General features: G+C 42.4%; 2 protein-coding genes and 1 non-coding gene across 4 annotated transcripts in view; 1 reads left to right on the forward strand and 2 right to left on the reverse strand.

Moving 5' to 3' along the window:
- Positions 1-13,765: 13,765 nt before the first annotated feature.
- On the reverse strand, positions 13,766-115,841 carry gpc5c (glypican 5c). Its single transcript, XM_030073559.1, has 9 exons — positions 115,463-115,841; positions 105,547-105,708; positions 89,999-90,702; positions 76,159-76,322; positions 74,475-74,534; positions 73,482-73,604; positions 50,801-50,921; positions 36,226-36,367; positions 13,766-15,014 (listed from the first exon to the last, which is right to left on the reverse strand). Exons 1-9 carry the CDS (start codon positions 115,638-115,640, stop codon positions 14,827-14,829), a joined length of 1,842 nt encoding a protein of 613 aa, XP_029929419.1. The 5' UTR covers positions 115,641-115,841; the 3' UTR covers positions 13,766-14,826.
- A 1,538-nt stretch (positions 115,842-117,379) lies between these two features.
- trnam-cau (transfer RNA methionine (anticodon CAU)) lies at positions 117,380-117,451 on the reverse strand. Its single transcript has one exon. It is a non-coding gene; the product is annotated as a tRNA-Met (tRNA).
- A 12,352-nt stretch (positions 117,452-129,803) lies between these two features.
- Positions 129,804-144,179, forward strand: part of nyap2b (neuronal tyrosine-phosphorylated phosphoinositide-3-kinase adaptor 2b) — a 19,864-nt gene continuing 5,488 nt past the window's right edge. Inside the window, exons 1-4 of one of the 2 annotated variants that reach the window (XM_030073770.1) lie at positions 129,804-130,537; positions 133,174-133,375; positions 138,547-138,863; positions 142,606-143,682. In XM_030073770.1, the coding sequence (XP_029929630.1) occupies positions 133,197-133,375; positions 138,547-138,863; positions 142,606-143,682 (1,573 nt within the window). In that variant the 5' untranslated portion in view covers positions 129,804-130,537; positions 133,174-133,196. The remainder of the gene's footprint in view (positions 130,538-133,173; positions 133,376-138,546; positions 138,864-142,605; positions 143,683-144,179) is intronic. The other variant, XM_030073771.1, reaches the window with a different exon arrangement.

Genomic DNA, 144,179 nt, shown 5'->3' on the forward strand with positions numbered 1-144,179 from the left:
GTGTCAAGTGTCTTACTCGTTTGCCGCCTATAAATGTGTACTTAGGCAAGTCTTGCACTATGCATGCATGGATATTCTGCTAAGGGTGATAACTGGGTAACTTTGCCACACACCAGACACAAACCAAAGTCTCATTCCTCTCTTTTTCTAATTCACTTTTCTTCTAGCTGCAGGGGAATACCTTGCTGAGCTGAACACATGTGGCCAGAGGTTAGTTAACAAGGCTAAGTGGCCCCAGTGTGTGTGTGTGTGTGTGTGTGTGTGTGTGTGTGTGTGTGTGTGTGTGTGTGTGTGTGTGTGTGTGTGTGTCGGTGTGTTGTTTCTGTCTTCTGTTCGTGATCATATGCCTGTCAGTACTGGGTGTACGCATATAAAATCAGGCATGTGCACATATAACCATACATATATGTGTTTATATGTAGGCTTACATGCATGCACGTGTGCATGTGAGAAAGAGAGAGAGAAAAGTGTGTGTGCAATGTGCCTTTATATGTCTGCGAGTGTCCCACATGTGGCCAGAGGTCGGTGGTGCTGTTGGAGAGGCTGATTGGCCCTCCACTGTCTGGTATGGAGATCATGTAATTAACGCTCAGTAAAGCCACAGCACAGCCATGTTTTCTTCAGGCTGCCTCCCATTGAAGTTTTATTGGCTCTGACCATGAAAGGCCTTCTAATGAGGACCAGGATGCTGGGGGAAGAGAGCAGAATGGTAGCAAAGGGAGAGAGGAGAGTGGGGGGAAGGAGGGTGAGAGGGCGCACAACTATCATTGTACACATGCAGTAATTATGTGGCAGGCATTTTCAGGGCGTGATGAGGTTTTGGGTGAAAATTACACTGCTACTTTGCAGTGATCCTGCAGTTGTTAAGACCGCACTTTTCAGGCACAAAATGTTCACGCTCCGATTATAAAGTAGACAGATGGTAAGGGAAGACGTCCACACAGATGCGTGTACAGATGTCAAAGATGCACCCTCACACATACAAAGGCAGTCTCATCAATCTGTTGAAGGTGAGGCCACATAAATGTGAGAGTGGAGTACTAGAGGAGTGACAATGAAGGGCTTGTTGTTTTCATATGGTGGCACTGAAATACACAAGCTGCTCATGGCCACCCTCATCCAGTAGCACTTGAGGTGAAACAATTCATCCACTGCATCAATGCATTGATTATACATTTTCTGGATTAAACTGTATCACTCTGCTAAAACAGATAAATAGAATAAATTGCACTGATTTTGGCCTGACCCAATATGACACGCTTTGAATCAATTCATTCTTTAACTCATTAAACCCTAATTTTCCATTTAATTTCCCCTTCAGTAGCTGCAAAGGGGAAAACATTTTTTTTTTTTTTTTTTTTTTAATATTGTACAACACCGTAACATATGTATTCTTTATTTGCTGGTTGCAGCGCTTAATGGAAGCTACATTACACTTATATTGAGCAAAATATTCAAACCTATGATGTCACTGTTTTATAGCTGTGCTATTACATCAGACAGAAAATATCTATATGTCATATAATTTCATACATATTTCCCTGTAATTCAGTATCTTTGGGGGAAAAAAAGTAGGATCTCCACTAATGGTCACCACTAGAAGAAATAAAATTTGAGTTTGAACAATGCTATGATAGATCTTTTCTATTCATTAGTCTGTTTTTTCATATTAGTTTTATTGTTGCATGTGTTCAATGGATGTAAAATTTTTGACTAAAAAGTACTGACTCAAATCACCGCTAAGCCAAAGTTTCTCACTCATAACAAGGACAGTTTTGCCTACGAAGACGCTGGTACAGCCAGATCTGATGGAAGAGATACAGACTCGCGCACTCACATGCACACTCACATGACACAGACACACATAATCAGAGTTTTTTTTTTTTTTTTTTTTTTTTTTTTTTTTCTCACAGGAGAAGTGATGCAGTAAGGGAGCAGCAAGGTTTGGCCAGCTCACAGGGCCCACTGCCGGGCCTCAGTGGGGTTTCTTTGTAAATACCAGTGTGCTGTTTCAACAGATGTAATCAGCCTTTAGAGAGAGATCATTGTGTTCTCTCCCCAGAACCAGTCTCATCCTGGGCTCATATAGATAGCATCGATTCTCTCTCTTCTCCGGGTTTTATGTCAACCATTAGCCTGAGTTCAGCACATTCACCAGAGTGCTAGAGTGTGTACACATTACTCACTGGGTTTATCTCTTGCCTTTCTCCTGTCTCTTTTCCTCACTCTGCTTTTTTATTTCTACTCTCTCTCTCTCTCTGCCTCGCTGGCTCTCTCACTCTCCATCCTTTTCCTCTCTATCTCCGTCACATGAGAAAACATTCTGATCATACTGCACTGCTTCATCCTCAGCTGAATCAAATGCATGCATGTATAAAACTTAGATACAGTGTTGTTTTTACCGCCTGCCTTCTCTTAATGCCTGTCACTTTGCCATGTTGCGGCGGTACATCATTCCTTGATCACATTTACCCAGTGTCTGCATGTGCAAACACAGTCTCCACAAACAGCAAATCTGCATATCCTCCACACACAGGGCCCTCCACAGAAGGCAGGGACATATGTTGACAGAAAAAGGAGGAATTGTAATGGCAAGTGCAAAAGGGTCGGGAGATAGAGATGTGGAGAAAAAAAAGAGGCATAGGGACGGAAGGATGTTGGGACTGGGGGGGTGGATGAACGTAAGAGGTAAGATAAGGAGGGAGTGAATATGATGATGGATGACGTAGGGAGAATGACAGGAAAGTAGGTTAGGAGCAAAAAGGTTATTGAGAGATATATTTAAAATGGTGGGAATGAGAAGATGGAAAATAGAGGACATTCAAAAGACGGGGAAAAAAAAGGAGGGTTAGTATTAAGGGAAAGTAACCAACTGACAACGTGCCCCGAACTTTGAATTCTCTGGGTTGTTCGTGTGGGCAGCTATTGTCGTGGATGAGAAATGCCCCCTGTGGTGTGTTGTGTTGTGCCTTTGTATGTCCCTGTGGGCATCCTGGCACTATTTCTGCCCGGTAATTACAACTCTAAGCACATTTCAGTCTTTTCCCAGTATGGACACTGCCGTATTATGGACGTAAAAAAACGATCACATCAATGAATCTGTCAGTTTTACCCAGCGGGTCACTGATATAGTGGTTGTTTTCGAGTGTGCTAAAGATAAATCCTACCACATGAAATCTAATTGAAACGCCACTCTCAGTGGCTTAAGCTTGATTAATGGCATTTAAATACAGTGTGTGTGCACTCTGCACTGAGATAGAAAAGATAGCGTACATCTCATTCATACAAAAGTATGGAATAAAAGGATTGCTTCAGACAGGTCTCTCTCTGAAATCAGCCTTTCGCAACCTCGTACACAATGCAGGATCACTACATACCCATCTGGCACTGGCATCACCTTATTCCTGCACCACCTTCTTCCAATTACTCTGTTCATTTGCCTGCATGCTGTTCCCATATAAATATTTCACCTCCTCTATTTGTCATACGTCGTAGAGGATAAATTAACCACTCTCCTCATCTGCCTCTCGCTGTGAAAACTCATAAACTCATTGGAAAGAGGGAGACGATGACAGGTTAGGAGGAACTGCAGGATCTTCTGCCATCATTCTCATATCTGTAATTGGTTTGTAATGTCAGATGTTGGACTTTGACAACGTGGAGTCTGTATTTAATGTCTATCCTACACATTCATAAGGAAAAGTGCCCAGTGCCATAACAATGTTGATTGTAGTGAATCCATTTTCACATTTAGCTGATGGTACTTGAGAATGACCTTAGCGCTATAGCAGAAAATAAACATCAAAACTCCAAAACTGTCAAAATCAAATCCCTCTATGAAATTCCCTGCATTCAGACGGACTAGAGTCATTGAACCCCAGCTCTCATACGGTTTCATGTAGTTTTATGGGAGATGTCTGGGGAGTTCATCCAGATTGGCAGCATCTCCCTCCATGTGGGCTCTGCACACAGTGGGAGGCCACATCTCAGGGTGGTTCTCACCCCCCTAAGACGAGCCCTTAATTATTTTCCCCCTGCCACTCTAGGACATCCAAACATTCCTTCAGCATTCCTCAACCCTCCCCTGTACAGAAGCACTTCATCACATTACCCCTTCTCACATCTCTATTATGTTTTTAATGAGCAACATTTTATGAAGAACGGAATGTATCTTTCCTGATTCAGTTTAATCAGTAGACATTTAATGAGAGGCTGTGTAAGAGTAGCAAACCATACTGCAGAAATATAAACAGCTACCTTTCATGGGCATTTTTTCCCCTAGTTGTGAGCTGCCTGGTTTTGAAAGCCATCCAGCCATGGCACTGGCATGGATTTGTCAAAAGCCCTTTCCCTCGCCCTTTCTGATCAGAGCGGGGCTGCTAATGGGGAATTGCCATTTAGACGGATGGTTCTCTCAGCACCCCCCTCATATGGTGTTGTAAACCGGATTGTAAAACAAATGTAGCTTGTAAATCTGTCGGCTGAAAAACAGTCTGTCTTTGGTTGGGTTTCAAATGAAGCTGTAATGCAGTGCGTACATTTCCTGCAGCCCAAAGTGGAAAAGTGCCGTGTGCCTCATCATTGATTTACAAGGCCCCCTTGACTGGAGCGTCGTTTATACCGGCAAATGTAACAAAGTATGTGTGCTTGGGATGTGGAATTACATGAAATATTTTATGCCCGTCACAATCCATCATGCATATGCATGTTTTATTGGATGCCTGGAGTGTTTAGGTCATTATTCCATTGTGTATAGGGACATCAGAAGGACATGACATCATTACAGCATGTTGGTCTCATCAGAAAAATCCACACTAAAATTCATTCATTTCATATCCTGATATGTGTCATTTTAGTTGTTCTGCTGGAAAATTCACTTGTAAAGCTATAAAGCATAGGACTACTGATACAGAATTGGAAATTTGATTTTGTGGAAAAATCACTTTGTTGTAAACTTAAAGGAACAGTTCACCCAGTACAATAAAAACATATTTCCCCACTTACCCCTAGTGCAGTCTATTTATCCAGATAGTTTCTGTGTGATTTGGTGAGTTTTCCAGTCTACTGTGATCTTCCCTGTCTGCAGGCAGCCCACCACAATGTGGTTGGGTGGGTCTGTGTTTGTGGAGCAAAAGTAGGGGAAAATTTACATATGAAATCTCAACAGCAACACCTCTCTCCAAAAACAATGACATGGATACCCGGCATGATCCTCAGAGGTGAAGAGTTTTTCTTGGGAACTATTTCCTGCTTAAGAACTCCAGCAAACTATATCTATCCACCCCTGAATTCAGAGCAGATTCTCCCTCTCAAAAAAAAAAAAAAAAAAAAAATACATATTTTAATTGTATGGTTCAGCATGTCACACCACAGAATTAGCTTATACAGCTCATATTCACAGAATAGAAGGGGGCTACCATAAATCATGTCAGTGCATACAGATATACCATAGATCAGGGATTCTCAACCTTTTCCACCTCAAGGCCCACCCATTGATCATTATGACGTGTCAAAACAGATTTTAAAAAATATATTTTGCACACACTCTGTTGGCAAATCTGTTATTTGGTTTATTAAACAAGTGCTGACATTGAACTGAAATGGCATTTAATTGTAACTGAGAGAACTGTCTGTAATAGTTTTATAAAACTCATAGAAATTTCATAAAAAATTAAATAATTACAATCACTATAAACTATTGTTTATGTAAGTGTGCAACAATAAAAGTCCTTAAAAAAAAGTCTGTATACTCACAGAAAAAAGGTCCAGATCCATAAGCACAGTTCATCCCCATAACATCCCAGTTATTGCCTATGATTTTTAAAACTGTGATAGGCTACCAGGCTGCCACAGCTCAAAAATAAATATATAAAAAGCAGGGGAAGTCATTAGTTTGACTGACAGGGACTGAAAGCAATCAAAGCCACACATCAATCATCATCAGCATGGATGGATTGATGAACATCTGATTGCTGAAAACACATCTTCGAAGGCTAGATCAGATGTACGTGAGAAATTCAGTGTGATTACAGATGGTGAGAATGATATTGTCGATGGCACCGCTATTTAGCCAAACTGAATGTGGAGCAATGTGTTTGGTAGCAGTGCAGGGCGGGTTGCGGCTCTTGCATTAATGGGTTTGGTCAGATCAACTGATTTGGACAAAATTGCGGGCAATAGGTCGTGTGCAAGTTATTTAGCTTTGTGGGTTTGGGTCAGACACAGGTTTGTAAAAGTGGATTCTGGCTTCTACCCATGGCATTCTGCAGCCAACTAGAAGGGTGCTCGTGGTCCACTGTTGGGCCACGGCTCATTGGCTAAGAAACTCTGCCTTCAACTGCAGTATGCCAAATACTGTCATTATCCTTAAATTATTACTGCAGCAACACATGAACATTTTCTTTGGCAGATTTTCTATGGCCTTTGCTGCAATGGTGGCCACCTTGCACCTTGACATGCATTTTATATTACTTATACAGCAGTTGCTAGCACATGTGCAGGTTACTGAAGAAAACAGAGCATGCATACATAGAAAAAAAAAAAAAAAAACTGCAAAAGCAAGGCCAATAGCTAACAAGCTCTCTGGCTACCTCCCTCAACACCCTCTATGTGATGCTGAAAGTGGAACTGTCAGCCACTGGGGGCATCACTTACAGGAGAACAAACACAGCTCTGCGTCATTGTTGTGATCGAAGTCCTCTCTAGTGCTGTATGAGAAAGGAAGTTTATGTGTTGGAAGCATGAGCTTGTACGGGTGATGGCCTGTAGGCTCTGCAGCATCGATTTCTCCTCTCTCTGAGGCCTGGCCAAGCCCAGACAGCGGCAGGCCTCCCTGAATCCCTAATCATAGCCGATCAATGATGCTCATGTCTACCGGCACGCTCGTTCATCCCAAGTCACACACATGCATGGCCTATACACATACATACGCATTCAAACACAACCATAGATTTAAGGGACACGGATACAGATAAAAAACAGGTATTCACATGCCTTCACATTAGCAGGTACAGTATCTATGTGTACACCCCATCTCATTCTCTTTCAAAACACACATAATCACTCACACACACACATTGTTTTCTCTATTCTTGTGGGGACAATGTATTGACTTCCATTCATTCTCTACAGCCTTTCCCTGATCTTAGCCATAACCAAATTATGTCCTAACACTCCTAATTCTAACCCTAACCTTAACCAATAAGCCAGAATGTGTTTTTTTTTCTTTTCTTTTCTTTGTGAGGACCGCCCAAAATGTCCTCACAATCCCAAATGTCTTCATAAGAATAGTTGCACCTCAATAGTTGGTCCTCACAAGTAAAGTAAAACAAGAGAATGTAGTGGTAAATCAGAGTAATGTCAGGTCTTCAATTGAAAAATGTATGGAGAAACAATCCTCGGAGACAAAGGGAGGTAAAAATTGAAAAGTGAAGACCATTTACTAGATCAGTCTCTACAGGGAAATGTGCTGTATGTATTTGTTGGATAACATATTCCATTGGTCCAACCTGATAGAATCTGAGAGACAGAGAGAGAGAGAGAGAGAGAGAGAGAGAGAGAGAGAGAGAGAGAGAGAGAGAGAGAGAGAGAGAGAGAGAGAGAGAGAGAGAGAGAGAGAGAGAGATTGTGTGTGTTTTATGTGGTGGGATGACACCCAAGGGAGCCATGGAGCATTCACACCAGCACTCATCCATCTCCCGGACATGAGGAAGGAGGCTGCTTGTAGCATGCCAAACAGAGCAAGACAGACAGGGAATCCTACATGAGCTGCTGTCCAGCCTTGAGTATGTGTGACGGGAATAAATGTACGCGCGCGCACACACATACACACACACACATTCTCTAGCTAATGCACAGCCCACCAGTCTAATTGGAGTGGGGGTTCACACTGGCGAGGCCACATATCTCTCCAGCAGGCCGTTGTTATGTGGCGACATAGTTAATCTGTTTTTTTTAATGGCCCGACTTTCATGGTCACTAATGTTCAGGCCCCGCTGCACTGCCTTATTAAGAAACAATACTTTCTGATGACAACTCCTACTCGGCCAGCACTTCCCTCCACTCCGCTTGCCAGGAAACAACTTTGATTCTTCCCCGTGTGAATATATAGCTTGGTAAAAACAAAAAACAAAACAAAACAAAACAAAACAAAAACATTGATTCTCTGATTAATTCTGCTCTTTATTTAAATGATTTCATATCTATTATTGTTAAAATTGATAAAATCAATCTTTTAGGCCAAATCCACTCTAATCTATAGAAATCCAAAAACACCACTTTTGATAAAAATTGTTTTCTGTCTAAACTGGAGATTTCGCCAAGTTTTTGAAAATTTGGCCCTACGTGCCAATACATGCCAATAACAACTTGTTTAACAGGCTTGGGTAGAACAACACTTGTATTATTCTGCCTGCCATGATGATTGTTTTGGTTCCAGCTAGAATCCCATGACAATCTTCCATATGTCACCAGCATTTTCAAATTTATCCACATTGGAGAATATTCTTGAAAAGATCTGTTTCTGGTGGATGATAACACCAGGTTTGTGTGAACAGACAGAAAAAATAGAGAAATAAAGATGGATTGTTCGATTTCTCTTGATTAGTGTGGACTTGAACTACGAGCCTACAGAAACTCAGTTGACAGAATTACATGTTGTACACAATTGAACAAACAATGGCAGGACCTCCTGCTCCAAATCCAGGGCCAATAGGCATAAAGGAAGATATCTTGATACATTTTGAATATAAAACCATGACAGTAAAGAAGAGTTGGACAAGTGCAATGATGCATTAATGTGTAAGCTGCAAAATTGTACTGAAATATCTTTAACTGAATTGATGCAGAATCAAATTGGGTGCTTGTTGATCAGAAATGAATTGAATTGGCAAATCAGTGCCAGTGAACACCCCTCTGTGCGCCTTATGTTCTTTAATTTGCATTTGTGGGTCACACACCCACACATATTTCATTTATCTCTCTATATATATTGGTTCTCTTCAGTGAATGGTCAGTAAGGGGTCTGAGCCAGACACCCTGTCCTCTGGCTTGTGGCTTTATGCACATACGTCTGCCTCTATTTTCCTTTAATAACAGGCAGAATATGTTTGGATTCCTGTGGGATCTGACATTATTGCACAGCTGAGTGGCTGTTCTGCATTATTGTGCTCATCCTCACTGCTGCTTTTACTCAGCCAGAATGATTTGCCAGAGGGAGCTGTCTGCTGAGTGCTGGACAAGGTGCCTTTTGCACTCTTAAGCTATAATGACTGTTAGTGTGGTTGCATGTATTATTCTGCAAGCCTGTGGCTGCAGACATGTGTACATGCATGATGCGGTGCTTAAAATATTTAATCAGTCAGACGCAAATCGCTGGGAGGAATTGTATTGCCACACCATCTTGGACAGCCATGGAGAAAGGAGACAGTGCTAGGACTTGTTGGGTTTCTTATTAGCTTTTCCCACAGTCAGTGAAGCACACAGAGAAACCGACAACAACCCTATGGCAGCTGGCAAGAGAAGCGCTCCTCCCAACACTGTTTACCTGCCCTGTGCCTGCAGCAAAGTGCCTGATGGGAAACAGAACTGACAAGTGAGGCCAATCAGCGGATAGGAGGAATCAAGCAACAGTTGTTTGTGTCCCTGTTGCTGATTTGATCTCTGTCACTGTTGCCGAGGCTATTCCTGACGGTTTGCCATGTCAGAAATTTGTTTAATTGGCCTTGATTAGTCAGCTAAAGAGCTCCATTGAGCATAATGCTAATTGACCAGAGTGCAGTCACAAAGGGAGAATTGGCAGTGACAGCATGTGTTAGCCTGTTGTGACGACTGAAGGAGCTCTCAGTTGAGGGAAACCAACTACAGTGGACAGCTGAACTTTGGGTTGTGGTTTACAGAAGCCGCAAAATCCTCTACCTCACCCGCTCGCCTCTCTTTGAAAAGCTATTTCCAGTGCCTCCTTCTTTCCTTCCCTCCCTACTCCTGGTCCAGGCCCGTTTCTCTCTGATCCTCCCGGCTGGCAAGGTAAGACAATCCGGGGGGATCCTAACGCCCTGTCAAGCTGCTATTGCACAGGTTGACTTTAGTGAAAACAGCCACCAGATATTGACGTTATGCATCTTAAGGCTGTGCTCACTGTATGTGATGCAACCATGGTATGTCTCAAAATTTATGTGGGGAGGGAATGTGAATCACTTTTACCTTTGTTCTTTACTTACGCAAGTATGGTTTCAGGGGATGTGTATGTGTGTGTGTGTGAGAGGACGCTGAGCTGTCGGCTGGGCCAAGCCAGTGGGACAGAAGCGCTGATGTGTGCTAGCGTTTAAAATAGCCCAGACAGAGAGCTGAGCAGCTGTGACCCCGGGTCCCCCTGACTCTTACTGTTACACTCACTGACCACACTGTCTCTTGAAGTGTGTGTACATGTGTGTGTGTGTGTGTGTGTGTGTGTGTGTGTGTGTTTCAACGTCTGTCTGGATATATTACACTGCATTTTTCATGCTCAAGTCCAGATTTGAAAATCAATATTAAATGGGTTTCATAATAAGAAAACTCTCTTGCGGGTGATATTTACACTCCAGAAAACCCTCGTTCACTGTCTCAGTTTGCTCCCAGTTTTGTTCATATTTTAATGTCATCCATGGCTTTTTGCGTCAGTAAGCGGAGGTTATGAAAGCATGGCAGGCGGCTTTGCTTTTGTCCGACAGGCACAATGCAGTCCAATTACAGCTGAGGCAAGGAGCAGGTAAGACAGCCTTGGACTGGGTGCTCCGCTCTCCTCTCCAGCCAGCCAGACACTCAGTTTCACAGGAACAAGCATGAAATAGACTCCAGGGATCAAATACACTGTGCGTGTGAGTGGCTGTGTGTAACTGTGGGACAGTGTGTGTGTGACTGAGATCACCGATGTGTTTGTGTGTGTGTGTGTGTGTGTGTGAGAGAGAGTGAGAGAGAGAGAGAGAGAGAGAGACAGAAAGAGAAAGGAAGAATGTATAAGTGGACATTGTGTGCTTAGCCAGGAAAGTGCCATTAGTTATGTGCTCCCAGTCTGATGGCTTAAACAGTGGGAGGTGCGGTGAGACTTTGAAGGCCGCTGTCGCCTGATACACTGCCATAAAATGTTCCTACACTCAACGTGAAGGAAGACAGACTAGTGCTACCATGATAACCAGTTATGAATGTCACTTCCAATTTATACACTGAAGTCACTATATGCATTGTGTGTGCCCAATGCTTTGGTAGGTGATACTGTTGCTGGTGATTACAAATACAGAGTGCAAGTAATGGAATTAAAGAATACAGGAACTATAATGATGACAGTGATGTCATTTGACATATGCCTGATTCAGGCACTAACCTCACTCTCCTTGAATCTTCATTTGAAAATAACAGCAGTGCAACATGTACATTGCACCACCCACCCCACAGGACGCATACCTTTGCCTTTGACAGCACCGGCCCCCCGTCTGCTCGCGCTGTGTTTGTGTGTGTCCTACTGTAGCTAAGCTAGGCTAACAGTGATGCTAACATTAGAACTGACAGCACAGGCTAATTTTGGGGCAATTATAGCCCGTAAATAGCCAAAGTTTCCCCCGGAGGAGCAGCCAGCGGGTCAGCCACACATCAGCTGAGCGAGCAAACTGTCACCGTCGACGCCGCTGTCATCGCGGCTGACTGTCTGCCACTGTCCTTTCCAGCACCGAACCTATTCACGTCCTCCTCCTCTCTGTCTCCCTCGCACACACTCTTCTCCGTTCTACCTCTATTCCTGGTGCAAAGCTGGCACACGCTGGCCTGCGCAGTCAGACAGACTGATATGTTTAGCAAGAGGCTTCCTAGATGCAAATAGAGAAGGTCAGACTGTGACGGCCTGCCCTGCCTATACGCCCTCGCAACTCACTCCTCCTCCACTGCCCACCAGCAGTCAAGAGTAGCCTAAGTAAGTAAGGAAGTGTGGTTAAGCAATGGTTTGAGAGAGGACACTGGGTTTTTCGGGCATTGAAAGTACGCCAATATGATGTAATCAAAGTAAATAGGTCTCTGTAGGTTTAAAGAACCCAATAACACTGGATGTGCATTATTTCGCCACTTCACAGCTTGATATTCCTTTTGGAGAAGCAGGGCAGAGTGAATGGGTGCACGTGAAATATTAATTAATACCTTTTGAAATGTTGCACATATTTAGCTCCAAGCAAATATCTATTGTTTATCAGTGTTTACAATGACTTCTAAAAGGAGAGGCTACTGAGACCAGCAGTAAAGCAGAGCACCTTTAATAGAGCTCAGCTACACCATATACCATACCAATACAAAAGAGAGGAAATAAAACACAAAACAAATGGTGAGTGACTTAAAATATGTACATTTATACACATGCTAAGGTATAGGACTGTAAGTGAGCTGTGGGTGCATTGAATGGCAGTCAGGAACAAAACGTACATGGATAAAATGACAGAGGTTTGTATGCACTGGACCAATATGACAGAGATTTGTATGAACTGTGCTGATATGGTTACAGCACAAAAACTGTGTCACGTTTAAACTGCCAAAACCTCATACACATGTAGTCATCTCCAATCTCCATGAGCTGAAGGGCTTTAGTTTAGTGTTTATTTGTATATTTGTATAATGTTAAATTACTCCACTACACTGATGCCACAGGATGGATGTATCCGTATCTTTTTTGGGGAGCCAATAGTTGAACCTTACCAGTACAAAGTGGAAAAGCTGACTCCATTAAAGGTTAGCTATTTAACGGTAGAGGTATTTCTGCTCCTAGACCCATGACAACCTGTAACTGTATAGGCATTTTCAGCTTAGATATCTGTGTAACATTTACATAGGCGTATTCAGCTTTAATACTGTATCTGCATAACTTTGACCGAACATTCATCATCCCCACTCACGCAGGTACTGTTAGTGTACGACTAAGCAAAACCTCCTGATGTACACAAGAACACAGGCACAGACCGACAGTACAGATGCAGCCGTTACAGAAGTCCCATGTTTTGCTGCATGTTTGCCGAACCACTGCTGCTCTTTTGCTCCTTCCCCACAAGGAATCATTTGGGGGAAAAAAAAAAAATATCTTATGGAAGTCCAATGGAATGGCCTGCTTAGTAAAGAAATGAGAGACGGAGTTTTGCGTTATACTAGTTTGGTTTTCCTGAATGACATTCAAGAAAGAATACTAATAATACTAACAATACTAATAAAGGATAGATGTAAAATAAATGCATGAAGGGGGACTTCTAAAATGGCAGCCTCTACACTGGATCACACAATAGATGCACTGACATTTATAACAAAATAATCTAAATGTTTATTATTATTATTATTTTTTTAACATATGTTGAATGGTATAACCCGCTTGAATCTGTATGTTGCAATGGGATCTGTCACTGAACCTCCCTCTCCTTCTTAAGTTCCAAACCTTCATTTGTGAGAGGAAGTTAACCTGACCATGCCATCAGTGGAAAGCAATGGGAAAGAATAAACAATATATGTATATATTTTTTTGCTGCTTTACTGAAGAAAATGCCTGATCCTATTATAACAAAATTTTGATAACTAGGTAGGTTATACATGCATTAATGTGCAATTCAATGAGCAAAACACACAAAAAACAGGATGAACAATAAACATTAGTAAAATCAACAACGTAGAGACTCTGAACAAATGTCCAAAATGGGTCATATAGTGGATTGTGTTATGAAAAGGGTGTACATTCTTGGTTTATTGATAACAGAAAATAGAACTTTAGATGTTGTTTTTTTTGCAGCAGACAAGCACTCTTCATTCAAAGCTTCAATTGAGGGGACATCAAACAGGAATCCATTCAGCCCTATTGGCAAAGAGCTTTTTGTTGGATGAGGTTTTAGAGAATCATAACCTCATATACTGCTTCGAATCTCTCCGCCTATATACATTTGCATACTATACACACCTACGTTTGTTTGTACTATCTGCTCAGCCGTGCTTGTGCGCCCGTTCGCTACACATGGAAACATTACATTCTAATCTCAGCTGAGGTACGCAATCGTAAGAGCTTATCAAATCTGCTATTCTGGGCCGGGCAGCTGGGATTGATCTATCAATCTATCATGCATTCCTTAATCCTTGGAAAGAAAATAATGTGAGCTGACAGATTTCAAACAAGCTGAACTCTGCTGGCTGGTAGGCAACTGGCGCAACAGGCAAAATGAGGTTTTAGCCAGAAAGGGTAAGTAAAAACCATCAGCAGAGAAAGGAAGACAGCTGTGTTTGTATACCTAAAATGTGTTTGGATATGGACTTTGTGTGCTTGTGTGTGTGTGAGGTTCTGTGTGTTTTTTGGAGTGTGTGTAAGCGTAGGTAAGTAAAAACCTGAACAATGCAGTCCTGCTTTGTAACCCATCCCAGAGAGGGTGTGTGTGTGAGAGAGAGAAGCAAAGAGTGGTAGGGCTGTATTAGTGTCTCTATACACACACGCCCAGCCCGTAACATATACAGAGCAGCCCAGAGGAAACAGCAGGCCTAGTGACAATCTGGGTGAATGAGTGTGTGTGGGTTCGGCTTCTTCAAACACACACACACAATGATGATGCAGGACAACAAGTCCCCGCAAGAGCCGCCGCCCACAGTCTCCTATGTTATTGTCCTCATCTCCTCCACACCCAGTCCTCCTCTGCATTCTGTTCTCCTCATTTTTCATCGATCCATCCATGTGCGTTGAGGACAGGAGTTAGGATACTATGTGTTTTATGATAAACGTGTGTGTGTGTGTGTGTGTGTGTGTGTGTGTGGCATCAAGGGGGAGGGAAAGGGGCGTAATAGTGGGTGCTAACGTCAAAACAGGGTCCACTGCAGGCCCAGTGCAGCAAGGAGCAGGGCAAGGCTCCAGGGTTGGGCCAGGCTGGCAGGCGGCGAGCTTCCTCTAACCCTCACCACCGGGGGCTTTTGAGGGTTCTCATGTGGACGGTCACCTCCAGGCTGTCTCCCTGTGGGCTTCCCATCACTGGACACCTCTGTGTGTGCTGAGAGAGAAAGAGAAAGAGCACAGGTTAATGATGTTGCTCATCCATAGAACTTGAACGCGAGTGGAGAGTTTCCCATTTCAATTAGCAAAACAGGATGATCGGCCATTTTCATGCGTATCTTTTGCAAAGAAACTGTGGCTATTATACGGGCTAACTCCCATATAAACCGACTTGTGGCAAGTCGCCGACTCCCTGAGGTGAGAGCTCTTTCAGCAATCAAACAAGCAGTGGAGTGTGGAGCATTGAGAAGTGCCCTGTGTACCCTCTCTGCTGCTTTGCTGACAGAGGGGAATGGAGAATTGTTGGAACAGTTAGTGGTAACTATTAACACCGATTACTGCTTTTAGCAAGTACAACGCAGCGCAACATATTTCAGTTCACAAGCTAGTGCGACACACTCTAAAAGCCCTGCTAACGTCCACTGTCACCGAAGCAACTAACCACAACTGCCATTTTATGCTGTGCCAGCCAAATGACCATGGCAAACCGCTCCATAACTCTTCTACAAAGTTCTCATCATGGTAGCAGTGTGTTTTAACAGTAGTGCTGAGATGACTGTGATTGTTGGTCAAGAGATGATTAACTGATTATAATTTGATAACTAATAAATTATTTGAGTCATTTATCAAGCAGGTGAGACTAAGTAAGCAATTGTAAGATCTGGTGTATGGTAACTACTAATACTGTAACTTTTTATTTGTAACACTTCATAGAAGAAACTGAGCATATGATGTTGATTAGCATAGTTGTAAGATTGTATGTCAGGGCCTTCTCTTTCCACAGTTGCTTGATACCCATTTGTGTCATTTTAAAAATCAGTTAGTTTAAAATTTGTATGTACCTGTAACCTTTCCAATTAAACCGAGGATGTGGAGCTGTGTCTGTTTCATATCTGCAGTGCCCTATTATGACAGTTGCCCCTTTTAAACTACTACTGTGTTGCTTTGAAAAAAAAATGCAAATAGCTATTCTGATCATTGTTACAGAAGCTGCATCTATAGTACTGTTGCCACGAAAATCAAGTAGTCCCGCAGCACTCATCCTCAGCTACCTACTCACTCTCACAGTCTCTTTTGTCACACAGCTACACACATCAAGCCTGCGACAGTGCATACTGTGTTATTCAGCACAGGGACAGAACTGAAATAAAAATGGAAGGCTCCCGTCTCCCCCAACCAACATAAGCCCACACACACACACACACACACACACACACACACACTGTCTAATTTCCAGGGGGAGATGATGGACAGCCCTCACAGTGTCATTGCAGCCAATCAGAGATAAATCAGCCTGATGGGGGGTAGGGCATACAGGGCAGACATTAAGCACCTATTTTATCACAGTCATCACAAACACACACACACACACACACACACACACACACACACACACATACACACACAAACACATTCAACTTTCCTGCTGACATCAGTGAAATCCCAGCTTTCCAGTAAGAGAGTTCACTCATGTTGTCTGCGCCCTGCTGTTCTTCCAGTCTCTTTTTCTGTTCATGCTCCATCCTGATAACTTCTGTTTCTCATGCTATTGCAGTCCTCACATCTCCAAAATGTCTACTTTTGAGGAACTAAGAAAAACAACTCTGTTTTCCAGATTCACTTCCATGTATTTTTGAGTTGACCTAATGGGCATTTAATGAGTTTCATAAGCTCACGAAGTTTGGAAATTTTCTCAAGCCACAGAGGAACCATGTAATTCTTCAACTGAAGTGAAGCTGGAAAATGAGCAAAACTGGAGTTGCTAGATTTTTGCCTGACAACAGCGAAATATGTCCCATCGGCCTGATTCAGATCATCTTCCTCTTTATGTCTGTGTCTGTCCTTCTTGCCATAGCTTTTCCCTCTGGGTCATAACTGCATGTCAGTGTCTCTAAAGTCAAGAAGGAAATGGATTCCTTCTGCTCATTACTCATCCTTCTCCTCTCTCCTCCCCTCTCCTCTCCCATAAATGTCAGGGATCCCAGCTCAGCAAAGCCCATCCCAACAATGGATTAGAGGGAGATTACAACCCCCGGCACAGCAGGTGCACCACACACTCCCAGTTCTCAATTAAGACACCTAACTCCACTGCTAAGACTGCATAATTGTCACACATTCAGTTTGTGTCTTTGTGTTGGAGTTAAAGATGGCTTTGCAAGCTTTGTGTGAATGGGGAGACTACAATATCCAGAGAGGGAGGAGGGATCGGTGGATGGCTGATGCCAAAGAAAGGGAGGGTAAGACAGTTATCAGGGCATTGGCTCTGCCACACTGTGGGCTAAAGCCCAGTGTCAAACCCTCTCTTTAAGCTGTCACTATCACACATACAGGCCAAGCTTGCAATGATGACTCCAAGCAGTCTGTGTGTGCATGTGTGTGTATGTGTGTGCAGCTCAATCTGTCTGAAACTCGGCTGTCTAATAAAAGGCTTCAAGACTGCTAAAACCTCCACTATATGGCACTCTGGCCGAGAGACAGCTTGGCAGACAGGTGTGTGCTAAGTATTCCGGTTGTCACAACACAAAAATTAATCGCACACCGTGCAGAAAGCTCTGAAAACCTCACTGAATCTACTACTCAGCAACCTCAGTGTCTAAAATGTATTGCTCTTTTCAAGCTGCAATCCAAGATGGATTCTTTTTTGTTTCACACCCAGCTTGATCAGATGCGTAAATCTAAGAATAAATTCTTTCACAGCACTCAGCACGCATATCAGCCCATCCCTACGTTGCACTTGTGTTTGTGTACATACTGTATGCCTGTGTGTGCGCTTGTGTGTGAGTGTGTGTGAATAGGGCTAGGCAGAGCTCTTGGGAGAGAGAAGTGTTTCTTGTGCCAGTGGTTTTTGTTGTTCCAGTAGACAATAGACAAAGACATCATTTATCCCAAATCAGATTGCTGTTATTGTTTCAATGGAAATGGGCTGCATCTCATTAGGGAGATATCAGAACACAGCAGTTGAATGGGCCAGCAAAACACTAGTGCTACGCTACTGAAGGCTAACCAACTGGCTAATTAACAGAGCGTAGGCTTTGCCAGAGCAACCAATTACAAGACAGACTGCAGTGATGCCAACTTGTTACAGTATCTTTTTCATAAATGGAAGGCTTTGGGGAAGGCCTGGTGCTAAACCACTTTGTGTACTTTGTGTAAAAAAAAAAAAAAAAAAAAGATAAATATAATAAACAGTTTACAAAGCTGAGCATTGATACCAGCTAAGGTGAGTCCCTCAACGAGCCAATCATCTTCCCACACTGTTCCTCTTTTCCCCAGCAACTAGTAACTTTGATCACATTGATCACGTGTGGGCTGCCTCTCTGCAACCCTTTTCCCCTCCACAAATGTATAAAATTTTAGCTATAGATGTTAAGTTTTTGGCTCCATATTGAAAGAGAAAACAGAATGAATTTTGGTACTTTGGCTCATGCCAAATTATAACAAGCTGACAGAACAGATTCCCACTATACACAACAATTAATCATCTGTGGGTAAGCATCCAGCAAAATTTCAGCACCAACAAGGCATACAACATTTATTTGATGTGAGAAACATGGCACATCAACGGGCAGATGAAGAAAATAAATAAATAAATACATAATGGCGTGTTTGCTGTTAGAGAAAGGGTTGCATCATTGTAGAATAGCATACCTACAATTATTTTCTCATGTCCTCACCTTTTGGGTGATTGTGTCTTGTAGCATTCAGTGACAACAGCTGAGGTAGCTCAGCTTTGTGTTTTAGGTATGGTACCCGAGAGCTTGTTTCAAACTGCCCATCACTGAGAAAACACACACACACACACACACACACACACTTGCACCAAAACTGTGAATCTGCACTAACTCTCCATTCACTGAATTTCACCCATACTGTAAAAAATACATTTCACATACATCATTAAGAAATATTGTTAAAATATACAGAAAATGGACCGAAAATTACAGTATGTTATATTTATTTGAGGTTTTTACACTGGGAATACATTTAATAAATATGTTTGACTTGAATTCTCTGCTTTGAGATATATCTTTTATACTCTGAAATATATGTGAAAAGTATAATTTTTTCCCTCATATGGGCACAGTCGTGCATGGATGAAAAAGACCCAGCCTTGACATAAAATATACTTGTCTAAGTCTGAAAGACGGATCTCAGATGTGAGCAGAAGCCTACTGCCATGGCGAGCCCCTTTTCCAGACATTTCTTCTCTGTCAGCTGAGCTGTTTCCCTGCAAAAGCCTCTTATGTGGTTGTGTCTGAGAAGAAAGGCTGACAGAGGAGACTGTGAATTTTTCTAGAAGTTAGCTGTAGCTTCTAAAAAGAGCCTCCAAAGGAATACATATGTTCAGAAGATACATCAAATAAATAAAATGCTATAAATGGGGGAATAGAGACTTTGCTGTGAAACAACATATTTTTATGAACTGAGAAGAAGTGTATTAAAATGGTTGTGTACACGCACTAAGCCCCTGAAAGCATGCAACAACTTGAGGCACAAAAAAATGGTGGGAGCAGGGGAATAATGGAATGTGATGTTGTTCTGGTCGTAATGATACAATGTTAACAGATAAGCCTTGCTTCATAAGCTGGCTCATGTGTAAATCCCCCAAATGTGGAGGGAGTGAAGAAGGGAGAGCGACCAAGACAGAAAAAAAAAAAAAAAAAAAAAAAAAAAACAGAGGGTGGGAAAGAGAAAGAGTGAAGGATGAGTTAGCGGTTTAAGGAGGAAAATGGTTCACCAATATTTACACTGGCCTCTCAGAATGACGCTGAATATGCATTGCCACTCATAGCAGATAGAATCAGTTTCACCTAGAATGACTTCAAGGCCTTGTGATGGCACACTGACATGCTATTTCCATTACCGCAAATGATCAATGAAATGAGCTCTGGAATTGAACTGACAGAAAAAAAAAAAAAAAAAAAAAAAAAAATCCTGTACCTTAGGATGTGGAAACTGTTGTAAATGTGGGAAGGATATGGAGGACGACAAAGAAAAACAAGGAAAGGAGGAGGGAACAGAGAGACAAATATGGCTCCAGTGTTTAAAGATCTCAGGGCCATGACAGCTTAACCACAGAGCTCATGTCCGGGAAGCCATGTGAACATGTGTGTGCGTACAGTGTGTGTGCGTATGCATGCTGTGTCAGTGACGTCTGCTGCCGTTCATTGGTCAATAAGGCCTGGGGTGCACAGGCCTGTGGAGTAGAAGAAGAACGGGGATCATGTCAGTCTAATGGCATCAAACAGTCGCTCTTCTTCTGAAGTATGGTAGTTGTGCTGCCTCGAAAATTACACACACAAAGATGTGTGGAGACATGAAGTGCACACACACACACACACACACACACACACACACACACACACACACACACACACACACAGACACACACAGACACACCAAAATAACAACAAAAACAGTCCTGCACTCAAAGAACTAGATTTCCCTCAGACATGTAAGTCAACCTAAGGCTGTAGCCAGTTAAGAAGGGATCCCCAGCCTTGTGCCACCTTGTTGACCTCTGGATTGGCTCGGTGTGTGAGAAGAGGTCCAAAGTGTCCATGGCCACTAATGCCGCTCCAGATGGGAAGGATTGTGTGGCTGGAGAAGCCTCTGTTTCCCTCTGGCCAAGCAGCACAACAGCTGCTTCTAACAAGCCTGGCCACAGCTCTGAGGAAGAGGTGGACCTCAGGCTCTAGCCAAAGGGAAGGAGGGATGAGAGGAGAGAGATAGAGAGAGAGAGGGAGAGGAAGGGAGGAAGAGGGACTGGAAGGTGGGTGGAAAGAATAACAAGAACCCTGGCCATCATTTTTTTTTTTTTTTTTTTTTTTAAACATCTAAGGGATAGAAAATTGCATGATGGTTCTCTGGGCAACCATGCCAGTTCTATAGCACTATGCTCCTCCTTCTCCCTCTCTCTCTCTCTCTCTCTCTCTTTCTGTTTGCCAGCACATAACCACTGCTGCCACGGAGATTAATTTAAATCCTCAAACCTATGCAAAACGAAGAAGCGAACTGTTCTCAAACAGCTCCCCCTCTGTCCTCTGCTGATAAGATTTAGACTGTCTCGCTCTCTCTTCCTCATAAACACTACGTAATGCACAGACAAAAATATACACACATATGAATGCAAACAAGAACCATGCATGCATAAAATGCATACTCACCCACACACACACACACACACACACACACACACACACACACACACACAAATGGACAGCCTTGGCAGCACTTGTGACCAATGTGGAAATAGCTGGGCAGGGAGTTTGTTGAGGAGCAGCTCCAGTGACTGATGATTTGACCCAGGTAACTCAGGTCTATCTATGTGTGGTGTGGGAGTGTGTGTGTGTTTGTGTGTGGTGGTGATTGGGGAGGTGGAGGGGGGGTACTGTGCATATGTGTGTGTGGCAGTCTTGGCTGAAATCTAGCCACAGTTCAGTAATCCAGTGAGGAATGGTGCTACTGTATAGTGGGGCTTAGCAAGTTGTCATGCTATCTGCTATCTAGATGACTGGGCAGCTTTTCCAGACTGAACTAACTAAAAGAACCACAAACCAATTTCTGTTTTATTACATTCCATTCTATTCTATTCTATTCTTCCCAAAAAAAAAAAAAAAAAAAAAAAAAAAAAAGGGGGGGGGGTGGGGGGGGGGGGGGGGGGGATTAGGAGACACACAGGCTATGTAAATTAACAACTGGAATGACTGAGGTCAATATACTTCATTCTATTGTATTTTAATTCATTCATTTCTATTTCAGTATAGTCCCAGATTTGTGTGTCTTAACTCTTTACTCTGCTAGTGATGTGCCTTACATACATAGACACAGTGTGCCTTAAAATCCCACCTAGGATTTACATAAGAATTTTGCCTTATTTGGCCTTTATACACCTGTGGCAGTTTGAGCTTGTCTGCCTGCTGCGCACCATTATATAAAAACACCAGCAGGTGGAGGTTTGATTTGTGGCGCAGTGAGGGAGTGTGGTAGAGGTGGGTGGAGGTCAGTACTTTTTGTCTTCCTGTCTTTCTCCCACTCTCTTTCCTCACACCTCTGCCTTGACCTGGAGGGCCTTCTCTCTGCTCAGCGGTCGGAAGGAGATGGCAGAGGGCTGGAGGGGGCTGTAAAGCAGTTGATGGGTCTGGAATGTGACAAGGCCACTGGATCTGCCTCACAGCGACATTTGATTAACCGGGGTGACCTCTGACACAAGAACTATTATTTCAGTCACACATTTTTTTCCCCCCCTCAGACAGACACACATATTCACGTAAGCATTTACACAGGCTCACACATTATACTATGTCCATGATGCGTGCATATGTGTGCGCACATACGCACACACACTGTCTGAGTTATGTAGTGTGACAGGGATGTGATTAGCTAGACACTGCTGTCCATTGCGTGCGCTTGGTTCCACTATGAAGCTGAGGCCAGTGAGCACATCAAAGAGACAACAAAAATACAGACTATATAACTGTCCCTCTCTTTCCTCTTGTTCTACCGTGACTCAGAAACACGTCAGTTCTGCCAACCGGCTGGGTAATGACACTGTTGATTGGCTAGATCAATCCTTATTTGCTGTAAAACGAGATCTTTATGCAATAGCCAATATGTCCTTGGAACATGGGCGCCAGCTCACCACTTTCAGTTGCCCCAAAGCCACTAAAAATGACTTGTGTCATTACTCTCAGTCATGAACAGAGATAGAACAGTCTCCTCTGATCCAACCTGATGAGTGACCTTTGGCAGATATTTGCAGGGCAGCTACCTGCCGTGTATCCTGCTGTTTTGCTGGCAAGATGCTCTTGCTGCTCAGAGTGGAGACAAAGAAGAGACAAAAACAACAAACACAGAAACTCTTCAAAGTATAGGTCTCCCTGGTGGCTCAGTAGTCAGTGTTTGTCGTCTCACAACAAGCAGGAATACAAGTTCTGGTCCTTTCAGGATGGAATTGCCATGCCTGTGCCATGTTTGCAGGGTTTTTTTTCCCCACAGTCTTAAGACATGCAGGTCAGGTGAACTGACAGCTCTAAATTGCCATAGATGTGAATGTGTTTGAGTGTGTTGGTGTGTTTATGTTTCATTGCCTTCCATACAGTATATGGGATAGGCTCCAACCCCAGCGACCCTCATTAGGAGGAAGCAGGTATGGAAAAAGAGACAGGGACTTAGGTTTGTTTGCCGTGATGTTAACAGACATTGTACATGCTCTACCAATTGAGCCACCGGGGTGCCCTGCAACATCATTATTAATATTGTTGATAGGCAGCCATGAGCAAGCAAGCTATATGGACAAATCTCTTCTTTGTTTTACACAAGGACAGCATTACCAAGTCACAGAGCTATTCATCTGTCTTTGATCAGACCTTTGGAGAAACAAAGACTGATAAAAGATTGTTCTGTGGCTATGGACCAGGGGCAACAGTGTTTCCTAGAGCTGGAAATCACTAATGCTCTTTGGGTTCCATCTGTTTTAAGGTTCCTCGCATATACACACAATCCTTTCCCAAACACTCTCACGACCATTCTTTATCTCTATTCACACCAAACCTTTTTTTTTCTTTTCCTAAAGGGGTTGAGGCTTGGGTGGAGACAAAAGAGAGACAAATTCACACAGTTCATTACAGGCCATCCATCTCTGTGCTGTTTTTTGTCCAAAACTCCCTCTTTATGCAGTGCCATGTCAGGCAGGGGTTCCTCACTCCTTCAAACTAATCTCCCTATTCTTTATTCTGAGGAACACACTGATACTGAGACACACACACACACACACACACACACACACACACACACACACACACACATATCCACGTGCACATTTCTTTGGGAACTGTCCCCCTGGTTCACAGGCAACCTGTGTAGGGAATCCAAGGCTGGTACAGGGTCTCTGGCAGGCCATTTCTGGGGTAAAGGGGGTACAAAAATACAGGGGCACCAGTGGGGTACACATCCTAGCCTAAAGCTAACCTAGCAACACGCATACCAGCATGGCAACTGGGGAGCAGAGACCAGCAGAATGGAATCTGCCCGGTACGTTTCTTGGCTGTAATGGGGTATAGAGGATTAAGATTTACTCCCCTATGCACACATACACACAGACATACACACACACACACACACACACACACACACACACACACACAGGCAAAAGGGGCCCTGGGAGGACAGAGACCTCCACCAGCCGATGTGACAGGTTCTCAAGATGGAGGAGAATCCTGAGGAGAAAGCAGCCTCTTTGCAACTCACCCATGATATATGTATACACACACACACACACACACACACACACACACACACACACACACACACACACCCCAAACACACACAGAGACACACACAAGCCACTATGCCCACTAGAACACTCATTTTGACAAACTGATATGAGTGTTCACACAGCCACCCATACTCTTGCACGCATGCATGCACACATATACCGGATGCCTCATTGCATTGACAGGTGTCTCGTTGTCCTTGCAGACAGACAAGCATGAAGGACAAAGATATAAGTACTCATTCTAACTCTCTGTCTCCCTTCCTCTTGCACACACTTCATCACCAGCATCCATTAGGAGGAAGTGCACAGTGAGACCCAGTCAGACACACTCTATCAGGTGTCACTGTGTGTCTTCTGACATAATGTTTCACACCTGCACCTCTCACCTGCCCACACACTTACCTGCCGCGTTGCTTGTTTCAGCCTTTCTCTTGTCTCAAGATGAATGCTTTCACCTGCATTTTGCTCCTCGGCAGCCTTCATTCTCTCTGAAATACATTCACACACTGTGGAGCCTCGCCTGGTGTGACAGGAGCATAATGAGACATTCAGTGACAGTGTGAACTTGGTGTTGCTCTGCAAGTGACACTAAGGGCTATGGAGTTGAAGTGTGGAAAAAAGGCTTTGGTGTGAGTAAACTGTTATTAGGCTGCCACTGGCTAATCGACACTGTGTTGCAGCAGTGCACAAAAAGGAAGATGCTGAGGATGTGATGCAGCTCTCCGTTGCTTCAGTGACCATCTCACTGGATTTAACTGATCTATGTGATTCTTGCTTTTTCATCTTCAAAGTGCTTTCTTAAGTCTGTGTGGGCTTGAGAGGAAAATCTTGCCGTGATGTTATAAATATTTGATTTTGTGCGATGAAGTCAAGTGGTTTCATATAAACTTTTGCTTGGTTACATAACTTTGGACTGCAGTGTGAATTCTATTAGTCACAACTCTGCACTAAGCACACTATCAGTGTCCCTTCTTATCTGATCTGTAATCAGCTGATGCAGTGAGGGGTCAGCCCCCTCCCAGCCTTCAGTCCTGACACTGTGTTTCAGGTTCAGCTCTAATTGCCACATCAATTATGGATAAGGGAGAAGAGCTTTGTCGCTCTAACCGCTGGTCAATAAGATAGGCCTTTAATGAAGTGGCTTGTCTTGCATGCTCAGTCCCTTTCACACATACACACACACATGCTGCATGTAGTCAATACAAAAATTGGCTCATTGCTACAAACCTCCATTATCTGACCACTCATGCAATACTAATGCACCTCAGCTATCTAGACAGATACTTCGACAGTATTTTCCCTTTAAAACAAAAGTTCACATCTGTGGAGTGTCTCGTGAGTTTGTTGGCGTTCCAGAGTTTGCAGAACTGTCACCCATGGCTCAATCTTACACCTGGTACAAAATGAGACACAAGTGTCTTTGCTAGTTTCCAACCAGCACAGGTATCATTTTCCCACGCGTTGGTCTTAAAATGAGGTGTGGTAAGGCGCACTTTGTTATCTTCAGGCAGTTGAAAGTGACTGCATGATTGATCAACAAAAACCATATCTGAAGTCAATAGTGCAGTACTTAACTGTTATTTTAAGCGTGCATCATCGTGATAGTAATGCGTGCCTACATAATCATGTGCACAACACGTTTACACTTTGCTTGTTACACCCACAGGAATACCAGCTTCACCTCAGTGAGTTTTGGTGAATCCTGTTCCTGCTGTTGCCAGAGATGGTCCATTGCCTCTGCAGAGAAGCGTTACTTCTTACCTGGCAAATACACCATTACAATAGCAGTCTGCCAAGGCGCAAGCGCACCTGGCTTTTGAAGGGAAAGGGAGTTGGATTGGTTTGCTGTATGTGACGTCCAAAACACACCCATGATTTATTACAACCCGCTTAACCCATGCACCTGATGCGATGACCCTTTTTTCCACCATTAAAATATCAAAAGTTAATTGAACACACCCAAAATGCACTTGCGGCATACTCTTCAAACCATTCGATTATTAAAATAGATCATCATCGTCATCGTCAATATACCATATATTGTCTCATTTTAGCTATAGTTTATGGCAGTTATGGCGGTGCCATGTATATGGCTTGATTGCTTGGGTGGACAAAATCCATGTATCCAAAAGTACAAACAGACATGCAAGGCTTTGGCATTTGTGTGCTTGTGCGTGTTTGTGTGTCTGAGAGAGAGAGACAGAGCGAGACTGGCTGTTCAGTGGGAAAAACCCACATGATGTCCTGCCATACTTTCTCTCTTTCTCCCCTCACTTAGTCTGTATTTTCCCCTGCATACCAGGCTGAGCTGAGACAAAGAGGATCAGACTCATCCCTGCTTATCCTCCTACTGTATTTTTCAATATCAGTGGAATGTCTGCCTTTATTTGCTCAGTGCTGTGTTACAGCAGGAATGCATGTCGCTGTGTTAGTAGCCAGGGCTGGGCTCCAGCCTCCGCAAGGTCAAGGGGGGCACTCAGCAACCCCTCCCATCACCTACCCCTCCCCATTTCAACCCCCAGCAGAGAAGCCTGGGTTGAGGGATTGATAAAGCAGCAGGCCAAGACCCGCCTAAATAAACCGGGGCCATCTCCAAGCCCCCTGAGCCCAAGGTCTGCCTGTCGATAATGCTAATATAATTAGGTGTGTGCGGCCAGCAACAAAAGATTTCCTCATAGATTCACTGAATACTGATGAGGTGTCTTCCCAGTCACACCTCAATAGCTTGTTGTGCCAGTGGAATGTGTGTGTGTGTGTGTGTGTGTGTGTGTGTGTGTGTGTGTGCGTGCGCCAGGATGTGGTGCAAGGGTGTTATGCACACAATAAAAATCAAGCCATATCTACTGACTTTGCAGATTTCAGGGAATAGGTTATGAGTCTGAACACCAGTTTTAACCATCTTTAAAATGCCATTTACTGCTTGGAAACCCAAATGTGTTATAAGGGTTTCTTGTGAAATTAGAGCTGCTGCTGTGGTGGTTAAGAGTTTTATGTGGTTAGGATAACAAGACATTGAGTCACTACCATTTCTCGTCTATGCTAGTAAACTTGATAGCTGTCAAACCAAATCCTGAATTATATATAACATTTTCACTGACTGTCTAGGTACTTGACTCCCACCACTTCCTCTGGTTTATAACCTGTTGGGACACCAGAGATTCTTTGTGTTTCCAAAGCCAGGATCCCAGAGGTGTGCTGGAGTGTCTCAACCATAAAGGCCTCGCTGATACTGCTTAGAGAGGAAATGATGATGCTGGCTAATGAAAACCATTCTCCATCTCTGATGACCATGTGCCTGGGGAGCCCTTCAAGCTAATATGCTCTCAAACTGCCATAAAAACCACAGGGCAGAATATGCCAAGCTAGCCAGAAAATAGTGCCTGCTGAGAGGTGCAGAGGATGATGGTGTAAAAAGGGATGGATGGGGACAGTGGGAAAATGGAAAAGATGGTTGATCGCAAGTGCTGATGCGAACGATAAAGAACATGTGATGCAGTTATTATCATTAAAGAGAATGGCTTTCAGCTGGTTTGAGTGCTGACGAAGGGGTTCGAGCAGATATTAGTCTAAATCAATAGCCCTCTGAATGTCCTGCACTGAGGGCGTGATTCCCCATATTCATTTCAAGGGGAACGGGGTAACATTTGAAATGTCTCAATATGACTCATAGCTTGTGTCACAACAAATACAGAAAAAGTCACGCAATGCAATGCAAAAGGTCAAGACAGACAAAAGAGATGACTTTGCACATCTTTTGAGAAAAACTGTGACTCACTCCTGCTGCATACATCCCCAACACACACCATCTTCCAGCCCAGCCAAAGCCATCTCTGATCCCCCTGTCCCCTCCTGCCCTACCCTCCTCTGCCCTGCGGAGCTCTCCCTCAGCCGCTTGAGCTCCAGATGAAAGGCTAGGGGAAATGGCAGTCCTGCTGGTAATATCCGCACCGGGACACAGCCACTACATCTGCTGGCCAGCCGGCCTCTACACACGCCAGTCCCACGGGGCCACAGCTCAGTCCAGGACCTAGGACGGAAAGATGGAGGGGTGGACTGGTTCGACTCGGCCTGGCAGAGCAAACAAGCACCAAATCCCCAACCCGCCCTCCTAACCCTCCTCTCTCACGGTAGATTGAATCATAGGTTTGTGTGTTGCAATCGTCTTCTGTGATCCTCAGCCCTCAACCTTCCATTCTCACGTCAGCACTACTCACATGCTTCTCACAAGTGCTGCTCACAAGCCTCTTTTAAGTTCCTCGCACAACATCTCGGTTCACATTATTCAGCTTTGCGTTCTGTCACTTTAACTTTAACTTTCATGGCTCAAACTTTTTCCTGACCTTTCACCCCTATGCCCTGTCCTCTCGCCCCATCACTTTTCCACCCCTTCCTCTTTTACGTAACCTTTCAGCCAGCCCTCCTCAGACCCTATAACACATAGCACTTCTCCCTTAATCTCCACACTTCTGTCCTTCTTCCAAGTCTTCCGACATGAAAGGCAGGTGCGTGCTGGGTCCAGGGGAGCAGCAGGCTGTAGTGGGCTGTAGTGGGCTTGGGGCCAATCCAGAATAATCCTGCTAACACCAGCGCAGGTTGGCCATATCCTGCCCGGGCAGCCGCTGACATCAGGAATGTGTTTCCTCTGCCAGCGGGAACAGCTGTCGCACACCTTTGTGGCCTTATAGGCTTTGATGAGAAGTTATCTTTGCCTCTGACAATGAGATACAAATACACCAGCAACACAGGGGACTAATTAGGCTGATTTGTCTAAGATGACTATCTGGTTCAAGATCAGGGGGAGAGCTGAGGTCAGAATCATGTTCACAGATGGCACAGCATCACCTAATTTGCTGGACAGGACACTGCTAAAGACAGGTTGTGCAACATGTTTTATACACCTTTAATGATGTGTAAAAGTGTCACACACCTTTCTGACACACAAATTGGAAAAAAAAAATAGTCAATGGCATTCATAATCTGTGTTGATCTTATTATAATGACTGAAATAAAATGTTAGTGGTTGTGTGTCTCTGTGTGTGTCTGTTTATGCATGTGTGTGTGTGTGTGTGTGTGTGTGTGTGAGAGAGAGAGAGAGAGAGAGAGAGAGAGAGAGAGAGAGAGAGAGAGAGAGAGAGAGAGAGAGAGAGAGAGAGAGAGAGAGAGAGTTCAGCAGAAAATGCGTGGGCACAATGGATGTTGAGCGTTCTGATGCCCTCCTGCCCTTCAATACTAAGCCTGCCATCAGGGGCCCTCTAATACCACACTGACCCACAGCCCTTGTCTCTAAATGTGTGTGTGTGTGTATGTGTGTGTGTATTTGTCCATAGGGTGCACAGTATTATACACTGAACATATATAATATAGGCCTACTCTCCGTGCCTTGAGAAAATAAATGTTCACAAACCTAGTACCTAGTACTTGGTCCCTCACAAATACATACTTACAACCATACATACACACACACACAATCTCATAAATACTGCAACATCCTTTGCAGTGACACTCTTATATATCGTTTGACCTTACTAACTTTATGAATCAGATTTTAATATCACCATATCCAAAATCAGTATGTAGCATGCTTTTCATCCTGCCTTGACTTGTTGATTGGATTCAAGAGCTAGAAACATCCACTGCAATTAGCTACACTTTTACCGTATTCAGGTGAGACATGATAACATGTCTGACTTGTTAAAAAAAAAAGAAATGGTGCAAGCACAGTCACTTTGGTGATTTAAGATTTCTGATATTATGGAGTGATAAGTCTAATGTGTCAGATCCAAGGAATGCTCTGCAAGCCACACCCCCCATTATGCGGTACATCTATGCATTGGTAAATACTAGAACACTTCTCATGAAAGCAACTGCTTAAACAGTTACCTGGGAGAGGGTGTGTGGATCTTGTCAGGCAGAAAGGACACATGCACAATGAATAGATTTCCATTCATTCATTCATTCATCTACGTACATGTTTATCCACACTTAAATCTATCCATCTTGATATATTTGGATAATTATGTTCTATGATGGGTTGACAGAGCAAAACCTTCACTGCCGGTGGCTTCATGCTAACAGACAGGCTTAACCACTGAACTGTGGCTAAGCCTGTCTGTGTGATTGTCTGCTAGTGTGTGAGTGATGCCGGGGGTGTCTTCACTTTGTTGATGAGCTCACCAGTGTTCCTGACAGATGGTGTTTGCTACCAAAAGAGAATTGTACTTTCACGGCTGCACGCTTCACACTTTTTTGCTGCACACCCCCTATGGCCCAATCGCAGGAAGTGTTTATCCATGCATTTCCTTCTCCTCCTCCTCTGAGATGGATAACCTGCTTTCTCCCTCTTTTGTTATTATGACTTCTCATGCCTTTGCCAGGCATATTGCCTTAACAGCAACACAAACAACAATATACTGCAGTCGACCAAAAAAGGCGGTGGGGGGAAAAAGGCAATAAAATCCTTTATCTCCTACATTCCACCTTAAACTCCCTCAAGATTTCATGTGGACAAAAAAAGAAAACTTCCAGCTTCTACCGCACTTTTAATATCATAAAAATAACATCTCTTCTCCTGGATAGCCCTGTCTGATATTGAAGATCGGCACAAAAGGCTAGATAAGAACTGTTAGTACTCTGCCAGAGCTAGAGACTCAGACAAGGCTGCCAGACTCACGGCAGCAGGCAGACAGACTAAGCAGGCCAGACAGACATAAAATGCTGGTCTACCTTTAAGACGCATAGACATGAGGAGTCTCCATTCTCTTCCCAAAGGAAAGCTAGTGGTCTAATGTGCTGTTATGGGTCCTTTAGTGGGTCATACACTAATTAGCTAGCTACAAATGAATAGCTCCTTTGGCAGGGGCAGCCATACGTTTTTTTTTTTTGTTTTTTTTTTGTTTGTTTTTTCCCTGACTTTAGCAGTTATTAAGCCATAGTCACGCCATACAGTGTGCCACAGTAGAGGCCCTCATTGCTGCAGGGGAAAGCAAAGATAGGGCTGGTTAAAGATTTGTTCATTCATCCTCCTGTTCATAAATGTGGTCATGGTGGTTTGTACATGACTAGGCCCAATTTAGTTGGCACACAATGCTAGCATGTCTCCAGGCAACAGAGCAGGACAGGATCTGCAGGATCAGACTGCATGTCAACATACACTTGCTGCCAGAGGTGGAGAGTGTTTGCGATGAAATTTTCCAACATTTTGCTAAGTTAATTGCATACTGCTATTTGCATCTTTTGTATCCTTTATTCATTCATTCATTTATTCAACTTCAACTGAGCAAGCTTGCTTTTTTCCAGCAGCACATATTTACAGTGTAAGATATGACTATTTTACCATTGACTTTTACACTACCCCTGGTCCTATGTAGCATGCAGGATCTGTATTCTTGAAACCTGCTTACTGCATATTATGCAGGAGGGCATACCCTCTGAAGCTGAATGCATGTATCCTGTCTCCTCAGTAATCCCTGCAACAACCCTATTACATTAGAGAAATGATAGAGACAGTGAGTTAGTGAGTTAGTGTTCTCTGTAGATTAGTGCTGTTCATTAGCTTGGTAATGAAGTCTCTTTCTTAGCAGGAGGGACGGTCAGTGGGCGGTCAAGCTCCCTTTTAACACAGACCTTGGGAGCTCTAACTTCACCGATGCAAGCAAATATACAGAGAGATGGAAGGGAAATGAGGCCTCCCCTAACCCTATGGTACATTACCACCTCGCTCAGATAAAGGGAATTCCTTAACAGATGCTATGTTGTTGCTATAATCATTGACAGTTCAGCCAATATTTGTGTATTGCAAATGAATTAAGCTTGTATAGACAATGGAAAATCAAGGTTGTAACCTCAGATGCCTTTGAGGCAGCATGCTGTGAAATTACTTTGGAATCACTTTATTTAGCCTGTCCAATGTTAGTATTAAACTTAGTATCAACTTCGCATCGACTTTGCATCAGTTTAATATCATACTGACTCAAAATGCCAGAACCTAACCGATGACTCAAACGGATACAAAAGTAAAAGGTCATCTGATAGTCTACACATTTTTCTATATTGAGTTGAGTATTTACACTGGACAGTTTGATATGAAATTAAATATCAACATTGACTCTGAGACACGGACTCAAACTTATCCACTGAGAAAAAGTTGATAATTTGTTGAAAGTCAAATGATATTAGGTTGAGTATTTACATTGGGCTGGTTTAAATTAAAGGTACATATCTTATCTAATAGAAAAGTTCATACTAGGTTGAATATTAACACTGGAGAGTGCAAATAGTGCATCCAACCAACCAACCAAGCTTGAACCACAGGATTGTAGCTATAGACCTGTAACATAATTCAGGATACTGTCGCTGCATCATCAAGGTCAGTCTCCCATGTATTGTCAGTCATGAACATCCCAGATTGGTGACTCGATTACATCATCAAGAGAGGCACCATCAAAGCTGTGATTTGTTGTTACTGGATGATGAGTATTGTGAAAGCTAAAGGACAGTGTTCAACGGGCAGCCAGGCTCTCCAGGATATGGATCTGTACTTTGAGCACAGACTAATGGGTTTTGTTCTGTAAATCTCAGACAGTGTTTTTGATTGATTATCCCCTGCTGTTGAGATGTGGGTGTTGCTGTCAAGCTCTAAGAAAGGCTGGTGTGTGGTATATCCACATCACCGGGAGGAGCAGAGCAGAATTGTTCTGGGCAACTCGGGTGTGTAACTGGGAATATAATGGCTATCGATCGGTGTATTAGCTGCGCTGTGGCGTTCCTGCTGCCCTTGACTAAAATCAGACCTGTATTTTTAACTGCACAGACAGCACACTCAGCCATACTGATTGGTGTTCTCTCTAATATACAACTTAGAGATTATTCATATGCCTTGTGAATTCTATTTCGGACACATGCATTGATGTCCAAGTAAATACAGCAGGGATACTAAAGTAGTTCAGGCCTGGAGGGAGTTTTGGGAAACAAAAGGGGGGCAAGGGCCACTGGATAAATTGTGCCATTACTGACTTCTTTCTTTTCAACATGTATATATCCCAATTTGTCCTGTTGTAACTACCATGTTAAACATTTGACATAAGGCACTGGCCACAATAGCAGTAATTTTTTTCCCCATTTAATTCTCTGAAATTGTGATATATTTAAAATTAAATTGCAAAAGAGACAAGAAAATTGGATTATTGTTATAAAGTTGGATAATTAGCAAATACTGGAAGTGCCCAAAATGTTGCTTTAAAAAAAGTAAAAAATTATAGGTCAGTGACATAAAATTTGAAAAAAAAAAAAAAAAATACAAGAAAATTACCATCAAATTACAAGAAAATTACAAAATAATTACCCTCAAAAAAGAAAAAAAAAAGCACAGAAGTAAATGGTGAAATAGAAATTTTCAGAACAAAAGCTCGACTATCCCTGGGCTCCATTTCTGGCCCGTAGAAGCTTGTATCTCACATCTGGTGGGGAAAAAAAAAAAAAAAAAAAAAAAAATGATTGTGATAATATCATCAGACATCAGGTAACACTTAAAGTTTTGTACTTGGTTTTGGTATCTGCACTAAAAAAAGTAGTACTGTGGTACAGTTGCATCCCTAGATACCAAAAACAAAAAAACAGATTTGTTGGAAATAGAGACACAGTTGAATACGCTGCATACAAATGTGTTTAAGCTCAATGCAAACTTCTTTTCTACATTTATTTAGACCTCATGCGTCCCAGCAGGGGCGCATGAAGATTAAAGAGGCAGTCATAACCTAGGAATCCAAAAATAGTGGTGACCAAAACTCAGAGAGCAACAACAATAGCCATGGAGAAAGAGTGGCCAAGTGAATACGAGGATTTAAAAGCCAATTTATCATCACACATTGAAAAAAGGAAAGGAAGAAAAATGAAACAGTCTGATCATCTACTTAACTAAACCAGTAGAAAAGATAGAGGTCTTGAAATGAAATGAAAACACACAAAGGCAATGAATCAGAACAAGGCAGGAGAAGCTTTTCTGCAAGGCAACACAAATAAATGTGACATTTTACACCAAGTGCAGAAATCCATGCAGTGGGGGCTGGCATGTGAAAATCTGACAACTATGGGCATCCAACTTGTGTGTGATTGTGTACTTTTGATGAAGGACAAGAAATGTATGCAGCCTGCACCTTTTTCCATATGTGCTTGTGTGCACTTGTTTCAGACTGAGTAAACATGGTGTATGTTACTTTATGTGCGCTGATGCGTTTTGCTCGAGACAAGTCAGCATCTAGTGTTTCAGCAGCCACGCAGCACGGGAAGCCATGGGGCTGAGCTTTCCCCCGAGAGGCTCTTATCATTGGGGTCGTGTCCCTTGTGTTTGCCTGTCTGCCTGTATGGATGTCTCAGCGTATTTCATTATGACCTGTTTACCACTACCCTGCTATGTAATAAAAGATAGTCTCACTGCCTAACCTGGAACCTGCAACTATGTGAAAGTTAGTGCATCTGCAGCCAATTTTTACCTTGCATGTGCTTGTGTGGACAGTGTTGGGAAGTAACTAGTTACCCATAATTAAATTACAAAATAAATGTATTTGTAATTTGTTACAGTCACTGAGAAAAAACAAATGAAATTACAGTTAATTGCTAATTACATCTGAATATAATCTTTTTTGTAAAAAGCGTATATGTAGGAAATAAAAATAAATAAATAAATAATTAAAAAAAAGACATTCATTTTGTTGCTTGGCATCTTTTTGCCACACAGGAATGCCTTCTGTTGGCAGATTTCCAGACAACGCAGGTCAGCAAAATCGCTGAGACAAATTTGAGTGCAACACCGTCAAGGGAACAATGTGTTACAAGGAACTGTCTCTAAGTCTAGACAGGCTCCATTCATTAGGCAGTATGTGCTCAAATTTTGAGCGTTGTTTTTGATTGGTTATCTTGTGTGAATTTGCAGTTCCTCTTATCTGCCAATCAAATCAGTAACATTGCCCTAAGCAACCAGTCGGGCATGCCTGCGACCAGCCGGCCATGTCAAGGTGGGTGGCTGTATCATCAGACAAGAACACCTTTTCAGTGCTAGAAATAACTTTATTGTTTAATAGCTTGTTTACTAACAAAACATTTTAGTGAAGTAATCAAATGTAATAACTTATATTACTTTGATGGAGTAACTAAATATTTTCTTTACTAATTATATTTTTTAATAGTTTAACTAGTAATCTGTAGCCTATTATATTTAAAAGAAACACTGTGTGTGGATGTGTGCAAGTGTGTCTCGGTGTGATTCTCTGACTCCTCACTGGAGAGTGGATGTTTCATGTGAAGTGCTTGTCTTTTGTCTCAGGTTCAGACCTATGCTCTTCCCCTTGTTTTAGCCCAGCTGATGCTGCTGCTGGAGAGACAGTGGGGGAGAACTGCTGAGTGTCAAAAGGGTTTTGAAGTGAATTCCACCTGGAGTGGATATGAATGGAACAGTCACCTTGTGATGTTCTTCACACACTGACTCCGGTGGAGGTAGGCAGACTCGTCCTTGGTTCATATATTAAAGCCCCTCGACCACCCACACACACACACACACAAACAACAACATGAAATTAGCCCATTAACTGAAGCACGAATGGAAAAAAGAATGTATGAGTTGAAGGGTTGAAAAGAAATATTCTCACTCATTGCAAGGATTCGAGTATCACAATGAAGTGCTGAAAAGAGTGCGACTGGGAACAATTTAATTACAAGAGGATGAGTGGAGGATGCCAGCTGCAGATTAGAGTTTACTATTAACACAAACAACAATGCTCAAAGCATCACCAGACAAGGTCAAGTACTGAATTAGCAATGGGAGAAGAAATACAGCAGCGGAAATAGGGCAGAAGAGATTTTGTGTGCGCGTGTGTGTGTGTGTGTGTTTGCGTGTTTGTTTGTGTGTGTGCCCATGCATATGTGTTCATGTTTTACTTACGGATCTTGTCTTTGCCGTCCCCAGAGGCCTGACATCCATCTTCATCATCACATTCTGTGGTGCTCCCCTCTTCTGTTTCACCACTGCCCAGCTCCTCCCAGGCCTCCCTCTGTCCCAGCCCTGGAAACCTGTCCTGGGTCTCCTGAATCACAAAGACAATAAGGCAAGGTTTATTGCATATATTTAAATATTTAATATTACTTACTTACTGTCATAACCACAATTAGCAGCATATTGCAGGCTGGCACCAAAAATGAAAATGAGGGAAAATCCATCTCTTTTCAAGGATTTGGAACCAGAAATTACTCTTCTTAAATGGACAAAAATAAAAATCACAGCCATTTCCGTTATCATTCAATATAAGGCAAGATATTCCACTAGTTTCTCTTAACACAATGGGATTAAGTTCAGATGAAATCCTTTTGTGAAAGTCTTTAGCATAAGCTCACTAACAAAGCAAGTCATAGTTTTTGTACCACCGTGTGACACCAGTAAAGGCAGAGCGGCTCCCAAAGGAAGACAGCGGTTTCTAGTGTCCCTTGTGTTAGTATCATCCTCACAACCAACATCTATTCCCTTACTTTAACATATCAATCTGGGCAAATATCATTTTCACTGAGCTATTGTTGAGGAACAATAGCTCAGTGACTTACTTGAGAGCACATCATTTCTTGCATTAAATTAAGAATTTTGAACGTTTGCAATTATCTATTCAAAGTTTTCCTATTGGGTTCCTCTTAGAGTGCATTAGTTCACTGTTGACAGGTGAAGCAAATTATGAACTGTAAAATAAATATGATGTTACACATCAAAACAAATAATATATGGCTTTCATAAAATGCATCTACCTACACATTTTCTTTTGATCATGAATCTACTGTCACGCTCAATCCTGTCACTGCTGAATCAAGATGACTTAAGTGACAAACAGAATACATCATCTGAGCATTTTCCCTCCACTCTTGCTTGTATTTTTACAATCACTTTGACATTTAGATACCTTTATCATATCATACCATGACTACAGCTCTGCATGAAGAGCTTCTCTGACTCAAATACAAAAAAAAAAAAAAAAAAAAAAAAAAAAAAACTTCTCCTCATGATAGCAATGTATTGCCCATATGATCAAAAGTTTCATTGGTTCCTCCTTGTCAGTATGGGGCCACCTAACTGGACCACCTGCTGGCTGTTCCTGGAAGGGAGTCCTCCATCATCAAGGTGGTTTGTGTTCCATCTCATCATAGGAGGAACTCTCCTGACAGAACAACAAATGATCCTTTGGAGTAGAAAGGTAGGAAGTTGTCTTGAACACTGGAATTATGGATTGTGTGAAAATATACAAACACACGTGCCTCGCTCTTTGTTTAGGTTTTAAGGTATGTGCAAAGCAGATGGTACACAGAATGCTTGTGTGTACACATATGTACACACACACATACACACTTTATACCTCCATCCTAGACTATTACACATTCATGAGAAAGCCAGCAAGATCAATCCTGGTACAAGGGGTGACCTTCAAAAAGGACGGAGCTAAGGGACCACCTAGTGAAAGATCTGTCGAAAGGTGGGTAGAAGAATGGGGGCGGGGATTCATCTTAGGAGATATGACTGCCACTAGTGCAATTGACACTGGACTATGTCTGCAACTCAATGAATTTGACAGGAAAGGTGGCCTTTCACCAATTGCCAGTGTAAGGCTGTCTACTACAAATCACCCGCAAGCAGCATCTCATAGAAATATACGCAGATGTGTTTTTGTTTGATGAATATACTGTAAAACGAAATACAAGGTGCAATTCCAAAAAAAGACAGGGGTAGACAGATGCACAGACAGAGAGTCAAGGTCTTGAGTCCACAAACAATAATGATGACGTTCTGTGAGCCCAGGTAGAAGCTAAGAAACCCACGTAGTACTGGCTGATGCTCATGTAACGCTTCAATTCTGAGCAATAAATGTTTGGTTTTCATTAGTTATTCAACAGCAGCTCACTTGGTGTCAGAATAATCAGAAAAGCAGTTATGCAGGCACTGGTATTCTTTGTTTCTCTTGCCAGGGTAGTGATTACCACTGCCTGTGTAGGAGAGTGGAAAAGAAAACATATCACTCATGCTCACCGCAAAAGTGAAAGCCATTGAGAATAGCTGGATGGCTCAAATTTCACAGGTGCACACTAAGGTCCATGATGGAGAAATGTGAACAATATTAGACACCGGCTGCAACAATGCATCTTTATGGTCATGGAATGGGCTCACATTACAACCTGTTGATCATCCTCTTTGTGTGTCCTGTACTCGGCCCTCCCGTTCTGAGGCTGCAGTGCATGGGGCTTTGACATGCTGTTTTAGAATAGGGTGCACCTGTGGCTAGGGAGCGAACAGACACACACACGCAGACACACTACAATACAACACGCAATATCTTTTTCTGGTCTCAGCAGTGAGAACATCTTATCATAGGATATTGACGTAGCCCACATGTACTTTGATATGCTGGACATTATCTTTGCACTTCCATGAAGCCCTTCTGTCAGGAGTACAGGGGCAAGGGCTGGTTCATTAATAGTGAAGTCACATTTGGGAAGATTGTCGGTGTGATTGTGAGTATTTCAAAATCAAATTCTGACTGTTGTGCAAAAAGTAAGTTAGAATAGAAGTTTGTGTATCTGCTCTCTGCATCAGTGCAGATATTTTAGCAGAAGCCTGTAAGTGAGAGATAAGTAAGACGTTGGCGTGAGGAAAGAGACAGAGTGAGAAATAGGCTCAAGAGAAAAAGAGGGGGGCAATCAAAAAGAAGAAAGAGGAGAGAAATTCTTCCTTGGTTATGGACAACAGCCATGATAAACCTATTAACCTTTAATTATGCAAAGTAACAAAATGAAAAAAAAAAAAAAAAAAAAAAAATTCAATAAACATTTCATGAGTTCATAAGCAAATGCTTGGCTGAATGGCTTAATGTTGTGCGCCAACACCACCCAGATAACAGATTAAGCATTAACGCTAATACCCGTGCCGTTCAGGGGACGTTAAACACAATGCCGCCTGGCCCAGCTGTCTTTAAAGCATGTTAATTAGAGAAGGAATCAATTAAGGCGCTGTCGCTGTGGAAACCAGTCACGCCATAGTAGCATTGTTGGTTGGCTGCTGTCCAAGGCAGTTTGTTGGTTTGTTTAGACTATGTAGGGATTGCAAAGCTGCCAGAGTTTTTTTTTTTTTTTTTTCCCAATTCAAATTTCAGCTCCACAGTGGAGATTTCAAAAGTAACACACAGGGAACTTTATCATGATATTCCAACAACACAGTCGAGAAGCAATATTCTAATTTGGCCTTGAAGCCAGAGGAAGAGAGATATACAATTTCCAATATGATTTCTTAAGGACTTTTAAATGCTAATATGCAGTGGAGGGAGGGCTTCTCTCTCTTTCTCTCTCTCTCTCTCTCCCTATCAGCTCTCTGTAAGAAAAGAAGGATTGTGCTGCTGCACTGAAGACCAGCTCTGGGTTTCAATGAGTCTGTTCAGCAGCTTCTAAAACCTTCACAGATTGTATTTCATTTCTCCATCTCCTTTAGAGTAAAGACAGTCAATACTTTAGAGACAGTCAATGCTTCACACACTCAGTATATTCTAGTATAATTACTCAATTAATCAAGCGATAAACTGTGTAAAAACAACATTTATAAAAGCTCTGAAAATAATATAGCATCAAATGACTCACAACCCACAGAGGTATGGCCACAAAGACAGAGGATGGCAATATTGTGAGTGCGAGGAAAATGGAGGTTTGGCTTGTCTATCCATGTCTTCAAAAACAACAACCTTTAGACAGGCCCATTCTCCTGATCTGTCACAGTGTAAGGTGTACCAAGTGTACGTGAGTGGGCTGCATTCTTAAGTAGCTGCAGCCTGAAAATGTGATGTGCCACAAAGCAGATATCCACTCCGACTTCAGCCTTCAGATGCCCCACAGGGACAGATGTCTTTGTTCCAATATGACTCGGCTTCCTCTTTCTGGCATTTAGACCGATGCAGGCTTTTGGCAGAGCTCTGCTGCTTCACACACAGCACCCTATACCGGGCACGTCATGGTGGTTATGAAATGAAAAGTGCTCAACATGTTGAAGTGAGTGAGCTTTTATCGTTATATAATTATTTCCTCAACTGCTACTCTAAACTTATTTCAGCTGATATGGGTTCAAAGTGAGGAAGGGTGTACTGAGGTTAATTACTGACCTATGTTGTGAAAGGTTATTTGGAAAAGCAAGAACTAGACATTAAAGGAGACTTCACCCCTTGGATAACCCTTACACTGTTTAGTAAAACTGATCTAGAACATTCAGTGCATTCTGGGACTTATTTTGTGAAGTGCTTTATTGACCTTCCCTCAGCTTGTCTTGTCTACTTTTGCATCAGTTAGCAAGTCCCTACATTTCAAGAACTTTTTTTTTTTTTTTTTTTTTTTTTTTATTGCTGAAAGAATAGAGGGGAAAAAAATGGAACATACTGATGAAAATAAGACAAATTCACCAAACAGCAAAATGGACCCAGGAATGCAAGGTATGTCAGGGAGATTTTTTTCTTTATTACATATCAATGCCATTAAAGCTTGAGCGACAGTACTGAGTAAGCTTTAAAATTGCTACCATGGAGATGAATACTTAGATCTTCTAACTGTGCCTAAAGCCTAAAGAAAAAAAAACTGATGCAAATGTTCGTAAAAATAGAAGGTGAGAAAGAAAGAAAGAAAGAAAGAAAAATAAAGAAAGAAAGAAAGAAAGAAAGACAGAAAGAAAGAAAGAAAGAAAGAAAGAAAAGGAAATGTGAAGAGACAGGCAAAAAGAAAGGGAGAGAAAAAAAGAAGAATGACTGTAAAGAGCACCGGCAGGAAGACAGAGGTTGCTGATAAGGTTGTGTAAGCAGGTGAGGGGGCTGAGAGAAGAGGGGTTGAGAAAACAAACGCAAGATGCCAGCCTCTTCTCTTAAGTCCTGCCTTGAAATTATCCTGGCATCCACAGACAAATCAGGTATTCCCATAAGGTTTTGAATGTACTCACAAAATATGCAGTATTCTGTAGCCCTCCTCTCATCCTGCCAGCTCATCCCACTCTCTGTGTTTTCAAAAGCATTCTTCACTCAGAGATGATGGGGCAGGTTTGAGAGCACCGAGACCAAATTCCTGTGTGTATTTGTATGTATCCTATTCACACTAAAATCCGTGGTGCCAAGAGTAACCAATCCCCTTCTGAGGGAGTTTGGAGGGAACACAAGGCTGACAGAGAATGTGCGTACGTGTGTATGTGTATGTGTGTGTGTGTCTGCGTGTGTGTGTGTGACCGTGTTCAACTCAAGGAGACTGCTACAGAGACACATTCCACTCTCCCAGAATAAACAGAAAATGTGATAATATGAAATGCAAAAGTGTGGAATGTGCACGTGTAATCTCTGGGATAACGCAAAGTAGTAGTGAAACAGGTTTTTTGATCATAAGTCATAACATTTGTATGTGTGCATCAGGGTGTGTACCACTGTCCCTCCCTGACAATTTAAAGCGCACAAAATGAAGGGCAGCCATGCAGGGTAGGGCCAGACAGATCTGGCCAGCAAGGAGGAACGGGAGAAAAGAGAGGAAAACCTGGAGGAGAGAGAAGGAAAATGTGACAATGGCACACCAGCAGGACTTCTGCAGAAATCCTCTCGAACTTCTTTTAAACTCAAATTCTCTCCATTCTCTCTAACACACACTAATAAGGGTTTTGTGTCCTGGATACACATCAACGGAGAAACAGACATAGACACAATGGGAAAGACACACACACACACACACACACACACACACACACACACACACACAGTATCCCTGGCTTCAGAAGAAGTGGCCACAGTTCAGCCTTCTTCTCAGATTGCCTGACCAAGAAGAGACAGACCAAAGAAAAAAAAAAACATATTTTCCAAGTGTGTGTGTGTGAGAGAGGGATTGGATAAGAGAGAGAAAGGCAGGAAGGGAGAAAGAAAGACAGAGAGAGAAAGGAAATAGAAAGACAGAGCACGCTAGTAAGAGTGACAGGATGCAAACAACAGCAACTGCAGATAGCTGTGGTGCTCAGCCATCCCTAGCTGCTGATTCTGTAAGCAGCTATAATGCATTGTTGGTGTGGATTAATGGTGTGTAATGCTATCACTGCCACAGGACATGCCCTTGCACACCCAACAGCCCCTGCAAAAATAAAACTAAAAAAAATAAATTGCAACAGGCATGTAGGAGATTGGCTGCACCAGAAAATGCTGCCGGTTATGGCCGACCTAACATTACATCGTCAGACCTCCCTTGAAAACAAAATGGAGGTCTGGAGACGTTCAAGAGCAGCTGGTTAGAATAGGGTGTAGACTTTGTGGGCCGTTGTCATGCCTCGAACCAATAAAGTGCCATGATGGCGGAGCGTGTCACTGATGCTCATCAGTGCACTGTCCTACTTGCTACAACAACTTTGCTCCGTGCTAGTTACATGCCTTGCAAATTATTGAGAAACGATGACAAAAACTCCATCAAAATATTTTATGCCTTTTCTTAATGTGAGAATCTAGCCTTTTGAAAACTATAGATTTGTCTCTACCTTGTTGCATCTCAATCTGTCGGGCCAAGTTTGATGAATAATGCTCTTATTGTTGCCTGAACAGCCATTACATTCCTCGAGCTACGAACTCATAAGGGCTTCATCGACTTGAGAATTTGACATTGAGAATATACTGCTGTCAAAACTGAGACAAAGAGATAAGTTAAAGTTTTCATCCATTTTTTTTGTCATTGGTGTGGCTACACTAATAAGGAGAAGTTGTTTCTGCCCAGACAGAATAACAAACCAGAGGTGCCGTTTCTGGGGCGTGAGTCTTTAAACTCAAAGCCAATTACATGACTGCTGCTGGAACTAGGTCTCGTTATCCAGTGTTTTTTGATGAGAAAAGACCTCCAATGTTTTAACATGGAGGTCTGGCACAACAAGATTATAGCCGGCCAGTCTCTGGACAATTCTTTATTAATGCTGGGCCAGAGAGTTTTAAACCAGCAGATAAAGCAACTGGACAGCATTGGTAGCTCTCACAACACTGCAATTTGGCAAAAGTGTTGCCTTCCAGAATATGGAAAATGTAACTGTTTCACGTGTGAATCTAAAATCAAAAGCACATTAGAACCATGAGCCAAGTACTTTTCTTAAGTTGTCCTTGTCTGTGGTTGAAGTGAAACCCAGTAAAACCCCATGATCCAAAGCTGACACTCTATTCGCCTTGCTGACTTCTTGATGCAAAATCCATATCGTGCTGTAGATGATGAAAAGTTTAATTCTCAACAGATCACTAACCACTTCACTGAAAAACATTTACTGGATGCCGTGTGGACCTTTGTATCTAGACAACATCTCGGCCCAAACAAGAAAATTCGTGTGAACATAGGCGTGGACACACTCACTATAACTGCCAAACAGAGGGACTTTCAAAATTACCAAGAAGTCTCCTGTCATATGATTTGAGTTGAGTCATGTTTTGAACAAGTCTGAACAAGACAAAAGCAGAGCCACACGCCCCTGTGGTGTAAGGTGGTGCAGGTCCGTGAGGTTGATAATGATTAGTGACACTTTATTTATTGGCCATGAGCTCCCATTCAGCCTCATGAGTCAGTCACAGGACACTGAGCAGCATGCTGTAGAGTTAGGAGGTCAGACCCTTCTCCTGTCAGACACAGACTGTGTATGTGCGGCTGTGTGTCCGTATGCATGTGCATATTTTTGGCTTCTTCAGCTTCTTCACCCATTAGCGTCCACCCCACCAGTGAAAGGCCTGCTGTGTGGGAAATGAGGGTCAACAGTAAGTGAGAGGTGCTTCTGTCTTACTGAGAAGCTACAGGCTTTCAAACTTCAAATGGCGCTTCTGAGGGGTAGCTCAGGAGATTCTGAGGGGCCCTCCTGACATGACACATCAACAAGGCGTTTGCTATGAGGGATAACCATCATTACTGTCATCATCTCACCTACAAGCTATATTAGTGTGGGTTTCTCTAGTATATTTAAAGCCACAACATAGTGCACTTGTGAGGCAGAAGAGAGAATGAAATGAAGGGAAGTATCCTATCTATGTTATCTATCTTTTACTGAAACATCTATCATAGATCTTGGAGCAATCCACCCGCCAGGAATAATTCACTTCAGAAAACCAACAGCCTCTCCTTCCTTCACTAACATTTACTAAAGTACTTTTCAAGTCTATGTTAAGCCACTGGAGCCAATAATCCTGGCTGTAGATAACCTCTGGTACGTGATGTTTTGACTCGGTTTAATCAAATGCAAGCTCTCGCAGGTTGAAAAGGGGATTTCACCACACAGCCTGATTTTTAAAAATATCTGCCAAAACCACAAACAGGTCACATTGCCTTCTTTTGGTAGCTCTCCCAAAGCAAGAGCCACAGTCTTCATGAACCTGGATCCCAGAATGAGAGCAAATTTATGACCCAACATGGAAAAACAGGCACATTTCCGATAGTTTTTATTGATCTTTGCACTCAGTGCTTTACAATGATGTAATGATGACCACCTTATAGTGTTCAATAAATCAGATGAATTCAGTCTTACTGAATCGTTTCTGATGTAAAGTCTGTCTACCGTAAATTTAAATGAGCTTGGGATCATGAAGTTTAGTTCCCAGAGACTTGTTGCTGTATCGTTGCCACGGTAGCAGCAAAGAGCAGCAGAGCTCCTGTGAAGGCTAGTTCCATATTCTTCCTCAAGTGGAAAGAATCTGTCCCCTCCCTGCGACTGACTGCCAGCTCAGCCCAAGTACTCTCTTCATCCCTGGCCTACACTAACTCTTTAAAGCTTAAAAGCTTTCCTGACATGGCTACAGGCGTGGTTAAACGTAAATGAGCCATATACCGTGAAGGCCTAATAAAGTCTTCACAGACTATAGCCTACTGTGGATGACTCCCATATATTAAAACAGGAAGGGAACTGTTGACAAATCGGCCAAATATTTTGAGTTGCTCTTCAACAGTGAACCAATCAGTTTTTTTTACAGTCCTCTCCAAGGTGTGCATAAACATATTTATGCAACACAAAAGAGCACTAACAAGAGCAGACAGTGACTCTGAGTACTTGCAGTGTTTACTGACTGATATATGTAGGAATTATTTGGATTCACTAGAGGGTATGTCCTGTGTGTGTGTCCAGTTTGTGAAACACATGTGATCCCTGGGGGATGGACCTGGCTGGGCCAAAGGCCAAACCAGACAGCAAGGCAGTATTCAGTCTCATCAATCACACACAGAGCAGGTCTCCCTGTACCATTTTAACACTGAGCTCCTGAGTCCACCACTTTCCCAAAGCACAGCTTTCACCATCTCAATTAATGCAACTGTGTTAAAGTGTGTGAGAGAGAGGGGATGAGAAAGAAATGAGTGAGAGTGGATGAGTGTATCTGAGTGTTTTTCCCCTGCACTGCATGTTGCTCCTGATGAGACTCATACACCAAATTGCAAATTGACAAGCTGACAAACGATCTGGTCTTAATAGTTCCAAGGAAACAGATAGACCATTGTAAAAGAATCCCCACCCAAAAACAGCTGGGCTGATGGCTGGGAATCAAAAATCCCCTTTGAAACATTTATTGTCCACATTAGCAACATTTACTGGCAGAGTGAGAGGATAGTGGGAGAAAATACACAGAGGAAGACTACAACTTGGCCTATTCATTTAATGGACCATTTTAAAGGAGGTCAAGACAGAAACTGGAGGGCTTGCCTCTTCCGTGTGTGTGTGTGTGTGTGTGTGTGTGTGTGTGTGTGTTAGGGTTGTCAAAAGTATTGATACTTTGATAAATATAGATACTAAACATTTGTTCCAATACTTCTTTCCAACTGTAGTGATACCTATATTATTATTATTATTATTATTAAATAAACACAGACCACACTACTGCACATAGTCCCCCTGTCACTAGCAATCATATCAATACATTAATGACAAAACTTACTACTTTTACTTTCTGGAATATACTCTATCGTAAAAATTCTGTGTTTTGCTAGATCTCTAGCAAAATAAAAAAAAACAAAAAACAAACAAAAAAAAAAAACAGCAGGAGCTTCAGAGCCTCCCAAACCAGAGGATCAACTTTTGAAAAACACTGTTCTGTTCTGTGAGGACAAGTTTGTGCGGGCATTTTGGATGGTTGTCACAAAGGAGAAATGCTAATTGTGGCTTATTGGTTAAAATTAAGGTTAGAATTAGGGCTAGGTTAAGGTAAGGTATTGGGAAATGATACACTCATATGATTAGGGTTAGGCATGTGTTTGTTATGGCAAAGATTTGGGAAAGACGGTAAAGAATGAATCTAAGTCAATACAACGTCCCCACAAAGATAGCAAAACCAACTTATCGGTGTTTGCACATCTGTGTATCCTACAAGCCAACTATGTCTGAAGAATGGAAAGGGATCTAAATGAAGGCTGCTCACCTGCCAAAGTGGCTGGTAGCCTAAATAAATTTAGGAACAAAGCAAAGCTCAGTAGCAACTGGGAAATTCTGTACTTTCTGTGTGTTTTTCTGTGTGTGTGTGTGTGTGTGTGTGTGTGTGTGTGTGTGTGTGTGCGCGCATGTGTGTGCATGTATGTTTGCATGTGTAGGGGGGTCTTATGTGGGTCTGAGTGCTTTAAGAGGAAAATGTCATGGGCACATCAGGGGTCAGAGACAGCGTGATACAACAGCAGCAGTTCTCTATACTCTTAGTGTGACAGTGCTCTGACTAGAGATAAACTCTTTCCTATTTTCTACAAATATACAGTACATGTCTTACTTTGCTAATCTCAGGAATTCAGCTTATACTAGTTAGTGAAGAGTTCAGACTCACTTACTGTCATTGCTCAGCTGAGGGAATTTAAAAATTACCAGTAAGCCTTCTATCATATGATTTGAGTTGAGTCATTCTTTGAACATGTTTTGACAAAAGCAGACCACACATCCCTGTGGGGTAAACTAGTATAGGTCGGTGAATTTCCTAACCATTAGTGACAATTTATTTACTGGCCATGGGCTCCCACTGAGCCTCATGAGTGAATCACAGGACACTGAGCAATGCTGTACAGTTAAGAGTCCTTAGAAGTGTTAAGATTAGAGAGGTTCACTGGAATACCAGAGCAAGGCTTCAAAACAGAAAAAAAAGAGATAAAAAATGTGGAAAATGTAATGTGGAAAAACTTGAAATGAGTAGGTCTAAACCTGGCAATGATAGTTAAGGAAGGAGTTGTGGCACAGTACTGCCAAAAGACCTTGATCAATTCTAATACTGAAATCCAGCTCCTATTTTACTATTGATTTATGCAGATCAGGTTTTAGGCATTGTTCATTTTGGAAAGAAATCTGCATGAGTGTTGAGTATGATGAAGCAGCTCCTCTGGGCTTGGGTAAAATATCAGCTCCCAAGGCATGTCTGAGGTTCTTAATTTTAAATAACAATGTGCTCGATAGGAAAATCATGTTTCTTATTCTGTTGCTTGAATGACATGAAGATGCCATTTTAATACCAAGCTATTGAGATATCCCTTGTTCATACCAAGAATGAAAGACCCCATTGTCTCAGATCATTGGTAGTAATCTATGATGCCACGGAGGTGTTCCAGAGGACAAATCAATCCCAAGCTTGAAACTTTACAGACCTCATGGCAGTATCTGATAAGATGAATAGAAAAGGGCTTTGTCTTACCAGCAATACTTTTAGGATTCCATTTGTAAATGATACCCCTGCTGAGTTGTTCCTGAAGAGCATTAATTTCAAACTGTGTCCAAGAGGGAGTACTATTGCGCTTCATTTTGGCATGTTGAACCTTGAAGTTTTGTGGTTCCAGATTCAAAGGTTTGCTAAGGATCTTAAAACAGTTTTGGGCACTTGAATACATAGTGATTGAAAATGATACATCATTATTGGAAGTACAGTCATTTTGATTAAATAAATTCCACCTATCAGCGAAATTGGTAGATATAATGTCACCCTCTCTGTCTTATCAACACAGTGAAATTGAATTTGAATACATTCTTCATTTTACTATCCACTATTATTCCAAGGTATCGGAGCCCTTGAGGAGACTGTCAAAGTCAGAACCTGTCAATGGCAGTACTTAACACTTATCCTAATTAATTTTATAGTCTGACAGGGCACTGAATCTGCTTAGTGAGGTTTTTAATTTTGGGAAAAAAAAAAAAAAAAAAAGTCCAGATGGGCTTGTCAAAAACAAGGTTATATCATCCGCAAATAAACTTATTTTGTGGCTTGTCTGGCCTGCCTGTAAGATTTGACTCCCTCTGCCAAGGGAAGGGCTTCACTGCAAGGGCAAAAAGGACCAATGATAAAGGACAGCCATGGCTGCTTGATGTGGTGTAACAGCAGATTACATCATTCAGTAAATATTTGACCAAGTCAGCTGCAGTTACAAAAAGTTAAAACTCAAAATGGTCTAAGATTTCAAAATGTTTAAAATGTAAGCATCAGCAAGGGAAATTTTACCAGCTGAAAACTCTTTCTAGAATATTTTTGCATCTCTCTATACAGTTTTCTTTCATTATTCTTTATTTTTCACAAATAAACACTGTGCAATTAGCAGATAATCAGGGCCTGACTTTGGCAGAGTTGCTCTTTCACACATTTAGCGCAAAATAGGATATCGTTAATGTCAGACATGTTCACATCTACAGGAAATACTCTGTATGGTTTAGACAAGAAGTCATGCATGGGATTTTGGGGAAGCTACAGTTTATGAGAATTAAGTTACTGAACACTTTTCTAGTACCTATTTATGTGTTGCACTTTTTAGACCCTGCATAGTCACAGCTGGCTGTATGTGGAGACAGGTGTTAACTGTCTGGCTCATTTTGGTGAAAATTAGGTTGTAACTCATAGTAGCCCATGGCTACCTTACTACTGTGGGAAAGAGGTGTCCTTCATGTTTTAACAAGGTTTTGGTTGAGTTATTGATCATGGGAATATATTTACTGTAACTTTACTGAATTACAACAGGGTAGAATGTGCAGGAGGTAGATCACACAGCCACTCACTCGCTGAACCTGCTCCAGATCTGTGCTGCCCTACTCACGCATGGGCTCAGCTGCACGTATGGCACTCTTAGTACTAGGGAGCTGGGAGGATAAAGTGCGGAAGAACAGATGCAAACATATGTGTTCACACATATAGCACCTCAGGCCTGTGTCAATATAAGCAGACTTTTCAGGATGCCTGAAGGTTAAATCAGTAATGTTTGAATGTAAAAATATTTTAATTTTGTTAAACTGTCTGCATATGTGAGCATATGTGCACAATAACTCAGCTGAGCTCTGCCACAAGGTCTAGAATCAAGGTAGACTTTTCAACTCTGTAAATGTCAACAGGACACTTGCTCAACTCTGCGTAGTTACCATGACAACAGACTGCTCCACAGACAGCGCTGCATGATGGGATGTTGGGATGTGACAGCAATGATCTTGGGCTGTCAATGGCAGACGGATGGACAAGCTGGCCCAGAGACAGATGCAAGATACAAGATATGGGTGAACAGAGACAGCAAAAAATGCTGAGGGAGAGAGTGAAAGAGATAAAAAAAAAAAAAAAGATGAGGAAAATGAAAGTGAAATGATATGTGCAGACAAGGAGATGGAAAGATATTGACAGTAGATACAGTCAGAGCAAAAAAAAAAATAAGTGACAGAATGATAAAAAACAAAGAAACAGAGGACAAAATGAGAAAAGGGCAGACAGCAAGTTTGTTAAGGAGTATGTGAGCGCAGTATCAGCAATCAATAAAGGACTAAAGAGGGAAAAGACAAAAAGGAGGGCTATAGAGATAGAAAGTGAGAGATGACTGGTCTACTATCTGTGGCCATGATTTTCAGGGCAACAAAGGGGCAGGCGGGCAGAGGGGAACCAAATCTGGGTCTGTTTGTCTCCTCAAATGGCCTCCAGGGAGTGTATGAAATGTCCCTTTTCTTCCTAGCCCTTTTCAGCCCAAAACCCATCTACATGACAAACAGTGTCACTTTGAAGCTGCTTGTGTCATCCTGGTCTATCTGTCACTCACTTCTGACCTTTTGCTCCTGCCTCTCATCTTTCTTTTTCCTGCCACAGTCATTTGCTTTTTTATCAGTCTCCCTTTCACCTGCTATCCTTTCAATTAATCTTTGATTTCTAGCTCTCTACTAAAAAACAAGCCTCTTGATCTAAGAAAACTGACAATAGTTCAACAATTCCTCTGACTCTGTGTTATGTTGTTTAAGGAATACAACCACACTGTAAACCAAGACTTAAATGTTAATAGTGAATATATTCATGCTGACTAATAACACAGCAAACCCCTTTTTTAATGCATATATAACAATATGTGTTGCTTTGCTTCAGTTTATAATATTGTTATTAGGAAATCTGATACGATATAGCTTACAGCCTATTGATTAGAAGACAGACTTCATCACAGATGTGCTTGGCATCTATGCTACACAGAGAGATCACTGTATTAGTGATGAGAGTGGTCTGAATGCAGTGCAGTGGTAATCCTACCTGGTTGAAGTGCTCCAACCGGTCCTTGACCTCAGCCAGTGTGGGGTTTGGGCTGCGAACTTTGACCTCTGGGTTCTGCCTTTGAGCCTGCAGACCGTTTCCTACCACTCTGCCAGTATAACTGTGGAGAAAATGGGAGATCATAAGATAAATGGAGGTGGGCTATGGTGGGAAAAAGAAAGATATTGACTTGATGAGGCAACAGAAACAGCAAAATCATGTTTATGAACTCTTATACTGATAAATCTGCCTTTTAATGAATACAGGTGCTTATCATCACTGAGGAAGTCCAAGTGTATGTTCTTTCAAAGCCATTGACAGTGGGGACAAAAGATGTTAATGTCAAAACTCGCTCCCTGTCTCCTTCTCTCTTTCTTCACCCCATAGTTTTGCATGTGTATGCACACACACACACACACACACACACACACTGTAAGAGCACTGAAGAGGTGGGACACCAATCCTATATGTGCTGGCATCAACTCAAATGATGCTTTCCTTTTAAGTGTTCCACGGCCAGCACAAGGCTGATGAAGTGATTTCACTTATGGTAATCTCAAGCAGAGCGAATCTATGAGTAGTGCAATATGGATATGTGTGTGTGTGTGTGTGTGTGTGTGTGTGTGTGTGTGCGCATATGTGTGCATGTGCGAGCGTGTTTGTGTACATGCATATTAGTCAGTGTGTGTATTCCTCTGTGTGTGCATGTGTGAGCATGTATTTGTATATTTCCATGCGAATATCAGCGGTAGTGATCATAAAAATGCTGAACTTGAGAATCTCTGGCCTCTGATCTAAGCAGTGTGTTGATAAGGTCTACACTACTTCATCTTGCTGCACTCAGCACTTTGCAGAGGGCCCATAAAAATGCTAAAATTTCTCCTCACTTTACCCTCTGTCTCTCCACATTTCTCTCCATCCCTGTTGATTCTTTATTTCCTCTGCCTCCCTCTAACCCTCTCCTGTCTCCTTCATGTAATTTGTACTGTTAATGCCCTCCCCGCTGTCTGCTTAGACAACAAATGAAGGTCTTAATTGCACCTGCGGCACTGATTCCTGTCTACACAAGAGGGAATCAATCGATAGCTTTTGGACTTTCAACTTCCCCGCTCTGACATAAATGATTAATTGAAAAGTCAAATGGTTCCCAAAGCGTCCGTTGAAAGTCGGGGCCTGTGTGTTATCGAGGGTGTGTGTGTCTGTCTCCAGTCTTGGCTAGAGATGACAGTATTAACATGAAACTGAACTCATCAGATGGGAGGCTAATAAAAGGGAAGTGTCAGGGAGCATTTGGCAGTGTGTTGGACCTGCAGGGTATTTGATATTAGTTGCAGGATGTGACAGCTGACCACAGCAGGACATCCCAGAGCTGATTACCTGATATATACATAATTGTTGCTGCGCTGTAAATTTCTGGACAGATCTGAAGCAGACATCAGATGTTAAGATAAGACGGCTGCCAAAGGCCAGTAATGGTGTGTTTCAACACAGTTTAATCGCCACCGCCATCTCCCTTCTTTTCTAGCCTGTTATTCAAGGCATCATTGAACATCTTGCGCTCCATCTCTCTTTTCCTTTTTCTCTCACCAAATATGACAGTGAACATGCCGCAGCACAGATTGCAAAAGATCAGTAGAAGAAAAGATTGTAGCAACTGAAGAACGCCTCTCTTTGTGTGCGTGGATGTGAAGTAATTAACAGCTGTCGGCAATCAATAGGCCCTGCTCTCCTCTGGTGGTCTCAAAGGCTAAACCTAGCAAACACACAATAATGACTACCTACACATGTGCAATTTCTGAATCACCACCGTCTGACTCCATTCTGTGACTCATTTTAGTGCGCTTACCCCCCCTGAACAGTCTTCCTTTTGCAGCTTTGACTGTTCTCCTCTCCCTCTTTGCCTGGACCAAATGCTTGAACTTTCCTCCCTCTCACTGACCCAAAAATGATCTGACATGAACTATAATGTAGACTATAAAAACAAATAAATAAAATAATCATGATGTGCAGCGAAAACAAAGGTGGTGCATTTGGGAGTGTGGTTCTCTGTGTGGGTGTGTGTGTGTGTGTATTATGTATTCTGCAGTCATTCCCTGGTATAATTATATACAGTAAGGATGTGTAAACATATGATCAGAGGTATGGAGTGAGGCAGCAAGGGGGCATTGCAAATTATTCACATATCAGGCCCTGGAAAGGAGAGGCTGGCTTTCTTTTATCTGTGCTCAACTCTGAACTGACCCTGGAGCTCTAGTTGGTGGGGTAACAAGACCACCACACTCACCAGGGACTCAATTACCTTGTGTGTGGGTGTATGTGTATGTGTGTGTGTGTATGCGTGTGGAGGGTCATCTTTGCATTACCCCCTATAGCTTTTTCCTTTCCAATGAAACTCATCAGAGCACACAGCTCTGCTACAGCTGGTCACAGTTCTCTTCCCACCAAACACAGTGCAATAAACAACCATTATTTTTTTTTCTCGCTCTCTTTAACCTTTTTGGCAAAACTGTCAGACCTCTGAGCACAGCTTACCCGCCTCCACACCCCCTACACACAAACAGCCTACCATACAATAACCCGCAATGACTGATAACTCCAAAAATAAGACAAAAAGCCTATGAAATAAACACAAGTACGCTCATTTGATTCTAATTGTTGAATTATAATGCATTTATGTCACTGCAAACTATGCTGAGAGATCTATGTCAGGATCCCGTGAGGTACTCTGAGGTAATGAAAAAAAAAAAAAAAAAAAAAAAAAAAAAACACAGAAAGCTAATAAAAAATGGGGCAAAAGGGGCTTTCATTTTATGCATTAATAGATTAAAAAAGTGTACAATACACCTTCACTGGAGCAGGTTACATCTCTACCACAATGATGCAGCCATTAAAGATTTTCCTGTTTGGAAGAGTTGCACATTAAATATTGAATTCAATCCTGCATGGCCCAAGTTAGATATACAGTATTTCACTTGGAACTGTTTCAACAAGTGTATAGCCAATTCAGATCAGCCTCCTCCTCATATCTCTTTGAAATGCTCTGTCAGTCCTTGCCTCTGCTCTTCAGACAGTTCTCTGTTATGAGTCTAATTTGGCAGTAATTTACTCTGATACAATATAGACTACATGGCTTAGGCTACTAATCAGATGTCAAGTTAAGAGAAATATGAAATAAATTTGCCTTTAACTGCAAGAGTTTAGAATACAGATGCTTTCTTTGCCCACTAGTAGCGGACTGATATTCAGTGAGAATTTTAATTCCCTGGGGCTTCAGTGATTTAACATTTCACGATTTAATCAAGCTGTCCACTCTTTTCCCTAACTTAACTTCACAAATGTTACAAACTTCTGAGGCAAAAGCAATTTTTTTTTTTCCTTTTTAAGGTGAGGAAACATTGGAAGCAATTTTCTATCAGCTTCCGTCAATTTTCAGACAATTGCCTTTTCGTAAAAGAATGATTTTCTAAAATTTCTAAGCAGTGAACACAACTCATATTGCAATGTGACGTTTAAAATATTCTGTTATCCCTGTTCTACAGCAAGATATTGAATACCTTTGATAATATGAACTTGAAGAAATGCAGTGGTAGAGACTACAGAGCGAATTCTACAGTCAGTGGTGGGCTGTCCTTCACTGAAGGTCAAGGCACACCTTGCAGCAGTACCTCTGATGATATGTAAAGAAGAGAAATAGAGTACACTGTGTTTGTTTGTGTGTGTGTGTGTGTGTGTGTGTGTGTGTGTGTGCATGTGCGCTTTAAGATGCAGTCCTCAAAAGATATAAGGTGTTACTGACCCATATACTATAACTGGCCAACCATATGAACAAATCAAATGCTTGTTCTCCCAAACAGCTGACTACCCAAATATTTGACACTAAAATCTTTCAGGATCAATCTTTGGCGGGTGCATTTCTGCATGTAAATTGACCTGGATATGTGATTCTTCCAAAACAAATAACAGGCTGCATCAAACAAACTGACAAGAGGGAAAGTGTGAGCAAACAGAGTGTAATGGCTGAAAGGAGATCACGATATGCACCGATAGAAGTGTGTGTGTGTGTGTGTGTGTGTGTGTGTGTGTGTGTGTGTGTGTGTGTGTATGTGTGGTAGTATTTCAGCCGAGGTGGGTAGTGGATAAGAGCTGGTGGCATCATTGTCAAGGTACACAGGAAGTTATTGGTCCGTTTTGATTACTCTACTGTCCGTCCGTCCTTCTCTCCACCCTCCCAGCTGCTGTGGGTGTGTTTGCATGGGCAGTGAATTATTCACAGTTTAGTCCAGTGATAATTAGACATAACGGCCATAGTCTTTAAAATATGTGATCTAACAGCCTTGAATTTTTTGTTGTTTTAGCATGGCTCTTCCAAAACGTCACTTTGCACACAAATCATACACACAAAATGCATGCAATCAAACTGTGTGGACAGTACTGTGATGTCCTCTTTCCTTTGTTTTTCTATTTCGAAAGCTGAATTTGGAGTTCAGTCAGTGTAGGTCTTTGTTTGTTCGGCCAAGATGGCTATCACTGGTCATACTAGCTACCAACTTCTATTTTCTCCAAACAAAGTGAGCTGCTGCAGAAAACACAAAAAGCTCCAGAGCATTCTTGTTGAAAAGACCTATCCAATAGACTGAGAACTTGAAATGACAGTTATGTCAGGTTAATCTCATGTTCGGACAGGGAGCTCCCCTGGTGCCATCTGATTGGTGCCTGACTGGCGCGCTTGTCATAGCTCACCAATCATATCTCACTCCCCAAATTTGAAGCCTTTTAAATGTCACGTCAGCTTATTTTGACAGGTTGCTTGTGTAGCTGCCCTGCCGCTGCTTCTCATGCATTACAGCATCACTTTGACCCACCTCCTGCCCAGCTCCACCTGCTTGGACCTGTTTTTATGTTCTATGGGGTTTTGCATTTATCCCTATGTAATATATGTATGTGTAGCAGCAATTTATGGAACTAATTATATGCAGCAGCTAACATAAAATCAGATCTAGTCTGCCAAAGTCAACCATGTTGTAATGCTTCGCCATTTAATAAATATATTTTATACAGACCTATGTGAGTTGTCCTCACTTAACAAAATATGTGGGTAGATTACTGAAGAAGAGAGTATAGTCATAAGTGAGTATATGTAGTATAAAGTGCCAGAAAAGAAGCAGGTATATTATCAGCTATACTTAGTTAATTGTGAAAATGAATTGTGAAATTTGTCAGAGCTCTGTGTAGGCTGAATCACAATGTTGAAAGACTGAGTGAAGATCTGGAGAGAAATCTTAACCGTGTAACTCTTGTGGTCTTGTGCTGAGGGGTCTGTTTCAAGTCAGCACAGCTAGCTTGAGTCCATTAGATGATGGTCTTTAGTCTTTAGTCTATTGTTGCTGAGACTGTTGGTGGGCTTAGAAATTACTGGGATGAGATATTGTGGGCTAAATATAAACTTAGATGTGGGCTTCTGAATATATTGTGGCTCACCCTAAACAGTGTAAAACAGAGCTCCATCAGATCCTAAATCAAATCTCATCAGGGCAGCTTAAGGGGGACTCACTGTTGCTGCTTTGTGCAGCAACAGCTTGGCTTGGTCCTGGAATACCAGCAACCCTGCCTAAAGGATATTTACACCAGGCACCTCAAGAATAAGGAACCACTAAAGATCCCAACCTCCGGTCTTTTTTCCCTGCTGTGGTTGAGAAGAAGGCACCGGATACACCAGACCAGCAATGAAAGGCTAAGGAGGGATCCTAAATGTGACTGCCCCCCACTCCAGTCCAATCATACACATATATTTCTTTTGCTATTCATATCTTATGTAAACTCTTTAATGCACAAATAGATTGATATTGATTAATATTAATATTTGCTTTTATACAAAGCAGGGAAGGATTAACTCAAGAAGAAAAGTGTATAATAATCTGGGGAGACAGCGGCTGCTATTTCATATACTGGTATGGAGTTTTTTTATGGAGCATGAAATTCTGTTGGCTGGTTCAGAAAAAAGGGGGAAGATGTATGCCCAATATGAAAGTGCATATTTCCCTTCCCTTGCTCTCACAGTCTGTCTTTCTTCCAAAAAACAAACACATGCATGAACGCAGATAAAGAGGTTACACATATTGTGGTACCATAACAAAGTCTTTACAAAGAACATATTCACCCAGACTGACATCATCTATGCATCTCCTCCTTTTCACAATAATACTAAACCCATACTACCATAAAACACAGCGTTTTAACATTCTATTCCTTAACACTGGAACAAGAGGTCTTGAAGTCTCAAGTGAGGCCAGCAGTGAGAGCAGGGGAGGGGTTGAGAGGAGGGATGTAGCCAGCTAGGTTTATGAGTGGGGCTTGGACATGTTGAAATACTCTGAACAGGAGGTTTTGTTCTGAAAGGCCAGGCTGTTCTCACACGCTCTGAGCTTAGAAGCCACTCACTGTACTAACATTCAACATATGAACAGGCAAGCAGTCAAAAGCCACCAAGACAAATATTTAATAAACATATGTGCACATGCTGTCTCTGGGACAGTAAATAGGAGCATGTGCAAACACATACGAATGCTGCCCAAGCCCGAGTGCACAAATACATGCATACAAACACACACACACACACACAAGATATTAACAGACACTAGGCCTGCCACAAATTCTTAAAGCTGTTCCACATTGACACAAAAAACTCTCACTTAATCCCAACTTTAAAAGAAGAACTACCTTGTTTGCATTGGTTTTCATTATGACCTCGACTCACTGATAAATTACGTCCTTATTTATTTATTTCCTAATTGGGTTTAGAGGTTCTCTCTCAGCAGTTTTGGCTAGTACACTGTTTCACGACTCTGATGTCTTGTCCCCTGAATCTATTTATACAATTAATGCTTCTTTTGTTGCTGTCGTTTTTCCAAAACAGCACTGCCATCATTACCTTACAGTCAGCTGTCAGGTTTGGTGAAATTTCTGTGGTCTAGTTATAAATAGTAGGTAACAAAGCAAATCACCAGGCTGACATGTGATCTCATCTGTGCAACTGGTTGGAACTTGTTTGCACCATATTTGTGTAGAGCAGCCAAGTAGAGACCCTAACAAATGCTTATTGAGCATATCCAGTCAGGGGAAAGATTTAAAACCAACACCGACATACGCAATTGAACGGTTCACACCAACATGATGTTTTGGTTTGCTGCCACCGGTTTGTTCAGTCATTGTGCAACAGTGTTAAAGAGACCTAGTTTGAATGGATAAACAAACTGCACATAGACAGGTTAATTAAATTACTAATAATAGTGAGTACAAATTAAAGTACATCTCAGTGAAATCATTTCTGTGGGTGAATGTTTGAAAAGTTGATATTATGTATCACCCTGTTCTTCAAAGACAACATTATTCCAGTGGAAATTCTTAGATCATATAGAGTGCAAGAAGAAAGAGAACAGCAGGCAAATCAAGGGAGGTCATCTGCGGGGCAGGCAAGCTCAAACAGTGTGCTTTTCTTTCTATCCTCCCCTACTCCCTGTCTCATTATTTGAGTTCTTCAGTGATCTCCATCAAAACCCATCAAGAGGTCATGTCTCTAGTTCAAGCCATCTACCCTCTTCGCCTTCATTTCTTCATCTAACAGCTGCAGCTCTGTTTCCCTGCATTCTCTCTCTTCTCCTCACTGTCTTTTGCAACCCAGCTGGTAACCACATGAGCATGCAGAATGCCACCAGTAGCTGCAGTCACTTGCCAGTCTCAGCAGTATCTGGGGCATGCAGTCTTGGCTTGATTTCCTCTTGTTCCATTCCCAACAGTTCTGTCTCTCTCACTCTATCTCCCTGTCTCCTCCTTTCTCAACCTCTCCTCCTCCTTTATCCAACTGGCAGCTTGAGGATTTGGAATTGAAACAGCAGCGCTATGGCCAGTCTCAGCCTAGAGAGACAAGAACCTAATGAATGTTCGGAGACACCATGACAACATGGTTAACGATGCTGACTGTGGGCGAAGCTGTCCCAAGTTCAACTGCCAGAAAACTCAACATAAAATGTCATCGAATTTGCAACTGTTCTGTTTTATCACTAAGTAAAAACAACAAATAAAAAAGTAAAATTAAAAATAAAATAAAACTTGATTTCTGGTTTAAACTGGCTGAAAAGTTTGAATTTTGATTGGATTTTGGTTCAACTGTTCAAGGATAGAAGAAGTTAAAGTGGTTACAGGGAAATCACCACAAAGCAGTTTGACTTTCAAATTATTTGTACTTTTTTGTGTCCCAAGTCCTAAGATAACCGACAACGAGTTGAGTCAAGGGTGCTGTCTGTATTTTGTAGTCCTGGCTGGAAGCCTGGTGGGCCCTCAGTCACGCTTATCCCCTGCCTGGCAAGCTGCTGGATCGGGTGATGAGTCAGAGACACAGACAGAGACAGGCAGGGTCAGAGAGATAAAGAGCAGCACAGCCACAGCAGTCCTGTTGGCACTCCAAACGAGATCAACAACACTGCTCAGAAGACTCGGCTGCTGAACCAAGTAACCCCAAGAAATCACCTCCAGCATTCTCTGACCTCTCGTTTTGAACTTCCTTGGAGCAAGTTTGATAGCTGTTTTGCTGATTTTTCTCCACTATGACTGGCTGCTCTTTTTGATGTGATTTTGAAGTGTCTGCGTGATAGAGCATGGAGGGTTGTGAAGCTATTCAAATCCCAATGATTGCCTTGTTCTTGTCTTTGTAATTATTAATCTTTATCATTGGCTATTTCAGTGGACATTACTGGGCTAGTTCATCAAATTGTGTCCCTCTCTGGATGGTAATTGAGATGATAATGTGAAAGAGTCACATTGAATTTTGTGGCTTTAACTTAATCTTATAGTGCATTACCTACAGTGTAATTGCATGGGTGCAGGGACACATCCTTTGGCTATTACTGATGAGGACCCACATAAGAACATGAACAGTCCACAGGCTCTTTCTGACTCCAGTTACACTAACTGCAGGGTTATGTCATTTTAGCCAAGATAAAATGTTTTTGTCCAGGAGGTTTACGCTAATGAGGCTTTACAGTTTTTGTCTTGCTGTCCTGGTCTTCACCTGAGGCAAAGCACCTGTGCTGAGCGGGTTGTTTATCTGTCTTTGCAGTGATGTGGACCAGTGAAATATGGCTGTTTATGGCTGTGCGGTTGGGTTGGAATTACACACCACTACATTGGTCTCAATTGCTTTGCCACTTTTTAAGAAGTCCCAGGGTGATTCTGGTAAGACCAGGCTAGTTTATTGAGTGGTAGCACTGTCACAGATGTACGGTTGTAGGTCCAGTGGTTCAAATTACTTGTATTACACACTGAAATGCCTGTCCTCCACAGTTTTATGAAAGGTATTACAGTACTGGTGAATGGCTCCCCTTCATACTGTGGAAATGTTTTCTATGTTCTTTTAACATACCACACATGTACAGACTTTGTAGGGTCAGGTCAAGTACCCAATCAATATTTCTTTATCCATCCTTTCATCATTTATTATTCCATTCCTCGCCATCACCTCTCTGAGGCCTCATAAACATGTTTGCATTTCCTTTCCTTTATATTATGCACAATTCCCTCTTACGATTGCTACCGGAGCTTCACATGACTGGTGTGATGAAAGCAGCCTTTCTGATTGTTTGCTTGTTTCCATGTTTGTGTGACTGGCATGGTCATGCTAGCTGTTGGCTGGATGTAGCTTATCTGATTGGTGGGTGGATGGAGATGAAAGCTGACCCCAGTCCCCTCTCAGCCAGTAGACCATGGTCTAGTGGAGATGCAGCCCACTGCTAACAGCAGGCCAGAATTTTCTTTAGAAGTGGTATTTCCAATCTGCACACTGCCAAATGAATGTCAAAACTGCTTATCAAATTCCAGCGGGAAGCAGCATTCTCCTTTAGCAGATCTTGGTTTTCTGTGTGCGCTGTGGGCCGTGCCTTGTTTGTAACACATCCACTTACTATATGCCTCTAGCCTATAGCAGCTTAAACCTAAATACTGCTCTCCTCCCAGTCTTAGTCTGTAGCATACCACAAGAGCTACTCTGCCCTCTGGGTTCAGCCCAAGCCCAATCCTGTCTTGGTATGCTCTCTAGGCCACTGTGACCCAGGCCAAACCCCGGGGAGAGACAGAGCCCTGGAATAAAGACTGAGCAAACGGAGAGCTAGAGGGGAAAGCTGGTTAGAGAAAAACAGAAAAGGAAAATGATACATGATTAGGCACAATGATTCACTTAGCATGCACATACACTTCACAGATTTACAGTATAGTGATTACCTTGCACCCAAGAGGTGTTTAATACCCATCATTTAGTCTATTCTACCCTTCTTTTTCTATCTCAGTCCGCGGGCTAGGAGATATCTACAATTTCTACTATGGCTCAGCTCTCATCATTAGCCCATTACCACCCTACACAAAGCCAAGCATGCCGGATATATTTCATTTCAGTGCTACTCCAGGCTAATGAACAAGTATCGATTTATCTCACAATCACAGCAACTGCAAAGAGCTGAATTAATTTGGTGTAAGTGACTCGCTCTTGGCAACAAATTGCTCTTGCTCTTTCTTTCTCCCTCACATTCTCTTTCACACTCTCTCTCCTCCCTGTGGCTATGTAAGCAAATCCTGACTTTAGCAAATCAAGAGTTACAGCACAGTGTAATGTATATACTCTCCTACTCTCTCTGTATGAAACCACCAGAGCCAGTACTCTTTATGTTCTCTGTAGTCCAAGCTGCCTGCATAAGTTGACCTGAGGTTCATGGTCTAACATACTTTGTTATGCAGAAAACAAAACAAAACAAACAAAAAAGTATTCCAGTAGGACTAAATTTCTTTGCATTATACAAGCAATATCTTACGGCCTTCTTGCTGGTCTGACAGTTTAGTGTTATCTGTTCCCACACTGCACCCTTGTGGTGAACACTTGGTACAGCAGAGGTGTCCATTGTCCCTCAGGTTCAGACAGTAACAGGCTATTCTAAGCTTGCATTTTAAGTATAAAATATGACTTGCACAAGGCTTCCAGGCCCATATGTCTTAAAAGCAGTAGATCGCTCTGAGCTTGCATGTCTCGAACCATATGTCTCAAGCTCCTCAGAGAAATAATGTTGGCATAACCACCAGGCCTTGGTATAAATGTAGATAACCTGTAGCATGAGTGCTTCTACAAGATAAGTGTGGGTGAGTGCACATTCATGCCTCTTGTCTATCTACTTGCAAAATGAAAGAAAGAACTCAATAGAATATTTTAATTCCTGGTGACAAAAAGGTTAAACGGGTTTTTGAAAAATGAATGGCCTGAGCATATGGTGCTAAAGAAAGGTTTGTCACTGTTTTTGCTTTATGGCCCCTTAAAGTGCAGCAGTGCCAACTTGCCACCAATGCTGTGCTATAAAGGCTGAGAAATTGACATATAATGGCCCTCACAGTTTAAAGCTTTAATGCTCTCTGGTGGCAAGTACAGAGATTACAACTGCAATTGGCCAGTGGTTTGCTTTGAGGACATTCCCAGGCCTGACTGTCTGCGTCTGTCACTGGGTGTAACTGTTCCCCACCCCTCTGTGTTGCCTGCTCCTCCATACCAGCAGACCCACTTCAGGCTGAGACAGCAGACCACACACACTCTTGGGAAAACGCTATGCAGCTACATCGGGGAAACTGAAGAGTCACGTCCTCCTTGCCCACACATGCAAACACATATTAGCATCATTCACCCACACACGAAGATGCACATAACCTCTTTCCTTGTACCCACAGGCACCCCCACTCCACACACACACACGCACACACACACACACACACACACACACACACACACACACACACACTTCCAATCATATTCATTTTCTCTCCCCCTCTCATGCACACAAACACGCACATGAGCAGCCACATCCTAATTAAAAGTAATGGGTCTAATTAGGCAGGTGGGCGTACAAAAGGAAAAACAAAAAGAGAAAAGTCAGATTTTTTTTTTTTTTTTTTTTTTTTCGCTACTCTCTCCAGAATCTGGCATTAATACCTGGTGTGGAGCTGACTTCAATTCAATCAGAGCACGCACCCTTCCTGGACAGTAAGACTACCGAATGTCGAACGTCAAGACGAAGTTACACGCCACATTGAAAGTCCATCCTTAAACCTGAGTAAAATGTCTTGCCATTCATAATACATTAAGTCATGCTGCAAAATTGTGTTAGGGTTAAGCCCAATAAATCTGCACCTGGTTCAATGACCATAATTTTCCAGTAGGTGGCAGAATTAGCAAATCTACTTTTCAGCAGACACTTCCATTACAGTGTTTATGTAGCAGTGTGTGCACAAGTGTGTGCTCATGAGAGAGTTTACATGATAGAAAGAGAGAGAGAGAGAGAGAGAGAGAGAGAGAACACTCAAACTTAGGTTTGCCTGTAATGACCAAGGACACAGGGACAGACAGAGAACAACAAAAACGAGAGAAAAAGACAAAGGACAGAGAGTGAAAACTTGAAAGAGAGTGACAGAAAGACACAAAGAAGAAAGCAGCAAGAAGCAGACCCAGAGCTTTGAGTCTATCCCCCTTCCAGCCACGTGCCCACATGCCGAGGAGGGCGCGGATAACTGAGGTTAGAGGGCTGGAGGGAGCTGGGGAGGGGGGCAGCTGGCGCTTGAGAGGCAGACAAGGGCAGGCAGGGGCTGAGCCAGGAGACGGGTGGAGTGGACCATGATCCTCTGGTGTGGTACCACCACCTGTTTGTCTGTCTGTCTGATTCAGGCCAGAAATGTGTGATCTAGTGCTTAAGGCTGACTGCTCCAATGTAAATGCCAGACCAGTGAACACAGAAAAACACTGAATATAAACTGCAGTTTTATTCTCCTGGACTCACCACTTGCACAATCACACAAACACACAATTACTCGGTGTGTATACCGGGTATCTTTGACAAGAGGGAGCAAGAGGGAAACAATATCACATTTGCCTGGCACTGTGCGATATATGCTGCTTGTCTAAACCATGAGTACTCAATGCAAACTAATAATGAGTCTAAAATCAACTCAAACATACGTTTTTGGTAGCTGACTCAAGGCAACAAATACACAGGCTTACACACACACACACACACACACACACACACACACAGAGTAGGGCTTATGAGGGTGTTGAGTGAGGGGGTCGGGGATCAGACTCTCTCAGCTGCTGTAAGGGCACAGGGGAGTGCAACTCTAGTGTTTCACACCCATCCTCTCCCACGCATGCACACACACACACACACACACACACACACACACACACACACACACACACACACACACACACACACACACTCAAAGACAACCACACAATGCATTTAATGTTCCTCATATGCATTCAGAGGGCAGCCATACCCCCCTACCACACGCAGTATACACACACACACACACACACACACACACACACACACACACAGACCCAGACACTAACTAAGATGGGACATTTGAGAACAGATAGTAGATAGAGATGGCAGCTTTAACTACAGTCACCTGACACCAGAATAACATATAAATATAGGATTATATGCTGTGAAGTTGTACAAACTGCTGTTAAGGTCAGGGAGCGAGACAGTGCACACTGGATTCTGGGCACAGAGAAGAAGGGCAAAGGTTGGGAGGTATTATCAAAATGAAGTCAGGCGGACCGTGGCACTGACAAACACATGGCCAAAATGGCTTTCTTGGCAAAAATCCCAGCCATAACTACCATGTTTGTCATGATCAGGCCTATCTGTCCATCAGCTACAGGTTGGACACTGTCCACATCACGAGTCAGTGGGCTGAATCTGAGAAGTCTGGGTTTGGGTGAAGGAGCCCAGGCAAGAGTTGAGCTCATTTCTCCCTAGAGCTCAGACCATGAGTCACAAACAGTATCACCTTTTATAAGACTCATCCCTCTCTGGCATCATCTGTATATTCTGAGGTCCTATACAGTTCCAGTAAATTACAAAGCTGCCATAGTGTGTCTGAGTGCCAGTGCCTCCTTTCTTGGCACAGGTGCAGGGAGATTCTTGCTTTGTCTGCATGTTTGATATTTGTTCTTTTTTCCGCTCTTATACCTGCCATAATCTGCTCCTTAATTAGATTAGTTTTGATTTCATTTCATGTAATTGTCTGGATTAGAATCGGTCTAATATTTGCCCAGTCATCATCCACTGCACTCCTGCCCGGCCTTGAAGGGGCTCCCTTCTTGTTGTGATCCTCCCCAAGATTTCTTCATGTTTGTTCCCCTTTTGGCCTTTGTGGCTTTTTGGGAGTTTTTTTTCTTCACTGCCATGAGGGTTCAGGTCAGTGGGTGTTGTTTTATTTTATATAAACCGTGGGCCTGTAAAGCCATTTGAGAGTGTAAACAGTGATTAAGGGCTATAAATAAACTTGAACTTGAACTTCAGTGTTACCAGAGTTTTCCTCTAAAGGAACTGATTTTGGGACTGAGTTTAGGTTTGAGGTTATACGTAGAAGGATTTGGTAAACGTTAGGGTTACACATGCGGAGGATTAGGTTTAGGGCTAAGGTTCAAGTTTAGGTTAAATTTAGCAGTGGAAGTGAAAATAAAGCTGTTTCTAATACGAATGCATTGTAGATCCCAAATGTAACTTGGGAAGCAATGTGCCACGCTTGTGTGTGTGTGTGTGTATATCTGCATGCGTTGGGCAGTTGGTCAGGAGTGTGTGTGTGCGCCTGGCAGTAGGGCAAAGTGTATTTAGACGTAAGGAAGCGGGCGTGGATGGCTGGGTGTTCGGGGTTGGGTGGGTGACTTTCCCTTCATTCTGCAGCTTTGCCGTGCAGAGGCCACATTCCCAGCAGCATTCGGGGGGCTCCAGTGAGCGAGCCACCACACCAAACCCGTCCGGAATTCTAGGAACGTTTTCCCTGTGGTCTCAGGTTACCACATACACACACTCGGAGCACACAACACACTCTCACACAAAGCACCATCAACAGTAGTGCATTATATACTTTTGTAGTTTGCAAAGAGGCGAAGTTGGTTCTGTAGTCATAAACACTCATACATTCAGTTGGACATCTGCCTGGGCTCATGCTAAAACTCCCAGCTGGACTCAAGCCACCAGTCCTGTTCAGATCCACACTCGGATGACAAATACCGCCCTGAAAACTTGGACTCGGGGACAGATTCATGCCTAAACTCCTACACGGTCTCTTGCCAATGCTTGCTGTCAGCCTCAAGCTTAGACTCACAGGTGTACATCCAATCAGACAAAATTTCAGGCTCACTATCGCACTCAAACTCAGGCAAAAACTCACTCAGTCACTCAAGCTCCAACTGACATTCACATACCCTGCTGTATCCCCCAGGAAAAAGGATAACAGTGGCCCTATGAATAGTCACTGCAGAGAGAGGTTCAGTACTGTAAGTCAGACGTGACCGTGCTGTGCGTGTGCTGAGGTCTGTGTGTGCGTGTGTATGTTGTAAGTGTGTGCCCTATTTGGCCCACAGAAATACTGTGATGGTCTGTCAGGCCATAATCCTGTGTCCATGTGGCTACACGCTGCGTGTTTGGATCAAAGCAGAGGTTTTGGAGGTGGATTTTCTCTGCCTTTGAACTGTGTTAAAATGTACACAGAAGGGAGAGTGTGTGTGTGTGTGTGTGTGTGTATGTCTATATGAGTGTGTACGTGTGTGTCCGTGTGTGTCTGTGTGTGTGCCAGTGCTGTTCTAAGAGCCAAAGCTTTCTCATTTCTTTGGCTTGCTTACCTGAAAGCTAGGCTTTGGTGTTTTTTTTTGTTTTTTTTTTCTTCATTTATTTATTGATTGTTTTTTTTTTTGTTTTTTTTTAACAACTTTAAAGACATTTAAACATATTTACAACTTCAACAGACAGCAATTGTGTGTCTTATTTTAGCAAGTTGAAAGAATGAGGACTGGATTATGTTCATTTTAGCGATTAAAGTCAGGAGACAGACCTTGACTGTCACACTGGTAGAAATCAGATGGTTACTAACACCTTTGATTCTTTTGGCATGAAAAGTTGCAAAAAAGCAAACAGGTGACTCTAGAGAGTCCATTCAGAACCTCACTCCCTAGACCCAGCCTGACACAGCTCTAGTATTGGGACAGCATGATAAGTATCATACAGTGGTTAGCAAGATACAACAATCACTTTATCTCTGAGGCAAGGTGTCCTCCTAGACCTATGTTATGATAAGAGATAAAATTGGCTCCAATGTTCACGGTTTGTCTTTTAGGACCCATTACAGAGTGTCATGTTTTAATCATAATATTCTGTGGTGATGTCATGTTTGTGTATGTATGCTTGTTTGTATTACATATGGTTCTCACACTAAGGAGAATGTTTCTTTTTTAGGATTTAAGGGTTTTGTCAAGTGGCAAATCAGAATGTAATAAGATCCACACGTTAGAGAGGTTCTCAAATATACACACACACACACACACACACACACACACACACACATGGGATAGTCACGTACAATAGCACCCGCTGGCACCCTAGGCAGACATGTTAGCGGTGAGGACTTCAAACAGGCTCACAAAGGCAATTAAGCCACAAAGACAGAGGGCTCTCCCAAAGCCACTGCTCCCTGCTGCCACTGACCCACATCCATCTCTTCTCCCCTTCATCTGTCCACTGGTCTTTCTTTTTTTGTGCCCATCTCTCCCCCCTCCATCCATCGTTTTTCTGACGTATTCATCCATACTTCCTCTTACCCCCTGGATACCTATCCCTCCATCCCTCATGCTTGTCCCCTCCTACAACGAGTTTGATGCCTTGCCAATAGCCACTCACAGAGGCCAGTTCCTACTGCCTCTTACAGTAGGAACTGCTCCAGTAAAACATCCCAGTCTGTTGAGGCATTTTAATTACATTAGCTGAAACCACACCGCCGGCTGGACGCACAACAGAAGGGGAAAGGCTGTAAAACTTCCATAAACATGATGGCAGTAAGACATTAAATCTAAACCGAATAAAGTTCACAACCATACAATGCATAAGGCTCGCCATAAAAACAAAAACGTGAGTAGGCTGCAACACATAAACAGGCTATACTCAGACACATCAAAACTCCCACGCTGACAAATAAATGTATTGTGAGGCCCACAAAATCTCAGAGATGCATGAATCCAGAGAATGTACATTCTATTCCTTTTTTTTCCCCTATATTTTTCCACTCATAACACATAAGTTATTATCCTAGCATTTCAGCAGAAAGAGTAACCCACACAGTTACTGTTTATACTCTCTCTCTCTCTCTCACATACACCCCATGCAGACCCAAAGTCTGAGGTCTAAGACAGAGGTCTGAGCAATGTTGAGCAGGTCACAGTGAGGTCTCAGGCATCAGCCCAGGGTTATGGGAAAGGGATGGGCCACTGGATTGGATCAGAGGAGAAATGGAAGAGAGAGACTGAGGGAGGAGCAGAGGAAAAACTACAGTTTTGTCACAGAGCTGAAATGCAATGACCCAAGTAAGAGGGGAGGAGCAGGAGAAAAGTTGGAAGGAAGTGTAGCCTAAATTACTATCCAAAATTCTCTATTGTCTAGATGCCTCTCTAGGATATCTAGTGTTCTCATATCATTGTACCACAATTACCTCATGTCTATAGATACAATAGACAATGCGGATAGATTTTAAAGAGACACTATTTTACAGACTGAACTGAGCTCTGCTGAGCCCCGGTGTGCAATAAATTTTGCTGTCACGACACAAACCCTTGGCCACACATGTGGACACACAGGCTCTGAACAAGGGAATGTCCTTCCTCTGCATATTGCGGTAAATTTATCGTCCCCTGTCCTGAAGTTCCATAATCCAATTCCCCTGCATTTTCTAACTGCACTACTCTGACCCAGGAGACTGACATAGAGAAGGGAGGGAAGAAAAAAATAAATTGATGGGTTTGGAAGAGGGGGAAGAGAGAAAGCGAGTGAGGGAGTGAGGGGTGAGGCCTTTGCCCGGTGCAGCACTCTTGCTGCTTCTCCCTGCAATACCAAAATGGATTCCAGATGTCAAAATGAGAAACAAACGGATTGTCATAACCTTATAAAAATGCAAGGCATCCAGAAGCACTCGTAGCGCCTTATTGTCCGTGGGCTGTCCTCCAGTACCAATCCAAAACGCAGGAATCATCCCATTAATACGGGTGATGAGTTCTCACTTCTCAGTGCGCAAGTAAACACACACACACACACACGCTGACATAAAAATATGTGTGTGTGCTCACACTCAGATTTCATTAATAGCAATCTGACACTATCATAACAGTCTGACACAAATGACACAGTTCTTCTGCCCTGGAGGTTGGGTTTTGAATCGCTCCAAAAGAAAAAAAAAAGGCTTAAAAATATACTGTATGAACTCGATAAAAGGAGACAAACTTTTTTCATCTCTGGTCTTATTGAAAGAGTGGACCTTGAGGGTTGAAGAGAATCGTCCTTCTCATACAGATCAAAAAGAGAGGGAAGGGAGCAAGCCATCCAATCAAAATTGTGACCTCTGACTGCTGACTTGTGTGCTTGCTTATCTCGAAGAGGATTGTTTGTCTTCGCTGCAATACAGCATGCACTGTGTGTGTAAATCAAGTCAGTGCAAAGTGAGTCCCCAAAGTGTTTGTAGGTCAGAAAGCTGATGAAGTGTCAGAGCCCATCTAATTCAAATCTAACACTGCACATATACTGTGGCTCCTCCTAGTTTGTCATTCATGCTTGTTGCACAGCTTTTTATTTCCACACAAATGATTGTGGACACAATTAGTACGAATGAAATAGAAATAGCATTTTGGAAAATGAACCCACCAACACTGATGCCACCATTGTCACACTCTGTGAGTGTGCAATAACAAAAATAATAATAATAATAAAATGAAAATCTCCTTTAATAAAGCCAGAACAATAACAATGGTAATTAACTTAATGGGAGTGAAGAGGAATGCCAATGGAGATATTTCAGTTTGTGATAAAAGAGTACAACAGTAGATATGCGGTGACTAGCTAATCGAAATAAAACATGTTTTTGTTTTGATTGATCTTATCTTTCCGGAAAAGATTGTGGGAAATATTTACACATGTGATGCTGTAAATGTGGTGAGATGTTTGAACACCTGCCAACACGCACTTTTAGTGTTAAGTACAACTGCTTGCCTCACTGCCTCAAGCCCCCTCCTGTCATCAGATGCTGAATAAGAGAGGCAGGGAATTTCAATCCCCGGCACCTTTGATGTGCTTTGAAGCATTACAGCATGCAAGTGTGTGAATTTGAGTGTGCGTGTGTGTATGTGTGCACTCACATGTGGATGTGTGTGTGCCATGTCTGTGTATAGCATAAGTGTGTCTGAATGAATATCCCCTCCAGCTGTTGAACAGCATATGGACGATGTGTAGATTGATATGGGAGTGTGTGTACATCTATATGTATGTGTGTGTGTATGTGCCCCGCTGTTTTCGGGGAAAACCCACCATCCCCTCAGAGGCTCTGCATGTCCACCATACAGGAGGCACAAGCACAAGCACGACTAAGGTGGCTTAACATTTCCACTGTTCACCGTGAAACTTAAGAATTACACTGGAACACACAACCAGCGCATCTTCCACGGTGCTAAACTGCACGCATGCTAGGTATTTGTCTACTCTCCACTGGGCACTTTTCCTCTCATTTCTTGTCGTTTCCTCTCCTTTTCTCATTTATTTTATCATCTGTTTCCCTCCTTATCCATCCTTCTGTCCTTTCCTGCTCTGTTCCCAGGCAATATTCCCAGGCAGCAGCATAGGCAAGCAGTGGCAGCAGCAGCAGCAATGGCAGCAATGTCCAAGTCTTTCCCATGCAGCCTCATAGGAGGGTCTTTGTTCCCCCTCCAGGCTTTGGGGGTCCCCACGGCAGGGCAGTGCCCCACTCCACTGCCTCCACAATGGGCCTTTATCCTGCCAAGGCCCCCTGCCCCCCATTCCTCTCCACTGCTTCCCTCATCAGGGGCACTGAGAGGCATAGGGGGCACCATGCCACCAAAACGACAACCCTTTTCATGCCCTGTCCCGTCCCTTTCTCACTCACACGCATACCAGCAGAGACTTACAGTGGATGAGGTTGCTGGACAAGCAGTGGCTACACTGTGAGTGGTGGAATATGCCTCAGTAGGGTACTGTTCTCTTATTTTACGCAAGAACACATGACACCACAAGTAAAGGCCTGGCTCTCCAGGGAGGGTGTGAAAACACGCAGTTATGACCCACTGTGGTTGGAAGTCAGTGTTCTAGGTAGTAATGACATATCTCTTCAACCCTGCTGGTCCCATTGGTGGGTTCGTCATGACAAATGCATGGTGAGCAAAGGAGTTTTGTTCAAACCCACAGAACTTTCTTTTCAACTGTAGTGGAGAAGTTAAGTTTTCAAAAGACACTGAATATGCCCCTTTGAATTACAGGGAAATCTGAATAAAATGATGCGCACAGCAGCTAGATATTTTCTATTAGATGTAATGGTGTAGACACAAAACAATGGGGATCTTGGGTTTGAACATTTCACTCTACATAAGCATAATGTAGATTCAATGAAGCGCCTGCAACCAGCCGATTTGAACATATGTGACACTGTTATGCCATTTAAACAATACGGTTTTCCAACTTTGAAGCTACTCAAGGGGACATTTACGGGGAAACCAGAGTTCAAGGGGTTAAAAGAAGTCAGGGAAGCCATGTTTTGTCAAGACTACACTAAATACAAACACACATGAACATAAAGACAAAACACAGTCATACAATACAAGCAAACACACACACACACACACACACACACACACATACACACTCACAGAGGAATGAACTGGCTCCAAAGGCAGTCAGAGAAGCCATGCCTTGTCAAGATTAGGTGCTGATTTCATTTGCTTTATTTGGTGGACGGCTCCCACTCACTCTGTTCTCTCTCATATGTTCCTGATCATGAAAGGAGCGCACATACTGGCCGCCTGCTCTATGTGCTGACATACTGTCATGGGCCCTGATGAATGGGTGGTCTTCTCAAAACGGCTCAGCCACTGGCAGAGCTGCTGTACCATAGGGAATGGTATGGGGGTACAGAACCAGGAGATGAAACAAGGTAGGAGGAGAGAAAGAACAGTGAATGATAGTGGCGAAAGGATAAAGAGAGAAGAGAAGAGAAGAGAAGAGAAGAGAAGAGAAGAGAAGAGAAGAGAAGAGAAGAGAAGAGAAGAGATATTAAAACAATAGTGGGAGGGTCAAAGTTTCCTAAGCTCCTCGTCAAAACCTCAGACAAAACCCCCTTGCCAATTACTGGGGAGAAAAAGGCATTTTAGTAAATTCAAGGCATCTGTTCATGTGCCTAATGTCTTCCCATGTAACACATGTAAAGCTTAATGTATGGCTTAATCCAGCATGATGAATGAGAGCCAGAGGTTCTGACAAACAATTAGGGTGGGCTCTTTGAGGAAATATATCTCTGTTCCTGTGTTTTCCTCTGTCAAGACCTAGCCTGGCAATGCCAAGACTTGAGGTTGCCATGGTAATGGGAGCCAGTTTAGGGCCACCGCAGAAGCAGAGGAGCCTAGCCTTGTCATAATTGTGGACTGAGTTTCTGGAGTGTTTAAGAAGCAGATCCAGGAGGGAGAATCAGTTACAGACTTGCACTGGCTCAGTGATCGGCCTCAGCTTTCTGTTCTAGTCATGCTGACTGAGAAGGCATGTAACCACACAGACACACACACACATAGACACACACACACACACACACTCACACGCTGGGACACTAAGTGCTTCAGTGTCTGAAAGATGCACCCACAACCACAAACAGGAAAAGGGCTCCAGGGCCACACCTATAAATCAGCAGAAAATAAATACCTCATAAATAAAAGAAAGAAAAGGCAAAGAGAGAAAGAGTAAGAAAGAAAGAAAGAAAGAAAGAAAGAAAGAAAGAAAGAAAGAAATAGTAAATTATAGCAAACTCTGTCTCACCCTCACACAGAAACAAACACAACACCATGCAGTATGTGGCAAGAAAGAGCTAGGAGTTATTTTTTCCTCAGCTTGCAACATCTCTTGCATTCTCTCAACATGGAGATGGTTTAAATGGCTTCCTCATTCCCACAATGATTAACAACAGCCACACTTACACACAGCCCGACAGAAAGACACACAAGGACACATAAACACAATGACGCTCCCATTTCAAAGCAAGAATTTAGAATCAAACCTCTGATGGCTTTGGCATGATTGGCTATTTGGTAGGATGCATGCAGATAAGTGCTTATTACCATATGAAGTAAATGACATCTCACATCTCCCAACTCCAGGGCAGCCACTGAATATCTCATATCTCATGCAAGAATTTAGTTGTTTGGCAAGGTGCTGCATGTTGCCTAATTGTGAGGGGAAGCAATTCCCAGCATTGTGCTCTTATGTAAAAGCCAATCTAGCAAAAGACATTTACATGTACTGTCATAATTAATCACAGTGTGGTTTTGCATCAGATTTGTAAAGAAATCCTAGTGTATTTTGATCAAGTTTAACATTACACAAAGTTACGTTAGGAATGCGATCATGAGACTGTGGGAGGCGAACATCTCACTTTAAATCTACTATCCTATCTTCCTTCTCAAGGACAAAGTTTAGAAAATGAGGGGATGAAGGGACGAGCGCATTTCCTTTCACACTCCATCGCTCACCCTCATGCTCTCCATTGGCTCCTGTCCTCTTACCTTTCCACCACATCATCTCCGCTCCAGCAGGTGGAGTCATCCACCACATTCTCCCCTTCGCACAGCATCTCTGGCAACGCCGCAAAGAAGGACTTGTAGCGCTGCAGGTACATCAGGAACTCCCTGAGGGGAGACAGAAGCATGGCGAGGACAGGGACAGAGAGAGGGCATAGAGAAATGTTAACAAATGACACACATCCCTCTCATTCACTGGAAATGCTACAAACTACACAACTGAGAAATGTGCATTGAGTGATTTGAGCTTGTGTGGCCACATGCCTCTCTTTTTGTACTGGGGTGGGTAGACATATTTGGTACCACAATACACTGTGTGTGTGACCAAAGTGCACAATCCCATGACCAATAAACAGTATCTATACCCCCTGCAACAATATGTGTGTGATAAATAAGAATATTGTGATTGATAGTGATGGTGGTAGGAACAATGTGGCTTTGCATCTGACCACTTAACTGAGTCAGCACATTTTTCTCAATTAAACTGTGGGGTGATACTTGATTCACCAGCCCCGCATACACATGCTGTTGATACACTGTAGAGATTGTCATCTTGGGCAAAACAATAGGGCAATAATGTCATCAATCATACATTATGGCCACCCATGAGATACAACAGCCCCAATAGGAGAGGCCATGAGTGATTACATGCTGAGTCAGTAAGAGCAGTCTTCCAATAATGTGGGGATCTGCTGTTCAGAAGGTTACCAGGACAGTTTTATATGGAGTTAAATCTTCATTAGTCACCAAAAACACTAACACAAATATCCATTATAGACAGATATGACATATTGCAGGTATATCTACCATTCTCAACATGAGATAGCATTGCTATTGAGAATATGTGTGTGTGAGAAAGACAGAGAGAGAGGGAGAGAGAGAGAGAGAGAGAGAGAGAGAGAGAGAGAGAGAGAGAGAGAGAGAGAGAGAGAGAGAGAGAGAGAGATTACAGATCAAGTCCCTTGGGTCCATGCTTACCTAGAGATCTTTCTCAGACTGTTATGTTTATTGTTCTTGGAGGGTTTCAGGGGGAAGGAGCTGGGGATGATGGGAGTTGAAGTCCAGGGGGAGATTGTTGCAAGCAAGGATGATGCAGGGGAAGTGAAAGGGGGGACAAGAGGAAGAGAAACGAAACAAAAGGATGGCACGACAAGACACGCGGGGAGGAGGGAGAGGAGACAGTCAGTTGACCCTGGAAGAGAGGGTTGAATCATGCACATGCAGAGACCAGGCCAGACCACCAAGACCCAAGCCTATGATCATCATTATTCCCCACACCACACCAACAGTTAAAAATGGATAAGGACAAAAATATACATATGTATATAAGTGCACAGCCAAGCAAATAAACAAACACTTTGCATGTGTGCAAATGCATATTCACATATAAAATGCTCACAACAAAAGCAGTGAAAAGTCTTGGAGAACTTGTAATTTTTATCTTCATATATCTTCTTCTTATCTTCATATATTTACATACTTCTCAATTCCTCTATTTACATCACATTAAAATGAACTGGTGGTAAAGGCTGGTGTTATTCTACCCTATCGTATTGCATATTTTTTCAGTGACAGTCTATTCTGCCTTTACAGCACTGACGCTGCCATCTCTCTGATGTGGCCAGTACCCACATGTGCTCTGGTTGGGACTGGCAGCAGGCAGCCAGCTGGGTTGTGTTGCCATGAATGATGGTGGCAGTGCCAGGGTTGAACTGTCAGCTAGGCTAGGCTGGCACCAGTGCAGTGATTCATGGTTTGGGACAAGGTCAGGCAGGCAACAGTGCAAGTGTGTGTCTGGTTGTGTGTACGTGTGTGTCTGCGTGTGGTACTATTTCAGCTGAGGAGGGCAGTGGATCAGAGCTGGTGGTATTGCTGTCTGGGTAAACAGGAAATTGTTGGTCCATCAAGATTAACCTTGCCCCCGCAGCCCGCCCCCTCGCCTGGCACACCACTGCCAGCTGCTGTGGGTATGGGATGACTGCCTCAGAGGCCAGGTGGAGGGCATGGACTGGCCTGCCAAGCACAACCCTTACTCTTGGCTGAGTGTGTGTGTGTGTCCCATGTGAGGCAGCAGACATGTAGGTGATGACATTTGTGAATATACCAATCTCTCTGGCTGTGTCCTTTAGAGTAGGTCATTTTACATTTTGTGTAAATCCACTTACTGACAAACTAGATAGCTAAATAGATTTATCTTATCTTCCATGCCCCTGCATTGCCATATGGCCTACCATACACTGAATAAACAAAATATTACAAATACCATTCCGATACTGAATCACAGCCAGTTTTGCACAATCTACAGCTAAATCATCTCTAAGCTTAAAAATCCGTCTGTGCCTTGTTTATCTGATTTTTTTTTTTTTTTCAGTTTGTCCTATTTTGTGATTGCTATAGATTTACAAAGGGAAATCAATCAACCAAAGGATACCGATTTTTACCTGGACTCACCTCATTAATTTACATCAGAAAAAGAGTATGTATAACTTGTATTTGCACATTCAGTATACCACAAATACTCAAGAAAATAATTGCCAATTGCCCATATAGCACTTAAAGGAAGAAAAAAAAAAAAAGTTGTTTTTTTTTTTTTTTGTTTTTTTTTTAAACACTCATTTATACTACTGAATGTATCACTGTCCAGTTTGTTGTTTGATCTTACCTCCTCAGGTGGGCTAACTGCCCGAGCAACTGCTCTGGTGGAGGCAGGGAGGGGGGAGCAGATGAAGGAGGGGCCGGTGATGTCACGGTGGACATCGTGACCTCTGGGGTTGTGGGCAGCATGTCGGTAGGCTCCCTAGTCGACAGGCCACACACCTTGTCCACCTGTGGAAGGCACAGAACAAATACACACCTGTTAAACTAGGAAAACACATAACAACAGAAGGCCTGGGGGGGATGCAGAGTAGCTTTCATAAACCACTGACACAAAACCACGCCCCCCACATGCACACACACAATTTTACATAAACTGAAATACAGGCACAAACTCAAAAAACTGTCTGCCTATATCATAGGTTAACAGTTGTCAAAGCAACGTTATTGCTGGTGCCCTTGTTTAAAAGAAGGAATGCCCACTACACAGTAAAATGACTTGAGAGTGGACGGGAGAAGGTGAAACGAATTATGGAATAGCAAAGCAGACAGTTAGAAGAGATAGAGAGGGATGGAGAGGGGGTGACGTGAGGAATGTGATGAAAGAAAATGGCGTGATGATTGAGTTATTGCCAGAAGGACTGACAGTAAATGTAGGGAATTTCTCCACCTCACGGAGGCAGGCACACATACACACACACAGTTGGAAATGAGTATCTCTGGAGAGCTATTAAAGCCAGCAGCGGAGAGGAGGAGACGCTGGGGTCATGAGAATAAAGGGGCGAGTGCTTCAAACCAGGACGCAAAATCAATGACATCTCATTGGCTTAAAAGCCTCTGGGCAGGGTTATTAAGTGGTCCTCAATTAGCCAGAGAGACAGTGTCTAATGGCTCTTACACACCAGACTCTGAGTAGCTCCTTATAGTGATCAATGTCTATACGCTGCTTTATTCAGATGGATGAGTCACTCTATCTTGTCAGAGCATCCAACAGGACTATTTACTACATAGAGACAGCATTTATTCACTTCTGATTTACAAATGGGAGTCTTCTTTAAGAACTGGTTGCTGGGAACATCAAAAGAGGACCAAGCCCATGGTAGTCTGTTTTGACTTATAATGGACAGAGCCTTCTCACCTCGACGGGTCATGAGGTACAGTAAAACAGGTCCAGGTTATTCTAAGACCATAATAGTACACTAACACTGTGCTCTGATGACGTAACCTCAGCTAAGTCATTCTTGACTGTTAGAATAAGCTCATAAGAACGGTCTGCTTATGTCAAAAAGGTTGTGGGTGGTAACATCAAAGCAATGGCTCAAGTTTTTGTCATTCTATGGGCCAATGCTAGACACGCTGCCATGCCAGTGTCGGTGTTTAAAACAATGGAATGCACAAACATAAACACAAGTACCTCCTCCATATGGGAACGGGTTGGGAAACGCATGTGTGAGTGTGAGTGTGTGTGTGTGTGTGTGTGTGTGTGTGTGTGTGTGTGTGTGTGTCCACATGCGGCAGAGATGTTGGTTAAGCAACCCTGGAACCAGCTGAAATATGCATTAACAGTTACAAAACTTGTCTTGGTTGGGGTCCATATGCCACGCTGCTATAAATAGACTTCCCCTCTAGGGTGAGGCAGATCACTCATCACATGTGCCCTATGAATGGAGTTTAAATGGAGGTTTCCACATAGCAGACAGCTATTCCTGAGCACCAGCAGAGTCAATGGTAAAACAAAGGAACCACTTGGTGATAGAAATGTCCTATACTTCTGCTCTAGATACTAAAGGCCCCAAGTATTCTTCTAACACCTGGGCATCCTTCCCTTCCATTGCTCTGCTTCCACTTCACTCTTCACTCTGCTGTCTCTCTCTCCTCTATCTTATTCTGGTGTCTAGCTCTCTTGAGACAGATGCTGGGCACAGGGATGGTTGTTTTATTGCATTAACCCTAACTCCCTCTGGACCCATAAAACACAGTCACGCGTGGTAGGGCAGTGCACAGCCACTCACAGAGACACATGCAGCATGCCACACACATACATTTGAGGGGAGGGAGAAAAGACAGAAAGTAGAAACTGTAGAAACTACAGAGAGCTCTGTTGTGCTGTGCTGCTTTTGATGACACTTTGTACAAATTGTTAATTATTTGCACACTGCCTGCACAGCATGCCCTGTTCATGTTTACTGGAACACTTGTAAATTTCAAACTTGTAAACTGGATTGTTATATGAAACACAGCTTGCCAAATGGACTATTTGAGCAACACTAATGGCAAAACAAAGATATGCTAGAGGTTAGGTGCTATCTCAATGTCTTTCCTATGGCCTAAGCAAGAACTGAGCACTTACAGTCTTTAATTGACATCACCTGCATGCTCAATGTTAATGCATGAGTGTGTGTGCGGATGTGAGAACCTGAAATGATATAAACATGAGAAATGTGGTATCATGTTGCCTTGCCATTAGTAGAAGTTACAATCTCTGCTTTAGGAGTTACAAAATAGGAGCCTCATGCTGAACCACATCAGCTATAAGCATATTGAAAATCATATCCAACAGGGAAAAATGGCAACTGCGCAAGCAAGAGCCACCTACAAAGCTATATGTTTATACTTACATGTAAAGTTTTTCTTTCCAGCTGGAGCCATGTGTAGTTTGTGTACTTTTTTATTTTTTATTTATTTATTTTTTTTTTTATAAGGCTTCCCCTTGTATCTTCGTTTTTTAAAATTACAAGCGAATTACCCACAACTGTGTGTAATTCGCTCAAGCAAAGCTTGCAAAATTGCAGATTTGCCAAAAGTCTGAATAAAGGCCATGGAAAGTAAAAGAGCCCTCATGCAATTACAAATTTTACAGTAAGACAGCCCTAAGCCCTTACAGACTTATTGGGAATGCGCCTCAAAGTCAGTATATATAGTAAGGCTGTGAGTGTGGACACTGAAATTGGGCCTTACAATTCAGTTTTGTAGCAACAGAACAAAATTACACAGTCAAAACTGCTTAAGAGGCAACAAGGCTATGGAGGTTGAGGCTGATTTACTTCACTGTGCAAAATTACCTAAAACTGTTAATATACTAAATGTATACATACATAAATATCGGCTCACTGATGGAGCTCACCACACACACAGAGGGAGAGAGAAAGAGAGAGAGAGGGAGAGAGAGAGAGAGAGAGAGAGAGAGAGAGATTACAAATCAAGCCCCTTGTGTCCATGCTAAAATTTGAATTGAAACTTAGTATTTTTGTTTATTTCTAGTGATAGATGACTATCTCGCTGCAGTTTTCATTTTGACAATTAATAAATAAATAAAATAGAATAAATGGTGGAGTTTACACTGGGGGATTAAACCAAGATATGACCCTCTATTGCCATCAATTTAGAAGCAAGTTATAAACCCTGTTCCATTTCTCAGCTGTCTCCTGTATGATGGTTTGCTGTTTTCTATGGCAAAAAATAAGTAAACACTCTTGTTTTATATGAACATCAAGAGGAGGTCACTAACAGCTGTGTTTGTGAAATCTGCAAATCTTTACTGCAAAAAAAGCATGGAGCAGGTTCAGAATGGGCTGATTTTGAAGAGGACAGAAGAGACTGGCGCAAGAGCCACATATCAAAACAATAATGTTGACACAAATCAATCATACACCTCTCTAAACACACAAGTATGTAAACAGAATGCAAACTCATCATGGGGAAAATAAACACTGTCCCCAGTATGAATACTCCTAAGGAATGTAGATATGATCTTCTAGGTTGGATCTTATGGCCACATAATCCTGATGGTCAATCAGATGACAGCTTGAATAACGGCATGGACTACAATGTGGCCATAAATCAATTATCTCCTGACCTGACGACAGCATGAGAATGGAAATCCTATTTGCGCACAGCTTGAGTAAGTGGTGCTGTGTCTGTGTGTATGCATGTGTGCGTGACCACCTGTTTGTCCTTGTTATACCTTTACAATTTCAGCTATTCCATGTGCGGCATTCCTTGTGTGATTGCCTGAGGATTGAGACTGGAAGAGGGGGAGATGGATGTGATGCATGTTGTCCACATGGGAAGACTTTAGGGAAATACAAGGCAGGCATTCTGTTTGCATTTGGGCTGGTTGATGAAATTAGATTTGTACCGCTGCAGGCAGAAGTAGACGACAGTGTTTTTACAACTATATACATTGCCTTTGCAAGTTTAGCCACACTCTTATATCACATATCTAGGTGTTAATCTACACAAAAACATTTATATTCAAGCTGACTACACTTGTTTTTATACTTTACATTGGTGTATGTGTGAGGATCTGCTTGCATGTCGATAACTCAATATCTTCCGTGTGTGTGTGTGTGTGTGTGTGTGTGTGTGTGTGTGTGTGTATCTCTGCCTGTGCCTCATATGTCAGTGCACATCTCATCCTGAGGCAACAGAGTGAGAGAGAGCAGTGGAAAACAAGCGAATCAGCTCCAAGCTAGCCCAGCCCAGGGCCATCCTGCCTCTAGGGGAGTATTGGCTTACAGATAGCAGTGGTGGTCTGTCTTCCCAGTTTATTTACCCAGGGATTAGACAGAGAAGCCAAGGGAACTTTCTCAGCCCCCTCTCACCCCACGCGCATTGCATTGTGGGATAATGGGGGCGGGAGTGGGGGTTGATGTCCGGTCAGTGAGGACCCCCCTTTATCCACTGCTAGGCTTTAGCTTGTGTGCTGAATGGGGTGCGCACACACACACACACACACACACACACACACACACACACACAGAGTTTGCCCATCCATCCACCTACTGCCGTGACTGTTAAACCCTGGGAACAGTTTTGTATTTGCCAGCTCTGGCAGAGTGAACAGGCTGCTCACAGCTCAAAGCGCTCCATAGTAGAGCCCAGAAATTGTTACTGACTCCAACCAATGTACATAGAGCCTTTCGATAGCTCAGGTGGTAGAACAGAGGAAGGTTTTCCCTTCTCATAGGGGCCCAGTGTGCTGAAATGAAGAAGAAGCAACCGCACACTGAGATCCTGTTATATCAACAGCTCCTGGCCCTGGCTAAAACTGTCTTTAGCTATATCAGAATAGTCAGACAATACCTAATGCTGGGCCAAGCCATTGTGATTGTATTAATTTATCATAGTCACATATCTGTTAGGCTGAATGGCCTAAATGGACACAGCTATTGGATTTACAAACCACTGATCTAGTGCCAGTAGATGTTGCATTTGAAATTAATCTATGGAACGTATAACTCACCAAAGACATTTCTGCACTGTCTCAGTGATGCTGTGGGACAGCCATAATTAATACAATCCAAGGGCACTCTGTGTTGTTGAAGCATATGGGTGTACATGTCTTTGTGTGTGTGAGTGTGTCTGTAATGTGTGTGAAAATGTGAGTCCATCTATATGCGTTCAAATGTGCACATTTTATGACTTCACCATGGCGGGAGGCACTGAAAATTCTCTCTGTCCTCATTCGTATCCCAGGGTGTCCCCTGGGATCCACCGCTTACATCCATTATCCAACCACAGTCACTGTCATTTCAAACTATGTGATGCACACAAGCCATATTTCCCCTGAATTTTCTCTATTACCCCTGCAATAATCCATTTCCCCTAAAAGTGAAGCAATAAAATTACATTGCCCTAAGTGGCAATAATACAGACTGTCCTCAAAGATGGCAACCAAAAGACTGCAAGCCAAGTATGAAAACTATCCTCTTACTGAGGCCAGTATAAGGGAAATACTGAGGTTTTTTTTTTTTTTTTCATCATGTTAAAATAAAAGAGAATCATTGCAAACCCAAGGCCCACAGCATTTCCTCAGGCAAACAATCTCTCATTATGACTAACTGTCAATACACCAACAACCATCAATACTGCTTCACTTGTATTATCAAAAAGCAGGCCATCTAGGATCAGGACTACACTTTTGACAATATGTTGCCGCAATATAGTGGCATCCAAATGTGGGATATATAGGACCCAGGCAGATAAATTAGCCTTTTTTACTTGCTGGTTAAGGTGACCGCTTAAATTTTGTAGGACTGGCAGTGATGAGGTAATGGCCTTGAGGATAGGGAAACAGGCCTGTGACTGGAAGGTTTTCAATTCAAATTTTGCACCACCTGAGAAAATCTAGGAGGGGAAAGTTATTGAAAAACTCTCTCCTTACTTCAGTAACCATTAGGCTGTATTTACATGCACCTACTGTATGTATAGAGACAGATTTAGGCTCTGAGGTGCAGATCTTGATTAGACCTTGAAGGCCTCAGGCAGCAATTAGATTGGGGCAGTAGACATCAGTTAATGAAAAGGTAGATGGACAACAGTAGAGAAACGAGATGGAAAACATGTGAGGCAACCAAGCAAATGTGTTCCTCTGGAATCTGCAGGCAACCCTTGCACCCTATGCCTTGTGAGAGTCAACGCATAACCAAAAATAAAGTCTAATAGTTCCAGTGAGACACTATTGCTCACAAAATATACATTTTTAGTCCAAAAAATTTAAAACATGGATGATTTAGACTACAAGGGCCTTCATCGGGCCTTCTGCAGCCAGGACTTCTTAATCTAATCCAGGGGAAATCACACTCAGCTTACCCTTAACTTACTGTAAGAAAGTGCACGCTATCTGACCAAAGTCATATGTTCTGATTAAGGTCTTTGTGGACTGGAATTTCAGTGTTTTGAGTATTAAATGAAAATATTTCTGGGTTAAGTAAATATATACCCATATTGTGTGCAAGCTTCACACCTTAGTCAGGGCCTTAGTCAGGACTAGTCTTGACTGAGGTCAGTGAGAGTCACAAAAGACCACAAAACTTATTGCACTTTGAATCCTTTCAACTGTGCTTGGCCAGGAAAGATTTAGCCAGAATGAAAATCCTCCAGTGATAGATTATAATGACGGATGCGGGAAAATAATCAAGGCAGACAAATGTGCCAATCATATGAGTGAATATGAGGGAAAATAAAAATCCCCAATTTATGGGGCTGGATCCACAATAAACATTTTGAATTCTGGAGATGATAATCCATTGTGTTGAGAGCTACAGTCAAAATCTGAAATAGCTGGCTTTTTTTTGTGTCACAACATTCACAATATGAAATGCCCCCTGACCCTTGGCCACCACATTGCAACAGCTTTCTATGGTGCCTCTCCAAGAAAGTCTTGAGTGGCAAAGCATAGAAGAATTACAACGTAATTCTTGCCCTCTCGCCTTATTTTCCCTCTCAATCTTCCGACACATAACCATGTTATCCTTTTTTTAGATCTCTCCATTCCTTTCCTCTAAATCAGTCCATCCTCAGCTTCCTGCTCAGTCTTCACTCTCGCTCTGTTTCTCCTTGTTCCCTAACTACCCTCTCCCCTCCATCTCTCTCTCTCTCTCTCTCCTCTCTCATCCAAATGATGTCAGTGCTAATTAAAGAGAGAGACGCAGTCCCTCATATATCACGGGGATAAGTCCTTGAGGCTCCAAGTCAGGGAAAGGAACACTGAGTTTCTCCCTCCACACTGAGACTTGTTTACCCTGATTAAATCATTCACAGATGATCTCAAAATAAGAGCCTTTTGGCTTATCCTTGGATGTTACTTTGCAGTCTGTTGACATCAATTGTCTTCATAATGCATCTTTGTAAACAAAAACGTTAAGAAAATGAGACACAAAAAAATGTGGTTAGAATTTTCAGAAGATGGGATGGGTGTAATGCGACAAAGACAGAGGAAGAGGGAGGAGAGAGAGAGACAGATGAAGGTCAAGTGGTCCATCATGTCCCGGTCTGGCATATGCTGGAATGCACACATACACATACAAGTAACGGAAATGTGCTTGTGGATGCAGGTTCCCAGAGTCCATGTATCAATTTGAGACCCTCTAATAAACCACTAGTTAACATTAAATTCACAAAGGAAACACAAGAGTGTGTTGACAGTGCATTACATTTTGGAATACCAGGCCAATGGGCACCAGGTGAAGGTGCTGGGGGTATGAAGACACCGATAAGGATGGAAGGGGCTATTTATACACTGACACCCAAAGAGGGAGGGAGAAGGAGGAGAGGTTACAAGAGAATACAGGGGACATATGGGAGCAATGAGGTCAAGAGTGAAGACTGGCTTATGCTGCATTCCATTGCACTTGGAACAAAAACAACGGCATTTTTCTCCTTGGAAATGGGAAATTGAACATTCATCCAAATCAAAATCCCAGAAGGAAATTCAGGCAAGATCAATCTAGCCCACGTTAGCCACCATAAACACACTTATGATGTCCCATCAACATGGCAGTGCACCAGCTTGACATGCCGCACAGATGTTGAACATTATTTTTACGGGCAAAGACGACAGAGATAGTTGGCCTTTCTTACATGTAGTTTCTCTTTGCTAACAGCGCTGCAGTAATTGATGTGAGTCCTCTTAAGAGGCCTGCCAAATTCAAAGACTGGCCATGCAAACAAGAATTAGCCGCAGGCATCCATGTTTTCTGCATAGAAGAGGAATGCATTTAGATCGGAACTCTGAAATACCAACCCTGAATTTTCCAAGCTTCAAGTGTAACAGAAAGCAATATTAATTAAGTATTAATATCATTAATTTCAAAGAAGATTGACAGAAGTGCTATCTACAGTGCTATCTACTTCACCAGATACAGTCAAGTAGATGATACAGTGCCTGTCAATGGTGCTAATCAGCTCAGAGGTTCACTGCAAGTGCAGATGCAGCATGAGAAGCTATGTTAGTGTGTGGCCAAGAAGGAAATTCTCAAACAGGCCCTAATCAGCATTTCCAGATGATAGCTATTATTCTGAGAAACTTGTTGTGAGCTATCACAGTAAAGCAGTTTGAGCTGAACTATTGAAGTGTGCAGTTCAGATGGAATCCAGAAAAGGCAGTTATGTAACAACACTTGTGACCAGTGTGGGCAAAACTACTGGACATGAGGATTTGAGTCTCGGGTTGGTCCTGAAATGCTGCTAATCATTAGTCATCATAAACAGCAGACATAAACATGTTTCTCCTCCTGTCAGTCAACCCTTTTCTTGTCTTTTCCACCATAGTATGTTAACTCTGTGTGAAACCATCCAGCTGAGCTGAGCTGACCTCAGGCACTGTTTCACCACAGTCTTTTAGTCTCCCTTCTATGAACATTTCATCGTCTTATAATCAACCATGTATCTGAGACATTACATGACTTCTGAAATTACATGACTCCCCAAATCCAAGTCATGGGTCATATAGAGAAATGATATACTATCAACCACTACTTCATATTCAAATCTGAATTTAATGTCAGTGCAATCAATCATACAATGATTGCTCAGTATTACCACTGTATTTCCATTCAGAGGAGCAGAAACAGGGGGATTTTTCTTTTGCGGTGTTGAGGGCTGGTGCATATCAGCAGTATATTAAAGCTGGGCAAACACCAAGATAAAGAGAGAAGGAGGGAGAAGGGGAAAAGATGGAGGAGGGGGTTGGCTGAGGACAGGAGAGGCTATACCTACCATCATTAGCTAATGGACTGCTGAGTAAGTCAGTCAGCCTCAGGTTGGGTCCCGCTGCCAAAGGCACTCGCAACTTGGAAAGATGGGTAAAGCATATAGATTGCCCATGAGCGCATTCTGTGGATCAGCTATTCTCTAAGTAGCAATCTCAAAAATTAGTTAGAGGAGCCAGAGATCTGAACATGTTGTGTTTGGGACGTGTAGCTAATCCTTTCATGTAAAATGGCCTCCCCTGGCATTTTTCAGAGCGGATGTTAAAGTATAACTCAACATGCCAAAGAAACATCTCTCTTCCTCTGCTTAGCTGCACCATTCTGAAAATGTAGAACTGCAGAGTCAGACAGGGAGAGTGTCCAGTGTGATGGCAATCAAGTTTGTTTTCACACCAATGAGGTTTTATTGTGGACTAGACAAAGAAACACCAAGGCAAAGGAAGCCGCTGCAGGCTACTGAGGTGCCGCCGTGGTGAATGGAAACCGTCCAGTCATCCCACTCGCCCTTGTTTCCATTATCTAAAGGCACAGGCTGCTGTTAGCATTCCTCCAAAAGGCTATAATGAGAAGCCAGGGTAAAACCAATGAGCGGATAAGGTAGACCGGCATATAAACTGCCCTAATCTGGACTACAGCTGCTATTTTCTTGTAGAACTCTCAGTGACTGTCTAAATGAGTGAGTGACTCAGTCTAAGTGAGTAAGTGAGTTAACTTGGGTGCGTTCATGTGTGTGTGTGCATGTCCTGAAACATACCCATTCCCTGCAGAAGCTGTCATGTCTCCCACCAGGTCATATGAGCCGTATTGCTAAATCAGCCATGTCAATAAACAGCAGTCTGTGGCCTCTCAAGTACAGTTGACTCTAGGGGGAGAAACTCTCACGTGGATTCAACAGGGCAGCATTCAGAGGGATAAAAACCTCGCAAAACACAGGAGCCACCATTTGCACCGGGGCCCAATAAGAGCAGCCATTTTCACGGCGTATTTTCCAATATTCTCCTAATTGTGTCTACTTGACATAATCCAGCCCCAACCTCCCCAAATAACCATAAGCATAACCACTTCCCCTCGACCCACGTTCACGCTCCATCTCAATAAGAGCAGGAATGTGTTAAAACAGAATCTATCCTGCTGTTGCCCAACATAACTATCAATGGCCGCCTTTCAGCTTCATGCACAAACTCACCCGCCCAGCTAGTATTGTCATAGGGTGGGCTGCACACCTAGGCCCCCTTACTGGACTTTTAAAAACTTGATACCTATACACAGCGTCAGGACGTGTGTGTGTGTATATGTATGTGTGTGTACAGTATGTGTGTTTGTGGCCTAGACCCTACCCTATGGTGTGTAGCAGTATATAGTACAGACTCTGTGCAGTCTGCAGCTCACTGAGTAAGAGAGAGGGCAACCACAGAATGGTTTGGGATAACATCCCAGTGCAAAACCACACAGTCACAATAATTCCTTTAATAACAACTCCATATAATACTCTGACTCGGCAGAAAAAACAGAGCTACTGGTTTGCGCCTGACTTCTAACACAGAACATTGAGAGAAGAAAAACAACAGTAAGTAAGGTTTTTCTATTTTATTTGCCTAAAAGTATGAAGCAAAGGATAGTGTTATGATAAAAAAAAAGATAATGGACGAAGGATAGTGAGGTATTATTACAGGAGCCAGAGGGGTGTGTGTTTCTTGTGTGTGCATAAGTGTGTGTGTAGAGGTTAGAGAGGAGGGCTTGCTGACACAGTAGTCGTGCATTGGAGACTTTATAGTTCTCCCTGATCGGCCACTGTAGCCCCATAAAGACGTTGCTGTGATTTAAAAAGGCCAGGGGTTGTAGGATATTCATGGCACTGGTGTCTTTGGCTCTGCTGACATATTTTGCTTGTGTGTGCATAAGTGTGAATGAGAGAACTTAAGTTGGAGCTTAATGTTTGCACACTAACCTCAAAGCAGGCCTGTGTGAAGCACTGTACGAGTGCAGAGAGAATGGGAGCCACCAGTGTCTGACTAGGGGCCACCTCCTATTCTAGCAACAATTCTCTTGGCCCTTTTTTCCAGCTGGCTGGGTCCAGTTTGTATGGCCTGGTTGGAACTCTTTCAATTCCGTCCCACTTGTTTCTGTGCTGGGCTCCCGGCTCCCGGCTCGCCTGCCACCCCATGAATACCAAACAGGCAAGCAGGCAGACACACCCGCACACACACAAAATACAAACTGGATTTCTCCCCGCATAGTTGTATTGGCTCAGTCTCCAAGCCTGGCAACCGACTTCCTGTCTGCCTGTCTGTGTGCGCGTACATGTGGATGTGTGTGTGTGTGTGTGTATTTGCATGCATTTGTGTGTGTTTACTGCGGGGCCAATTAAGGTAGAACCACCCAGGCTCTGCGATACTCCTCCACAACTCCAGGGTTGCTCTTGAGTCTATCTAGGTCAGCACCCATTCTACCATAGTAATCACTGGTGTGTAAAAAGGAGTGACACAGGGCTCAATGGAGAATTGCAACTCTATGTTAAGTCAAACGGAACAGCCAAGTCTTTAATCCACTTACAATTTACATATTCTGGCCACGATAGTGCTGTCGGGCACTTCGAGAAACAGTTCCAGAAACAGTTCCACTTTTGTCCACCAGTGGTCTCATTACAGATATTAGATATGCTTCCTCAGGGTCTCATCAACCTTGCAGGCACTGTTCTACCATTTTCTGGTCCCACACGACAGGAAGCTCACATCATAAAGTGCAGCTGCCCAGCTGAGTGTGTCAAGGTGTCCACATGCAGGATATACCAGGAAGTACTCCTCATTGTCAGAATCCGTAATTGACAGCCAACGAAACTGAGAAGTAGGGATTAGGGAGATAGATAGATAGATAGATAGATAGATAGATAGATAGATAGATAGATAGATAGATAGATAGATGGATAGATGGATAGATAGATAGATAGATAGATAGATAGATAGATAGATAGATAGATAGTGGAGGTGTGATTTCTAGACCTCTCCAGTTCTAGCCCAGGGGGAGACATATTTACAAGGGCTATAACAGAATCATTCAACAGCTGTGAACACATGGGCTCTATAGAAATATAGAGAACCACGTCTGTGAGAGCAGAGGGGAGAGAGTGGAATAGCGGGTGATGCTTGGCTGATATCCTGCGTTTTGGGAATTCATTTTTTTTTTCTTCACATGATGCTGTCCAGATAAATTTCTGCTAATCACCTTCTGCTCCTCAGCGTTATGACTCACACTGTCTCACACCCACTTAGATACACCCTAGTTTATATGTACTATAAACAGAGTTTTTTTTTTTTTTTTTTTTTAAGTACGTAAGGGCCACAATCAAGTTGTTGTTACTGATAAAACTGAATTTAGATGGTATCAAAATTCATGGGATGCAACTGTTGTTGTGTATAAGAGTGTAAATGTTTTGGGAGGTGTGTCCTCTAATTTTGCAAAATGAAATGCTATTGCCAACTCTAAATGGATTTTGTGTTTATTCAGTATGGCCTAACCATAATGCTTGCTGTGAACACAAGTAATACAAATCCAAGATAAACTATTAAACAAAAGAATTATTTGCACTCCAGATCAAACTGCTGTAAATTCAGTTTCAAAAACTGTCTGGTTGTCATTCATACCATCTGAATGTGGTGATTTTCCAACTTATGACTATATATATACATAAGGCATATGGTACTACACACAGCATGTAAGAGAACACAGTCCAAGTTTTATTCACTGCTTCTCTCATTTTCATCATACTCAATGATGAATCTAAAATGATTCTCAGCAGAGCCTAAAAAATACTAGGAATTTTTAGTTTCCGTGCCATTTTGGAAAATGTTTCCTGTAGCCTCATGGCTGTTCAGCTCAGCCTACACTTTTTCTGGACAGGATTGGACTTTCTTAGGACGAACACTTGAGCAGAAATGTAACCTTGGGCTCTGAATTTAAAACACACCCATTCGTATAAATGAATATAAATGTTATTTTTCTCTGAATAGTTTGAACTGAAGAATAGTGCAATGTTCAAGGTACACTGTTGCATAAAATGTAAAAAATAACCATATGTAACCATATTTACAATCATGGCATTACACTAAAATACGGAAATTTCACTTAGAATTATATAAAACAAAAATGTTGAATACTGTCTGGGTAAAACATTACAGTTTTTGGTGGGGTTAACTTTGTTTTATTACTCAAGTTAGACACCCACCTAATGACACATCATGCAGTTGTGGCTGACAGCATGGTACAAGGATCAAAAGGTTGTTATGCAACTACATGAAGAGCATCAAATTGTTCAGCTGTTTTAAGCTCACTGATTTGGAGTGATTCCAATTTAAAGCTCGGGATAAATTTGAATCAGTTCTTAATACTTGGCCCTAGCCTCTGGTGTGTACTCACCGTGGCGGTGATGAGCGGCCCGTGGAGCTGCGCATAGAGCAGGGCTTCATTGACATAACCTCTGACCCCAAGCAGGGCCAGCTCCAGGCTGTGATGTCCTGCCACAGCGTGAGTCAACTGCTCCAGCAAGCTGGTGTACCTCCTCCAGGGCTGGTCCAGCTCCGCCACACTGGCCAGGCAGCCTCGCAGTACGTTAAGACAGTAGCCCACACACGGCTTGATCAGTGTCAGGCCCCTGCAGTGGGAGCAGTACACCATCTTCACCAGGCCCCTCACACACTCTCTGCTGAGGCTCACATGCTCAGTGGCATTCATCACCTCCAGACCCTCTTCCAGAGCCAGGCCCAGTTGTCGCCCAGCACCCAGTGCCCCAGCCAGCTCCTGGGCCATGGTGGCTGGGTGAGGCCCAAAGGGATTGACATCCTGCCGAGTCATGCGGAGGCAGTCAACTGTCTCGCTGCCCTGCCCACCAGTGCCCTCCATGCCTGGATTGACAAGCCGTGTGTAGACCAGTGGGAAGAGGTTGTCAAAGAAACGGTGGACTGCCGCCTCCACAGAGATGTTGGCACCCCGGAGGTGGAGGGAGAGAGAGGAGAAGAGCTGGTTGACATGGGGCAGGGCCTGGCGGGACAGGGATGAGTAGGTTCCCTCCAACAGAGAACTTAAATGGCCCTGAGAGAAGGACAGAAGGTACTGGAACGTATCTGCCGGGGAGAGCAAGAAAGAGAGAGAGAAAGGGGGTGGGGGTGGGGGTTGGAGAGTGAGTGTGTGTACATGTGCACTTTTGACATCATCCTGAAAGCATCCTAAAATGTGTGCAGCTACTGCAATCAGTTTCTCTGTCGCAACCAATATAGACTAGATTCTACGAGGGATATCTGGCATGCAATAAATCATTCTGACACAGACACACACATACACACACACGCGCGCGCACGCACACACACACACGCACGCATATGCACACACGCATACGCACAATAGAACGCTTCAGTCAACCTGATCTTATGTGATTTCCTAGCTAGCAAGTGAAAGGCTATAAAGAGATCAGTGACGTCAGTGCAGAGGTTGACTAGTGCAAATGAAGAGTCACTGCTTGCCAAGCAAGGTACTGTTACACAGCAGAGAGAGGGGGTGTGGGGGGCAGTGAGAGAAAGGTACTATTACATAGTGGGGGGGTTGAATTCAAATATGAAAAAAGGTTTGTTTCTCTTGCCCATTCATTTCCTCACCGTTCTCTCAAACACCAGCATTCTCCAGTATCACATTTAAACCCCGATGCCTCTTTCATTGTTCCACCTGTATTTATTGTGTAGAAGTGGCTCCCCGATGCTCAATATTTCTTTCAACTCGGAAAATATGAAACTAATAACTTAAAATCCAATAATATAATGACGGTAGAGGTGTCCTGCCTCACCCATTTCCATGTAGGGCTCTAACTCCTACCATAGCCAGCTCCTCCATTTATCCCTCTCTCCTCTGCACTGCCTATTCACTTCATCCTGTCTCCCTCTGTGCTGCTCCCCTTCTCCTCTCTAATTCTCCATACGTTCTCTCTGGTCCATGTCCCTTTCCAGGTCTGACTACTTCACATAGCTTCTGTGTGTGTGTGTCTATGCATCAGTGAATATGTGCATGTGTGTGTTTGTGTGAGTGTGTGTGTGGGTGTGCATGGCTTTTCTGTGTGTGTGCGTGTGTCCTGGACACAGCTCTCTCCTCTGGGCTGTGATGTCAGCCCTAAAGCATGCCAGAACATGGAGGAGCAGCAGCAGCAACTGTACAGAAATTGAGACAGGGGGAAGAGGGTGCCAACCCTACACACACACATACTCACACACACAGAGACATAGAAAAACATAAAACTAAATACAATCCTTTGTAACAATACTGCATATGGCTCTCAGATATAGGAAACTATGCTATTAATCTAGTATTGTAGAACTATGTGTTCTATAATCACTTTACTTGATGCAAACAATTACAGATTCATCCATCATAGGTTCCTTCCCATTGTAAATCTCAAATCTCTGAACACTGATTGTTCCCAAATGAGTGTGTGTGTGTGTGTGTGTGTGTGTGTGTGTGTGTGTGTGTGTGTGCGCGCACGCGCGTGTGTGTGTGTTCAGCCCCTCCCAGCTAACAGACAGAAGGACAACAACAGTCATGTCCTTCTCAACAGCTGCACTAACTAACATGAGCGCGGTCTGTGACACACAGGGACTCCCCACTGGCCAGTAAAATGCAGAACTCATTTGTAATGCACCAAAAAACACCATCATCATGATCGCAGCAGCTCCTAAACACACATAAAATTTAAAGGTTTTGCTTATTATACAGGTTTTTGAATAGTGTGACTGTGTGTGACTGACATAAGAAATACAGGCATGAGAATTAATGGGTTGTCGGGGATTATTAAGGCTAAGGGTGACAAATCACAGCTTACAGCAGACAGCAGTCAGACAGACATCCAGAGAGGACGTCCAACTAATAGACAGATACAGACAGAAGCTGTAAAGTTGGAGTTTTAGTTCCTATATAGTACATCTCCAAAGCCTGCAGAGCTGAGGTATCAGTACCAGTGTGAGGTCTGCCTGCTTGCCTGACAGCCAGGCCACAAGGCTCAATAGCCACGGGACATTCAGCCACAGAATGTGCCCATAAGCTTGGGTTACACAGCACCACACAATGTTATTATAAAATTATCATGCTCAGAAACACTGTGGCAGTCTTGCTGTCTGTCTCTGTCTCTTTCTCTCTTCCTCTCTTTCTCTCTCTCACACACTTTTAAGTACAACAAAAGAGAGTGGGCAGGAAAATTACATGACAATTTGCTAAATGAGTTGCACAGTCAGTGCCAGGGAAAGATGATCTTTAGCACATTATTTTCATCCTGTAATGTGTAAGCATGGACATAGACATGCGGCGCCATGGCCCAATTCTAGGCTAGACAACACTTCTAAAGAATCAGGTTTTCTCAAGAGAAGTGTTGATAGAGGTGGACAGTGAGTCATTTCACTGTTGCATTTCTCAAAAGTGCCATAACCTACATTGGTGCGCATTTTACAAAGGGTTTATGACAGAATCATTAAACCCTGAAGACATACTTGTTGAATGAAATAGTTATTTCTTATCTGCCAGGACAGTAACAGAGAGAGAGTGAGAAAGAGAGAAAGGGAGGGAAAGTGGGTGCAAGCCAGGAAAAATGAAATAAAAAGAAGTAACTCAACTTCTAAACGCCGAAAAACAACTACTGTACAAATGGACTCCACCTTGTGAACATGCTCTGACATCTGGATCCATTTGGCCCCTGGGCCCGGAGCGCTTCCCTGTCTCTCCACAGCTATTAGTTCAAACACTTTCTCTGGATACACAGAACTGGGACAAGAGTCCACCTCTCCACCTTTCCACACTCCTCCTGACAAACTACAGGCTGCATCTCTTGCTTATGCACTTTTCTCCATCACTCTCTCCCTCCCTGTTCTATATCATTTTTTTCCCCCACTCTCAGATGGATTTGGTTTCCCATGTATGATAAATCAAGTACAATCATTATGGTTTTCTCTGCATTTTCCAGTACTGGGAAACAAGGCCAGAACAGAAAAACAAGAAACCAAAGATAACTGGTTAAGGCCTAACTGCTGTTGCATGATAGTCCATTTGGTTTGATTGTTCCGTCTGACCACTGGGTCGGAATCTGAATTTGACCACATGCCAGCAGCATTCAGACGCAGTCGTGGGTGGCTATCATTACCATGTCACAGTCTCCCACCACTACGCCTCTTGGGAAATGAAGTCTGTCTGGATTGAGGCTATTTTGCATGAAGCAATTACCTTTGATTTGCAAGGAAGTCCTAAAACTCTGAAAGTCAAAACACATAATTGTCAAGCTAACTGCATGGGACTAAATGAACGGGCTTCTATGTCTGTACAGTTGTACCGGATGTCTATTTGCGGAGGTTTATGGTTCTGTAATGGTAAATCTGACATGTTTCCTATGTGGAATAAACAACACGAGAAAGGAACAAAAAGGAACCCGGCAGCATTGGTGATGCAGAAGAAGTCTCTGTTCTGCAATGCCCTAAACTGAGCTTGTATTTACAACTGAGTGATGGGATATTATATGGTCTCCTACCACCAGCACTGTGTCAAGGCTTCTTTCTGGAAATGACAGGACTTTAATCATATAGTGCTATTTCCACTTTGCATTCTGCATGGCAACCCAGTGCTTTTCTGGTGCAATCATAACTATAGTGTCACTGTAGTGGTGCCACAATAATTAATAGAAAAATAAGCACAGTGGCAGCTCTATGATTTCAGCCACAACTATGGTGTTGCACCCCAGCGCTACCCTGTGGGCTCTGATCTCCAAGCCACTTCTCCATCGGGACCAAGGTGTGTGTCTGTTTTTGTGTCTGTCAGAGTAGTATTGCTGGAGTGGGGTTCCTTTGCAAGGACATCATACTTGAACTCGGTGAACACAGGTGGCACCAGACAGCCAATGCAGGCCGGCAGAGTAAGTGAGTGTACAAAGATGAAAGTGACTGCATATATAAGCCTCCACCTGGTTGTCCAAACACTATTATATATGACTTAAAATATGTTGCACTGCATGCATTTGTGTATCAAATGACGGCTTGGAGGTTTTACTGTGTGAATGTATGTCTGTCTATGTGTGTATATTTGTCATAAGTAAGACTGCATGTTTAAAGGACAGCACCAGTCCTATTTTGACTCATCGACAGCCATGATTGTACCTGTTATATCTCATTTGCACTGGTGTGCAGAATATGCTTTGGAAGTTAAAGGCAAGGCCAACTTAATCCATTTCAACTCCATTCATGTTTAAAGGGAAACTAAAATGTGCAATTTTTCATTCAAATGTTTATAATGTCACGAATGAGTGTGGAGAACATCATGAGACTACAATACTCTGAAGTACTTTCTATGTGGAGATCAACCTAGTGGTTTATTTCTCCAGTCAAACGAGTAGTTTTGCAGTGGATCAAAACATACTTCCACACATGAGAGGGGCTGATCCTATCAGAATACGATTCCATAATATTACATGTAACAGAGCAGTTGTGTTTTTTTTTCCTCACATTATTTGAACATGTATGTGACTGAATTAGGATAAGATAGCTACCAAAGCATATTCAGATACACTGTATGGACAAAACTATTGGATCATCTACACACTACACCTACAGGAGCTTTTATGACATCCCATTCTAAATCCATAGGCATTAATGAGTTGTTCCCCCCTTTGCAGCTATAACAGCTTCCACTCTGCTGGGAAGGTTTTCTAGAAGATTTTGGAGTGTGTCTGTGGGAATTTGTGCCCGTTCATTCAGAAGAGCATTTGTGAGGTCAGACACTGATGTTGGACGAGAGGGCCTGGCTCACAATCTCTGTTCTAGTTCATCCCAAAGGTGTTAGATGGGGTTGAGGTCAGGGCTCTGTCCAGAAAGGCTTTTGTCCATATACTGTATGATCATGACATTTGACAAGAAGTCAAAATAGGACCAGTATAGTTCTTTAAATATGTGCAAGTGCAAGTGTAAGCCTGTAGGCTTGCTAGCATGCATGTTTGTATTTTTAAGTATGGGCATGTGAGCTTGTGTGCGTGTGCATATGTGTGTGCGTCTGTGTGTGTCTGTGTGTGTGTGTGTGTGTGTGTGTGTGTGTGTGTGTGTGTGTGTGTGTGTGTGTGGCTGGAGATGTGGTAATATTGTGATAATGAGGTAGGAGACACTGTTCTCATACCATGAAGCTGGCCATTCCTAGCTTAGCAATGAGACCTGACCAGCCATTTTCTCAGGCAAAGCATTTTAATCCTGCCATAGGTTTGGGTTTCACACAGGTCACCATACAGATATGTGACACAGTGACATGTGTGTGGATTACATATCCTTGTTTTAATTAGTAGAAATACAGAGGGCCATCTCTCCCCCAGTGATGGTCAGCTTAAATTACAGGAAAGAGTGGCAATGTCACACAATCTCCCTACCTCTAACCTTTCAGCAAACAGCTTGAAGGTAATAGTCTATTAATAGGTCAATAAATCAATTTGTTGATGTGTCATACTTGCATGACAAACCAACACATAATGTCTAAACTGGGAGCATGACTCAGATCTGACAGCCAACAAGCACAGACAGGCTGCTTGTGCAAATTTGACCTGCAAGAAGTAGGGAGACTCCAGTGTAGCCAAAAAACACTGCCACCAGAAATCCCCTACAACGCCTACATACACACTCACAAATGTGTGTGCATACATACCATCAACCCCCTGCCCCAAACCCCAATTTGCCTGTCTCGTCCTATCAGAGGGCTAACAGGTGGGATAAGGGGGCGCTTGAGTGTGAGGACGGGAGAAGACTGAGGAGGAGGAGGGGGAGAACAAGCTCTGCATCTCTCTATCAGCATTCCAGTAATTAAGATGGCAGCCGAGCTATATCAAAACTCTCCAACATAAACAATTCCACAGATGCCAGGGGCATTGGGGGTGCACTCGGCTGTACTTTGGTAGAGTGGGGGAGTTGAGGAGGACTGGAGGGGGAGAGGCAGGAGGAAGATCGCTGTTCTCTGCTGCAGCCAAAGAGGGGAAACATGATCGAAGGCAGGGGAATGAGCAGACAAGGGGAGACTGGGGACAGAGGAGACAGAGTGTAGGGGCAAAGGCAGACAGGCTGTGGGACGAGCAGGAGAGGGGAGGGCTGTTCAAATGGCTCATACCATAAAGGGGAGGCATGGAGGGCCTGCCTGGGGGCACACTGCTGACAGACTGATGGACAGCACCTCTGGCCTTGAGCATCAAGGGGGCTACAAGGCTGTGGTGACCCCCATCACTCTTTTGTTTATTAGTGTATGAATCATAGTCTCTTCTCCAATGCGACGCTAAGAAGCAGGATACATGACTGTCATATACACAAAACATTTGCACCACTTAGGAGTTTGGTGTACTCCCATTATACAATCTTGCATGGCATTTCTACAATGCAATGACTTCTGTATTCTTGAATGACAGTGAGGCAGTGCACCCTGACAGAGATGCATATCTTTCTTCACATCCTGAAATGAAGGTAAAACACTGGAGATTTTCTCGAAAACGTGGCCATATGATGACAGCTTGTGGTTTGTAACAAACAAAAAAGCCTTGTCATCGTACTTTGGTATAATCATGATTATCCTTTGAGGCATATCCCATACTATAAGTGGAAACTGATGATACCAGAGAATGAGACTGGACTCCAGTTTCTCATGAAAGGCAGAAAGGAAACATTTAAGCTAACATTAGACTAACATAAAACAGAACTTGGAATGGACTCTGAGGTGTGAAAGGAATCCAAGATGAAAGGGAGTCTAATGAAGAATTTTCCACTCCTCCAAACAGGTGTTACCCCTGTTTTCATTTTTCACGTTTATTATGAATTTATAGGCACTGATGTGTTGTTTCAATTATGGACCAAATTTGGTGTTTAATTATGCCTCAGTCCTTATGGATTTGCCCTTATGCAGTAAAAGCAACAAAAAAAGGTTTCGATCCAGTTTGGAACAAAAATCTAAGAAAATGACAAATAATTAAGATTAAAACACAAAAATTCTTGAGAGAGACAAATTCCCTCTTATTAGTGAAATTTTTCAGTGATGGGCTGGTCAGTGACTAGTCCAGAGAGCAGATCCATATCATAATCTATTTTATACTCAAATTCACAAACATGAGAACACTATGGCACCAGTTTTGTTTTGTTTTTTTTTTTGTTTTTTTTTCCAACTCATCTCTTATTTGCTGTCTCTCCACAATTGTGGACTGAGTGGAGGAGCGGTGCAGATGCATAAAGCCACCCATGAGGCCTCTTTAATGGTTTTCTAGGAGCCACAGAGGCGGGGAGGAGGAAAGAGAGGCAGCAAAGGAAGGTCCAACACAGGGTGTAATGAGGGAAGCAAGTGGACTTGAATTGGGGAGAGACGGGGTGAGCTGGGGGAGGAAGGCCAACTCTGGCCTACAGTGGGTTGAGGTAATGGTGTGAGTCACTACCCACAGACGTGCATGTCAAGATGCACACACACACATGCATTAGAAACATATATAAGCATGGAGCGTGTGAAAGTGACTGCAATGACCCTCCGGAGACTAAGGCGCACCCTCTCACCTTCCCAGGGCTGCTGCTGGAGAATATTTCTCTCCAATGACATCCAGATCTGGCCAGTCTGCCCAGTCACCCCCTCTTCCCTCCCTCCACATCTCTCCATGACTCTCTCATTTCCCTCAGCATGACTTTATTTTGGTCCACCACCCTTTCCTTTAAGAACAATTCTATATTCTTGCCGTTAAAGTGAGTAAGGATAAGTGTAAAAACTTAAGAAAAAGGGAGCAATTACACAGCCTGTCCACTTATCTGTCCTTTAGTTTGTCAAACATTTTCCATTTGAGAGTTTTGACTGTCGGCTGCTACACACATGCAGAAGCAGATCCATATCCGTTTGCATGCATACGCACATGCACAAGCGTGACACACACATACACGCAACCATTAGTGGCTTGTGGGATCAGTCTGGGAACGACGGGTGCAGCAGACTCAGACTGGACACAGGAAGAGACCTGACTGGACCAATCAGCAGCAGGATGAATCCCATCAGCCAGCCAGACAGACTGTGCTCCAGAAAAGCCAGATTCTCTTGGAAAGAGAACCAACCCCCGGGAGATGTGACTTTGTCTGATTAACAAGAAAATTCCAGGACATCAACCTCATTGTGCTCACAGTGCAATAGGGAATGATGAAGCTTAGTCTACACCAAGAGTGTTTGTGGAGGTTAGTTGAAAGGCAATGTCAGAAATAGTAATTGTGCGGCAATGTAAGAAAAACATTTTGTATGAGAGGAGATGATGTTGGCAGACAATGAAGGCATATTTTACTCAATTTGATTTCATTCTAATAATGTCAAATTATGGCAGCGAATACTGGCAGCGAGCTAATCTACACAGAGCTGGTATTTTTTTAGGCACTAGATGTAATGTTGGGGAGCATGGATGGCTGGTGAGGTGGATTGGGGCTGTTGGAGGAGCAGAGTAACAATGATGAGAAACAGTGAAATGGGACTCGGGGAGGTAAGAAGAGGACAGGGAAGAATTCTGTATTACAGTTTTGTTGTGTGGAAAGCAGTCTTGGCAGCTGGCGTATCTTTGAGACATGAGGGTTCCCTGCAGCGTGCCAGCCAGCAAGCAAGCTGTTGGCATCGTGCCCACCTAGACCCAGCATGCTCTTGTTAAGCCTCCAATGCTGACAAAGCATGGGGCACCAGGAGTGAGATTGAGAGAGAGAGATGTCAGTGTGTGGTGCAATAACACACAGTGAATCTACTGAGCAAAAACCTGTTGAATCAACAATCTCTAGCTCTGAAATGAGGGCAAACACACATGTACGCACACCTAAACAACCTAAACAACCACATTCAAACACACCTGTGCACACTTTCACACTTTCACTGAACCCTCTCTTTGACCACCATCTCTCCCTCCATCTCTTTTTTTTTCTCTCTTCTCCTTCCAGGTCCAACTTCCCTCCCCCTCTGGGTTTTCACACATCCGTGCTTAGGTGAGAGGGGCAGATGAAAAGCAGAGGTAATTAGGCTAGCCTTGAGTGTGACTTTATGACTGGGAGAGGCTTTGAGCTTTCCCCCTCTCCCCTCCCTCCCTTTCTTTGTTCTTTCCCTACATTCTCCAGAGACCATGAGTCCTCTACAAACTCTGATGGGAACACATCCTGCCCTTGAGTGTCATTTCTGCTCAGGGAATAAGAGATATGCAGACAAACACGCTCACGGCGCATACACACTGAAACACATGCGCACACATACCCACATAAATGCACTATGTATTTGCTAGACTATGAGCCCCATAAACACATTTCCATCTCCACCCAGTATGATTGAATGAGACATGTAGGGATGGATTCCGGATATCCTATCTAATTTGAACATGAGCTCATGGTGCTGCGCGATGTCATCCTGTGTCCAAGCATCAGCCTCTGGAGCAATAACCCTGTCGGTCAAAACATCTGCAGAGAAAAATAAATTGAGACGGCGCGGAAAAAAAATGACGGTGTGAAAGAGGACAGACAAAGAAGTTCAGAGATAAAATAAGAAAGAGAACTTCCAGACAAATACAGCGACTGCAATAAAGATAGCAAGTCCTTTGTCTGATGAAAGAGTAGATGAATCAAAAGTTTGAGACAAGACAGAACACAATGGCTCAGTGATTAATCATTCCTCTCACATAGACTCACGTACTCATACCGTACATATGCACACAAATTGCACACACAAGCATTTATAAGTCATCACTACTTAATATAGTTGCCTTTATATAGACTGGCTGTGTCAGCCACCCAGGTTGATCCTGATAGTCAATGTGAAAATGGAATTTCCCATGAGGTTTCATTTGGGGGGTGGCTTATAAACAAAAAGGCATTAGGCTGGATGTCCTTGTCTCTGTCTGTCTCTACACCTAGAAGGGGAATGAGAGACTCGGGGGAGTCTGGGAAATGATGGGGGAAGTAGGAGGGGGGTTGCAAAGTGCAATAGACATGGAGTCATACTGTCTACTATCAGACAAAAAGAGATTTCTCAAAGAGCAGAGGGACAGTTTACAGTAGGATGAGCCCAACTCTCTGCCCCTCTTGTGGGATCCAAGGAAGTCAAACACTCACAGGGGGAGGAAGCACAAACAATCTAACCAACGAACCAACCAACCAATAAAGCCTTCTCAAAATCCATTCTCACTTAGGCCTCTTTCGCTGCATTCTGCAAAAAATCTGTCAGTGGGAGGAGATTATCCCTCTTGTCTCGATCTTGTTTCAAGAATTCAGTTTCAACTGAGTGTCACTTTTCTTGATGGATTGATCTGCCTTATTCTGCCTTGTTTCAACATCTAAATACTTGTGCCCAGAAAAAAATGTGAGACAAGTAAAAATAGATTGGAAACAAGTGGGATTATCTCATCCTAATGGAAGCTTTTTCAGATTTCAACAGATTTCAACATTATATATCAGACTAAATGACTTTTAAGATGGACTCAAATGTACTCTACACAGCCTTAAGCTGTGGTGTCTGTCTCTCTGTCTCTCTGTCTCTCTCTCTCTCTCTCTCTCTCACACACACACACACACACACACACACACACAAATAACACCCACTCCCAAACAGGGGGTCAGGAGAGTTCCTGGCAGATGAGATGGGGATCAGCTAATTATCTTACATCAACAAGAAAAGGCACTGTCCTTCCCATGGCCTCTTCTGTTGTCTCTTTCTTTCTCAAAAGTTACTCACTCAAAAGTTAGTCACTGATGCTGAAGTCAAAATAAAATAATAATTGATTAAAAAAAAAAAAAAAAAAACTAAAATTCTAAAACTGTAAAAACAACTAACCCAAATGCCATGCAAGGATACTGACTTACTTAAAAATAAATGACAAATAATTTAATAAAATGTAATTGTGTGAAGATTTTATGTAAAAATCCCAGCACATCCTACATCCTTGAAAACAGTGTATTTTCAGTGATGCCATCCTTAAACCTCTAAACATGGAAAAAATTTCAATCAATGAAAAGTTCAAATTTCTGAACAATCACGCCCCTCACATCAAATGAAACTGTCTTTCTCTCCTGAACTGACCTCTGACTGGTTTGCACTTTTGATAGATGCCTCTCCATGTTAAGCCCCACCCCCAAAAACCTGTTTTACATCAGATTAAAGGAGAAAGAAGCTCTCAAAATGGTGCTTCATTGCAATAAGCTTTAGATGTAATGTACTTCAACTGGTAATGGAAAGCTCTCTAGGACAGGACTAAAATTCTGTGAAAAGCATTTGTCATCTCCTATGAGGACAGCTTGCGCTCTGAAGTGGTCATGGTAACTAGGAGGAGCAGTAAACACTGTACATGCTCTCACGCATGTATGCACATACACACACCATCATTAACACACACACGTACCAACCACTCAAAAACACCCACACACACTCACACATGTCATGGCCTTTAGCTGTGGGCCTGGTCGCCCACATATCAGTGACACTGGGGATAAAAAGTGTCAGCATTTTCTTGACATCTGCTCCCCAGCAGTGCGAGTGTATACCCCGATACTTACTCTATCATTCCCATCTGTCTTGCAGTCACAAATACATACACACAAGCACACATTCTCACTCACTAATTGGCCCACCTGTGCAATAAACTGGGGAGTCCACCCAATAGGAGCTTGGTGCATATTAGAATGAACAAGTAATTTATGTGTGGGTTTTGCTGGAATTTACTAGAGGTGGATTTCCAGTCTGAGGTAAAGACTGGAACTCATCGATTCTACTGATTAAATGGAAACACACACACACACACACACACACACACATAAAATCTCACAGCCGATCCATCTGCTCAACTATGTCTCGGCCAATCCAGAGGCCCCAGAGTAGCGTCCAGCCAGTAAGACTCCATATCTGATTGGCTAGTCCAGGCTGACAGGCCAAAGCCCTCAATGTCAGCTCTAAGCTGGCCCAGCTTAGACTTGGCTCTGTAGTAACACCTACTCACCCTCAGTACCCAGCACTCACTACCTATCAACTATGGCATGGATTAGTAGAGTCTGCCTGTGTGTGTTGGGAGTCAAGGGAAGGTGTGTCTGTGTCTATGTTTTGGGAAAAGCTGAATGGCAGGAGGGAGCGGCTACAGGGATCTGAATAGAGCAAAGGGGAGGAAGGAGGCTGTTGCATAAGGGTCTGAACCTTGGATGTGACCTGTCTGCAGGATTTAGGGAGTGGCAGACAAAGGCTAAAGGGGACATCAATATTAGGGGAAGATTCTTAATCCTGCATCACTCAAAAACTTTCACATGTATCATAATTGTGGTCTAAAATCAGAATATTAAATAATCTTAATGTGTTATCAGAGTCTAATAACAAGGAAAGCACAGTTGTGAAAAGGAGCCGCTCAGTGGTGATGAATATGGTCTGTGTTTGTGGGGTCACAGTCATGACAAGACAACTCCCACACATGACAAAGCGCAGTAGGGCTTTTTGATCTGTCAAAACAAAGGCAGGCCAACCAAAACACGCACAGGCGTACACACATACACATGCACACACACACACACACACACACACACACACACACACACACACACACACACACACACACACACACACATACACACACACACACACACCATCTGCCTTCAAATGGGCATGTCCTTTTGGCTAAACCTCAGCAATCAGCATGAGTGATTTTGAGTTCAAAAAAAAAAAAAAAAAAGCTACAGACAGAGAAATACTGTGTTGAAACTCAGGCAAACACGCAAAAGTACACACAAATATACACCGAGCCAAGGCCAGGTGTGCCATTATATGATAAAATCTACAGTATGACGCATACAGGCTGATGGGAAGCCATATGAAAAATAGCGGCTGCACCATAAAAGAATCATCCAATAAACACAGAATAGCAGTCGAAGAATAGAGCTGCTAGTGTACTGACAGTTAGAGGGTCTGAGAGGGTCTGAGAGGAGTCTGAGAGGAGCTACACAAAAGGGGATAGATAGGAATGATATGTGAAAAGGCAGGGAATAAGAGCCAGCCACAAGCACATACAAATATTGGTTCATCATCCAGTGTGTGAATACAGTTCCTCCATTGTGGTATCAGAAAATCATATTCTCATGACTTCATGTGGTATCTGAACCACTTGCTACTTGACATTCCACTCAGGGCACTCAGACAGGACAGAGACTATCCGTAGAAGGCCTTGCAAATGGAGGGCCACTGACATCATCATTGCCGACACTGCCATACTGTAGTTTCTATTATTATTCCATTGTTTTTTTCCATCTTGGCCTGTCTGGACATCTGGAACACCTGACCTGCACTCTCCAGACAGGCTCAGACATGAGGTAAGGAGGGAAAGATCCTAATGATGATGAAAAATACCAATAAAAGGAGGAACACTGAGGACATGATTGTTTCTGTTTATGTAACTTGTCCGTAACACAGTTCATAATGCTGATATATAGTGGAAAATGCTGCAAAAGTAAAACTGCAAGAGGGGTTTATCGCCAGCATTCAGTGAGCACCGAAGGAGTAAATATGGTTGAGGGGACTAGGATTTCATATTTCAGTACCTTCTGTTCTTTCAAATGTTTCGTTTCTAGCCAACATTTACAGGCCTAACATGACAGTAATACTTTCCATGATAGTAATGCCTGAAAATAATCCATTCTCCATTACAGTTCCCTAACAAAGTTCATTCCCTATTACATTGGCTGCCATATCTCACAAAACATTTTCCATATTTGAGAGCAAAGACCACTGTTATCCTGTCATCCATCGTAAAACAAAATTTGGCAAAAATGAAGTCTAGGCAGTGTATTGTCTTATAAAACTAATTGCATGGTACACAAATTCCTGCAACACCAAAAACATTCTAAGCATCTCACCAGCCCTGTGGGATTGTGTTGGAGGTTTTGGGGAGGAAAAAAATGGTTTGTTTCGGAAATTTCGGAATTCAAATGACATTGCAATTAACAGTGAAAGTGGGAGGACAGGCAGGGGCAACTGGCGTACTCCTCGAGTCAGTTGGGCGTAGTAAAAAACCCTCTGGCAGGCAAGAACTATCTGGAGCAGGCCAAGTATCTATAGCAGAGTCTTGTTTATCCAAGACTCAGACATTCAAACTGACCAGGCTCAATGAGCAAAAATGCACTAAAAATGAATGTGTTCTAGTCTTTCCAACTATAGGAATTTCCTTTCTGATGCATACATGTAACTAACATAACTTCAGATATAAATTAGAATTTACAGAACATGTTATAATACTTGTGCAAGCAAGTTTTGTAAATTGGCTCAGAATTTCAATGTGCGACGGGTCCAAGAGACACAGGTAACTGAGGTAACACTGTTGCTGACTTCAGAGCAAGATCAGAGCATGGCAGCCCATCTTCCACCAAAAACCAGAGGCTGAGAAAAGGGCCTCTATACCCTCTTTCCCCCGACTACCCTCACTGATCCTTCTCCACAATTCTGCTGCTGCCAAACCCACAGAGTGAAGGGAAAAGGGGGGAAAAAACAGAGCTATGCCCATTTTCTAACAGTCACATACTTGCCTGCAAGCCAGCAACCGTGACCCTGGGGAATTGTGAGTAAAAACATTTCTTTACGCATATCGAACAAATAAACACTGTTTTCGAGCAAGAAAACAAATATTTTTTTTTCATTGGTGCATTTGGATCCAAATGGAACCAAAAGTTCAGTTAAGGGTCAGCAGAAACTTAGGTCAAGATTTTAAATTAATTTCCATGCAGCAGCCTCCATGTTAATATATGCATTCGTCCTACACTGGTATTTACCAAATAGATGGTATCTTGATCATAACTTGCCAACCACACAATCTCCATGTCTCTTTTCCTCATCCAGCTTCAACAACCCACTGCCTCAAGTTCATCCAACCCTGGTCTCCCTGTCCAAGACATCCAGCCTCAACTTGTGCACTTCATCCCAGTCCTTACCCTGGAAGGCCTCAGCGTGGCCAGAGATGAGGTACTTGAGCTCAAAGCTGTAGGAGCGGACATTCTGAAGAGTTTCCCTTTTAACAGCAAACTGGTAGCTCTCCTCCATCTTCCGGGTACAGCAGGATGGACCCTGATGCTTACACACCAAGAGGTCCACATCTGGGTAAACAAAGGAGAATTGAAGAGTTAGGTTTATTCAAACTATAGCAGTTTCTGTTCTCTAGTTGCACATATATAACAGACAACAGAGTAAAGTATACAGGGATGAAGGGGGATCTTTATCAGGATGAATGACAAATGACATCACATGTGAAAGTCTTTTTTCTGTGAAGTGGAGGTTACATTAGAATATTTTATTCAGATGGATTACAAATTATGTGGCTATACTCCAGAGGACAGGATATACTCAATGTGTACTGATGGCTGGTGCAAATTTACACTACCAAAATCTCTGTACTGAGTGCATATGAAAAGTGTCCCGAGCATGCATGTAGACAGACTGTCCGTAAAGCCATAGGGAGACAGAGAGAGCCACCATGGGAGGGTGAGAAAGAGGACCAACAAGAATTCATCCATGTTTCCTGCTATAAATACCACTTCTGCTAGAAGTATAAATATGTTTGGCTCATATGCTTGCACACATGTTGACAATGTGACATACACTTAGATGCATGCGCCATATAGACACAAACAGGCCAACACACATGCATATACGTGCCTGTATCATACAGACATCCAAATCCTCTCGCTTTCTCTCACTCTCTCACACACATACACACACGTCCCCATGAGTCATTGAGAAACTTTGAAATTATCTCTAGAACTGGACAGTCACTAGCCATAATACCAGATTTCATAACAACCACATCATGGCAGTGATCTAATTCCAGCTAATACGATCCAAAATGGAGCTCAATCAGGCACAATTACATCAGCAAGGTTCTCAAATAGAGTCCACCCTGTCCTGACACTGTCACCCGCTTCTCACTATTGCTATATAAATAAACACTGTCATGACATCACTGTGACTAGCCACAATTAGCAAGGGTTAATACAACTGTCCTGCCTCTCTTTCACACGCACACACGTTTCCTTGCACACTTTCATATGCAGAGGGACAGCTCCTTTGGAAAGGGGTCTCATAATGCATAAGTCTTGTATGATAACTCATTTTAGAGGGGGGAGGGGTGGAACGGGGTGGCTGGAAGCAGGTGTTGTAACCAGAGCCTAAAGCATGGCCTTAGGACAAACCGCAAGACCAGTGCCTCCCTGTCCAAATCCATCCATGAAACACAATAGGGTTGCATTCTCAATCCCTCTTTCCCTTTCTGCCCCCTCTCTCCCATTTGCCTGGCATATCCTAGTGAGGCCTGGGTGTCTCTTAATTACCCAGCGAGGCTCCATTTGTTCCCATCCCAGAGCCAGACGAGTGAAGTCATGACTGGCTGTTCTGCCCATTCTCGCCCATTATCTCCATCGCTGTACCAGCCCACTCTGTCAGCATTTTTTTTTTTTTTCAGCAAAATCTCATGCGATTTATTTCCTCCATGTTTTGCTTGCGATCTTGCATTCATTTAGTTTATTTCCCCTACCTGCTCCATTCCTCACCCTGTCCAACATCCTCTGATCAAAGGCTGAAAATGGATCATGGAAAAGTGTGCATATGCCTCTTTCTATTAAAAAAATAAAACAAGAGAACAGAACGACACAATTGACCCAAACTGCCTGGAAGAAGAGATCTTGTACCTCATTGGGACTTTCCTGTCAAAGTACAGGATGGATGAATGGATAAATAAATACATAAATATGCTGCAAACTTTTCAAAACTTTTTGATTGGCTAGAGGTAATAGTTGGGTTGTGAGTGGGAATTGCATTCTCTTTGAAGATACAAATCATGGAAATTCAAAGGTCTAAACATCCTACATTAAGAATTGTTTCTAAAATAAATAGGTATAACAAATGGGTTTTTTAAATAAATAAATAAAATATGATGTATTAAAGCTTTTTTTGTCATACAGCATCAACACTATATTTGGTAGCTGTCCCCTCTCTCCTTCCGTCCCTGACCCTGTTCTCTGCAATGGCTGGCTCTTTCTCTCCTTTGTGTGTTATCTCTGATATGAAACTAATATCCAGGGACTCACAGTGGAATCCATCCCAGCCTCTCTGTCCCTTGTGAGTAGCTGCATGGAGTAAATAATACTCAGAAAGACTTTGGCTGTTAAAGCCGCCGCAGCAGTCAGGACTGGTCGACTGTGTCGCAAATACTCCAGAACATTGATTGGAATTATTAGCAGCCATGCCTTCTACTTGTCTGTGCCACAGTGGACAAATTGCTGAGCCTGTTGTTTTTATCTTTGAATATGTTACACGTATATTTAGACTGACTGAGTGGTTCAGTGTCTGAAGGTAAAATAAAAGTCACAAACTAAATTAAGTATTGGGGACTCAGAGTCTTCCAAGGACTTAAAGAGTCATGAAGTCTAAAATGTAGGCTATACCCATTCATGCGCCCCTGTCTTGTTTTGGAATTAAACCTTTTTTTTCTTATTTTTTTCAGTTAAGGTTTTTGATTACTAATGAATATTTGCTATCAAAGAAAAACTGCTGAGACAGGAGCAATTGATCATGTTCTATGTGAGGTCAAACTGATATCACCATCAGAACAAGGTTAATGGCTTTGCTCTAATGTGCTTTAATATGGACCCAAAGAGGCTAAGAAGACTAACCTTAATTCTGCAGGTCCCTCCTAATTAGTGCCCAGTGTGTAAGCTAGTTGTTCTGCCTGGCTAAACATTCACACACTGCCCAGACTGGATGTCACCCCTGGATCCTAATTCCCTTAATCGTCTTCAGGTGACAAATACCTCTGGAGTAATTTGCCGTTTTAAAGCTGAGGCTCCATTCTGGGGTCTTGACTTGTTGGTCACAATCCCTTCGACCACACGTCAGTGCCCACAAGTCAAAACTCATGAGTGGAGAGACTGCAACACTGTAAAATTGCCTTGCTAACTCACCTGGCATGCTCAACAGTGCTGTAGTGGAAACTGAGAAGGGGATATTGCACCGCTGAGGAGTTATGTTATGGCCACCCTATCCAAACACAGACACACACTCCTGCACTCATACACTGATTCCTATGCAGCTCACAACTTCTCAATACGGAGAGGACGGAATGAACTTTTTTTCTCTTTAATGTGTTGATGACTAGGAGGCTCGCGGTTTCCTGATGTTGCTGTTTTGATATTTTTCTGAAAACAGGAATAACTTTGTTAGAAAGTAGGCAATTAATGCCGTTGAGCTGGTTCCCTTAGATGTTGCTCCACTTACCCTTCTCCTGCCTCAGGAAGCCAGTTTCACTTTGAAGTTGTCCCATCCACTGAACCTACAGGATATTTACTCTATATTGATTTGCTGTGCTTGCGATGGCTCATGTTGAATGAAAACACATCTCAAAGGGTGTTTGCCGCATACCTGCATTTTTGGACAACCTTGAATCACGAGAGTAATGTTTATCTTTTCCAGACCCCAGCTGGAATTGCCCACAGTGATTGGCATGGGGTCCAAAGCCATGCCAGAGGGCAGGGGTTGGAGAGAGGGGGCTTAAAGAGAAGAGAACTATGAGGTTGAGGGACAGAAAGGTGAGGACATGGTGACGAAGCATGAAAACAGCTCAGCCACAGACTGGCACACTCATGGTCCAGACAGAAATCTGACCATCACAGCGATTCAGTTACCCACCAAGAATATCTGTTGACCACTCCTCCTCTGAAACCAGGTCTGCCCTTTTCGATTTCTATTCCTAGAATGGCAAAGCATCATCTTTGCTATGGATTTTAGAGGTTTATATTATTTGAAAGCTAATGATACACTTGGCAGTCTAACCTCATAAAACTGCATCTGTCTCTACCAGAGTAGCAAGCCAACAGAGTGAGATAGCACACAATTAACTGCAACACAAGATACACTTACTTTGCAATCCAATAAAAGATCTTATGTAGAGACTGACTCAGACATAGTAAGCAGCTTCAGACAGTGACAACACTGGAAAGCCTGGGGTGACTGGTGTAGATTTGAGGAAGAGCATCCAAGAAGCTAGGAAATTCAATATTCTGTAATCGCTCTCGTTTCCTCCTCAGGACTTTGTCAGAGATGTTATTAAGTTCTTTCAGCACGAATCTACAAAAGTTAAAGTTACCCAGAAATGGCAGTTGCGATGTTGAAACCTTACTCTACGTCTCTACACTTTCATGTGTTTAGCCATACAAAACTCAAGTCTCACTGAAGATGCCACTGTTTGAGTTTTACATCATTACACAGAAGGTTGTGAGATGACCTAGAAAAGAAAACATGGGTGCTCTCTAAAAAGCTCTACATTGTTTAAGGAGTGGGAGGTGTAGACCATGTGTACACTCTCTCTGTGAGAAAGGCCAAGTTAAAACAGGAACCAAAATAAGTACAGCCAATCAAAGAACATTTTGAGCTTTGAGAGCTTGCCAAAGCTTTTGATGCTGTAACTGGTTAAGGATGTGGCGACATGTGATGCTGTGTTCCCATTCCCTTGCTATTAACACATGACCCTGCTCGTCTTTGTATTAAAATGTATAAGACACTTTACCTCTTACTCTTAAATAGCTGTTAATGATTCAATAAAACAGAGAATAGCAGTAGAATATCATATGGCACTTGCTTGGCATATCTACTGCATGTTAGACTACACTGAGTAATGATCAAAAGGATGAAGTATCATCTTTGCAATCACAAAGTGATCAGCCATGCTCAGCCTGATATTTTTATCTGAGCTGTAAAATGAGGTGATCATATCTATCTGAGAGCATTGTCCCAAGAGCGAATTGTGGGTGGGTTTGTGAACAGTATGACTCACTGTCTGCTTTCTAATTAATGTATCTCCAAAAGGCCATATCAGCACCCCCCAGTAATCTCAATATGGAGAGTTTGGCTGTGTATCACAGTACCACAGTGGCCATGACTTTTAAAAAATAATCACTGGATAAGCAACTCTATGTCACTAATTACTTAAGTTCCCCTGACACTGAATCTGGCAATGGTATAAATCCACTCTTAAGTCACTGTGGCACAAAGAGCAGGCATTAAGTGTCTGTACAGTAGTATCTTGGTTGTAAATAATTCAGTTCAGGTCCATGCTGGTACAATACTACATCATCTTTAAGAATCCCTCATTGACACCATTTTTAACAAGTACTTACAATGCTGACTAGAAAGACTAGACTTAACTATGCATTTGTTCCAAATGAGCTGCCTAGACAAATTGACTGCATTTTCATGGCTTGTTCATCAATGCAAAAAAGACCTGTTGCTGTTCCTACTAATGTAAATTGAATAAAGTAACTTAAAAGTAAGGCTGTCAAAGTTACTGCATGAATGCATGGGATTTATTTTAGCACTTTAACACATTATTTTAAAAAATGCAAATTCACACAATGTTCAACTTTTACTGCATCATGTGTGACCCCTTTCCTCGGTTTTCTTGTAAGAATAAAGTCACATGCAGTGCTAATTTTGTTAACAAATCTTTGTACAAAAAATGGTTGAGGACAAGCCTCTTTTCATGACAAAAAATATATACAGTGCACACACACACACACACACACACACACACACACACACACACACACACACACACACATACATACACACCATACAGGATAGACATACACAGCACCCAGACATGAATATATACTACACAAATATGCCGCAAGTATGTTCCATTTTAAGGTGAATCTATGTTTCTGGAGATGGTTTCAACTGGGTCACTGTGTTTTCTGTGCATAATGATGCTGATGTCCTGTTTGAGGAGAAATGTTCACATAATAACAGTGCAGTTACAGCAGAATTTGTAGAGTGCTAAACATTGATTCCATTGTATTGTTTGTTGCCTGTAATTTATTTGCCTTGTACGATTTCCTTAAATGAAACATTTGCTTTCAGATTGTCATTGCTGTATTAAACGCACACAATAGTGGCACAGTTTCATATTGCATGACTCATGTAAGCATGTGACATGTTTACATGAGGCATGTAAATGGCAGAATAAACTGACAGCTCCCTTGACTGACCTGTTAATAACATAGTAATCTATTATTTCAGTTTCCAGAGACAAATACCACTCTAAGATTTCATCAAAACAATTATAGCCACAATTCTGTACTACCACATGTTCATCGCAGCTATGGGCCTTTATCTATTGGGAATAACAACTGTTGGGAGAACTGTTGGAAAGGGGAGGAAACGTGCAGTATCTCCTACATAGGAGATATAACGTCCTCATAGATTTTAAATAAAAAAATCCACCATGCCTTTCAGCACTTCCATAACCTTGTATTTAACATGCTTTAAAAAATCATTTCACAGCCCAACTTAGTAAATATTCATAAAGTATTCATACGGCAACACCAGTGCAGGCCATCGCATCAACATAAGTTTGTTTGGTACAACCATGAAGCCCTATTTACTTGTGCTTTCACTAAATATTTTTTTTTAGATATCAGTTACATTATTGCATATATAATTGCATGTGTGCTGTAAAATAGAAATTCTTCATCCAATTGGCTGGTTGTGAAGCCCCCCCCTCACTCACCCACCCACACACACCCACAACACACACACACACACACACACACACACACACCCTCCCACCACACTCATGGCGCTTAGTGAGAAATCAGCACACCACACATGAATGAAACATAGTACTGTACCCTAAAACAAACATCAGGCTGTGAAAAGGGCTGATGTTTCGCCACTTCAAATTTAGAGAGCTGCTTGGGTTGGCATTTGATCTGAGACCTGAAGCAGAGTAGCATAATTGTATACACACATACACATACACACCAAATCTCCCACTCTAACCTCCTACCACCATCCATCCCTTGGTCGGTCCTTTGAAGACAGATTGTGCCTGAACCAAAACAACTTCCCCTGGAGAACTCTAAATAAAAAGCAAGGGGATATTTTTGCCAAAATGTAATGCTGAGACAACAGCAAAGTTTGATTAGCTTTGAAGGGAGGGGACAGCAGAGATGTGGTGGTAAACGTGCCAAAATGTATTTTACCACAATTTTTAACCCTTAGATGCACAAATGTTTGGTACCTACATTCTTCCAAGGGGTGGGTCAAAAATTGGCTGTAATAAATGCAATCCATTTTTCAATACATTAAGCTGATTATTTTCATTTTTTTCTGAACTCTATGAAGATCTGGGCAATATATCAATTATTATATCAATATCATGATATGAGACTAGATATAATCTGGGATTGGAATGGGATGGTATCAAAGAATTATTATAATTAGTATTTTTATTGCATAGATATTGAAAAAAAAAAAAAAAAAAAAAAAAAAAAAAAACAAGATGGCTCATTTTTGACCCATTTCTGCATCTAAGGGTTGAACAAATCTAAATCTAAATATCAATTAATATTCCTACATATAGTAGCACCATTATTCTAAAAATAATCAGTCAAACATTTTCTGTGTTAATCTGCACTACTAAGGTAGAAAGGATCTCTCAGAGAGGGAAATGAGGTGGGTGCACAGTACTGTCAAGGCTAGATGTGCACACTCAGTTGGTCATTACAAGAGCCATCGCATGGACTTCATACCCAACTTATGCTTCTTTTTGCTCACTGTGTCAGGAATAAATTACCTTCAATACTGTAAGTCAGAATTTAGATACTGTTATATGGCCGGGCTTCTGGCGATTTGCTGCAGACTGTAAAAGCTTGTCTCATCACACAGTTCCCATTCAAACTGCTGACATCTTCACAAGACCAAGTACCTTGCGTTTTCTAGCAGAGTTCACCCTCAACTACAGCTTGCAATGGAACTGACATGCTCGGTTGCTAGTGGTGACACCCTACCAAACAAACATATCAAGTGGTTTGGATGCACCTCTAGGTATGTTTCTCACTCAGCTATCTGTTGCTCTTCTCCCTGTAACGGCATGCAGACTCAGACACTGTGACACTTAAGCTGCTACCAACCAGTACAGTATATGACAGTAATGTGGCAGTGATTTTGGTCTGTGTCCACGTTTATACACAACACATGCATTTGAATTAGTACAGGAAGTCTACTAATCTGAGAGAGAAAGTGGCAGCCTCATCAGGAAGTGAAAATTTTAGCCTAAAAGGAGATTGTGAATGAAAATTAGTCATTGAGAAAATCATAAACTGTGCTACGGCCCTGGTCACCCTTTGGTATCTAATAACTAAACAATGAAATGTCTAATTGGCTGTAGTAATGACAGATCCTGTTCACTGAATAGTCCAATTTGTTATGTTCAAAAGTAAGTGAGTTGAGTGGAAATAGCACTGAAGAGAGTGAACATGACATATTTAGTCAAAATAATGAAAAGTGCCCCATTGTGCTTGCAGAACAACTTTCTAGCAAAACTAGGATAATGGAACTATGGCTACACCAGCCCCAAAATTTGCTTTGCCTCCAAAACAGATTTGGAGCTAGTGTTTATTTCAACAAAATTCCTCAGTGTGCAGGAGGAAATCACATACCACAAAGCCTATTGGGCCTTTGAAGCTGTTTTCAAACACAACTGACAATAAGGCATGAATAATTTGAGTTGGTTATGTCAATACAAGTACAGTTTATACAGGCCTTGTGTAATTAGGCTGCTTAACAATCTACTCCTATAATCTGGGACTCCTGAGTTCAACTACACTTGATGTAGGATTAAGGGCTTGACAGGCAAAGTGCCTAAATACACATGGCTACCACAGAGCAGACTGTGAAGATGGCTGAATGAAATGAATCCTCAGGTTGCAGATCAACCAGCCTTTGCTGTGAACAGGATAATGTAGCCTCTATTTAGACCAAACCATACTGGGACCTCCCTCTCATGCTGGCATGTTCCAGCCCAGAAACCCTGTCTCAGCAGCCCTGCAAGTGTGCTGAGCAGCTTCTCTGCCAGAACAAATTAGCAAAAATAATTATTTCACCTCTCCAAAAAGCCAGCTTGTATGGTAAGCAGCTGGTTGGCATGTGAAACAGCAAATCTTGAACAAATCAAAAAGGTCTGATGATATAAGCCAGACAGATCAGAAGAGGTCTGCTTAAACAACTGAGTTATACATGTGATAGGCCTATTTATAATTTAAACAGCAGAACGATGACAATTGCACTGTACAATGGGCGGTCTGATGGAAATGATATGTGCACTGCAAGTGAGAGATGGACTTTAACTTGATTAAAATAATTTCATATTAGGCGACTTATGGTGTCTGCAATGCATGCCTTTGTGTGTTTGTAACAGAAATATAGGCGTGCGCGCGCACGCACACACACGCACACACACACACACACACACACACACACACACACACACACACACACAGGGATATGCCATGAATGCAACTTCTTAGAAGTCTCTCCGACTAATATGACTAACATCAGGGGAGATAACTTGATTGACACCAGGGGATCAGAAAATAATATCTGTTCGTCCTCCATAGCTGAGCCATTTGAAATGCTTGTGGATGTCACTTGAGTATTGCCTCCCTCTGGCTTTTAGCAAGCAGATCAGCTCAGTGCGTCTGTACCGACCCACGTGCGCCTTTGACAGCGCAGCCAACAGCCAACTGTCAGGAGAGATGACCGCTCTTTGATCATTCTCGTCATTATTTAAATTACAAAACTGAACATAGCGGATCATAGAGTTGCTCTTTTAACACATCGTTTACACATCATCTTTGTTTTTTTGCTCAACGAGTGACGGCTGTAGTTCAGTCAAAGCCAGTGGCTTCAGTGTGCCAGTGGACTTTTCTGTGCGCTGAGTGAACGGCAAGGTAAAAGCTGTTCAACGCTACTTGCTACTTTAAGGCGCGCTTTAAAGCGCCATGTGTCAAACCCACTCACCTGTGCCAGGTGTCTCCGGGACGCGGTGCAGCGGCCCGATCTGCCGCAGCTGAAAAGCGGTCCTCACTTCATGACAGCTGTATGCGTCCACCTCGATCACATTCACCGCAAATACGACCGCTGACAAAATCCACAAGGACCTGCAAGAGTTTACGCGTGGGCATACTCCTCGGGACATTGCCGCATCTCACTCCAGGTATCCTTGTGGATAGCCTATTGACTGGAAACTGTGTGATAGGGTTGAAAATAACCGACACTAAAGTGCAATGAAGCGATGATAAGTTTAAACATCTGACAAGCGTTTCCGTCGGATTTTCACATTATTGGTTTGGATGAGTGTGCGCGCCTCACTGCAGAGGTTGGGGTCGTCTCTTGAAGAGAGGGAGAGTGGTGTGGGCTCAGGCTTGTCTGTCCCACACTCAACACTTTGCAGTGGTCGGCAGCCTGCATGCCTGTTTCCAAAGCCCTGCGCACACTCTCCCCTCCCTTTCTGTTTACATCAGCTAAGTGCTCCAGCTAAATATCACTATAATACTTCTGAAGGGACTTGCAGTGTGTCTTTCGTTATCTCCCCAAAGGATTTTCTGCGGTAATATTTTTTGACCCTTTTAGCCAACTATTCAAGGGTGTGTCATTTATCTGCGTGTCTTCCTTGGGACACTATACATTTGTGCTATTTTTCACCACAACTTACGTATGTTCTGCTACAGAATGCTGTTATGTTATTTACATGTTGTGTAGGGAAGTAACGACTCTTCTCAAGAGTTGTTTATGCTATGGACACTTTCGTGAATCTGCAATAAATTTGGAGTTGAAATTAACTGGAGCAAAATGAACTGAACTGAAAATGACACATTTTATGTGCATCACTTAGGCTATAATCAAAGTTTTGCAGTGATATTTCTATATTAAGCTTGTCTGGCAAAATAAATAAATAATTACAGGATTACAACAGTCCGTTGTCATAAGCGCTGTGGCAGCTAGGCACTCGCTGATCACAATTAATAGGCTGTTGCACAAACTTCATAAGCTTACATACGTCTGGTATGCAGACTGAGGGGAAATGTCCCATTATCCCACCACATAATCACTGCCTGATGGGTAAATCAACAACAAATCGTAATTTGTGGATTACGATTTGTTTGTTTGTTTGTTAATTTATATCAGAGACATGGGCTCTAGTGCATACAGAAAGTCCATTAGCCATTGTCACAAAAGACCCATAATGTTATGTTACCATACTGTTATCAGTAACCTATACTTTGCCTTATGTATATATATATAGATATAGATATAGATAGATAGATAGATAGATAGATAGATAGATAGATAGATAGATAGATAGATAGATAGATAGATAGACAGACAGATAGATAGATAGATAGATATAGAAAGAAAGAAAGAAAGAAAGAAAGAAAGAAAGAAAGAAAGAAAATAAAGTGAGCTTTTCCACTTTTTGTATTGGTCAAACATTTGGGCTTCCATTCTTGAGAGTCCAATGATAGGCCTACTATAGTGCACATTGACCTTAGGTGACAAGGAGAGACTTGACGGCATCGTGTTCTTTGCTGCCATCTTGCGGCCAAAATGATTAGCAAAAAAAAAGCCAGCAATATTTTACGTAAGTACCTGTCCATTTAAACTCCTAAGGTGGGGCGTGGGGCATTCAGTGTCTTTTATAGGCTCAGGTTGTACATGTTGCCTCGTGTGTACAGGTAGTAGGCCAAATTTAGATTTCGAGGTGAGGTTTGCTCAGGACGTAGACCTATGGCTCTGTGCTTTTGTTGCTGCACAAATCATAGAGTCATTATTTATCTTAATTTGAGTGACACATTTTTCTTCATCAAATCATTGTTTTATCTTTGGGATGTATTTGTATGGTACTAACGAAATTGTTGATACAAACAGAAAAGCTTTTGCCCCGTGTGAGGCTCGAACTCACGACCTTCAGATTATGAGACTGACGCGCTGCCACTGCGCCAACGAGGCGTGCAAAATACAAATTTTTAGAAAATTAATTCATAAAAAGGGATCAAGCAGGGATTTCAGTCTCGCTGTTTCTAGTTCTAATTTAAAATTTTAACAGCAATTTATATTAGGCTACTTTACACATGATTACAGCAATTATTCTACCTGTTTGAAACTACAACACGAACTGGAGCAAACAAACTGGAACGAGCAAAAAAACAAAATAGACAACAAATCATGTTTTGCGTCCCGGGATATCTCCATCAGGAACTACACAACGCAACATCAGTGCTTGCAAATGGTCGCAACTTCAATTTAGCGATCCTCTAACAAGTTTCAAATACTCTGCAGCCATTTCCTTATGTATAACAGCCTAATTCCACTGACAAATGTACTGATAAGTAAATAAAAATGTTGTTTCTTGTTGTGTCTCTTTTGTAATCTACGGCATTCTTTTCCTTGTCTTCATTTAAAGTGTAACACTGCCCTCTTTCGGCTAAAAATGGAACCATATTATCAAACAAGTCCAAATTGTCAGACGGCGTAGGATATAGTCCTGTTTTATGTAGTTGTAATTTCGAGCCCTTAAAATCTAGATTCACATCCATTTTTAAACGTGATTTTTAGATCGTGTTTGGACATTGTTTTAGGTCAATTACAAATTAATAACAGCTGACCTGAGACTGTAGATGTCCAGGAGGAGGGTGCCTATTAGAGCAGTTCATGGTTGATCCTGTGTTGGGGGCCAGAAGAGGTTTTGAAGGAGAGGGATGATGAATATAGATAAAGAGTGTCTGGGTGGCTTTCAGTGCATTTCAATCTCTGCTCACTTGCCCATACTGCTTGTGTTAATCTGTGGAGTAAATAAGTAGAGTAAATTCCAGTTACAATCGACAACAATTGCTAATAATTTTATGAAACTGTATATTTTTAATTCATCTTTTTTTAATTATTTGATTTGATGTATTTTTAACAATAATGCAAAATACAATTCACCCAAAGTACAAAAAAGATACTTTCTCGATTGCTTGCAGTGAAGTAGCCTACAGGGTGACACAAAAAAACGGGAACTTTTTAACAATCCAATAAAACCAAGAGTGATGGAAGAAAAATATTTTATTCATAGTAATTGAAACCTTAAAATATGCCATTTAAGAAACAATCATGGAATATTCATTTTTTAAAAATTGTGCTGCCACTTGCTTATGTCTGCCAATACGCACTTCAAAGATTCCCGTTTTTTGGGTCACCCTGTATGTTCATCTCCCTTGTCTTGTCTATCCATTCACGTCCCTTGACACTATACTGGTGTGATAGGAGATGGAGAAGAGTGCAGCACATTGGAAACTTTGCCAAACTATTTGGATGGTTACACTGTGGACTACCCCGCTTAAAAGTCATGATGCCCATTGAAATTTCCAACTTTGTTGCATCCCTTTGTTTGGATGCACTGTAATAAATTACCAGCATTTCACAATAATTAACAGTATTATTTTAAAGTAACTTGTTGTAATTAAGTTCCCCTGTAATATCCCAATGGATACCTGTAAAAACTACAGTATCCTTGGATTTTACAGCATTTAAATGTTATTTTACAGTAAAATCCTGTAAATCAAAACACCCCTGTTATATCACAACAAGGTCTGAAATATCACAGCAACACAGTAAAAAAAATGCTAGGATTTCACAGCATTCAACAGTATTATTACAGTGAAAGTTTGTATTCAAATATTCCCTGGTAAGTCATAAATTGATTGAACTCGGCACTGAACCTGAAGAGGCCATTTCCCTCTTCTCTTCTGGGCTGAATGGAGAAGGTGAGCTGCCTGCATAACGTCTGTTTGCAGGACACCCATGGTATTTTAAATGATATTAGCACTATCAGCTAACTAGCTAACGTTAGCTAGCTGTAGCATTTGCCCGTGTGGTCTGATATAGGCTAAATTTGAATACCTAAATACTGTACATTATGCTTTTACTGAACTGTTGAGTGTGCATATGATAAGATTATGAAGGATGATGACTCAACTTGATAAATGCTGCCTGCAATACATAAGTCTATTTAAAACTGAAACTATCTTTGCTTATTAACAGGTACTTCTCTTGGGCATCAATCCTGAAAGAGGCTCAAAGACCAGGAAGCAGACAACAATGAACCCTCATATGAGTAGCCTTTTGAGGAAACTAATTGACTTTGAGTGGGCATCAGAGTTTTTGTTTGTTTGTTTGTTTGTTTGGTTGGTTGCTGCAGCAGTTGTCAGGCTCAGTTTTGAGTAGTTCTTTTTGTATTATTATTTATTTATTATTATTATTTTTTTTTTTTTGAAGACAACTTTGCACTACAAGATTTTTGTACAACGCTGTTTCGTGTGAATTATAGAATGTTTGAGACTGAGAGGAGCGCCTGATCCCTTCAGGACATCCCTTTATCGCTCTCTCCCTTCCTCTCTTACCTTGCCATGTAGGCCTCATTCCCATCCTCTTACTGTTATTGTGACACAGCTGGGTAGTTGAATGGCAAGTTTCTGCACAGTTTCTCTGCATTTTAAGATGGCTTTGGAAAGTTTGACTAGGACGTTGAATTTCTTGAATTCTTGAATTTCTTGGCATTTATGTTGAATGACCCTTTATTTGTAAATAAATATGCCATTGGGCTAACATTGACTATACCTCAGAGTTGTGTGTTGGTGTGTTAACTGTACAATGATTGTAAATTCACAGTAAATGGAAACTTCATCTGCATTACTTTCACAGTAAATTACTGGCCATTTTTTGCATGATTTCCACAGTATAGGACATAGTAAATTCACAGTAAATTACTGTCAACTTGTGCATTACTTTCACAGTACACACTGTAAAAGTACAGGGCCTTGTTGTAATGATGTACAGCAAAAGGTTGTAATTCCCCAGTAATGTACTGTAATATCACAGTAATTGCTTTGTCATTGAAGCTGTGAAGTTACAGTATACAATTGTGCTTTTACAACAAAGCATTGTAATATCACAGATGTGAAATTACAGTAAATTGCTGTGAGTACATTTCACAGTATCTTGCTGTAATCTTTACTGTGAAAGTCATGCAAAACTTATCCAATAATTTACTGTGAATTCACAGCGAAAAATTTTGCAGTGTGTGTTTAAACTGCACCAATTTCACAAATTAATACACAAATGTAATGTGATTTTTTCTACTTTTACGTTATTTATGATGTAATGGTGTTTCTTCAGGCTGTTAAGTTGCTCTGACAATATTTTCTACTCACATTTTTGCTTGATTCCATCATCATCAGTCAGTTTTGCTTGATATCCTACTATGGTTTGTGTGAGCACAATATTTTGTGCTGCTGTGGGTTGTCTCCTCCATTCTCCTGCTATCCTTGGAATAGTCCACTCCAGCCAGCAAAGTGCAGCTTCAGTACAGCCCTACTCAGATAGACAGACAGATTAAAGCATTAATGCACAGTGACGTGTCCCATTGTGGGAAAATAGTGGAGTGGAGTTTTCTCTGTCAAGTAGGCAAAAAAACCTCTTGGCAGAGGAAATTAAACTCTACTTCATCTTGTAAAGTTATTCACCTCCATTTGATCCATTACTTTTCTACAGCAGTATTATTAGCAAAATGCATTATCACACTCATGCCATAGACATTTACCAAAGAATGAAATTTTGAAGCTGTGTTAATATCTCGTATGTGTGTAAAAGCCACCAAGACTCTGCTGATCCAATAACTGCAGGGCTCCAAACCTCCTCTGGCATTAACATCAACACAAAAACTGTGCACCGGGAGCTTCATGGCATGGGTTTCCATGGCCAAGCAGCTGCATGCAAGCCTTACATCACCAAGCACAATGCCAAGCTTCAGATGGAGCAGTGTAAAGCACGCCTGGAGCAGTGGAAACATGTTCTGTGGAGTGACAAATCACGCTTCTCTATCTGGCAGTCTGATGGACAAGTCTGGGTTTGATGAATGCCAGGAGAACGTTCCCTGCCTGACAGCATTGTGCCAACTGTAAAGTTTGGTAGAGTAGGGATAATGCTGTGGGCTTGTTTTTCTGAGGTTGGACTCGACTTAGTTCCAGTGAAGGGAAATCTTAATGCTAGCAAGACATTTTGGGCAATTATCTGCTTCCAACTTTGTGGGAACAGTTTGGGGAAGGCCCTTTTCTGTTCCAGCATCACTGTGCCCCAGTGCACAAAGCAAGCTCCATAAAGGCATAGCTGGCTGAGTTTGGTGTGGAAGAACTTGACTGGCCTGCACAGAGCCTGACCTCAACCCCATCCAACAACTTTGGGATGAACTAGAACAGAGATTGTGTGCCAGGCCCTCTCGTCCAACATCAGTGTCTGACCTCACAAATGCTCTTCTGGATGAATGGGCAAAAATTACACACTCCAAAATCTTGTAGAAAGCCTTCCCAGAAAAGTGGAAGCTGTTGTAGCTGCAAAGGGGGAACCAACTCATTAATGCCTATGGATTCAGAATGAGATGTCAGAAAAGCTCCTGTAGGTGAAATGTGGAGGGAGCTCAATACTTTTGTCCATATAGTGTATCCTGCAGACAGCAGCTCTCATTCAAGCTGGTCATTACTACTTCATTGCACCTGGTTAGTGCTCTATTTTTTATTTTATTGATTATTATTGTTATTTATTTATTTATTTATTTATTTAGATTAAAATGACAATTGAAATGGACAATGTAAATCATAATTTCAGTTGTAACTACTCATATACTGTTGACACACAATAGAAGAACACACAGAAGAAGGGAAAATATATTTTTTGAGAATATCCTTGCCCATGGTGAAAATCAGAACAAAATATATCTTTGGCAGAAGTAATACTGAATGCTGGATAATAACAATATTGGGAAGGTATCAATTTTTCCTTGTAACTATTTTTTTCCTTGTAACTTTTTCACAACCCCTGTCAATTCAACAGAGTGAATCTGAAATAAACATAAGACACTTAAACAAGTAAGTATTCTGTAACTTCACTGCATGCATTTCAGTTGGAAAGCAAAACCGAAGGAACACTAACTTACATTTACACACAAGCTCTGCAGGTGTTTGAGAGTATGGGTTTAATTGTCCACAGGACACAAAGGATTGTGGGATACCCTACTAAACATAGGTTATATCTATACATCTATCTATACATCTACCTCGGCAGACTTTATTTATTTAGTTAGTTAGTTAGTTAGTTAGTTAGTTAGTAGGCAGCATTTTTTGCAAAAATTTGGGACATGGCTTGATACCTTCCTGCCTCAAAAGGCTGCTTGAGTAGACAGCATTTTTGTCAACTGGGATGCAGGGCCTGTGTTTGATTTCACTTATTGGATGTGCTTTAGCTTGGCCAGCAGATGGCGGTCATTTTCTTATTTATGTCTAGCTTCAAGCCAAGCGTCCTATGTTTCCTATGTTTAATGCAAGAATATTCACACAAACCTTATTCAGATCATAATGAATAACTTTATTAAGAGAGCAGGGTGTCTGCAGGTCCTTAAAAAGTCTTAAAATGTCTTAGATTCTATTTTGCTTTATATGTTATGCCTTTAAAGTCATTAGTCTTAAATTTGAATTTATGAGGTCTTAATTTCATCATTAAGATTTTTTGTATATTTTTTTTATTTATTATGGTATGTCTGCTTTAGCAGACTGTGACAGTGGAGGGAGATAGGAAGGATAGGGCAGAGAGAGAGAAGGGATAACATGCAGAAAAATACCCAGGCTAGAATCAAACCCAAGCCACTGTGACAAAGGCTAACCTTAACAGTGTGTGTGATATGTGTCCTGCCAGGTGAGCAACTTGGTCACCCCAAACATTTTGTATAATTGTATTTATCTAACTTTTTGCCAAAATGAAGTTCCTCTGCATCAGAACAACATTTCTGCTGTTATTAAACTCTCAGCCTAATAGAGCTACTATGCAATTTCATTAATCTCAGTCTTAAAAAGCATTAAATTTAACTCTCTGACATGAAAACATGAAAGATCACCAAATAATATCATCTGTTGTCATTAACACTGCTATGATCAAAAAAACCTTACTACATCTCATACTGCTCTTCTCCACTAAACCATATCACATGAACATTTCACAGTTGACATGAATATAACTGTTGTATCCCTGATGCCAGTCAGTCACATCCAGTCCCTTAAGACTACAGAAGTGTTGGTGGGGGCTCCTTCTTCTCTGTCCGTGTGCACTGTTTGGGTCCAGCAGTTAGTAGACAATCTGTAGGGGCTTTAGCCCATCAGTTCTGGCCCTCTAAACTCAGGATTTAAGGGCTTTACGGGCGTTAAACCCCCCAGATCGCAGCCCTCAGTGGCCTGTTTGAGAGATTAGGCTGCTCACTCCACCATTTTCACCTCTGTGTCATGGTGGAGCAGCGGGAAGTATTGGGGGTGGTCATCAGAGACATGTCTCTGCTTGACATCTCTGGAGGGAGGAAGTGGTGGTAAATGAGTGTTGAGAGGCTTGATTAAGTAGAACATGACTTCATTCTGTGCCACTAAATACTAAGGAACTTCTGGATGCTTTTAAAAATGTTCATCAATTATGGACCAGCTTATATTCAGAGGTACTTTATAGAACAGTGACACAGTATGACTATACATATATGTATATATTGTATACACATAAATGGGTTTCTACATTAAAGGTGTGTGCATAATGTGTGTGCCCACACAAGAGCATGTGCTAACACACACTAGTCAGGTGTCTGCACATTTCTGGTCAGAGCGGGAAGCTTACGCTCCACTTCTCTCCAGTGGAATTTGCAGAAGTGGAAGTAAGCCTTGCTGAATCTTTAATGCAAGTCTGACATCTTCACTGCTACTGTCTCGTGTGCCCTGCCACAACTATCCTCATCTTTGCCCGCAGAGGCACACCCTGAGAGGACAGATGGGCAGACGGACAGACAGACAGACTGAAAGACAGACAGAAAACTGGTTATACTACTCTGCCAAACTTCCCTCTATTACACTACACACCATTTCAGGACACGTCATATTTAGATGCCAATTCTCAATGGTCAGACATTGTCAAAATCATAGAACAGTGCACCAGACTCCTTGCTCCCCATATAATGGCTTTGTTCCCTTGGCGGTACTGAATTGATTGGTCTAATGGTTTTTATAGCCATTTCATTAGCCAGTTACAGCAGTGGGTCAATACAACATAATTACATGCGTGATTTAATGAGGAAGAGCTGCATATCATTGATAGAAACATTAGCTACATACTACATGGACATACAGTATGCTAGGGTAGTCTGTATTAAACAACCATGAATGTCCGTCACGAGTAACAAAAGAAACAACTTTTGACCTTTTAATCTTCATAATGATGCACAGTTGCACAGAGAATTAAAAGATGAATGCTTACGAATTGCAGGAAAACACAATTCAGAATTAGATTCATTCATGACATCTTAAAGTAATGTAAATGTCATGCTAAATTTTCTAGGCAGAGAATTTGAGGTATAAAAAATAATGCATAAATATACGATTCAGATAGTGACATTATAACTAAGATTATATAGATCAATAGCATGACCTTGGACCGTTAGGAATGTATGAAAATCGTGGGCTGCGAAGAAAGGAAATACATCAAGGCTAAACGCCAAGCGGACAGTGTTTCACAACCAAAGTGAGTCTGGGTTTTGCTTTCACTCGCTGGCGAGCCCTGAAAGAGAGGATGAGGATGAAGAGCAACACTGTGTTTGTATGTTTTCTGTTGGACAGGTAAGTGCTGGTGGGCCATTTTTTATTTATTTATTTATTTATTTTATAGGATGGCGTTGTGTCATATACATATATGTGTATATATGTATATGACATATTTTTTTTGGGGGGGGGGTAGATTAGCAAGCGAGGGGGGGAACAATGTTGAATGTTGTGTCTACAAACCACAAACGACAAATACCATTCACTGTGCCTTTACCTGTACTTACTTGTAGCAGTGAGTTTGTTTTCACAGCAGCACACTGATGCTACACAAGAGTGAGCAAGTTAGGCAACAAGGCAAGCCTAGATGAAGGACCGCCACTACAGCTTGAACCTCCAAAACTGAGTAATTTCCACTTTCCTTTTCACATTCCTATTGTGCTTGTTTCTGCACCAAGAAAGCACAATTTCAGATTTCTTCCGACTGGTAACGGAGCAAACATGCTTCTTTATCTTTTGCCAGAGCACCACGGGCGCACTTTTGCTCTGCTTTTAAGATAAGGAACCTGGAATACTGTCCAACATTTCCTCCACTTGCATTTGCCATCATTTGAATAGCTAGCAGTCGAGATTGTGTCAAAGATGAAGAAAATTGGCGCATGCACAAATCAGCCAGGTCAAGAGTGCAAAATCACTTTCGCATGATTAGCACATAACTCCAACACAGTCTTTACTTTGGTGAGTAACTGTGTTAAAGCCAGTCACTTCAGTAGGCCCTGCAGACAGTGAGAATTTGGTCAGTGGCATTTTACACTTTCCCTGGCACAGCATTAGTGGGACTAACAACAGCTAAAGCCACAGAAACTAGAGCCCTCAAACAGAGTTAGGCTTACCTCTGCCTTCAGTGAGCCCTGATTATCCAACTGATTATCTACAGTAACTAGCTAGCCTTAGTATAAATAAGCAACAGCTCAAAATAGTAAACTGTACAGTTGCATAAATACCGTGCTGCTGAATAAGCTGTAAATTTTGTTATCCAAAACTTAATACATCCCTGTATACTAATAGTCTAATAGTCTACATACAGGCAAACTTGCACTTCAAATGGTAAAAACAAGGTGGATAGTAATGCATAACAAGTAATACAAATGATTATAATTTTTGAGGAATGAGTACTTTTCATATTATTTTCTGTGGACTGTACTTATTACACCTAAGCAATTTTCTGAACTGATAATCTTGTTTCCTCATCACATTTGACCAGACGCTGTAGAATTGTTTCTCTCTTAGTGACTTTTTAGAGAAAGCTGATGATCTCCATAATGTGAGTTGACAGCCACACATCGCTCTGCAGCTGCACAGTCAGCATGACACGACAAATGATGATGCATTTCCAGTAGCTTTTAAAACAACATAGCTTTCTCTGTAGAGACCAAGTACGCCACCAAGTTGTGACGTAGCACAACAAAACACTACAAAGTGTCAGAGCCTGAGGATGGTGGAATCTGACGAGTGACACACAGTTCCTGACTTGCCAGCACATGGGACTTTTTTGTGCTGAAATTTGATGCAGCACTTTATTGCTTTCTGCAGCCTTCCTGGTCAGCGCTTTCCAGCCATGGTTAAGTTAGACCAGGAAGTAGAAGACAGTGTTACCATTTTCTTCATGCATAAATAAGACTGGAGATAAATTCTTCATGACTGCTCTGTTCATTGCAATGAACAAACACAACTTTTACACTTCTGTTACCCATTAGCTGCTCTGCTTTTACATCACTCACACACCTGATTTGCCCCAGACTTACACACACAGCTCTCATGATGGCATCCATTGCTACCCACACTCCAAAGCTCCTAAAGTGACAGTTTACTCCTTTGTCAGACCTTCTGCATTCCTGCCCAGTGTGAAAACGATGCCTAGTAGCGACTTTATAAAAGACTGCTCTTATTTGTCTCAGACCTATTTGTTTTGCAACAGTATAACTACTCTAATACACATTGAATGAAACTAGAATTCATACAAGTTCAAACATAAGCCTGGTAACAGTAAGTCATCCACTGTGTGTCAGAACTCAAACATACAACATCTGTGCAAACCTTACAAATGAGACATTACATGCTTGTTTTCATAAAACAACTTGCCACGGAACATTTTATTGCAACCTACCCTATTCATCAATCAATATAACACCCTGGTTAATTTAAGGTTGTCTGAGATTGTTGTCCAAATAAATAAAAGCCTTGAGAAAACTTGGCCGCACTTAAATCCAACAGTTGACATTGTCAATGAATAGTCTGTACACCAAATACAAATGCTATTAAATTGCTTCTTTTTGAATTGCAGTTCTTTATTTTATTATACGGTGTGCAAATAGACCAAAACTAGAAATGTAGCTAGTAGGTTACTTCTACTGTAAGTAGTTGTTTTGACTGAATACTCTTTTTCTCTTACTTGAGTAGTTTTCTTAAAGGGAAACCTTCATTCTGATGTACATTTTTGGATGAATCACCATACTCTTGCTTAACTACGATTATTTGTGGCTGTAACCACCCCCGCTTATCTCGTATCCACTTAGCTAGATCTACCTGGATTCTTGTGTGTCAGTGGCCTTTGTCCCTAACTGACTGACTAGTCTGCTTTCAACATGTTTTTGTGTGTGTGTGTGTGTGTGTGTGTGTGTGTGTGTGCGCGCGCACGCAAGTATGTAAGTTGGAAAGTTACAGACACTGGATCTTATTTTATTCTCGATGCTGTCCCCAAGGGAGTGTGCTGTACTGTTCACCAAACAAAGTACTGTTGTGCACATAGGTGGAAAAATTTGTTTAACCCATTCACCCTAGAGAGTCACTCACTGTCTGTGTTCATTGAACTCTAATGGGATCTAAATACTTCCTTTGAGACAGTCCATGGACAGAGGTCAGACAAGGCCTTTGTGTTTGTGTGTGTGTATGTGTGTGTATGCCTGCTGACTTGATCTGGATAGTGTGATTGGCTTTGTGCATGACCACTCGACCACATCACTCACAATAGACAGAAAAAGGGGGTGACTACCTTTTAACAGAGCGCTTTATGGCAGTGAGATCATAGTAGTTGGCTTTTTATGGCATGTGGCATTCTATTATGAGATGCGAGTATGAACTGGGTCCAGCAAAGCTCAGTTTTGTCAAATTGCAACTCTTTTCCTTACAACAGAAATTTGCATCTTCATTTGTAGTTTTGGTAGTCATTTGCAATCCAAAACAGTGATTCATCCCCAGTCCAGCTTAACTCATCAGTGTGCTGTTGTTCTCTATGGCTTCACCTCCCCTTCCTTTATTAAAAAAAAAAAAAAAAAAAAAAAACATTATCCGCTTCCCTAAAATGACCATCACATGTTTATGTAAACTGATTTTGGTGCCTCTGACCTCGTGCTCCAGCACCCTTATTTCTCCAGCGCATTGCGAGACCGAACAAGGGATAGAGGGAGGGGGAAAGTGAGGGGGAGAGCAGGGGGAGGGGGGTGACGGGAAGGGGGAAAGTGAGGGGGAGAGCAGGGGGAGGGGGGTGACGGGAAGGGTTGATGAAAACAACAGATCGCTGCTCCCTAATCCTTTTGTGTCGACAGTGTTAATCCATCCGAGCAAACCCAGCCCTCCCACCCCACCCTCACCACTCACCCCTCACCCCCTCGCCCCCCCCGACCCCTGCTTCTGCACCATGTACCAAGCGCTCCCACCACATAAACAACCGACAGCACAATTGAAACCAATACCCCATCCCTCAGACAGTCAAACAGAAACACACAGCAGCCGCAGTAGCCTCCTGACAAACACGCAACTCCAGCTCAACTCTGTCCCAGCTTTTATCTGCTCATCTGTTTAGCTCCAGGGAGGATGGTCTCTATTATCGATTGCTCGCTTTGTTTGTCTATGCAAACATATTTTAATCTTGCATCATTATATGCGTGTGTCTGTTGCAAATGTGTGTGAAGTATTGTTTTCCCTCTCCTTTTTGGGGTATTTTGCTTTCATACATTTGTTCCTCAGTGTTTCATTGTTTTGGTTATTGTGCATGTAATGAATGCACTTGAGAGCAACGCGGTGTATTCGCTGCAAGTGTTTTTGTGTCACAGTCTTGTTTACGAGCTGTAAGAGGGAGAGGTGGGAGGTGGGGAGGAGGGGAGCACTGTGGTTGCCGGGGGAAGAGGAGGTTGTGCCTAATGAGGTCACACCCTGGCAACCCGGTGACTCCTCCCACTCAACCCCCCTCCCCCATCTCTCCCCTCACCCTCTACTCTCATCCACTAACCCATGCCTGGGGAGAGATACGAGAGAGAGAGAGCTCTCCGTGGTGCTGAAAGCAGGAAAAAAAACAAAAAAAAAACACGCAGGCTCCAGTTACAGTGCAGCCGCAAAGGGAACATAGGCAAGACGAACGAGACAAAAACAAAAAGACAATTTGATAAAAAAAAAAGAGACCAGGGTATGAGTTGTTTTGAGGATGAGTTGAAAAGTACAGAGCAAAAGAGATAGGAATGTAGGAGAGAGAGAGAGAGAGAGAGAGAGAGAGAGAGAGAGAGGGAGAGAGAGCGAGAGAGAGAGAGAGAGAGAGAGAGAGAGGATGGCATTGTAGTGAGAGGAAAGCAGGAGATTTGCTGGAAGGAAGGTGGCTACAGTAGGCAGTGGGCGTGTTCTTTGTGTTTTGATCTGTAGTTCAGCAGCCCGGTCTCATCTGCTTAAGCACAGGCTGACTGAACGGACCTGTGTCTGTGTGGACGACTGAGACAGAAAGAGAGCAGGGAATGCCATACCTGGAAACAGACACCAATCTGCTCTACCTCGCTCTCAGGCTCCAGTACACTGTGGATGAGGATTTTTGTCACCTGTGCAATACTTGGGCATATTTGCTGCGTCCAGACAGATTAAACCAAAAGGAGAGACATTTTGAGAAAGTGGTGTTACTTAAGTTAGCACCAGAGTGGGTGCATAAGTGCTTTGGCTTCAGCTGCAAGGGGAGTTTGATGTGAGAGTGTATGAGTGTGTTAGTGTGTATTTGTGTCATGCCTCCAGCTTCGGGTGCGGTCTGTTGCTACGCTGCATCTTACTTCTGTCTCTAGTATGTACAGATGTTTGGAGCAGTGAAGCTGGCACCTGGCTTGGAGTTTAACACCGTCTGGACTGGAGGGGTTACATCTACCCTTTCTAACCCAGAGGAGGGAGCACTGGGCTGGGAATCCAGCAGCCCTGCTCCTTCCTGCCGTCAACTTAGTCCTGGGTCACAGGAAGTCCTTTTAGCAAGCCAATCAGTTGGACCATACAATGGATGGAAGTCTATGTGGATTTAAGTGGAATAGTGCACTGGTGCTCCAGCATAGGTCAGAGTTCACTAGCGTGCACTGGACTCACCTGGGGAAGACAGCAGATACGTTGGTCCACAAACCAGCAGGGACACAGCCCCACTGTAAGTATATAGTGCAGCTTTTTTTAAACTCACTCATATGTCATTGCACACTCTACAGACATCATATAAACCTAATTTGTATTTTGTTTATTTTGCTCTTCTCATATACAAACATATACACATGCATAAATACTCACAAATACATGCAGCACCACCAGGTGTGTGTGTGTGTGTGTGTGTGTGTGTGTGTGTGTGCATGTGTGTGCCTGCATGCATGTTGTCACCAGACTACTGGCCTTGCAGTCTTTCTGACATTGTGTCTCTAGAATATCCATGCTGCCCTTCTCCTGTGACATCGTTGCCTGGAAACAGAAACGGTGTGCCACTTTCATTTCCTTTTTAAGCAAAGTGCACCTCTGTGTTCCAACTGTTGCAGCCCATGTCAACTGGGGCAAAGGGAGGCAGATGAAATGAAAAACAAGAAATGACATCAAGCAAAGGGACAGATAGCTAGAAGGGAGAGGAGCATGAGGACAAAAGCCAAAGACAGATGTCATTGCATAGAATAGTACTATGGTGATGAGAGTCAAACATATGATAATAATATTTTACATCAAGGACTTATAGTACAAGAAACCAATGTGAAAGGCTTGGTTGGTAGAAACAGTGTGATAAACAAGCTGATTCCAGTGCAGAGCGCTGCTGCAGGCTTACAGGGATTAGGCAGGCAGGCTTAATTCAGCTCAAACAGTGTTTGAACTGTGGAGCCTTCCTACCACTGCACCCTTTACACATCCAGCTTGTGCACCTCACTTCTCATCGGGAACCAAGATTTATTTCCCTTATACAGTTTCAGATCTCTACCTGTGCCTGTGCATTGGTGATAAGACCTGATGATGAGGTTATAAAAAAAAAAAAAAAAAAAAAAAAAAAAAAAAACTCTCCATGTCGACTCTGGGCTTCTGTGCCCTAGTTTGAACTCTGCTCTGCAGTGGTGATTCTGTCTGTTGACTCTTATCAGTCTCCTCCTGATACCTGGAAAACCTATGCAAAGAGGTGCCGAGGAGCAATGTGTCATATGGAGTGGAGCAGGCAGATAAACCAATGGACCTAGCTCCCATGCCGGACTTATTCATAGATAGACATGAGGTAGAGGGATGGTGAGGATTGCCAGACAATGGCTGGTCTCTCAGTTGGCCCTGCAATCTCCATCTGGCTGCCCTCCAAACCCTCTTTGCCCCCCCCCCAAACCTCTCTACACACAGACACACATACACAGACAGACGTACGCAGACACACACACGCATGCACAGTTATCACAAGCCCCCTCCTCCTCCCCACACACACTCACACTCAGTGCTTCTCTCATACGTAAACAAGCATGAGTCTTAGGCTGATCTGAAAACACTGACCTACATAAAAGCATGCGCTGTCTTCTTCTCTTCTGCAATCGACCTCTGCAAATTTGTTTTGGGTTGTTGCATATAGTATATAGACCAGTGAATGCATTTGCATGCTTTTTGCATGCATACACTCAGATACAAATATGCATATACACACTGGATCACATTATTAGCTGCTTCATGTTGGATTTGGCTACAAAGCAGCTGCAAACAATACTATTTTTAAACCACAGAAGAATTGCACCAAAATAGCTTTCCTTCAATAAAATACTCACCTTCTTTCTCTCAGTGTTTGAATAATACTGTGTAAAAAATAGACTCTCACTGAGCCATAATATGCCAAATAACAGCTTTTGCAAACTAAACATGTCAATATAATATGTTTACTTAATCTGCATGTTCACCCTCTGATGTATTATATCTGCAGGTCAGACCCCAAAACACAATACATCAGTGGAATGGTAAAGCCCTTTTTCAAACTCTGTTGATCCATTACCAGTAAAGAGGACCCTGAAACCTATAATGGTACATTATTCTGTGTGGCTCATCCAAAAAAGTCCTGACCCAGTTGAAAGAATTTCATTAAGGTCAAAGTTAACATGTCCCCATTGTAATTTATTTCTATCCCGATGAAATGGCATACCAGAAAAGAGCTCAGTGTCTTCTGCACTGGTCATGGATTGATCGAAAGTGTTTCTTTTACTTATATCAGGAGCTCTCTTTGGAGTGGCGAGGGAAAATGGTAATTATAGCATGACAGAGATCACCCTTGATGGTGTGTCTATTCTTCATCTTCACACATCTTCCATGTACATATGAGCTTTTGTTTGTGTGTGTGCAATGTATGAGTGTGTGTATGTGTGTAAGAAAGATAAAGAGAAAAGATGCTTCCCAAGCTCTAGGGGAAATGATTACACTTGTGGTCACAGGCATGATGCAATCTCACCACCAATATGAACCCTCTATGGGCCACATGCCCCATGGCAACAGGCAGAAACCTTAAAAACAACCACAACATAACACAAAGTCAGTTTGTGACATTATTATTGAGCTGATGCAATCTCGCACCATTGGTTTTCATCTCAACAAGACTGACCTTGAAAAATGAAGGTTGAGTGAATAATCACTAGCATAACTCCATGTTTTGTTTGCATTAAGAATCTACTCGACACTTTATGATGCAAACAAGTCTGCATTAGTGACAAACAGAAAAAGTCCACATTGATGTGTTTGTCCTTTCTTTGTTTTGCAAACAGTTTCTATTAATATTTCCTTTTTTTTTTTCTTTATAAGGATGCTGTGGATAGACTTGAAGAATGATGAGCTCCAAAGAGGAGGAAACTCTACGTTTTTTCCAGTATGTTGAGGAGAATGGGCTGAGAGTCTACAACAGTTTGGTGGCTCAGAACTTGGACCACGCCCGGAATGAGAGAAACAGGACCTACCTGCAAGAGAAAAACGATAAGAAGAGAAAACAGGAGGAAGCCATAAAGAGGTAGGAGGAAAATAATATCATTAACAACCAATTTACAAATGCAAACATAACTGAATCATAGATACTTCATTTCAGTTGGTTAGGGTGGAGGTTGTGTTAATGCAAACTCCTCAGCCTGAGAAGTAAAGTGCTAAGACACAATGCAAGTCAGGATCACGGTCATCATGTAAGCATTAACACAGCTATGCCAACAAAATAACAGACTTGTTCAAAGGCTGTGGCTCTCTCCTTCTCTTGTTGTTTTTTCCTATATTGGAGAACACACATTGTTCACAGTTGCTTTGCATTTAATTTTGCACTTCTTCAGGATAGTGGAGGACTTGCAAGTTGGTAAATGCCAAAGAATAAAGGATAAAAGTCAATGGGTTTGCTTTTGGAGGAGTTAAAGAATTGGGATGAGTGGCCAGAGGGTCCCTGTGGCAATGGCGGGTTGCCATTTCTTTGGGTTTGCCAGTGTGGACTGGTGCACCCCGTGCTCTGTAGAGGATAATTAATTTTTCACTTTTAGACTTATTTGGGACTTGTCCTTGATGGAGGTCATCACTGCTCCATTTTCGAGATGGAGGGTTTTTAAGAAAGACGGGGGGAAGGGCAGTGAGAGAAAATGTGATAAGACGAGGGTGAATTTGATTTAACTGACTTATGTTCTTGCAATGCATATGAACTTGCTTTGTTTTATTTATCAGCTACAGAAGGATAAAAGTTTCAGAACGTCTGTATAAACTTGCAATAATGTCAAAAAGTTGTTCTTGCATTTCTTAAAGAAAGTGTTTGAGTACTGAGAAGTTAAGTGGAAGCCTCGTATTGGAATCTTAGGAGAAAATGATATGCATGCACATGTTCAGCTGTGGACTGTTTTTATCTGTAGTGATGCGTGAGCAAGTAGAGCAACGCCACATAATGGCATGCAACCACACCATTGCATGGTACTCCAAAAGCTGAGCGAATAAGAGACATGCAGTCAAAACGCGCCCGGCACGTGGATACGGCGTGCTCGAGTTGTGGTTAGAATATCAAGTGCTTAGTCAGGGCTGGTTCACTGTACATGATAATGGGACAGTGAAAAGAAGTAGTTTAAGTAAGTTGTGACTGTTGTGATCATGACATACAGTGGGTTTTTCTGCTTCTTCATCCGATCATCAAATAGAGAATATGGTTTCAGCTCCATGCCGCAGAGAGTTCGGAACGAGAGTGAGAGATACTCACTCGACCACATGATTTTATATTTGTCGGTTGATTTCAGTCTTCTTCAGGAGTTACCTAAGGCACTAATCTCCCTGAGGTCATTGCCTCTGTAAGGTCATTGCTGTGCTTCAGTGCTCTAACATGAATGGACGTTACTGTTCATTCACAAAATCTGTTGGAATCGATGACTTGTACAGACGCTCTAATTTTTACAAGCTAAGACCGGTGTTTGCACAAAATGGTTATTCACTGTTAGTGTTCTTTTGCAAATACTGCTATGCTGTTCCACAATGTTGTTCGATTATCCATAATGAAAGTATACAGTTATCTTGAGTAGAGCTCACTGGCTGATTTTTAAACAGGACATAGATTGCGTGGATGCATATTTGATTTCAGGGAACAGCACTTGTCAAAAATTAATCTAATGATGTAGACGGCTAAACAGACATCAGTTTGCAGTGGAAAGGCTTGTAGTAAATAGTGCCCAATATTGTCAATTTAGAAATCAGCTGTGTTGCATCAATCTGTCTGACACAGTGGAAGGTAATGTAGCAGCTGTTGGGAGTTTTAGCTGTGCATCAGATGATTACATTGACTTGTTTTTGGGGCTGAGCACTTTGATGTGACCAGATGTGGATCTTAACAGACAGGATTTATGCTGGAACATTCTGTAAATTTCAACACTGTCACGTTTTTAGCTAACATAAGGGCCCATGCAATTCATAATGAGCTTTTCCATCTGCCACTGTGATTGATTTTACCTTCTATATTGTATACTACATGTGTGTTACAAGTTGACACAATTATTCGTCTTTGGAGTGATAGGGAGACTATGGGATTTCTCCTGTGTCCCTGTTTTCAATGCCAGCAGAACGTCCTTGCTTCCATTTTTATTAGCAGTCTGAAGCAAGCCTATAACTTGGTGTGTTTTCCACTGCTGAGCGATGCCCGAGGAAAGTGGCATATAGTGTCCTGATATCCTTCCGGTGTCTCTCAGCTGTTGCCAAAGCTAAAATATTAATACAGAGTCACTAGAGGAAGAGTCTAAAAAATAACTGGATTTTTCATGAGGCCTATAAGTGGGTCAATGAGACGACCCATTTTTATAGTAACTGACAGAACAGAGAGTAGAGCAAGTGTGAGGATTTATGTGTGCGTGTGTGTGTATGTTTGCATGCATGTGTGCATGAGCATGTGTGTGCACGTTTGCGTGTGCGTGTGTGTGTGCAACAAGAAGAAAATAGAACATGTTGATGAATGTGTAAGAAAGAAGGACAGAGAAGGACAAAAGGACTGTGCGATGTGTATGAGAGAAAGAGATTGTGAGAGCGAATACGTTTAAGAGTGCAGGGACAGAAAAAAATGTTAGAGAGATTAAGTGTGAAGAGCTCAGTAGTAGATGTGTTCTGCCTGGTGACAGCTGGAACAGCCATAGGCCAATCAGATCAGCAGATCAGGTTTGAGTAAGGCGGGCCTTCCTGCCCGCTGCCATCCCACTCTGGGTTTCTTTTATTGCCTTGCATCTGAAGGAATGGTTATTCACAAAGGCACACACACATGCACACAAATTAACTTGCAGGTGCATATGTGTACATAAACACACACACACACACACATACACACACACGTATTCCCTTGTGCACATAAACATTCCTGCACTCTGTTTTTCTCTTGCTGTCTTCCTGCCATACAGATACATGTAGATGCAAGCTCAGGCATCTTTTCTTTGTAAGCAGTATTTTTTTTTCTGTCAAGACCTCCCCTCAGTGTTTTGTTTGTTTGTTTGCTATTGTTTTTCCTGTCACATGGTGTCACAGTGAGAAAGCGAACCAGAGCTGCCCAACGACAAGTCACTCCAACTGGTCGGAGTGCACCTGTGGTCTGTCCTCCAGCCAATCACTGGGCAAATATCCTATAAATAACCCAGTCACTACTACTCCAGTCACACCCACACACCCACACACAAACACACTCCATGCATACTGGTGTGCATGCACATAGACGCAGATGCACATGTGTGCTTGCACATACACACACACGGTACATTTTCACGTAGACACTTACTGTATACTCATTGCATGTGTACACAGGCAATACAGTATACATGCATGTTTCCCACCAGTGATGGAGAAACAGGAAGGGGGAGAGAAAGCCCGTGAATGCCCACAACACAGACAACCAGTTTGTTTGGCGTACCATCACACACACCTGTAGCTGAATGGACCTTGTACAGTGGATGGTTTAATGTTTCTCAACTTTTTTTCTTTTTTTTCATAAGTTTGTTTTCTTAAAAGTGCATTGCATTACAATTCATGTGGGGGGGTGTTTATTTTTCTCTGCTTCATTGAATAACTTTGTTAGAGTGGCTCTACATGTTGTTGTAGGTACTCTTATTTTGTAGAGCTGCTGTCATCTTTAATCAGAAAGCCTATATCAGAGTGTTTTGATGTACACGTGCACTTTATTATTGTTGTGCAGAGCGGCAGCTGGTTTTGTGTCTGGTTTCCATGGGTACCCTGTTGCTAGGCAAAGTTAAGCCCCTGGCCAATGAACCCACCCCACCAAGCACCTTCTGCTCAGCAGCTGGCTGGGAGGGAGTCACAGTCAGCAAAGTCACACACTGAGGGGTCACACACACATACACACACATAGACAATCACACACACGATAGAGATAGAGGCCATACGTGCATATCTAACCTATTTCATGTGTGTTTTTTTTTTTTTTTTTTTTTTTTTTTAATCTACAGCACCAGCTTAGCCATGCCCTCCCGATGATGCCAGAAAAATATAAATTAATTTTGAAAAGGCTGACAGATCAACCATGCCATCAACGTGATCATTTGCTATTTGAAAATCTGAGAACCAGATCTGTTTCTTAGCTGAGGCTCGATCTCCACTGACAGGCAGAAATCAGCTCTTTAACAAACTGCAGTCAAGAGCACCTCTCAAACCCTCTCACCCCAGGCTGCACACACACACACACACACAAACAGCCCCCCTCTTTCCTGCACTACCATACACTTAAACATCATTAACGTTCCATTCAGGCCAATCATCCGTTTAGAGAGATCGATTGTGGACTTCCATGGTGTCATTACTTCTGTGGTTGAGTGAGCAGCGTTGGCCATATGCAGGGTTAAACTCAAATCAATGCTTTGCACTGAAGGATGCCCAGAGTTCAGTCACAGTAACATGCCTCCCATGGTTAGCATGTTCATCACTTCAGCCATCACAAATAGATTTGCCATGGTGACTTTGTATGTGAGCACATATTTGCTATTTTCAGCTCACTGTCTCCTGGCAGGGCTGTTTCCAGGAGATGGGGTCAAAGTTTTTATCTCTGTGCTTTGTCTCTTCCTCTGTCTTTCAACCCCCATAATGTAATATGTACACTAATATGATAATTTGGTGATCAACCTTGATTTATATGAACAAAACATGTTTCCAGTTGCCAAAAGTATGTGAGAGCAGTTAGAAAAATCTTTTAACTGGAAAAGAATTTGCCCAAGCAACTAATCCACTTGACTCTGACTGAGCTTTTCACTCTACCTTTTGTATTGAGCTGAGTATCAGCTAGGGCTGCACTGTACAACATGATTTGTATCACAACACATTGCAACACTAGCTGGGTAGACTGATAAAATATATAATATACTGTATGATAAATTGGGCGATAAACTGTCTCAGAACAATTTTTTTATTTAAAATGTCTATCCCAATTTATTTTAACAGAATAAACACAATTAACGTACTTACAGTGCACTGTGATGTAGATGGCATAAACTCATATCAAAATGAAATTAAATGCATAAATGACATATTGATATAAGTGGTTAGAGAATTAATACAGTATTTTGAAAACAATATTGTGATACTCAGCTGTATTGATTTTTTGTTCTGCACACCTATATTCAGAAATCGTGTCTGTTACCATTCATGATCACATCTTCTCCTTTCTCTCCCCCCTCCGTCTTTGTCTTTTAGAACTGGCGAGGATATAGCAACTGAAGGAAAGCATTTACGTATGGGATCCATGACCATGCCGGCCCCGCAGGAGCGCATGCCTGTGCCCCACCCTCATGCCCTCGCCTGCGGGCCGGGCTTTTCCGTGCGCTCCCAGTCACTCCATTCCGTAGGTGGTGGGAACAGCGGGGGCGGTGGGGAGGAGGAAGTGGGAAGCCCTACCTCCAGGAAGCAGCCCCCACCCAAGCCCAGGAGAGACCCGGCCACCAAGCTGAGCATGTCGTCAGAGGCAGTGGACCACAGTCCCACATCCACCTGCCGTGGGGAAAGATGTGACGGTGAGTGGTGGTGGCATTTCACACCATACTGCTGTGCTATATATAACTTCTCTCTGCAGTGCCCTCTTCAGCACAGTTTCCCCTACATGACATGACATGACATCTAGCCATTCAGTGCATCCTTGACAGTGAGCACCATAATGATAAGATATGGCATGGCAATAGAAACAAGGGACAAGCTATCATCATGTTTAGGTTAAATCAGTCAGGTTAAAATAATATTGGGTGAGTCAAAGGCAGGAGACAACAAGAGCCACATAGCCTGCAGCCTAGTATACTGCATATGAGAGAAAAGTGTCTCACAGGATTTGTGCCACAAAACATGGGCTGGTTCGGACACGGTTTACTGGTCTCTGAGGGCTGACCATCCTGCATTGTGTTTGAGTTAGAGTGCAGCATTGCAGATGTGTTTCAGAGTAATCAAGGATGTAGGCTACGGTGATTGAGTGACAAAGCTAAGAGCATGGTATAGGCTGGAAAGATTAAATGAGGATAAGTTGCAGTTTTATTTGATTATCCCCTGTTTCATACCGTCACATTTCACTATTTATCTGTACAATAAGTCAAAGGTGAATAGTTGTACAAACCAAGGTCGTTGACATTTCCCTTTGCCCCTTGAACCATACATAATGTTTCCAGAAACTACTACTAATTCATTCAGCCATTAGAAAAAAATATCATTATTCGCACTGCCCTTCAGATCTAGTCACTTGTATCCCTCAAGGGCTGCATTCAAAGACCTCAGTCATTATCTTCATATTTGTAATATCTATGGTCATTCTTTGACAGGAATCCCCTGGTGCAAAATAAGAGAGTTCGGCTGCACATTCGTCTAGAAACAGGTCATTTGAAGAACAGAAACAGAGACATAGAAATTTAACTTCCTTAGTTTATCTTTGCTTATTTATTTCATAGTTCAGTTCATCAGGTGTTGCTGTTACTAATGTTTAATTTGAGAATGAGTTCTGTATCCAGTTCCAGCAACTTCATCTCCAGCCACTGGATCAGAGTGTTGTCGTGTCCATAGCACGTTTTAGGTCTCACAGTTTGTCAGCAGAGGCTGATTACGTCCATTCTGAACTCTGCATGAATGCTGCTCTCAGTGCAGATAAACATGGATACATATTGTATGGAGAAATGTCTTGACATTGCTATTACCTACTTTAAAATTTGACTTAAATTAATATTTCTACAAGACAAATTATCAATACAGGCTAAACATTTTTTTCATCCACTTTAGGACTGACAAGCACAAATTTCATTCCAAGAAATGTCTTGATCAAGATCCAGTAGGAGCAGCCTGCAGCAATTTTAGTCAGAGTTTTCTGATGCAAAATAAACAAACACAATATGCCTATTTGGCCATGGATAACAAAGAGGGCATACATGCAGTACATTAGCTCCATAAGAAAAGCCCTAATGGATAAGACAGGAATTAATTGAGCTGAAGGAATTTTTGCATCAACAAGGCACGGATACATTCTCTGCCCCAGCAAATGTACAGTGCACTCATGTACACAGCTCACTTAGAAAAAAAAAAATCACAACACAACATGTGCTGGGCATAAAGAGAAAAGTAACTAGCGCTGTGAAACTAAAATGATATTTATAGCATAATAGTCTTGAAGAGGAGGGGCAGTGAGAACAGATATTCAGAGGTTGCAGGAAGCTTTGACTCCTTGTTAAGATGCTTCACTGCCAACGTGATGTTTAGGGAGTCGCCTAGCCTGGCTCAGATTGGTGGGGATTTCTCTGTGTGCACACAGATCTTCCTGGGCGCCACGGCAACCATCCCACAGAAACAAGACCCCCTGCAGCCCAGCCAATCACAATATCACTAGGCGGCTCTGTCCAATGAGGCTGTGCAGATGCTGAAGTCGAAGGCTTCCGAGCCAATCAGAGGGAGAGTGTGGGGGTGTCCCTGGCCAAGGGGAGGGTTGCGTGCTCTGTAGCTGGTGCTGTAGCAGTAAGGGGAGGAGCTTGTCAGAGTAGAATTCATTCAGGAGGAGCGATTGACCTAGATTCTGTTTCCCCAGGAGGAGAGGGAGGGGGAGGGGTTGCGGGTAAACACATCCGCTACAGGGGGAGGGGGAGGGGAGAGAGGGAAGGGAGGAACTGCGAGGGAGAGAAAGAGATGGATGGAGGGATGGATTCAACATCAGTACTGAAACAGGTTTTAAGAATCACCATGTAAACCCGTTAATGCAGTGATGCACCTGACATTTAAGGAATAAAGGCATAATTGCATACACATACATACACTATACAAAGACACAAGTATATCAGTCCAATTACATGCATACCAGGAGCACATCTGGGTCAAACCAAATCTATTAACACCTCATTAAAACAGTAGTAATAAGGGTCAGGTATAAAAGCTACTGTAAAAGCCTGTGGAATAGCCAATGAAATGTACACAATTCTCAGTTTTCAATTAAAACTACATTTGATTCTCAGTTGAAATGGACATGACGAATGAAATATCTCAAAATCCCAGTGCAAAACAAAGTAAAGCACACAAAATAGAAGTATTTATTTAATGTTTTCTTCAACTTAATAAAAAGACAGTTTTATATTATAGGCTACCAGTACCATCAGTTCTGAGCAACAGAATGCAGTGTGTTTGCTGATTTACTTTGATTTGATTATGTCTTGAGACATACAGGTATTCGTTATGTGTCTTCTATAAACCAACTGTTCTGATGTCTAAAGGTATACCACCAACAGTATCTTTGTGAAAGATTAATACAGAAAGCAAGGGTTTTGCAAAAAAAAAAAAAAAAATGTACTTTACAGATGGTGAAATCCTGTGGCAGAGGATGTGTTCATGCCTGTCCCACTTTGCCTCTGTGAATGTGTGGGCATGTGCATTGTGTGTGTGTGTGTGTGTGTGTGTGTGTGTGTGTGTGTGTGTGTGTGTGTGCATGTGCGTGCGGTGATGCTGGTGAGTCATACAGTACCGGGAAGTCTGCGTGTGTCTGGGCCATCTGGTATCTGAATTATTAAAGGTGTAAAATCTGCAGTTTGAAGAATTCAGACACGGTCCGGCTCTTAACTACACTTAACTCCCCCTGCCTCTCAGAGAGAGGGACACTCCTACCCAAACATGTTAGTGTCTGACCTAGAAATACCATGCGGACAACTCACTTTTTCTATAATCTGCTGTATACTATAAGTAAATGTCAGAATGTACTGTACAGTACTATCTCGCCAACATGAATACTGTACCATAGTTTCACTGCACCGCAGCTAAAGAGATTCACGCTGCAATGCAACGTCACCACTATCAGAAAAAAGCCCCACATTGTGTGACCCAGATACTTTACTCACATACCACTCCACTGCCGTATATGTGACCTAGAAACATGCATATGCCTCAACTATTCCCACATATCTGACTCAAGATATCGCTCTCAGCTGCACACATTGACCTACATCTGACCCAAAGATACATGGAGCTATAGTAGGACTACTATAAATGCTCATTATGTTTCCGTTTACTTAAATTAATCTTTGTTAAATGAAATAATGCTGTATTCATCATGTATAACAGTTAGACAGACAAGTAGCAACATAGGGGTAATATAGCAACCTAAATTTATCAAGTTTAATACCACAACAAATTATTAAGCTGTATACAAATAAACTAGAAAATCAAATATCTGTTTTTGTCAGTTATTATGTAGCGCTTGTGAGTACAGATTTCTCCGATGTTTAGACTTTGCTTCTCTCTCCCCTTCAGCAGCTCAAGGATGCAGCGAGGACTGCAAGAGGGTGCCTCCACCCAAACCTAAGAGGAACCCCAACACTCAGCTCAGTGTTTCCTTCGACGAGTCCTACATCAAGAGCCATGGAGGCAGTGGGGCTTGCACCTCCAAACCCCTGCATCACGTCACGTCCCCCAGCGAACACAATCCCTCACCGCCGCAGAGCGATGAGAGCCCTACGGACGATTGTGAAGATGAACCTGTCTACATTGAAATGGGTGGGATCGATGTCGGAGGGCGTGAGCCCCTGAAGAGTGAGGATGAGGAGCCAGGGGAATCTGTGTACGAGGAGATGAAATACCCTGCTCTGGATGATATGGAGTACCGGACTGATCCAGTTGGATGTCGATCAGCATGCCCCACCCCAGCACCCTATGACCCTGAACCCCTCAGTCGCTGCTCCACACCTCGTAACATTCCACTTTGTGACATTCCTGCACCCTTCCCCAATTTACTCACCCACCGGCCACCGCTTCTGGTATTCCCCCCAGCCCCAGCCCAGTGCTCGCCAAACTCAGATGAGTCTCCCCTCACTCCTCTAGATGTAGCCAAATTACCCATGCTGGAGAACCAGTCCTATAGCAAATCCCCAACCTCCTCTACAGAGCCGCCCTCCTCTGCTCACATACGCAGGGAGCTCACCGCTACCCCAACCCTCACTGTATCTGGACGCTCCTCTGCACCTCCTTTACCCTGCACCCTTTACAAATCCTCCTCATCATCCTCCTATCAGCGCAGCCACTCTGCTTGCCCATCACCGGTCAGCATGGGGCGCTGCCTCACCCCCCTGAGTCTCATGCGCACACCACCCTTTGACGCTACCATGCCATTTCCCGGGGGTCTTCCTCGGAGCGCCTCAGCTACCCCTCATGGCAAAGGCTCACCACCCCAAGACTGTGTAGGACGGCTCCATGGCTCTATGCAGAATGTGTCAACAGGGCGATCGCGGACACCCACCAGCCCACTGGATGAACTGACCAACCTGTTCACCACAGGAAGGAATATGCTGAAGAAAAATACCAGTGGCAGGAAGTCCAAAGAGCCAGGAGAGAGTGAGTGGTCCTGTGATTGGTCAATAATTCATATTATTTATTTTGGGATATAGAGTAGCAAAGGGTGTTGAAGAGATCATATTTATGTATCCTCGTTTCCTGAAGGCTGTATGGAGCTTATCATTGCATATCCATTTAGTAATCCTGGCTTTTTAAGGCCATATCCCCACTGATTTATAAGACAGCAACTTAAAAGTGGTGATGAAAAATAGCATGCATTGACACCATTGACAAAGAGCAGCAAGGTCTAATAATAGTTATAAACAAGCAGAGTCAGGAGAGAGTAACATCAAAAATTGTCAGCATCTAGTACTTTGCAACATTGACATGTCAGCATCTACATACTTTGGAGGTTGTGCAGAGCATGCATCACAGTTACCATACAGGGTGTTTGTGGCTGTCTCTGCAGCCTTCCTCGTTTTTAATCTAGGCCCAGTGAGCCAAGTCTGATACAGATCATATGATTTAATCTGAGGGGATTAGGGGCTAAAGCGGAC

The sequence above is a fragment of the Myripristis murdjan genome, chromosome 17 (assembly GCF_902150065.1).
Source record: "Myripristis murdjan chromosome 17, fMyrMur1.1, whole genome shotgun sequence".
NCBI classification, from domain to species: Eukaryota; Metazoa; Chordata; class Actinopteri; order Holocentriformes; family Holocentridae; genus Myripristis; species Myripristis murdjan.

Coding starts and splice junctions, on each gene's coding strand:
- gpc5c (XM_030073559.1), bottom strand. CDS start 115,640: ATGTCCCGAGGAGTATGCCCACGCGTAAACTCTTGCAGGTCCTTGTGG. Junction 50,922..73,481: donor GGAGATGATGTGGTGGAAAG/GTAAGAGGACAG, acceptor TTTTCTCCACAG/TTATACTGGCAGAGTGGTAG. Junction 15,015..36,225: donor GGACGGCAAAGACAAGATCC/GTAAGTAAAACA, acceptor TTTCTCTCTCAG/CACACACAGAGGTGTCCAGT.